A 141,624-nucleotide genomic window follows, 5' to 3' on the forward strand; every position below is an offset into this window, starting at 1 on the left:
AGGCACCTTCTCCTGAACGGACCCAGGAAGTCAGACCGGCTTCCCCAGTGACTTCCAGTAGGAGACTGGAGCTGGGCTTCCGCCCTGAAACACCTCTCACCGACCCTCGTGGACTGGGGGCCCTCTGGCATGCGGGTGCGGCTCAGGGCAGGGGGGTCAAAGCTTGTGTCGCTCAGGCCTTTGCAACCTGAAGTGCTACAAACCGTCAGGACCCTTCCCTCAGACCAGCCTTCTGCCCCCACCCCATCCCCTCACCTCAAACAGTGCCTCCTCCTGGGGTGGCGGATTTTGCGGGGGGAGGGGCTTTGGCTACCGCCTGGCCTCTGCTGATGTTCCGACAGTGGTAGTTCATTATTTGTGACTGTTCCTTTAATCCTGTGTCCCCTGGCCCCCCAGCACCGAAAACCCTAGGAGGACAGGCACCTGCCCCCTCATGGAGGTGGGATATGTGTGACCTCAAGCCTCCCTGGGGACCTGGTCTTGGTCCGCCCCAAGCTCGCCCCCATCCGCTCCAGTTCCGTGAGCTAGCATCTGGCCCTCTCGCCTGGCTTCAGGGGGGCCCTGTGTGTCTCTCCTGTCACCTTTCCTCGGAGCTGAGACCTGGAAGCCTCGTGGACATCTCGTGCGTTCATTCAATTCATTCAACAGTATTTCGCGAGCCTTCGCTGTGAGCCGAGGTGTCTGCCCTGCTGGCGGTTACCTTCTGAAGACTGAATGGAAGCGACAGGACACTCAGGGAGGGAGTCACGGGGCGGGGGGGGGGGGGATCCAGACAGGGGAGGCCTCTCAAAGCAGGGGCCTTTGAGTGGTGCCCGAGGCTGTGCAGTGAGGGGAGGAGGGCTGCAGGCAGGGCGCCCAGTGGCAGGTGTCAGCCGGCTGTCTCCAAAGCAGCCAATGCAAAAGCTCAGAGCTGAATTTCACAGAACCCATGCTCCGCCCTGCCCCCCTCCTAGTTTCCCTAGATCAGGAGCCGCCCTTCCATCCAGCCAGCTGTGCATGTCAATAGCCCAGGGGTCAACCTGGACATCCCTCCACCCCCACCTCCCATTGCCGAGTCCTGTGGGTTGTCCCGGGAATCCGGCAGTGTCCTCCATCATCCTGTTCTCACTGCATCTGCTCTCCCCTGAACCAGGCAGCTGCCGCTGCTGGCTCCCTCCTTTCATTCTTGTGCTCTTCCAACCCTGTCTCCATATTGTGCCAACTGATCTTCTAAAAACGCACATTTGGTCCTGTCACCGCCTTGCTTGAATGCAGCAATGGCATTCCCTTGTTCTTAGGATGAAATTGAAAATCCCAATGCACCCTTCATGGCGGTCCTCCTGCTCTCCTGCCTCCCTGGGCTCTTGCCACACTCTCCTCTCAAGTCCTTGAAAGCTGGCACCCGGGCCTTTCCATACGCAGACTCCCCATACAGTGATCTCCATCTGGTCCTTGAGCTTCCTCTCCGGCCTCCTGACTATTTGCGCTGGAGACACTGTACCCTGTGACCTCACAGCCTTCCGCTGCGCGTGCACAGACCGCACGCTGACCTAGGCCTGCCTCCCTGCGCTGGGCAGGGCTCCGCGGAGCAGGGCCATCACCACTGCACTCACGTTGGAGCCCCAGCACCTGACACGGCCCTGCACACGCTAGGGGCACTGTAACAATTATTACGCAAATCTGGCTGGTGACGGAGGGATGAAGACAAGAACGTACTGTGGAAATCCTGGATTTTTCCCTTCTTTCACTGTGATCCAGCAATCCCACTAGTGAATGGGGGGCACACACAACTCCAAGCCAAGTGTGCACAATCCCACGTTGGCCCTGAAGCCAAGCTGGCTGTACCCCAGCTGTCCCCAGGTCCCCCCCAGGTAGCAAAATGTCCTCTGAGCTGCTACCATAAAGAACGCTTTGCAGTGTGGAACCACTCTGGACCCCCGCAGATGCTTCCTAATGGGGGGGGGGTGTCTTGCATTTGCGCCTAACCATCTCCCAGAAGGGCCAGATCAACTAGGTCCTTCGGCTCCGGCTGCATGGAGAGGTCCCAGTGTCACATGGCTTATTGGTAAGGGGGTGGTAGGCTGGCCGTGGTCTTGAAATTTTTGAAAAGATCAGAACTTTTCCTGTGCATAGGCCGGTCATGGCCTCAGGGGGCATCACAAGGACCCTCACAGTCAGTGAACTCTGGGGTCTGGGGTCCACCTGGGAACAGCCTTGCCCTGCCATCCCAGAGGACCAACTTCTGTGCCACAGGTGACTGGCCCAGCCCAGCTCCCTGCCGAATGCCCCTTGGGAGCCCCCCACCCATCACCCATCCTCCCCTCAGGCGCTCACATGTGCCGGGCTGCCCCTTGGCAGCCGGCTGTGCTTTAATCCCCCCCACGCCTGCCACTTCCGAGTTCGACTGAGCCCACAGAAATGCAGTCCCCGTAGTCACCAGGCAGCCCAAGCAGGGCTCGTACAGGGGACACTGACAAGGGCCACTCCTTGGCTCCAGACTCAGCGTGGGTCCAGTGGGGCGCCTTCGAGTGCTTTCTCTGGATCCACCCTGCACCTGCTCTCACGGAAGCCGGTTCTCACCAGGCTGGGTAGTGTCGGGCTGCTCACCCGGAGGGGCCAGCGCCAAGCCTGGCTGCCAGGAGGGTCAGCGGGCCAGTGGGAGGGGGCTCAGGAGAAAACAGGGTCTGTCACTCCTGCAGCTCTGGGGGTGGGGTTGGGGACTGCTGGTTGGGACAGGCTTTCTGCCTGAGCCCTTGCTCACACTGTCCTCAGGGACACCCTCCTTGGTTCTGTGCTCAGCAAGTCCTGTCTGTCCCGCTCCCCCCAGGCAGTGGGTCTCCTGGTTCAAATCCCTTCGCCTTCTGGGGTCACGGGCACGCTGTACTTGCCACGGCCACCATAAGCCCCAGGACCCCACTCTCAACTCTGTAATGAAGAAATGAGTGAAATCGCTTCCAACTGCAGCCAGGACCCCTGCCCACCCAGGCCTGAGCCGCCGGAGTGAACAGAATAAAGACAAGATGGACTGAAGTATATAGTTCAAAGGTTGGCATCTTTTTTGGTTTCCTTTTTTGCTTTTGTAAAGAAAAATAAGGTTGTGTTTTTTGTTTGAAAGAAAACATACGTAAGCCCCCCTCCCCACTCTGCCTCACCCCTGCCCCTGCGGGGTGCTGGGACCTCCAGTCTGGGGCAGGAGTGGCCGAGCTGGCCAGGCCGAGAGGAAAGGGGCGGGCACTCTGTGTCAGGGCTTCCTCAGAGCCACAGAGGAAGGGTATTTGGGAATGGAGTTTGGCTTTGTTAGGCAAAAAACGAAATTAAAAAACTCGACACACATGCCCACTATACAAATGGGGCCAAGAAGCACCACCTCCAAGCTGGAATCATCTCCGGCAGTCGGACTCAGGGTCCCGGTGTGGCCCCCGGCCCCCCACCCGCCATGTGCTGGGGTGGGAGACAGGGCAGGAAACAGCTCTCAGGACAGGAGTGGGGGGAAGGGGAGAGAGGGGAAGTCAGAGCAACTCCTTCCCCGCATGGTAAAAAAAATTACTAAAAAAGCACCCAAGGCTTAAAAAAACGAACCCTCCCTGGAAGGGAGAACCGGGGGCGTCCTGCTTACCCGCAGAACGCCTTACCTGGCAAAAATGTGTAGAAAAATAAAATTAAACTTTATCCCTGAATGATAAAGACCCTTCCTCCTGCCCTCATGACCACCACCCCCCCCAGCCAGCAAGTCTCAGAAATCACCAAGACCGCCATCCCTCCCCAAGGGGCACGGGTACGTGCAAGACACACACGCGGCCCATGCCCGTGTCCGAGGCCACATCTGAGGGCCACACGCACACTCATTCCTCACAGGAAGGGGGGGGGCTCCCTGTGCCAGACCAAGGGCTCTCTTTCCTCTGCTCAGGGGCAGGACAGGACGCTGGCACAAGGCGGGGGGGGGGGGGCGGCGGCGGGAATCTCTGGTAGTGGTTGGAAGGGCAATGGCAGGGCCTGAGGGGAGTGGGATGGGACAGAAAGCCAGCTGAGGTGGCCTGGAGACAGAGGTCGCACTGAGCCCCCTGTGACAGCACAACGAAAGGGAGGCAGGAAGTAGGGTCTCGGGGGCTGAAAGGGACCAGGTTTGTGCAGGGCGGGGGCGGGGTCCGGTCTCCTCGGAGACCCGCAGGCTGCCTGTCCAGGCCTGTCCTGCAGGGCAATGCAGGCTGAGGGCCAAGCGAGGCCCCTGCAGGCAGTGCATGGAGGGACCCGGAAGCGCAGGCCTGGAAAGGGGGTGGGGTGCCCTGGGTAGTGTTCTCAGTGTCATGGGGCTGCTGCCGGGAAGGTCACTAGAGGTAATAAAATGGGGGCACGAGAGGGCAGAAGGGAGGAGAGGCGCTTACACTAGAACTCTGAGGGGCCCTGGGCTGGGGACCCCAGGCACCCACCTGCCCATCCAGGAGAGCAGAGAGCACGCAGGCCTGGAGCTGACAGGACAGGGCAAGACAGGGGCAGGAGATGCCCGTCCTCGAGAGGGCCCGCCCAAGGGGTCTGTTCTTCACAGGGCAGGACTGAGGGTGAGTGACACAGGGACTGTCCCTCCCTCCTCCCCCAGGGAACCTGAGGCAGCTGCGTGGGACAAGAATACAGTACAGAGACGTGGTCCTCGCCCGCAGCGCAGGGTCGGGAGGCAGCCGGCTCCTGCTGCAGTTACAGTAGTAGTGGCCCTCTTGCCAGGCGGGCTGGGCAGTGGGGGAGAGGACCCCAGGGTCCTGCGGCCCCTCGGGGACCCCTGGCTTCGGGATCAGGGTCAGCACCAAACACAAGTGATGTCAGGCAAGGAGACAGGCAGGGAGGAGAGTGACCTCACGGGCCGCGCTCAGCCCTGCGGTCTGTCAGGTGAGGGCGAGGGATCCCGAGGACAGGACGGGCCCAGCGAGGTCCAGGGCCCTGGAGAGGGCAGCGGAGGCAGCCCCTTGGGGACAGCTCCGAGGCCGGCAGTGGTGGAAGCAGCATGCACCTGGGCGCCCCCGAGCCCCTCTGGGCACCGGGAGGCTGCAGCCCGCAGGTCAGCGCAGGACCTGGTACAGGTAGGCCGAGGTGAAGAGCACGTTGGCGGCCAAGCTCACAGCCAGGAGGCCCCGGACCAGGGAGGGCCCGAAACGACCTTCAAGAGAGAGCGAAAGACACAGTCAGAGGGACAAAGGTCAGAAGAGGGACCTGTGGGTGGTGGGGTCACTGTGCAGCGGACCACCAGCCCAGCCCCCCAGGGCCTCCCCGTCCAGGAAGACCCCTGCACCTGGGGGTCACTTGGTCAAGTCCTGCCTCCCCAAAAGAGCCTCATTTCCTGAGCCCGTGCTACCAGGCAGGTACTGGGCTATGGCGTCCCGCACTTGTACCCCGGTGAGCGGGTCAGGAGGGCGACCCCCGGTGTACAGACAGGAAACGGGGGCTTTAGGGGAGTGAGCAGTACCCTGCCCAGGCTCCAGTTTCCCGCCCCAAGTCTGTGCTTGGGGTCTCGCGGCTGCTGGGTCACACTGCAGACCAGCCGGATTTGGGGCCAGCACCTGTTTCCGGTCAGCTCAGAATGATCTGTACAGAAAGACTCCCCGTACACGTGTCCACCCATCGTCTCCACACACGTGTCCCCGGGTTCTCCTGGGCTGACTCGTGTGCCCAGTGTGTCACAGAACCAGGACCTGCTCTCGTGCCCCTCCCCGCGGCCCGCACGCAGAGGGGCCGGATGTGAACCCCCCAGCTCTGGGCCTGCATCCTCCCTGGGGACTCTGTGAGAGGGCGGAAGCGCTCTGCGTCTGTGGGGCGAACAGGAGCCCACACGTGGCACTGGAACATGTGGCACTGGAACACGTGGCACTGGAGGACTCGAGGAGCGGCCGGCACAGCTGAGGAACTACGTTCTCACCGGTACTAGATGTTACTGCTGTTAAATCTAACCAACTCCCTGCGGCCAGGGGCGGCCTACTAGTGCAGATCCAGACCCCGAGCCGAGGGTGGGCATCTGTCTGTCCGCCCAGTGGTGGCCAGACCCGGAAGGTGCTGGGTGGGCTACCTCACTGTCCTCTGCCATTTGAGGGCCCTGGAGGGCTTTCTCTCCCAGGGTCCCAGACAGAGTAGGAGGGGATGCGGGCTGCAGTCCCGTGGCCCCCACGCCGCCCTGCCCCGCTCCCCCAGGTCGGAGCACAGACCTTTCCAGGCGGCGGCCTCCTCTGTGCACCCTTGGGTGGTGGTGTCTACCACGCAGGTGGATGACTGAGATGAGTCGTCCTCTTTCTTGATGGACCGGCTGCTGCAGGCACTGCCTCTTTCTGGCACTGACCTCATGTCTGCGGAGAGAAGGGGTGTCTCAGCGACAGACGTGGGGCAGCTCGACCTCCAATCCCATGACCATCCTTGGATGCGGCCAGCCAGCCCTGCCCCCCCAGCCCACCTGCCCGACGCTGGGCAACGGGAGGCCAGGGTCCTGTTCCCATCCTAGCTGCGCAGCTGCCACGAAGGGAGCGGGTTTTAAACCAGGAGCAGCAAACTCCATGGCCAAGAGGCGCAGATGAGGCCACGAGGGAGGCTTCGGGAGGTGGGGCGGGGCGAGGGGGTGGCCAAGGCTGGGACGTGGGGGTCTCAACCCGTCCTTCCACCTGTCCGGCCAGTATTCAGACCTACCGCGGCCACGTCTTCTGACATTGTAAGAGGCACTGTAAATCCACACATTCGTGTGAAAGTTCTTAATTTTAAAGGTTGAGGCCTAATTTAAAAAATTTTAAAAATGCTTGGCAGACCACCACCGTTTGAGCAAAACAAAAATATCTGCGACCAGACAGACACAGGCTAGCAGGGCACGATGCATTTCTGATCCATCCCAAGGAACAAAACCCTTAAGGTCAATTGCAAAAGAAGAAAATAAAGTCAGCCAACAGAGGGCAATGTCTCCACGGTTCAAGGTCACCAGAAGCCAGGCCGGGAGTGCCTGGAGCTCGGGGAGAGCGGCAGCACGTGCCCGGGTGAGCACAAGGACAGGCCCTGCGCGGCCTCTTGTGGGTCGTCCCACACCTGCACATGCCCAGAGGCACTGTCACAGCTCAGCTGGGCTCTCCCATCTCCCGGGAGGACAGTCAGAGGGTCGTACCCACAGTGAGCTTCGTGTCCTGTGCCGGCGATCTCTGGGGCACCGGGGGCGGCTCGATGGGGAAGAGGCTGCCGTTGTGGGGCGAGTGCTCGTCTGAGCTGCTGGGTGTGTTGGGGGCCTCCCCGGGGGGTGATGGGAACAGCAGCAGCTTCTGCCCCTTCAGGTTGAGCCGGGCCGGGCTGATGAGGGGCCTGCGGTGGCGCAGAGAGCCAGAGCTGGAGGCCACGGAGCCGGCCACGGAAGGCGCCGGGGAAGGGAGTGGGGAGGAGGGGCAGCACCCCGACAGCAGAGAGAAGTAATCTGGAGGGCAGGAGGAGGACAGAGACTTCTGGTAAGAATGGGGGGTGTGCGTGCTCCCCACCGTCGCAGCTACCCTTGCTACGGCGGCCTTGTTCCTGGGGCTTTTCCTCTAGCAGCCCGGGAAGAAAGGCAAGGCTGCACCAAGACGGGGACAGAGGGAAGCCTGCCGGGGGCTGAGGGAGGGCAGAGGATCACAGACCCTTCGCCACATGCCCTCTGCCCGCTGAGGGCACTCCTGACTTAATTAAGGTCAGCGAACCCCAGCCCTGCTCGTGGCGGGATCCTGGGTGCGTGTCTCCGTCAGTCATCACTGACGACGGTGACAGCATGATATCGAATCCTGGAAGCCACCGCGCCCATTTCACAGAAGAGGAAAGCGAGGCACAGGGCTGAGTCACTTGCCCAGGACTACACAGCTGGGAGGCACAGGGCTGAGACTTGAACGCAGGCCCCTAAAGCTCACATTTAGCCACGATGCTGTCCCACCCACAGGACGCTCTGGAAACCCAGGCCCACACGGTCCCCGTTGAAAACAGCTCCCCGTCCTCCTTACCTGAAACGGGAGCCTCTCCAGATCGAGACACCTGAGATGGGGGGCGGCTCCCGCTGAATAGATACCCCGAGTCTGGAGAGGAAAGAAAAGGGTGACACATGTCAGGCCCGTGGTGACGACAGCCGCCCACCCCCTCCATTCTCCAGTCCCCACTCTGCTGACATTTAACCTTTGTCACTCACGTCAGGCTTTCACGAAAACACGGGCTCTGAACTGACTCCCTGAACCACCGTCCGAGATCCACGTGGCCCGCTCTCAGTTCGTGCAGAAAGAAACCCACAACGGCCCCCTCCCCCCAGAGCCTCTCCTTCAGCCTTCTGGGGTCCCGCCTCCACTAACCTGCACCTGCCGGCCGTGCTGGACCTCAGGGGGCACCGAACATGCTGCTTTTCCTCAGTCAAGTGCACCCCAAGGGCAGAGACACCACCCCACGTAACCTGTGTTCCCCCAGCACTCGGCTGAGAGCAGAGTGTGGAAAGACCCAGCGGCCACTGCGTGCCGTCCTGAGCCGCTGCTGCTCCATCCCCCTAGGGGCGCTGGGGGCCCTCGGTCACAGCGCACCGCCTGCCCCGTCCCCCACAAGACCCAGGGATACAGACCCACGCCAACCCGTGTCTGGGTAAGGGTGGCCATGCGGCCTTTCCGGAACCTGTTCTATGGATGCTAGGAGAGCAGTCTCTTTGCTGGGCATGAGCTGTAGGGACGCAGGGATGAGGCTGGAAGCAGGGAGGAACAGAGGCGAGTAGGGCGAGAAGGAAACACAGGAAACAGGAACCCGGCCTGGCACCTGAGCCCCAGACCACCAGCGCCTCCTGGCTACCTGAGCCAAGGAGCTGCAAAAACTCCTTCTCAGCGCCCCCGGCAGGGAGACCCTGGGATCCCACCCGGCACTGGACATTCCGAGACCAGCCTGTGTCCCACAGAACTGCCCTGCCGCCCTTGCCTCCAGCCCCACAGGGCAGCAGGGAGGCTGCGGGTCCTCCACGATGGGTGGGAGACGCAGCCTCAACAGCCGGCACTGGCTCTGGGATGCCACCCACCGCTCCCAAGGCGCTGGAAATGGAAGCCCCCAGCTCGGCCCCCCGGGGTTGGCGTGTGCGGAGAGTCACGCACGGAGAGTCATCCCAGGAGTGTGCGGCCCAGGGCAGGGCTGCTCCTGGCGCCCTCAGCAGTCTGCCCACTCCCTCCTCAAATTCTCTTCCAGGGCCACCAGGAACAGGCAGGGACATCTCTGCTCCAGGGGAAAAGGAAAACCATCATAGTATCAACTCAGGATACAAGCAAAATGGCCTTTACGTTGGAGGAGCTAAGCCTCTGGTCACTGCTGTTATCGGTATTCCCATCCCATAGTAATAACAGCAGCCATGTTTGCTGAGGGCCCTGTTCTAGAAGCTTCCCTGATGTCATGCCCACCTTGGCCCTGAGGCACAGCCTCTGGTTCTAGACCCTCCCAGGGTCATGGGCTGGGGGCCTGCTTGGCTGCTCCCAGCTGACGATTCCTGGCACTTCACTTGCCCGCATCAGGTGCTCACAACAGCCCCACAGCGTGTGTATTATCAGCAGCCTGCTAGAGATGGGGGCGTCTGAACACCCCCATTTTGCCTCTATCAGACCGGCAGCTAGTGGACTTTTCTCCAGAGGGAGGAGCGGTGGCAGGGAGCTTGGGGCTCAGTTTTTCAACCCTGTGTCTGCCCTACAGGGAACAGGAGGGGCAGGAAGGTGCCCCTCGGAGGTCAGGTCCCTGCCTTTCACCTTGTGGGACATTAACCAGAGTCATTTCTGTTTTGGGGGCTTGAACTCACGATCCTGAGACCAAGAGTCATATGCTCTACTGATTGAGCCAGCCAGGGGCCCGAGTCATTTCATGTTTTAAAGAGCAAAACAAGAGGCAGCCTTCCCCCGCAGTCTGCACCTCTCCCCCCAAGATGGCCACCGGAAGGCTTCGGCAGGACCCCAACTAAGCTGGTCCTACAGAGGCCTGGGAGCTTGGGCCCCTGTCCCCACCTTGGCCCCAGCTAGCCCCACCCTCACCCCACCCAGAAGGCCTGACGGCCAGCTCCAGAGAACCCTCTAGGGGAAGGGCCCAGCTGCTGGGCCTCCCACATTCAGAGAATTCCAGGGTCCCCCCCACTCCCAGGGCCACAGGCAGGGGATCAAGAGCTCTGCTGAATGACCATTCCCAGAGGAGGGCGGCTTGCCCAGCAAGCCAGCTCACTTCTGCTTACACAAAACTATCTTGAGTCCAGGTATCTGTACTCAGGACAATCACACCTTCGGCCCTACCCCAAAGGCCTTGAACCCTAGGGACCATGTGACCCAACCCTCTTGCAATGTGACCCACCCTCTACCCAAGAGGACACCTGAGCTCAGGAGCCAGATGACTGGGCACAAAGCCCGGCTCCAAGCTGCAGTGGGACCCTGGGCAAATCATGGGGGGAGACTGAAGCTCAGAGAGGAATCTGACTGGAGCTGGAGCCCCCAACCCGGTGGAGCAGCCAAGGGGCTCAAATGAGACACGGACTGCAGGTCACCAAGCCTGGATTAACTAAGATGGCACCCATATTCTTGGAGGCTGGGATCCTGCCTCGTGGCTTCCCACTGCCAAACCTGCTACCAGGGAGCCAGCCCCCCCAGGACACAGCCCGAGGAGGAGACAAGCCCAGTCCGCCCGGGGTAGCTTCCCAAAGCACTGAGGGCCATCAGAGAGCACTCGCTGGGCTCCGAGGAGGAAACACCAGATTTAATTTATAACTGACTTCCCAGAAAGATTCTGCCGGAAAAGGTGAAGAATAAGACAAAGTCCGTCGCGCCAAGGACCAGATCTCGGTCGTGCCAGGGCCCGCGTGCAGCAAGCACTCCATAAATGTGGGCAAATTTTCCAGCCCCCAAGGTCTCAAAACCATGGCAGTAATAACAACAGTAAGACTGGTGGTAAAAGACAACGCCCAACGTAGCTGCAAGGTGCCAGCTACGCTTCTAGAAGGTGCTTTGAATGTGTCACCTTGTTTGACACAAACACCCACAGGCAGGTTCTCCTACTAACCTCGTTTTCTTGGAGGGAAACTGAGGCTCAGAGTAGTAAGGCAGCTGCCGAGTGGACTCACCAGGATTTGACCCCTGTTCCGCCCTCCTGCCCCGCGTCCCACCCCGCGCTCGGCTGGCGTCCCCGCGCCCAGCCCCGCTCTGCCCGCCCAGGCGCCAGCGCCTCTTACCTGCCCGCGTCAGGGACGGTATGGTGCCCAGCGAGAGGGCCCGGCTGAGGCGGCCTGGCAGCGAGGAGGGCGAGGCCCGTCGAGGAGACCGGAACAGCTGCTGGTTGGCGAGCGGCAGGAAGCCGGGTGGGGTGGGGATGAACAGAGACGGCGAAGGGCCTGCACTCGGGCAGGGCACAGCCAGGCTGGGGCTCGTGGGGAAGAGGCCGGCCACATCGCGTGGGAAATACCTGCAAGAGCCCGTCGGGCACGGGAGAGAACAGGAGAGTCAGCCCCGGGAGGCTCTGGAGGTGGCCTCCGCACAGGTCCCGTCCCCTCTCCCCTGGTGCCAGGTGGGGCCGGAGTCGGGGTCCCAGGGAGGCGTGCGTTAGTTGAAGCAGAAAAGCAGTCCGACCACATTCACGCCATTAGGAGCGGGTGGCTGGGAGGTGCCAGCGTGACCCACCCCTCCCTGCATGCCCCCTCCGATCCCCCTCAGCTTCACAGCAAACTAGTTCTGCTACTAGTCTCGGTATTAAAGTGACACTGTCGCCCTTGCCAACCTCACGCCAACCCTTCGCCTTGAAGCAAAAATGCCCAACCCCGTGCCAGGCACTCAATGAAGTCAGAGGACTTGGGCTCCCCTGGCCTCTTTGTGCTCCATGCCCAGAGCCTCCTGCCAGGGCAGCTGAGCTCAGGGAGCCCCCTGCTCCCCAGGGCCCGACTCCGGGAATCCCACTGCTGCTCTCTGGTCTTGGACACTCATCTAAAGCCCCTTGCAGAGCGGAGGGGGAGGCGGCCAGCCTCAGGGATCCCTGGGAAGAGGCTCTTGGGAGACACAAGCCTAACTCAAGCTTAGAAAAGACCGGTAAACGATCGCAAGGCTGCCCAAAACACGGAAGGTGACAGTGTCTCTTTAACTCGAGAATGGGGCAAATCACACAGGACCTGGTGGCCCCAAGCCAGATTGTCAACCATGCTTCTGATTAAGGCAACCGATTACAGAGGGAGGGGAGGGACAGAGGCAGTTAATACATTAGTCCGCCGTCTGGACGGAGCTGGGGGAGGTCCGGCCTTACCTCAGTCCCAAAGGACAATTGGGGCCATGGACAAGGTGCTGATGGATGGGCAGGCTGGTCAGGCCCTGCAGCAGAGCCGGGGGCCTGCTAAGGGACCCACCCTGCACCCGTGTGACCAACACTCAGGGCACTGCTAGCCAAACTACACTCGGCTGATTTCTCTATTTTTTACTCCTAGCCCTCGCTTTAAACAAGTTCTATGAGGCAAGTGTGGGGTCCACCACTGCCCTCCTAGAGAATCATGGGAGCTTTTTAATGCTTTCCAAAGTGCCAGGAGGCTACCTGGATGTCAGAACCAAAGGCAGGGCCCCTGGGTTTGGGGGACATGGGGAAATTGTGGCTGGAACTCAAGCCAGTCGCCAGAAGGCTCTGGCCAACTCCAGGCTGGCTGTGCCCGCACTCCACATGCTGATTGTTCTGCCCAAGCCTGTCAGACACCCACCTCCTTGCCCCCAGACACCCGAGGAAAGTTCTATCTCTACACAGATCGATTTTGTGTTGTCACTGTAGTACTGGGGTCCATTTGGCAGGATGGCGCCACTCCTGTGGGGGAACAGCTGGAGGTGGGGGGGCCACCTCACTCACTGTAGGGGCAGGGAAGGTGCACTGGGACCTTTGGCCAGCTTGCTCTGATCGCGGGTGAAGTTCTGTCCCCTGCCGGGGCCTGCACCTCCTCGAAGACCCAGTCCCCAGGCAGGGGATGCCAGGCCTGTCCAGCAGATGGCAGCAGGACTCTGCGCTGGGCCTCCTGTGCCCATCCCTACCGCAGAGCCCACCGCACCCCCTCACCCCTCCAACTGGCAAGTGAGGGGAGAGGCTCCACATCGGGCTGGGGGTTTTGGAGGTGGTCAGCTGTGCCCAGGAGAAGCTTCCAGGGTCTTTCCAGCTCTTCCCTGCTTTTCCCAGATCCTGCTCACACCTGGGGCCACCCCAGGTCTTAAAACGCAAGTCTCTCAGCATCTGGCACAGGAGCTGTTCCCAATCTCTGATTCCACTAAGACTGTTGGCACCGAGGAGCCGGTTCTTTGGTCTGTCCCCTCTTGCTGTGACACGCAGTGACATCAATCAACTAGCAGATCCTCGTAAAGTGCCAAGGGAGCTCCCATCACGGCTCTGCAGCAGACGGTCCCTGGGAACCTCTGCCAGGCCCCAGAGAGCTCAAAAGTATCGACGCTTCCTTTGGCAAGCACCCCCCCCAGACCACCCTGCACCCTCAACCCCCATCTCAGAGAGGCACTCAGCCCCGAATCCAAGTCTGTACGCCCACTGGGATAAACAGGTTCTGGGACGGGGCAGGCGGCTGTACCACGTCCCATCTGACACTAAGGGAGGCTGGCTGGTCTTTTTCAACCCAATCCCAGTCCGAGACAGGAACGGAAGTAGAGAAAGGACTACATTTTAAGCAGCAGTTTATTGAGACGGGGGAAAAGAGGACCCAGCAGGACACATTGGACAGCCAGGCCCGGAGCCGTTTGGGGCCCGCGTCACCAACACCCAAACCTGACTCCTGTGGGCACGCCTATGCCCCGAAGTCCCCTGCCCCGGCCCAGAAGCCTCCGAAGGAACGTGAAAGAACAAACAAAAAAGACATGGTACCCGATGCCTGCCGGTGAGAGCAGAGCCCCGGAGGCATTTATTGAAAATACAGCATGAAAAACACGACATCTACGGCCAGGAGTTACGGTTACAGCAAAGAGAGAGTCACCGGCCAGTCCTCCGCAGGTGCACTACACAACCAGAGAGGGCGAGACACGTGTCAATAGTCGCGGACTGAGGGACACGGGCTCCTCCCCGGGCGGCTGCGTCGAGGCCGTTGCTCAGCCCGTTGGCGGGGACCCCAGACTCGGAGAGAGAAGACAGCCACGTGGGCCTCCCTCACGTCTTGGAGATAGTCACCCCGACCCCAGGTGGTCTGATAGTCATCCCCAGTGGAGGGGACAGAGGTCCCGGGAAAGGAAACACATTTCCAGTTAATAAGCCACGATCCCAGGGCTGCCTGCACTTCCTCAGCTGTTGCCAGCAAACATCAGAAGGTGCTGGAATACGCTCCAGGTAATGAACTTTAAAGGACAGACAGGTAATTTTAAAAAGTCACACAAAACTCTTAAAAAGCCCAGGAAGCCGTGCTCTGCCGAGGCTCCTCTCGTGAGGGCGTCTTTCCCTCCCCGCTAGAGCCTCGGCAGGGACTCCTGGCCAGCAAGAGAGCTGGTTATGGTTATTATAAATAATTTAACTTAAATACACACATACACACAGATGTCCTGCTTCTAGTCAATGCCAAGAAAAGCAGTAATTAGCATCACACTGTCAGTTTCCTTGAGAACGGGAGACTCCGTACAGGAGGGCATGCATGGCCAACAGACCACTGGATCTTGGCCTGGTACCTGCCGCCTCCTCCCCTCTCTGGCAGGCTGACTGGGGGTGAAGGGACAGGTGGGTGGGCCGTCCCCCTTCTCCCCCCATGACAGCAAGGCCAGGCCAGCAGGGTTTGCTCCTGGTTCAGCCAGGCTCCCACTCCTCCTTCCTGGTCAGTCATCTTGCACCTCACCCCCCAGAGAACAAGCCGAGCCCAGCCAGGCGGGGCCTTGACGGGGCCACACAGCTAAGGGGGCAGCTCCGGACCCAGCCAGGTGCCAGGGCAGGGGACCGGCTGCCACACACGCATGGGAGTGGGGTGGGCTGGCTTCTCAGGACCCGGTGAACATATAAGGGCCATGACGGTGGGGCCCAGGCCCCACGAAGGGCCTGACCAGGGTGCTCTCCGACCTCCCTCTCAGGTTCGGCTAGTCGGTGGCCCCTTGCTGAGCATGACCCTCATATGCCTGTCATCTGCTTTGCCTTCCCCCAGCTCCGATGTGTAAAGGGGAGTGGTTGGCACCCTTGGGGTCCCATCTGGAGGGGCACGGCTGCTCAGAGTGACGAGTGGCAGGGCACACCGGCCCTGGAGGGAGTCATCAGAGTGCAGAATGCAGGAAGGAGACAGCCATGGGCCGCACGCCTGCTGGGATGGCACTTGGACACGATACCCTAGGCTAACTACTTCCTCTGCATGTGGGTGGCACTTCTGTGTCCACACCAAGGTCAACACTCAGGCACCCTGGAGAAAGGTCCACTCTCATTTCACAGACGGTAAACTGAGGCTGGGAAGAGCCGGGGCCTGGCTAGAACCAGCTAATGAGCAGCAGGCGTGCTTCCCCGAGAGCAGAGGCTCTGTCCCTACCCTCCCACCGGCCCCACAGAAGGGGAAGCTGCCCCACAGGGAACTGGAAAGCAGGAGGCTCGACAGCCTCCATGAACGGTGCCAGGAGCCAGGAGGGTAGTGACAGGCCAGAGAGGAACAAGGTGACAAATGACCCAGTGTCATATGTGTTGTTCTTGGCCCCTGCCCCGTGCTATCCTGAAGGAGTGAGAACTTTCCCCAGGCATCATATGGGAGCTGAGTGGAGGAAATGGAACATCCCAGGCACACGGTAGGGGAGCAGGCCGAGAGCACTCAGGCCTCCACCGCCAGCCAGGCGGGGCAGCCTTTGCTCGGCAGCCCTGCATCCCAGCCCCTGCAGGGGTGGGTGGAGGGCTCAGCCACCAGGATTGGGCCCTGGCTTTAAAGGCAGAGCCAGGTGCGTCTCAGAAGAGGGAGCAGTGCGTGCTTGCCCTGGTTAAGTCTAGCCCTCAGCAGTGCCCGAAAAAGAGATGAATAAAGGAAAGACTGCTCGGATCCCCACCTGGGCAAACTCCCACAGCAGCTTGGCTGCTAAGACGACACTTGCTGACCATTGGAGCAGCAGGGTTCTTGCCTGTCCCCCTCAAGAGCCTCCCCCATACACTCACGGTCAGGCCCAGTCGGGACCCAAGAACTGCGTTCTCCATTCCTGGGGAAAGAGGCTGAGGGACCACGGATCTCAGGAAGGTCTTGGAGCTGGGACTGAACTGTAAACCCAGAGCGGGGGGTGGGGGGCAGCCCTGTGTCTTCTGGGTTCCCCGGCTCCGTGAGGGTTGGCCAGACCGCAGTCAGGACCAAAAGGATAGACCAGGGAAGTGAGGTGGGGACAAAGTGGGGGGCTCTGCTCGGGCCTCTGCTCAGCAGCACCTGCCCATGCCAAGCAGCCCAAGGAGGCCATGCGGCAAGGGCCCAGCCCGCAGCCACAGTCACCAGCCTGAGCCAGGGGCTCAGGGATGGAGCGAAGTGAGAGGAGCAGCAGACAGCAGGGACCTGCCCCTCACCCACAGTGTGAGAACCCGGAAAAGGGCACGGCCAGGGTGGGGGCTCCTGGAGCTGCCAGCTGGAGGCCCAGGGTCAGAGGCAGGCTGTGTGGGCGCCACCCGTGATCCAGTCTCTGGGCAGTGACGGGGTCTTTGGCCAGAAAGACGGCGGCAGTGGTGGACAGCTAGAGGGCACTTGGGAGGGTGGCCTGGTGGTGCCAGAAAGGACAGGGGGCTCTAGGCTGGGCAAGGGCAGGAGTGAGGCAGGTAAGACGCAAGTCAGAGGGTCCCCGCTCCGGGCCTGTCCGTCCGTCTGTCCTCCCCCCGCAGTCACTGCTGCTTCTCTGACCTTCGGGGCCGGAACCTCCGCGGACCCGTCGCCTTCCTTGTGGCCACGGCTGCTGTGAAGCCCACCAGGCAGCACAGGGACGTGGTGCTGAACTTGAGTGTGTCCAGCCAGCTGGGTGAGGCGGCCTGCAGGTACTGCTCGGTCAGGTGCAGCCCCAGCAGCAGGGCCCACAGGCAGGTGGAGAAGGCGTCGATCCTCCGGAGCCTGCGGACAGAGGAGGGGCGACGGTGAGGGCCTGGGGCGGGCAGGGTAAGAACCTACCCCCTCCCGCCACTTCCAGCCTCCCATGTCCATCTCTGGCCCTGCTCAGAGGACAGAGTCCAGGGCCAAGAGGAGAGCAGGGGCCTCTGACCCCCCACGTCCAACACCCATGCGCTGAACGACTCTGAATGGGCTAAGGCCCCTTCCTCAGAGCCCCGGAGATGATGCGGACACCACTGAGTACGTTCTCCAAGTGCACAGGGGAGAAGGGCCCCACCTGGTCCCCCAACAACCAGACAGCTGGGTGGGCATCATCTCCCCAACTCGGCAGATGAGGGGCCTGAGGGGACAAGAAGCATGCCATGTGGCCGAAGCTCACAGCGGTGAGGGGCAGCCCAGCTCTAAGTGCCACCACGCCCTGGGCAGGCCGTTGTTTTCCTCGCGCCCCACACCCCCCTGACTCCCAGCTGCCGGAGAAGAGGGACCATGTCTTGTTCCAGCCACACCACGGAGCTTCACCCAGGCTGCGTGCCCAGCAGAGCCTCCTGGCTTCAACTCCGGGCACTTTTCCTCCCACCCAGTCCCGCCCCGCCTGGCTCCACACGCACCTGATGCGGCCAGCCAGCAGCATGGCCAGCAGGCAGGTGAGCAGGCCCAGGGCCACGACGCCCATCTGGTGGCTCTTCCCGAAGGCCCAGGCCTCGCGCAGCTTCTCGGCCGCGTGCTCGGGCAGCAGGCCCAAAAGCTGTTGCCAGCCCTCCGCCCCCGGGGCGGTGCTGTTGTCGGGTGCGGCTGAGCCATTGCCACCGGGCGGCAGGGCTGGGGGCAGGGTGGCCTCTGGGGCAAAGGGGTTGCTGGTGCCACAGAGTGCGAGGGTCAGCAGGAAGGTACAGGCCAGGAAGGCGAGGGCGCGGAGCACGATGACCTGGACCGGGGCCTTCACTGCGGATGAGAAGCTCTGAGGGAGAGAGACTGGTTAGCGAGATGGCCAGCGCCCCCGACAGCCATCCCCAGTGCCTGCTCTGTGCGGGGGTCGGGCCAGGGCCCCAGAGCACTTGCTGAAGAATCCACCTGGTTTCAGGGATGACTGGGTGGCTCAGTCAGTTAAGCGTCCGACTCCTGATCTCAGCTCAGGTCTTGATCTTAAGAGTCCTAAGCTTCAGCCCCGCTTGGAAAAAAAAAAAAAAAAAAAAAAAAAGCCACCTGGTTCCTGATGGTCACAGACAGTGTCTTTACTAGGTCTTAAATCCTCACCTACTCCCAGCTTTGTTTCTAGGTTTCCTGCTGTGCTCCACTGACCTGTCTCCTTTCTCGGCCTTCCCCCACCCTGGAAGTCACTACGCTGGATAAGCTACTGCTCTACCACGTTCTTTAGAAAAACCCTTTTGATATTATGGTGACCGTTTTTTTCTAGGAAGTTTTTCATTTTGTCAAGTTCTCATCAAAAGCTCCTATCGTGATCTTAACTGGAATTATAATACACATAGAACTCAGGCCAAAATGAAGGTAAAAAAACACAGCAATAAGTTGTTTGGTCTAATACGGTGGTGAGGAGGAAAGCCAAAGGTCAGTGCGTCTGGCTTCCTGCTGTGCAGAAGTGGGCGTGCAGGCCGGGGCTGTGGCCTTGTGGTCAGGGGCCTGGGTGCAGCCTGAAACCGCACACCAGCTGGACGCAGAACCCATCTGGGCACCCGAGGGGGTAGGGAGGAATATCTCTGGGGTGGATGGGTTGTTTTTTGTTTCTTTGGGTTTTTTAAAAGATTTTACTTATTTATTTGTCAGAGAGAGAGAACACAAGCAGGGGGAGCAGCAGGCAGGAGGAGAAGCAGGCTGCCCGCTGAGCAAGGAGCCCGATGCGGGGGCTCAATCCCAGGACCCTGAGATCATGACCTGAGCAGAAGGCAGACGCTTCACAGACTGAGCCACTCAGGCACCCCTGGGGTGGATGGTTTTTACTTCTAATCCACCTATTACATCAGAGTTTTTAAACCAGAACATTCCATCAACCTAGTACAGTGATAATACCTAAAAATAGTTTTAGCAAGACAGTCCCAGGTTCAAATCCTGGTGTGTGGCCCTCTGCAAGTTATTTAACTCCCCAAGTCTGGTTTCCAGCTGTAACTGGGGGGTCCGGGGCCAAAGGGTGGACCCCCCCCGAAGGGTACCATGGGGGACGCATGCCAGTGTTGGGGAAAACATCCAGGTACAGCAGGGCCCTGACAAACCCCCGCTCTCAAGAGCACAGACATAAACGCAACGCGATCCTGAGCCACACTTCCTGGGACCCCTGCTTGAGCTAAGGACACGAAGGGGCCTGGGAACAGGTGGGAATGGGGCCCCCTGGGAAGGCTCCTGCCTTCAGGAAAAGGATCTCAGCTCTGAAGACCTGCCCTCCACTCACGGGGGCTCAGCCCTCTATCTGGGGGTTTCTTGCTCCATCTCAAGGGTGTGACTCCCCGAACGCTCTTGGGGGGGGGCGCTCGCTCCAACCTGTGTGTGGCCCTGGTCCGCCTCCCGGCGCTTGAACTGGTGGCTGAGCAGCAGGGCGCGCAGCTGGCGGTTCTGGTGCTTGATGTAGTACTCGACGGCCGCCTGGCACGGCCGGCACAGCTTGTACATCTGCTCCAGGTGGTGGCGGTACACCTCGATCTCTTCGTCATACCTGCCCTGGGGGGGCGGGGGGCACGATAAAGGCTCAGCGTCCTCAGGGGGCCGGGGGGGGGGGGCGACCACGAGCAAATCGTCCCTGCTTGGAACCTGCTTGCGGTGCTGCCCGAGCGGACACACGGCCTACTGCGTGCAGTGATGCCGACTCCCGAGCGGCAGGCCCGGCCCAGAACCTGGCATATGGCAGGACCCACGGGCGACAGGCACCTCTCTAGTCCGATTCTGTGGCTGCACGGGACGCACCCGGAGGCCAGGAGCTCAGGCCGTGGCCCCTGCTTCAGGCTCGAGGAAGGCAGGTGAGTCGTAGGAGAAATAGCTCCCAGCTACTACTTCGATGCAGACGGAACCCACCCAGAGGCAGGGTCTGCCCCTCCTCTTAAGACCAAGGGTCCAGAAAACACTAGAGAGCCAAGGGCTTTCGTGAGAGCTGAAGGGTCCTCTGGGCTTCAGGAAGAGCCCAGAAGATTTAAGTCTTACCCCTTCTCCCTCCAGAGATGAGGCAATACACCTCTCCTTCCCCAGGGGAGTCAAACGTTTCAGTCTGCGGTGGCCAGGAAGGTTATCAGTTTGGTCTCTCACTGGGACTGAATATGCCAGAACAGCTGCTCTGGTTGCCAAACTGCACGTGCCTTCCCTTCCTTAGGCACGTTGCCCGTCACCCCCGGCCCGGCCCTAGCTCCTGCCGGCAGAACTGTGGGAAAGCCAGAGTCTCTGAGCCCCAGGCGGGCTCTTCTCTGGTGGTCAGGAACCCCCCGACTGGGAGAGGCTTGGCAGGGGGCAGGCAGCCAGGATATGCGAGCTGACCAGGGCCTAGCGCTGGGCCGCTCGGCTGTACCTACTTTCCCGTCCTAGAAGCTGGGAGCGTCCTGCGCCAACTCCGGAGCAGATCACCTGCCCAGCCAGCGGACAAGACTGACTCGGGGACACAGATGGGACGGGTCCGACAGGGCCTGTGCGGGAGCCCAAGCACCCCACCTCCCTGCACGGCACAAACCCCTCCAGCAGGCGCGGGCCGGAAGCCCTGACGGCCGTAAGCACGAGCAGGACGGGGAGCAAGAAGCGTGCTCCAACGGAGGTGGAAGAAATCATGCGCCCAGGATGCGGGGCTGGCGCGGGGCAGGATGAGGAGGGGCCCCCCCCACGGCCCCCGCGCCCTCACCTCGTCCCGCGGTGCGAAGGCGGCCAGCTGCTTGATCTTGGTGGTCTGATGGTGGCTGCATCTCCGGCACAGCAGCACCTGGCTGCTCACCCACTGTGGCTGCGCCGGGGCGCGGGGGGGTGCGCTGCTCACCACGTGGTTCAGGTGCTCCAGGTACTGGGCGGGGATGGGCTTGTTGTAGTCGCCATTCTGGGGGACGAGGGGGGAAGGGGACCAGAGTCAGCGGGGGAGCCCCACCCCTGCGGACAGGAGAGCCGGCTGAGGCCTGGCGTCAGGACGGAGGCCCCATCTAGCGACACTCCAGGGAAAAGGTGGCGGATCTTAAACCTCTCCTTTCTTTACATGAGCGACAGAAGCTTCTCTTCTGAAGAAACTTCCCATGGAGCCCTGAGCGTGCAGCCTGCCCCCCACCCCGTACCCCCTGGCACCCTGCCACACCGGGGAGCTCAAGTGCAACCCGCGGGCTGGCTGCCTGGGTCTGCGCGAGTTTCTCCGCACCAGAGCCCACGCGCGCTTGTGTCCGTGTTGTCTGCGGCGGTGGGATGACAAAGCCGGGCGGTCGCAGCAGAGCATGGCCCACAGGGCCGCTACCCGGCCTCTGCAGAGAGCCTGCCGACTCCTGGTCTGACACAAGGCAGGGAACGGGCTTCGGAGCCAGAAAGATCTGGGTGTGAACCCCGATCCGCCACTTGTAGTGGTGTGACACTGCCACCCCAGCGCCTTGGGCCCGCGTCCTCCTGCCGGGAGGAGGGGAGCCCATACCTCCTGGAAGCCGTTGTACTGCTCGCAGTGGGGACAGTCCCAGCAGTTGCGGTTCCCGTACGGCACGACCGTGTCCTGGTTGCAGAACCAGCAGTTGACGATGGTGTGCGTCGGCTTCATCCTGTGGACGAGGACAGGGTCGCGTCAGCCAGAAGAGTTCTGCCACCCGTGCTATGGGGACTGGAGAAAGAGCATGGGAAGCAGGCCGGGGGACCCAGAGCCGGAGACGCAGCAGGCCGGAGGAAATGGTCCGTGAGGGGCTCGGCTGCATGCTCAGGGCTCACCAGGAGGACCAGCAACGAGGCCGAGGTTGGGTCGAGCTTTTCCTCAGGCCTCCAGGCAAAGCCTGCCCGCCTGTGCTCCCCATCCCCGATCCACCGCCCTCGCCCCCCGCCCTGGGGAACAGCTGAAGATGGGAACCCACATGGGAACCCAGGGCCTCCAGCCCCCGGGGGCTCAGGCAGAGGGGCAACAGGGGCTGGGCTCTAGGACCACCCTCCTGAGGCCTGCACACCCTGGGCCTGTCCCTGGGCTGTGGAAACAGGGCTCCTCTGGGAGTTTCCAGATGGCAGGAGCCTCCTGTGCTCCACAGATGAAAATCCCAAGAGAGCGAGGCCAAGGAGACGGAGGGCCAGGGACTACAGACAGCTGCTCAGACTGGAGCCAAGAGTCCCTGCTGGAGGGGACAGGGCAGGCAATCCACAGGGGCCCTGGTCGGCCACACATGCAGTGACAGGTGGGGTCTGCAGGATAATCCTGGCCCAGACACTGGCGGATCTGTGCTCTGGGCCCCTCCTCCCACCTCACTGGCCATGGGGTGGAGGAGGGGGGAGTACAGCAACTGCCCAACAAACCCCTCCAGTCCCAGGGATCTAGAAACCATGTAGGCAATGGGTGGCAGCTGCTTGAGCCCTGGGGTCCAGGCCTCACGGCCTCTGTCCCCCCTGTGTTCCCCCCGAGGCCACCTCCAGCTCTGGGGTCCTGCCTGGGCCCCTGCTGCAGTGGGCAGCCACACCACCCAAGTGCTGACCACAGGGTGGCCACGACCTCGCGCCTCCTCAGGCCAGAGGCCCTGGCTCTGCCAACTTCTAGACATGAGCCCCAGGAAGCTCCTCCTCTCCCAGCCTGGCCTGAACCTGCTGAGTGCGAGCGATCACAGAATCCGTGCATCCGTGTGTTACAACGATCCAATGACACAAGACACATAAAGGCGCTCTGCAATGTAAAGGGCCAGCTCTGTCACCCTCCTGTCCCTGCGCCTGCCAGGGGCCTTGGAGGAAGCTCCTAGTACCGCAGCTGCCTCCTGGCCTTGCCCCTCCCTTGCCCTCCACTGACCATGAGCAGGCTATGAGGGGTGTCCAGGCCTCAGTCTTACCACCTGCCACCTGGAGACAAGAGCATGTCAAGGGTGGGAAGTACAGAAGAACAATGATGGCCTAAGTGCCTACTAAATGGTCTTTAGGCTAGGAAGGAGGTGGGGGAGAACAGAATACACAAGGAAGGGCCCCAGGGTACACAGAGGGCACCCTGGGTCACCCCGGCAACCACAGCAGTACACTCCCTGCCCCTGTTCAGGCCAAAGCCCTTGTGACGGACAAGGGACCACCACATCTTGTCAACGGCAAGAGGCCAGAGCAAGGCCTAGAAACGGCAGTGCCACAACGCACTGCGGTCACGGCTGTGTGATATGGCCTCTGGGGAAAGTCACCTAGCTCCTGGAACCTCCACTGCTTTGGGGATAACGGGGATAATGATAATCCTTGCCTCAAACGGAGGCCGCTGAGAGGATCGAACCAGGGCATTTAGGAAAGTGCTGAGCCTGGCAGGTGGCTGGCGCGAGGCGCTTGGACAGCGTCCCTGGGCTCCACGCACAGAGCGGGAGAAGGTGGTGCCAGGCAAGGCGAGAGGTGTGGAAACCTGCTCCGCCCAGATGCTGGCACTTGGCTTGCCTTTTCTTAACGTGTACCTGCTTTACAGGCGTCTCTGTGATGGCGCAGGGAGGCACGTCCCAGTGAGTGATGACGCAGGCCGAGAGACCTCTCTCACCTGCCCCCGGGACCCCCATCCTCACCATGGGCCTCCTCCGCCCCCCACCAGGCCACACCTGGCCTCTGGAGAGAAGCCAAGCAGAGGAGCCGGCAGCCTCAGCATAAAGGGCGAGCCAGGCAGGAGATAAAGGCGCCGGCCCTGGGGACCCACGTGGGTGAGCAGGACGTGCGGCTTCGGTCGCAGGGAGCCCCTGGACCCCCTCCTGCCCCAGGAAGCCATCATTTCCACTGGGAGCCTCCAGCTCCGCTGCTCAGGAAATGAGCTTGGCCTGGAAGCGGGTAGCAGGAAGGGGGGGGCGGGGGATTAGCTCTGGTCTCCCGGGCCAGCCAGCGGCTCTGGCTCCTTTCACTGTCACCCCATGGTAATCCCTGCCAGGGGGGGTGAGGGTGGCAGTCCGCCAGCTCCTATGCGGCCAGTCCTGAAAGGGTCCAGGGCCCAGGAGCAGCGGATAGGCTAGCGAGCACTGGGGTGCTGGGCACGGGTGTCAGCTCCCCACCAGCGCAGCTCCTCCCAGGGCTGCACCCACCTCCACCTCCACCTGTACCAGGCTTGACAGAGGAGGGTTAGGGGCTCTCTATTCTGAGCCGGCTTAGCGCTGGTCCTGCTCTTGCTCAGGGAAAGGCCCCCCCGGGGCCCCTCATAAAACCTCCAAACCCCTTCTGCGCTGTGGACAACGTCTGAGGTAGTAAGATAGCACGTCCCTGTAACACAAGCAAGAGCGAGAGGGCCCTGGCCAGGCCGCCCAATGGAGGAAGGTCGGGCCCCAGCAGGTGGGCGGACGGGAGGGTCTGGAAGGGTTCACCCAGCTTCTGACCTCCTGGGCTCTGCTGGAGCCAGAGGAGACCTGCAGCAGCCAGGAGCAGGGAAGGCCCCGTGGGAGAAGCGGGGGCAGCTACGTGCTCCTGGCCCACCCCTCCACAAGCCCCAAACACACATGCTGGGGGAAAAAAAATGGACACACGCTCTCAACAACAGTATCACCCCGTCAGCTCGGATGGACATTTAGTGAAAACGAGGCTCGTGCCCTGACATTTCCTAGAGATGGGGGCGGGGGCGTCTGTTCTAGGAGTGAGCCCACCCCTCTGAGGGCTGCAGCTCTAGGTCCTCGGCACCTGCTGGGAGCCCAGCACCGTGTCACATGGAGGAGACACAAGGATGGGGCTTCGCCCTATCCAAGCAGGCTTAGCGTCTGGGGAAGACGTGTGTTCATGTTTCCACCAGGCCCAAGACGTGCCCAGCCTCCCCTGAGAGGGGCCTGGCAGACAGCTTATGACTCTGGGCCCTGTGTGCTGGCTGCATGAAGTGTGCGAGACCGTCTCTATGAGAGTCAGGCTGGTTCCCTTAGGAACCAGGAGGTTTGTCTCTGGCAGGGCCCCAAAAGACAGCGCAGGACAGCCTCACAGGTGAGGAGGGCCTTGCTGGACCCCAGGTGGCTCCTTACTTGCTCTTCCGTGCCTTGAGTGGACAGCACACGCTGCGCTCACCAACCACGAGAATCTGAGTCGGTGTCCCCGGGGCCACAGCACGGTAGCACCAAAAAGCAACTTGGTGCCTCCCGGCCTCCCGCCCAGCCTCAAGCCAGAAAGCCCCCAAATCCACCTGTCTGGGGGCAGACCTGGCCTGGGGACGGCGGACTGCCCTCCTTCACCTCAGCACAACCTGTGTTTACTGAGCACACGCCAGGCTTGTAGGGAGACAGAAACGAGCAGGCTCTCCGCTTCTGACCTGGACGCGAGATGAGAACAGTTCACAGGGCAGCTGGTGACAGATGTCACAGGAGAGGCCAACAAGCAGAGCACATGTGCCGTTACCCTAAAGAATGGGTTTGCTGGTCAGCAGGGCACAATGAGCAGATGGCATTCAAGCAGGCGGGACTGCTGGGCCGAGGGGGGGAGGGAACACCCAGCGTGCATCCAGGGGGTGGTGGCCCCTTGGCCAGTGTGCAGCAGCAGGAGAGTGCGGCCAGAGGTGGGCGGGAGACTGGGACTCTGGATGCCAGGCCGAGGCTCTGCTACGACCCAGGAGGCTGCCCTTCTCTGTCTCCAAACCCCAGAAAGTAGATACTCCAATAAACACCCACGGGTGCCACGGGAGGCCCCGAGCAGAGATGTGCCAGCAGGAGAGAAGATCCTGGACACAATGCTGAGCAGGAGAGTCCGGAGATGGGTGTCTGGGGCCGGGCAGGAACAGGCAGCCATCACAACCGCCTAGGGGCAGGCCAAAGCTAGCCCAGGGAAGTGTAATTCCGGCTCCCGGCCCGTGGGGACAGTGGCAGCCTCCCGCGTGTCCTCAGCGAGGACACAGAGTGTGGGGCTTGGTCAGAAGCTGAAGGGCTAGAGTGGATCTGCGGTTCCACAGAGGCAAGAGGAGGGTACGAGCCCAAGCCCTCCAAGCCCCGTTTCCGCATCCGGAGAGTGGGTTTCTGGAGGTGGCGCTGTGCAGGTACTTCGACGGGTGTGTCGTCAGCACGAGCTCCTAACAATCCAGGCAGGACTGAGGCTCGGGGAGGGCTGCAGCCCTTCAGAGAAGTGGCCTCTTCCCCAGGCTACTGGGCCAGTCTGCTTTCTAGGTCTCTGCCACCTCTATGCTGAGCCCAGCAGCACGCCATCTGACCAAGTCACTTTCCAGAAACTCTCCTTACACACCCTCCCGAGGGTTACTCAAAACCCATGGTACAGCCAAAGCCAACGTTCCTCACTGTCACAGTGTCTTCCCTGCTGGAGGGAGACAGGCTCAGTCTCTACAGGGCTGGTCTTGCTTCTGGCTCAGCACAGTGGCCAATTTATGATGCCCAGACAAAAGCCAGTGCTTTCCAAAAATCTCAGAGCATCCTGTAAGAGGTCTGGTCCTTCTCAGCCCAACCAAGAGGTCCCCATGCCACACCGTGACTCTGGCGTCGTGCCACTGGAGTGAAAAGGCCTTCCAGGTACCCTCCTGGCTCCCCTCCAGCCAGCTTGCCTAACACTGCCCCAAGTCCCCAGATTCCTATCTCCGGGAGAGGGAAAGTTGCGGCCAGCAGCCCAGGAGGGGAGAACAGGACCCCCTGAGAATAGCCACAGCTGAAGACACAGGAGCCTGAGGCACAGCGAGCAAACCCAGTCCAAACTGGGCCACACTAAATACAACTGTAGCCTGACCCAGGCTCTGACCCTTGGTGTGCCCTTCCCCACCCCAGGGCAACCGGGAGGCAGCAGTGTCCAGGAGACAAGCCGGGCCCTGGACTCCCGTCCGCTATCCAAATGCTCTGGGAATCAGAGCAAACTGCCACGTGCCCTTGCATTTCAGTGCCCTCATGTATAAAACGACCACTTTGAACCAGCTGGTCCTGGAAGCCCCTCCAGCTTCCAGAAATTGGGCAGGAACTGGAACGCTGGAAGACATGCGGTGTAAGGGACCCCTTGAATTGGGAGCTCCTTCAATCCCCAGCCATCCTCCCCTGGGAGGCCACCCCTTCCTCAGTCCGCCTGGCTGGCTCACCCTGCAGACACAGCTGACGTCCCTCCTACCCTTCCTCCTCCAAAAAGCCTGTGACTCAAGTCGCCCTCACTTCTCTCTCTCTTGGGTGAGAAGCAGCATATGGTGGCAGTTAAGGAAGAACCACCAGACTGCCCAGGTTCAAATCCCAGCTCTGCCACTTGCTGCTGAGGGACTGCAGGCACGTTTCTTCTCTTCTCCTACCTCATATCTGAGCTTTGCGGGTCCGTTGCTGAAATGACAAACCCACCCACTCTGTTCCTAGGATGTGTTCACAACCCTATCTTTTTTCTCTGTCCTTTGAGAGGCTGGATCAGATGCAGAAACTGCTGGGCTGCCCCTGAGGCCCTGATGAAACAAGAGGCCCCTCAGCTTTTATCCCTGACCACGGAGGCTCCTCAGAGAGGCCAGCTCTGAATACGAGGGTCACCACGATCTTTGAGCCCTGTCAGGGCTGGGGCAGCCACTGAACCAGCTCAGCAGCAGCGGCGGCAGCAGCAGGGGCCCAGCCCATTAAAGAATATCAGGCTTTCCTGCTCTTGGGAGATAGTGTAGCCCAGGGGTTAGCAATGCAGGCTCCAGTTCACACGGTGGCTCTTGTAATTAATGACAATTTACTCAGCTCTTTTGTCCCTCTGCTTCCTTCTCCAGGGACTGCTAGGGTCGTGACTCCGATTGGGTCCCTATGAAATGAGAACAACGCCTGAGCCGACCAGAAAGTGCCAGCTAGTATCAGTCCATCCCAACGTGTGCCCGCGGAGCAGGGCTGAAGGCGGACAAGAGCGCAGTCCCACCTCGGCGGCACTCTCCCGCAGGGTGTCGGGGGCCGGGGTGGGCGTGGGGCGGCCCCGCAGATCCCGCGGCTCAGCAGGCACGCGTCTCCGTGGGGGAGGAAGTTTGTAACCCACGCGCTGGCCGTCTTCGCCCGCCCCGCATTCCTGGAATCCCCGAACCCACTCCGCGGCCGCTCCCCCACCACGAACATTCCCAACCCAGCCCCCAGGGGGACGCGGGCATGCAGAGCGGGTCCCCGCGCGTGGGCGCACAGGCCGGGCCCCCATTTCCACGCCGCGGCCTCGCGGGCAGGGAGGCGCCGTGCGGCCCCGGAGCGGGCCAGAGCGGGGGGAGGGCGGCGGGCCGAGGCCGCGTGGGCCGCGCGCACTCACCTCCGCGCGATCCGGTAGAGCAGCACGCCGGCCGCGGCGCACGCTGTGACCCCCAGGCCGCCGGCCAGGCCGGCCGTGGGGCAGCGGGCCAGCAGCGCGCTCACTCCTTCCATGGTTCCCCGCGCGGGCGCCGGGCAGCGGACGACTGGCGGTGGGCCGCGGGGCTGGGGGCCCAGGGCCACAGGCGGGACGTGGGGCGGCGGCGCGCGCCTCCTCGCGCCGTGACCTTCGCCGCTTTGTAGCCGGCGCGGGCCCGCCCCCTGACTCGGCGCGCTCCCGCCGCGCAGCCAATCGGGGCTCGGGGCGAGCCCGGGGGGCGGGGCGCCGGCGGAAGCCGCGGCTCAGGGCCGCGCGCGCCCCCCCGCGGCGGGAGGTGGGAGGTGGCGCAGCGCCGAGTACCCCGCCCTCCTCCGCGCCAGCCGCCTCCACCAAAGTCGGCCAACCTTAGCACCATGGGGCACAGGCCGTAAGTGGTCTTTCCTCCCGCTAGTCCCGCCTGCCCAACGCTGGCTAAGCCCAGCCTGTGCTTGAACACCTGTTTTGCTGCAAGTTGCAGCTCTTTTAAGTCACTCCACTGGACAAAAATTTAGTTAATGGAAACATGAACGTCCATCCATAGGGGCGAGGTTGAACAGGTCACAGGACAGACCTACCTCGGAACTTCGGAAAGTAAGGTGGGAGCTATTGGCCTGGAGGGAGGATACTGTTCAAAAATAAACGGAACATGCCCATTGATTTGGGTAATAACTAAGTTAATAAAGACACTCCTAGAATATGTGTAAGCTCGTAGTAAGTCAGTAAGGACTGTTAGCACTGAGCTGCAAAGTTACCCCAGGGGCGTGGATTTAGAGAAGTTCCACTTTATGCCAGTTTCAGTATTATGGGCTTGAGCTAAATTACTTTCATACTAAAAAAACAAAACAAACAGCGGGTTGTAAATATTCCTATTCAGTTACACGATACCTGTCTCAGTGTCCACACTTTTCCAGTGTTTCTGAGGTCAACACGAGTTCTTCTTGTGGTGGGGCAGTGTCAGTGTGGGGTTATTTCGCAGCAAATTTTCCCGCTGTTTCTTATTGCCAGTTACTCTGTCCTGCACCCTAGGCACCAGCATTCCTAGGAGCTGCGGAGAGGACAGGGAGCAGGGCACAGGACCCAGGGGCTGGTGAGAGAGGCCGCTCCTGTTTCTGCCGCTTGGGTCAGGGCCAGAGCCTTGCCTTGGTTGTGTGGCTGCTCTCACCAAGAATGAACAAACATCAGTGAAACCTCCTTCAAAATGTGTGGCACTGTATTTCAGTACTGTTTTCTTTCCAAGGAAGATTCAGAGACCGCAGAACGCACCCAACAACTGCGTCCTTCCTGGGTGTTACCAGCAGAATCTCACCTTTGGGGTAGTGCCTGCGGGCTCCTGATCCCTGAGAGAACGGGGTGGTTTGCTGGACCCTGGCCTCGGTCAGACCATTCCTCAGGCTCAGATGTCCCCTCTACCTTATAGTCATCTACCCTACAAGCACTACAAACCCACTGCTGGCCATTTTACAACTTACCATCTCTCAGACCTCAAGCAAGTCATTAAACCTGAGCCTCTCTTATTTATAAAATGTGGATCACGGTTAACACCTGCCTCATGAGGTTGCGAGAAACCATTTCCATGAGAAAATACAGAACGTCTTACACACTGGCACCCAGTGGGTAAGCAATGAGGGTTTTCCAAGTCATATATATGGCTACTTAAAAACAATGAAATGCCGAAGACTGAGCTTGTGCCCAAGAGAGAAATCAACCATGGGACCCCTCCATGGACAGCTCAAACAGTGACAATGCCCATTTCAGATCGGACAAGCCCCTTTATAGAGCTTCCTGCTTTTCTTCCTACTTCTGGTGCTCAACCTTTCTCATCTCAATGTCCTGGTGCAGGAGAAGCAAGCAGAGGACTAAACGATCCTAGGTCAGCATCAAATTTATTAATTCAAGAATGTAAAAATGAAAATTATTTTCAAATAATTCTCATATCCAACTAGCGAGTATTAAGCAACCTAATTTTTAAACCTTCAAATCTTGAGGAAAAATTCAGGTTTTAATATGAATACTAAAATAGGAAGATGTTACTAAACACCACTATTAAACAGTTAAACTGAGCTCCTGGAACAGAAATCTCTTGACTGCCATGCGGTTTACAAGCACTGATGCTTTGACTAAGATGATTTATTTGGACTTCTACACAGCTGTTGAAATGGAAGCGAATTCTGCCAGTGAGCTCGGGCATGCCAGCTCGCCTCCTTCATGCCGAAAGGTGAGCAAAATTAAACTCCATTTAAATACAATTTGAAAATATCCTATTCTCATCCCCACCAGCGCATCTGAATCTGAAATGACAATGCATCAATTATTAGAATCCAGTATCTTTCTAGATATTCAGATTGAAAACCTCAGCGGACAATAAGCAAATTCCAGCGGAAGAGCTAATTGAAGACCGTCCGTCCTACCTGCCTTCTGCGTTACCTTTGTCCCTTTTTAAATTTCCTTCAAAAGTAGGGATTGATGGGGTGTGGTTAAAATTCTGGTCATCTGTCATTTCTAGGTTTTTTTTTTTGTTTTTTGTTTAAAACACAGTGAACTAGGGTATTTAAACACACCTCCTGTGAGAATATAAGTGAACTCTCTGAGAGGTGGGCAATGAACCCCATGTCATGTCCCTCTCCTCCGGTGCTAGGGACCCAAGAACAGGGTTAAAGACCTGACAGGAAAGGTCTATTATTCACCCTACTCCACATTCACAGCCGACACTTACAAGGTACCTGGGCTTGACCAGGCTTAACTTCTGGAAATTGGTCCAGGACTAAGACGATCGGTAAACAGTTCATTAAACTCCTGTCTTTGGTTCAAACTGGGGATAAAGGATAACTTTAGAAACATGTTTACAGTTTAAAATATTTAGTATCAGAAAGTTGTAATTATTTTTTAACTCAACAGCTTGAAGGCTTCAATTTTCAATCTGCACAAGACTTGGAAATGTACAGGTAAGAAAAATGGCTGGCAAGTGTGTCCCGGTCCACCCAGTGCCACCAAAACGTGACACATCTTACCTATTCAGCGGTGGAGTGTCAGATGAGAAAACAAGTTGTAGTTTGATTTTGCAGGTTTTCTCTGCATTTCTAGGGTCATGATTCACTAAGTACTTACTTATGGCACAGTGAACATAAAAGAGGACACAAACCAAATTTATACTTAAATTAAGTAGCGTGATTTAATTTAGCTGCTGCTTAATCCTGAATCCTCTTAAGTTAAAAAAACAAAAGTTATAATTAACTATTAACGTTAATGAATTTAAACCTTCCAGAAAACATGAATCCAAAAGGAAATGTCCAATGGGTGATATGGGCCACATATTTTATGGCCTTTCCTGTTTCAGTCTCAAACATTCTAAACATCAATGGAAAAAAAATTTCTCTAGACTTTTTCAATTTTATTCCTCTAGAGCACAATTTTCTGGCCCGTTACTGGGTACGGTCTTCTAACAGGTACACAATTAACTCATAGGTAGACAACACAATGGCAGTATTTGGAATCTGCCGGATGAGCTGGGCAAAGAGTCCTCTATAAAAGGCAAGGTAACCTTCTTCCCGGAAGACCAGCCGAGCAGTCTGGATGAAAGACTTGTACTTGGTGCCTTCCTCCCGGAGCCGTGTCCTTATGACTTCTGCAGAGAGAAACACATACTTTATGCTACAAACGAACTGCATCACCAAGCGATACAATGAGCGATTTCAAAGCACACAGCTCTGTAACCGCCAATGCACATCTCTGGCTATTTGCCATCGCAGCTCTACTTGGACAGCAGAGTCCTTTACGACAATGAAAAGTTGCGACCTTTTTAGAACATTTTCTAACTCTGGGAAATGGTAATTAGGGACATTACATATACAAACAAAAGTACAAAATAACTTTTAAGGGATTGTAAAAGCTTACTTTGAATGGGACTTCATTTTAAGATAGTTTGTGGTTTTCTACTCCCAATTAAGCGAACGCCATAATTTCACTGAAGGTGTAATTTGTATTAAGCATGGCAAATCATCAAGATTTTCTTTTCATGTACTTGCCAACCTCCTCTCCTACTAAAACCCTTCTCCACCGCTCTCTCCAGCTCAAAAGCTGCCTCCTGCATTTTCAGACCTTTGCACACCTGGCCCTCCCCGACGCAGGCACCCCGAGCATGACACCTGTCACTGCTTGACATGCTCCCGTCTCCCCACCCCACCATGGGAGGCAGCCCAACCTCTTTTCCCTGAGCCCTGGGGGGCCGCTTAGTGCCCCAGCACGTGACGGGGGCTCAATTACCTGCTTTGGAGTTGACCATGTACATTCGTCAGAGCTGACAGTACAGCAGGCTTTTGAAAACAAAACCTGTTTTTCGTGGTACAATAAACTAAGCTATTCTTTTTTTAAGTAGGTCAGTGGAACATTAGGTCTCTAATTCCTTAAAAAAAGACTTAGCAAAGGAGCCTCACTCAACACTCCATTCAAAGTGGAAACTGAGGGGTTTTTTTTTTGGTTGGCACCCACACCGTTTTTTTAAATCGAGGAATTTTAAATAAAATCCAGATTTTTGGCTTCTCTGAAAACATCCGAAGTTCTACAACACAGGGCCTACATTCTGCACAGTACGTTCTGGCCATGAGATGCTGGAGCTGAACGGGCTTGAGTGCCTGCCGCTGACATAACCGACAGCAGAATGCAGCCTCACTTGTACTCTGTCACCTTAGCACGTGCAGGGACTTGCGTTCACTGTGAGCTGCAGAAGCCCAGGTATACGGACGATGACACAAACCTCACAGCTGTTCTACTGTTTGGAAGAAAAAGCAAAACATACCGTGTGGATAAGCGATGCAGGAAGCACATCCCTTAGAAATCGCAGCAGCTGCCATAAGTCCAAAAAAACTTGTGGAATTTTTCTCAGTCCCATTTGTAGAAGAGGCTAACGGAGCTTCTTTCAGATACTTCTTCAAACTTTCATAAATAGCAAAACAGATGATAGTTTCTGAAATTCCAGCATAGGAGGCCGTTAATCCCCGGTAGAAGCCTCGAATGCCTTCTGTCTGGTAAACATAGCGAGCACACTGGACCGTGTTCATCTGCTTGGAGCCTCTCACTCTGTGTAAAGATCAATGAAAAGCCGTTAAAATGCACACTCAGGAGGAGCTTGGCTCGTCTATCAGGCTGCAAAAAATGAGCACTGAGTATAAAGAGAAATTATACGGCAGGTGAAATGTGTCTTCCCTGTCCTGTGCTCACCGAGCCCGGGGGCTGGGACACCTGCTAAGCCACAGAGCAGTGTGTGCATCTGTACGGAGAGTCATGAAAACACGTCCATAGCCTTTGACCTAATTTTGGAAAGAGCCGGACGAAGACATTCATCACAGAGGAAAATATAACTGCGATATAATCAAAACAATCCAAATTATCTAAAAATAGGACTAGCATAGATAAGTAAACGATGCTACCCGTACTAGATTAACACAGTTGTGAAGGCAGTCAGCTGTGTGAAGTGCCTGCGTGGAGAGCAGGACACAATTGTGTGTAGAGCAGAATTACAATCATGGCACAAACCTGCTTTCAGAAAATGCCAAGGAAAAGCCTCACCAACATTCCGACTGGGCAGTGAGCGCGAGGTGCTTACACCAGTAAGCCTTCCTAACGCTAGTCTCCAGATGGCGTGTTTTGATTCCATTATTTCTAAATTTATGAAATGATAAAACATCGAATAAACCACACTATAACTAATAGAAGGCCTCAGGTTCGCTGCTCCTGGCTCGTGATGGGAAGTACTCTGAACAGCCTGATGCAGAGGGAACCCCAGAGCCCTCCCTCGGGGCTGAAGACAAGCGTGTCCCCTGCTCCAACCAGCCACAACAGGCTCTCCCTTCTTCACTGTGTCTTTCCAAGGCTGCTTCTCTACACCCTGGCTGGAGTGACCAGCCACACCACTGCCCTGCTTAAAAGCCTCTAATGTGGAGTTTCTCAGTCTGGGCACTACTGACACTTTCCACCAGATGATTCTGTGCCGCAGAAGCTGTGCTTGCAGAGCTGGGAGTTTAGTAATAACCCAGCCTTTACACATGAGATGCCAAAGCATCCCACCTAAGTTGTGACAACTGGACGTGTCTCCAGACACTGTCAAATGTCCCCTGGGGGGGATGGAGTGTTCCCCACTCCCACCCCAAACCACGGCTCTAATGGCTCTCCATGGCCCTCAAATTAGAGCCCAAAGCCAAACTCCAAGACCCTCCCAAGCTTTGAAGGATGTGGCCCCACCCCCATGCATTTCTGCAGCCTTGGCTTTCTATAATGCCCCCCCCCCCCCCGCCGTACACACACACACACACACACACACACACACACACACAGCACACTCCAACCATGCTTCCCTTCCTTTGGGTCCCGAAGGAACGAATGCTTCTTGTCTCTCGATTTTCCTCATACCCCATTCTCAGCCTGAAGCATGTGCCATGGCCTCTTCCCCTGTTATTTTTGGGATGGTAGGGGTGGACATCACTGCCGCAGGAGGCCCTCCTATGCCCGCCCCTGCCTGGAGGGGTCCTTAGCATTTCTGGCCCCCATTTCACCAGCCTGCAATTCTCTTTATTTTCTGCAAAGCTGTGAGTTTCTGGAAGGCAGGGCCTATGGCTTATTCCCTGCTGTTTCCCCAGTGACTACTGCACAGCAAGCATGCAATAAATATGCACCATTGCAGGACCGGTTAACGGAGCCCACCCAAACAAAGCTTTAAAATGTCCTGAGGGGCGCCTGGGTGGCTCAGCTGTTAAGTGTCTGCCTTCGGCTCAGGGCATGATCCTGGCGTTCTGGGATCGAGCCCCACATCAGGCTCCTCCGCTAGGAGCCTGCTTCTTCCTCTCCCACTCCCCCTCCTGTGTTCTCTCTCTTGCTGGCTGTCCCTCTCTGTGTCAAATAAATAAAATCTTTAAAAAATAACAATAAAAAATAAAATGTCCTGAGCATGGCACTGTCCAGGTGGCTCGGTCGGTTAAGCATCCAACTCTTGATTTCGGCTCAGGTCATGATCTCAGGGTCCTGGGACCCAGCCCTGAGGTGGGCTCTGTGCTTAGCGGAGAGTCTGCCTGAGGATTCTCTCTCCCTTTGCCCCTCCACCCCCTCACGCACTCTTTCTCTCTCTAAAATAAATAAGTAAATCTTAAGAAGATAAACAAATACAATGTCCTGAGCATGGACGCTTACGAGGTAGATTGGAAAGAGCGCACGTCCAGGCTCTTAGCCGGCTTGTGCGTGCACCTGCTGCTGAGCAGGGACGACACCAGGACTGTGTGGGGCACAGCGGGAATGGGGAGTGGTGGCCAAAGGTTTCCAGGAGAGGACGCTGGTCAGCAGCCTGAAGGACAAGCAGGTGTTCTTGAGCGACAAGAGGGGGAGAGGGATTCCCGGGGAGGGACAGCACACTCAAGGAGATGGAAGTCTAAAAGCACATGACAGTTTCAGAAAATTGCAAAGGACCTTGAATGTTAAGCCCAGGAGTTAGGATTTGACCGTGAGAGTATGCAAGATTCATCGAAGGATTATGAGCTAGCCATCTGTCCAAAATGATGAGATCTGATGCATTCTCTAAGGTTCTTTCACACAGAATGGATGGGGGAAACGTGGAATCCGAGACCAATTCAGAGATTTCCATGGTCATTTAGAGAGAAAAAGCAAATTAAGGCAGATCCCTGGCTATACATCCAGGGGGGCATTCTTGCTGCTTCTCTCTTTTCAGGCTGCCTACAGTTTGGCTCAACTAGCCGAAAGCTTCCAGTGCCTGCACATATTTCCAGGCCACACAGTTACACAAGGGTTCTAGAATTCAATGACGCTTATCACCATCACGTCTTTGAAATTAGGCTGATTATTGGGCCACTGCTTGATCTTGTTATTTACTGTATTAAAGAAGTATATTACTATACTGCATCATTTTAAAAAACAATGATAATTGTACTTCAACAATTGGTTTCCACTTTCAAAAATATTATTCTGAGAGGCAACTGCAGAGGCCTCCCCAGACTGCCAAAGGGATCCACAGCATGAGAATGGTAGGAACCACGGCCAGGGCCAGAGGTTCAGGGCAGAAATCTAGTACATCCAAGGGACCCTTTGGAGGCCTGAAGGCATTTGCCACTTTACCCTTACTGGCATCTTCCCACTTGTAAAAGAGAGGCCATCTGGAGGAGCCCCAGCGCTTCAACTGAGGGTGAGGTCAGCCAAGAGCAGAGACGCACCAACTATCTGAGAGAAGTCAGGAGCAGATCAGGGGTCAGGTGGGCAAACTTCCAACCTCCCCCTGGGTGTTACTTCTGTTGGTCCTCATCTCCCCACAATGGCTGGCAGCACACATCTCAAAACAAGAGGCGTTTCTATATATAGCTTATATTCAGAAAAAAACAAGGATGGGGATGCCTAAGGGCTCTGTACACCTCTTTTCACAACTGCAGTTGGGAGGAAGAAGAAAATCTCCATGGACATTAAGGAAAGACAATTAATAACTTACTTCCGTTCTAGCTGCATCCGGGTTTTAACCATCCATATAGGATTCATTAAGGTATTTGTGACAAAAGCTGGAAGGAAAAAAAAAACCAACAGAAAATGTCATCACTCAACACAGTCCATGCTTATTAAAGCTATTTCGTATGATAAACTTAGATCAAGATTTAAATAGCTTAATAGTAAAAATGGATAGTATGAAGCAGTTACATTTCCAGACTGCAGATGGAAGTTACAGTCCCCTAAAATGTAACATCTATTGATACGTTGGACCTAAAACAAATCTCTCAATTTTCTAGAGCCCTGTCTAGTCTTTCCAACCTGTAGGTGGTGCTGTTGATATTTCTGTAAATGCAATTCCTATAATAAATATGGAAACTATTCTAAAATTCAATTTATAAGCTTCAGGTCCAGAAATAATTTGGTTTTAAGTTAGTGATCTAATCCAAAAGGTTAGCTTATATCAAACTTAAAATAGAAGCTGCTAAATCTCCATTTACCTGAATTTGAACATACACAGTTTAGTATCTCACTAATCATCTCAGGGAATTGGAAGTTTTAAAGACTGATCTGCTTACAGGAACCATTTTTCAAGTCTTCCTCATCTTAACATTGCTCATTGTTCCAGACCAACCAGAAAGAGTAGTACCATGGCATCAGCCTGACACATAGTGAGTTCTGAACACCTCGTCCCCTCCACAGTCCTAAGCAGATTAATTAGGAACCCAGAGAGTGGTTTATTTGCCAACAGTTCCTCTAAGTTAATTTTGCAAAGTCACAAATCTGATGACCAGCTTAGAGCTTATAGCTCACTCACAACCACCCTCGTAAGTGAGGGCTGATCCGTTCATTCTGCCACTCCGCATTTCTTCCTCGGAGCTCCGTATTGGGTAGAAACTCCTTTCTTGTGTGAAGCAGCTTTGCACACGCTATCTTCTACTTGGGATCTAGTAATTATGACTTATAACTACTGAGATAGGTTACCAGAACCTATTTGGAGCGACAGAGGCAAACAAAACCTTACAGTCTGGCAGGAGGCAAAAATACTTCACAGAATGCCTGTTTAAGTTCTCTAGGATCCTCTTCTATTACACAAGACACAAAATGATACCTAAAAAGACAGAGACTTCGCTCAGCAATCTACAAGTCCGTGCTTCTTTGCCAAGTATTTCCTGGGGAACAAACCCCATTATGAATTTTCTACAGTAAGTGGAATAACTCCCATTCTACCTGATCTGGACCAGCCCTCCTAAAAGATCTCCTCCACAACCCCGAGCCCTCATCCCAGAATCCGGCTGTGGACAGAAATGCCAGCTGTCCACAGGGTACACTGGACACCATGGGGAGCCACACAAAAGAGCTCCATCTTTAAAATATTAATGAAACAGGAAGACATGAAAACGCAAGAATATTCCTTTAAAAGAAACATAACACTCACCAGTAGTATGCACGAGCACAAGTAAATTCTGAGGCAGAGTAAAAGTTTTAGTTGTCAAAGAAAATGGAACCAAGTTACAAACTATTCTCAAACATTCATGTTTTATTAGTTCTAACGTAAGTGTTAGAAAAATGCTTTTAGATGCAAAAGAAGCAAAGAGCTAATTTCTAATTCCCGGAAAAAGCTCTTTGGGACAACACATGCTTTAGGAAAGTGAGAAACTTATCTCCACTCACTAGGGTAACATACCTGCAGAGCCAGCTGAGAAAATATGCACAATATTACTGTTAGGCACAAAAATGCCATTGAACTGCTCTTTGGCTTTGGAGTAACACGCAAAGTACACAGCCCTGTTTGAAGAAAGAGAGAACGCTACAGACATTGGCATGGCACTAGATATGCCCCTCCACAACCTCTGAAAAATTTAGGAAAACAGGAGAAAGTAGGTTAACATGTAACCAAAACCTCGATCTCATCTGTAAAACCAAAAGCTGCCGCAGGCCCCTAGAGAAAGGTCCTGCGTATCCCTCCGGAAAGTATTCAGTGATGGCAGAAGTCTCCAGAATAATGGCAGAGGAGGACATTTTGGTATTATACAAAATTCACTGATATACTTCATTCTGGATGTCAATTCTCTAAGCACCAAAATCTATACTAAAACTTTCAAAATTTGTAATACTTCTAAAACATACCACACTTGTCCTGCCTTACACCACAATGGGTATGTCAAATATAATTTGACTTTTTTTTTTTTGGGTGACTCAGGGTCACGTAGGAACAACCATCACAGGTTTGTCTTCATACAGAGTTTCCGCCACTGAATACGCCCCTGCCTCCCTTAATCCCCGTAGTTTCTGTAGCCCCGTCCTAAGCACCCCCCCCCCCATCGCCACCCCTGGCTCTGGTCTGGTCTTTGCCTGCTTTCCCTCTTTTGACTTCTTTCTTACTGGGGCTGGGGAGTAGGGGCTGGTTGGTGTTTTCCCTGCTCCTTCACCAGCAACGCGAGGGAAAATGGTTCCTTATTTTGGTTGGCCAATGCATCAATCATAGAATGTATTTTTTAACTTAGGTTCTGGACTACTTATCATCACTGCGTTATGTAACAGTATTGTTTTCCTAGGTGCCAACTGTTCTAAATGGGTGTGGCAGCCAGGAAGCTACATCGGATTAACAGGGTTACCAAATTAGCACTGTCCTCAAGGAGATACAGCTCAATTTTATTTACTACACATATGCAGTATGTCTGCCATCTATTAACAATGCGTACCCCATTTAATCTCACAGACCAGTGCTTTTATTTTAAAATAGACGATACACATATGCTACAAAATTCTAAAGGAACAAATGGATTTACTAAGAATCTGAATTTTCACAACATCCTCAGGTGTATGTGTATAAATTGGAGCACAAATCTGCAAGAATTCTAGGAAGCTTTAAGTCTTCACCTTATAGACAACATTTTCATTTTTGTAATTCTCTTTAAAGTCCATCCGAGTATTCCATACAGTAATGTAAGTATCCTACCCCTGCCACCAGCTCCCCTTCCAGGAGGCAGTTTCTAGGAGCAGTTTCTTACCTACTTTTCAGAGGCATGCTACACACACACTGACCTGTTCACTTTTACCAAACAGGCTTTCAAGAGATTTAAGCCTTGTAACAGAAATAAGGATGTTTTAAATAACGCCTAGAAGCCTTTAAAATTGCTTCAGATCAGTGCAACCAAGTACATATGAGTCACCTGTGGACCTTGCAGAATGCAGATTCTGACGCAGGTCTGGGGTATGTCTCAGAGTGTGCAGTGCTAACCAGCCCCGGGGGAGGCCAATACTGCTGGCCACGCACCATATTTGAAGTAGCAGATACTTGTTTAGAGAAGATTCCATGTGATGAGAATAGACGGATTTTCACTGAAGAATAAAATAACTAGAATCTCTGACACACGCATACACACACACACACATCAAAAGACACACTGGTTGTCACTATTCTGTTTGTCAGAGCATCTAGACAAATCCCATACAGAAGAAACTGGCCAACCTAGCAGTACTGCCCTTCAGGACGAAAGGAGTACCGTGTACCACGTGAGCCAGCGGAACATTCAATGCTTACCTTGATGGCGCAACTCCAACCAAATTTGGACCCAAGCCTCTAAAAAGTGACTTTGGTCCCTCCTTCTCCAAGATTGACCTGAATAATAAGAGAAGATCTTTAAAATCCTTAGACAGGGCCTATACAAACAGTGAGGTGTCGGCCTCCACACTAGCTCCGTGAAAGCAGAACGGAATGTTTACCAGACCCCAGACTCTTATCTGATTATATTACGATACAGCTTCGGAAGGCTGAAGGTATAATACCGCTTTCGTTACTACAGTGAAAAAGCATGCTCCAAAAGCATCAGTTTGACCTGTTTTCAGGAAGCCTTTTCCCTGGTTCACGAAGGACCGAGATGTTCAGGGTCTGTACTACGCGCTGTGAGGCAGGAGGAGCGCCTGGCAAGGCAGCTGATCCAGGGAATCGTGTCTTCATTATAACAAGATCCACTGAGAAACAGGTTCTGAGATGTCTTTGGATCGTATTTTTTTGGATTTACTCCTTATTTCTAATAACCCTATCTTTCAGATCTTTACTTATTATAGAAGGGCCCCGATCAGGGATCTACAGAATAGAAAAACCAAAAGATTTTCAAGGGCTGGGTGAATGTTTTTTAAAGCCAAAGCACAGGGGGCGCCTGGGTGGCTCAGTCGTTAAGCGTCTGCCTTTGGCTCAGGGTGTGATTCTGGGATCCAGCCCTGCGCATGGGAGCCCGCTTCTTCCTCTCCCACTCCCCTTGCCTGTGTTCCCTCTCGCTGGCTGGCTCTCTCCCTGTCAAATAAATAAATAAAATCTTTAAAAAATAAAAATATAAATAAAAATAAAGAAAGAAAGAAAGCCAAAGCACAGGGACACCTGGGTGGATCAGTCAATTTGGCATCTGCCTTTGGCTCAGGTCATAATCCCGGAGTCCTGGGATGGAGTCCCTCACTGGGCTCCTTGCTAGGCGGGGAGACTGCTTCTCTCTCTGCCTGCTGTTCCCCCTGCTTGTGCTCTCTCTGATGAATAAATACAATCCTTAAAAAAAAAAAAAAAAAAAAAAAAAGCCAAAGCACAGTATCTCAAGCTGAAAGAGAATACTGCTTTTTCTTTTTAATTTTTAAGAATCATGGCAACATATACACATAAAAATGTACCACTTTAAAGTGTACAGTTCAGTGGCATTAAGTATTTCCACAATGTTGTGCAACCATCACCATCCATCTCCAAAACCTATTCACCTCCTTGAATGGCGATCCATACCTGATAAATACTAACTCCCCATTACCCTCCCCCCACCCAGCCCTTGGCAAACACCACTCTGCTTTCTTTCTCTATGAATTAGACTACTTTAGGGACCTCATAGGAGTGGAACTGTTCTGTATTTGTCCTTTTGCAGCTGGCTTATTTCACTCAGCACGGTGCCATTAGCATTCGTCTATGCTGTAGAATGTGCCAGGATTTCCTTTCTTTAAGGCTGAGTAATGCTCCACCGTAGATGGGCCACATGTTGTTTACCCATTTAGCTGGTGACAGGTCCTCGAGCTGCTTCCACTTTTGGCTACTGTGATTAATGCTGCTGTGAACATGAGTGCCCAAATATCTGTTCAGGTCCCCAGTTTAAATTCTTGGGGGCACATGCCCAGAAGTGGAATTGCTGGATCATATTGTAATTTCTATGTTTAATTTTTTGAGAATCTGCTGTGTTATCTACCACAGCAGCTGTACCACTTTACATTCCTACCAATAATGCCCAAGGGTTCCAATTTTTCCACACCCCTGCCAACGTGCTTAAAAAATAAAGTGTTGGGGCGCCTGGGTGGCACAGCGGTTAAGCGTCTGCCTTCGGCTCAGGGCGTGATCCCGGCGTTATGGGATCGAGCCCCACATCAGGCTCCTCCGCTATGAGCCTGCTTCTTCCTCTCCCACTCCCCCTGCTTATGTTCCCTCTCTCGCTGGCTGTCTCTATCTCCGTCAAATAAATAAATAAAATCTTAAAAAAAAAAAGTGTTAATATGTTTTCTCATTGAAAGTGACTAAGAGGGGGATGCCTGGGTGGCTCAGTCGGTTAAGCTCTGCCTTAAGCTCAGGTTATGATCGTAGAGTCCTGGGATCGAGACCCGCATCGGGCTCGCTGCTCAGGGGAGAGCCTGCTTCTCCCTTTGTCTCTGCCTGCTCCCTCCCGCTCCCCCTGCTTGTGTGACAAATAAATAAATAAAATCTTAAAAAAAAAAATGACTAAGGACTGTGTAGAGCATTTTTTTTTTTAAGACTTTATTTGACAGAGAGAGAGAGACAGCCAGCGACTGAGGGAACACAAGCAGGGGGAGTGGGAGAGGAAGAAGCAGGCTCCTAGCGGAGGAGCCTGATGTGGGGCTCGATCCCATAACGCCAGGATCACGCCCTGAGCTAAAGGCAGACGCTTAACGACTGAGCCACCCAGGCGCCCCTGTGTAGAACATTCTTTAGAGGCATTTTTCTGCTCCAATATAAAGCTTCTTCAAGTTTGCTTCTTCAAGTTGTTTACATTTATTCTTTTCAATGGCTCAATTTTCATGGTATCCAAGAGAATTTACATTATGACACTGAGGTCCCCTCTAATTTCATTTCCTTCTCTCACTGCAGATTTTTCTACACTTGGTAATTAGTACCTCCATCCAACAGCATTCTAAGTTTATCTGGCTCACTAATAATCATACTGTTGTCAAAAGAGTTTCTACAATGCTTTACCTTCATTACGACACCGAAGGTAAAATAAAATGGTGTCTTCCCTGGTGAAGTGAATCCTGCCAATTTTATTTCTACCACCTTCCATTTTTCCCATAAAGTTTCTAGAAACAAAGCTGAAAGTTTTGGTGAAGAGGTTAAGTTGATGTTTTGGTCCCTGGCATGCTGGATAATGTTCAACTTTTATCCATTCACAGTTTTCTTTCCTGTTCTTTCCTTTTTTTCCAGGTCAATGTAATTTTTCATGGTCTAGAGTTCCTGAATGTACAAACTAAAAAATGTGAATCTTAGCTTCTCTTCTTCAAATTTCTGGATGTTCGTAAAATATTTCAATTGCTTGAAAATCAAAGAATATATGTAACTGTAAGAGCTATCCTCAAAAATGTCAGGCTAGCAACTAGATAAGAAGTAAAACGTATCAAGAATGGAAAGGAAAAAGCAAAAGTTTTTTTTTTTTTTTTTTTTTAAGTAGATCCCATGCCCAGCATGGAGCTCAACATGGGGCTTTTGAACTCAAGACCCTGAGATCAAGACCTGAGCTCAGATCAAGAGTCAGAGGCTTAACTGACTGAGCCACCCAGGTGCGCACCTAAACTACCTTTATTCACATAGACAACACAATCTTATACATGGAAATACTAAGCAATATACACTAAACGATTACTGTAACTAATAAACAAGTTCAGCAAGACTGCAGGATACGAGATTGATATACAAAAATCAACTGTATTTCTACATAGTAGCAATGAACAATCTGCATACAGAAATAAAAACTGATTCCGTTTATAACAGCATCAAGGAGAAGAACATTCCCATCCACAGAGATGGGAGTAGATCAGTGGTTGCCGGGGCGGGGGGGGGGGGGACTGGGAATGACTACTGATGGGTACATGTTTCCTGTGGGGTGATCAAAATGTTCTAGAATTAGATAGAGGCTGTGGTTACATAACTCTGTGACCATACTAAAGCCCACTGAATTGCGTACTTTAAAAGGATAAATTTTATGGTATGTGAATAACAACTCAATAAAGCTATTCTGTTAAAAAGTAATGAACTAGACCCTAGTTCCATCTAAATAATTATTTCAGAATATCAGGGAGACAATAGTCTTCTTCTCTCTCTCTTTTTTAAACAATAGTCTTATTTTCTAATCATAGAATGTTTTCCTTACTGGCAGTTATCAACCCAGGCCCTTTCAAGTGATCCCATGACACACTCTTGTTTGGGTGGCCCAGCCTAAACCCTCTGGCCACCCCCGAGTATCACATGAAGGGCCCCTGTCTGAGATACTACACAATTAGAGAGCACATCTACTATAAGTAGAGTGTACCTTTCTTTTTTTTTTTTCCCCATGGCATCTGGGGAATGTAAAAACAAGGCATTTAAAATGACACCTAGCCATACAATGTAACATTACTTGGCAACAAAAGGGAAGGAAATACTGATAAACACAACAACAAGGATGACCTTCAAGAAACATTAGATTAAGTGAAAGAAGCCAGACACAGAAGGCCGTATGTTGTTTCAACTTATGTGTATGAAACGTCCCGAGGAGACAAATCTAGGGACAGAAAGCAGATTAGCGGTTGGTTGCCTAGGCGGGGGGTGAGTGATGGAGAGTGACTACAAAAGAGAAGTTTCTCTTAGTAGGGATAAAAATGTTCTAAAAATCAAATTAGCAGTGTTGGCCACACAAAACTGTGCGCATAATAAAAAGAGCTGAATGGTATTCTTTAAATGGGTAAATTGTATGGTATGTAAATTATATCTTAATGTTAAACAGACCAAAAACAACCCGGCAAGGAGAAAAGAAAGGCTCCTTGAAAAAAGTCTAATACCAGAGTGGGGGCGCGCCTGGGTGGTTCAGCTGGTTCAGCGTCTGCCTTCGGCTCCGGTTATGATCCCAGGGTCCTGGGATGGAGCCCTGCGTCCGGCTCCCCGCTCAGGTAGTCAGCTTCTCCCTCTGCCCCTCCCACTGTTCATGCGCACGCTCGCGCTCTCTCTCTCTCAAATAAATAAAAGGAATGAATATGGACTGCAGATTAGTTAGAAAGCAGTATATGAATATTGAATTTCTTGAGTTTGAAAACCGTACCATGGCTTTAAGAGAATACCCTTGTTCTTAGGAAATAAATGTTGAAGAACTCAGGGTAAAGGGGTATAATATGTGTAACCTATTTTCCCATGGTTCAGAACGAATTTGTATGTATACAGAGCAAAAAAACCAAACCAAAACAAAACAACAAACGTGGCAAATGTTACAAACTGGTGATTTGCGGTAAAGAATATAACCAAGTAATCTGTACCATTTCTGTAACTCTTCTGTTTGAAATTATTTCAAAGCAAAAAGTTTTTTTTTTTTTTAAAAGGTACAGGTCATGGGTTATAAAAATATTAAACTCATGACGACAGCCCACAAAGTCACAGAAGCAAGGGGTGGAGTAAAGACAATTCTTGGTTTCTATAAGCCTAACACGCCAAATGAAGCTCTTGCACTTTGAGTGAACTTTCATACTGGCTCAAATAAGCCACTTGGCTCTTACTAGAAGCATGAGAATTTAGTGTTTTCAACTGTAAATACTTTACTTTTACTTTCTCAAAACAGGACTGTGCTTTCAAAAAGCCAAGCTCTCTGAACAAAAACTTCTTTCAAGTAACACCTTGAAGAGTATGTAAAAGACTTCGAAAGGTCAGTATATTCAAACTTTTTTAAAGTTCAGATTCTGTCTGTGGTCCATTAACGTAGGGGGTGCAGAGCCAGGCCGGGGAGGCAGTCAAACACAATTAAGGGACTCTGGCTCCAGGAAGCCTGAAGCCTCTCATCTATAATGCAGTAGGGAACTTGTGTCCTCAAGTGACTCAGGCCTTTTAAGAACGGCGGAAAGACGGTCTCCATAGCTACGCATATTAACGGTGGGCAAAAAGTCAAATCTGTTACATAATTCAAACTTCTAACCTATCTGGATGTTTACAAAACTCTTCTGGAACAATCAAGTTCCTACTATAAATGGCACGCTTCGGCTTCGTAAGAAAGCATGTTAGGATCCAGACTAATTTTCCCACAGTCATTTCAACTTTGATTTAGAAAAGAAATGCAAAAGGAAATTAGGGTCTTGTTTGGAGCATTTGATTCTCTTCGCTAGTTTTAATCACATTCCGCAAACTGCAGACTAATTCAAGACGAAGTTCTGATCTGAACGTAAAAGCTTTTACAAGATGAGACTAGCTCGCTAATACATTACTTTTCAGATTAAAAAAGTACTTGATAAAACAAAAATAAGGCACCTGAGTAGTTTACGGAATAGGAGCTCTGAGAGGAAAAAAAAAAAGAAAAAGATGAACTCCTAAGATTTTTTTAAAGCAGACCCCAGAGATAAACTGACGTATTAATAATCCCTATGGCAAATCTAACACCAACAGCCTAAATATGGAGCAGCTTGCCTTTTTTCTTGTTAAGTAACTACATTCAAAATGTGAAGGTTACTGGTGCTCCAGCCGAGGATTTTTTTCCCTAACAGGTTACCCCCTAACATTTGCATTTTGAAAAATAAACTTCCTGTAAAGCAATTCTGTCGCCTGCTATGTCGTTTAAAGTAGTACTGCCTAAAAGAGGAAGACTAGAAATCAGCTGCTTAGTTTTAAGTGAATAACCGTTTTTCTTCACTTGGGTTTTTGGTAACCCAGCGTCCTCTGAAACTGTGCACAGACAACCTGATGGGCAGCTTTGTGGTATAGAGAAGAGGCCTGACTCTCGTCCTCCTTTTGTTATTTACCAGATAAAAAGCCCTTTCTGTAGACACCCATCACTGCCCTTGGCTCAGCCATGTTAATGGGAGGAGGAGAGGGCTGCTAACAATCTCGGTCCAAGAGGAGGGCTGCGGCACCCAGGGTGTGGGGGAGAGAAAGAAAAGCAGTCATGGTCTATTACAGCACCCTGAAAGCGAGCCTCCCATGCCCGCACACTCTTCTTGTAAGTGCTGAGTAACACGCTGCTTCTAGAACGTTTAACAGAGAAAGACATATTTCCCCTGCAGAGCAAGTATGCTTTCTTCAGATGAGAATTATGTTTAATAGAATATTCCCCTTTTCTGTTTTGGCCACCAAGAAACTCAGTTATAAATCTTATGTTTAAAAAGCGCAGAAAGTACAGATTATGACAGCAGCTAATATTTATTATTTACATGGTGCGGTGTGCGTGCTGAACCCTTTATATTCGGTATCTTACGACATGCCCAAATTCATCCATTCGTTCTACTGGTACTGAATGCTTACTACTATGTGGTAGGCAGCATTCTACGTATGTGGGGACACCTCAAGGACCAAGACAAATCACAGTCCCTGTGTTCAAGGAACTTCCATTCTGGTGGGGGCAGAGAGAAAATAAACAATATAAATACGTCAACTACACTGTATGTTGGATGGAGGGTAAGTGCCAGAGATAAAAACAGCACAGGAAGAAGGGATGGGGCGTGAGGGGAGGGCTCAGTTTTAAATAGCATGGTCACTGCAAGGCCTTTCCGCAAAGGTGACAACTGGGCATCAGCCAGGCAGACGGCGTCCTGGTACTGGTACAAAGGCCCTTCCTCAGCAGATGTTCCACTGCTCCCAGGATAAAAGGCTGAGAAGGAAAGGCCAGGGTAGCTGGGTGCGGGAGAAGTCGGCGAAGTCAGGGGAGGGGAGGGGTGGCAGCCGTGGAGGGCCTAGTGAGGGGCAAGCGCAACTTGGCAGGAGAGGGCAGCCCCTGGAGGGAACTGAGCAGAAGATCTCTGAGCAGAACACGCTGAGGACGCGAGAGACAGTTAGGCTGCCAGTCCAGTAACACAGGTGACATATGGTGGCTGCCGTCACGACAGCAGCAGAGAAAGCAGTGCAGAGGGGTCAGGTTCTGTACATGTTCTGGAGGCAGAGCTGGGAGATCTTCCTGCGGTGCCGTGAGACCTAAGATCTCAGGATGACTCTGGGGCCTCAGATCCAGAGGGGGAAGGACAGAGCTGCCTTTAACAGACACGGAGACGACTTTGGGAGCGGCAGGTTTGGCGAAGTTCCATTCTGCACAAGTTGCACTTCGGATGCCCAGTAAACACCCCAGCTGAGATGTCCAACAGGCCGCTGGACTAACGTGTGAGGCTCAGAAGACAAACGCTGGAAGCTTAAAGCCACAAGACTAAAGGTGATTCTGGAAGGGGCAGCGGGAGCGAGGGCAGAGGGTCACCCTGGGAGCCCTGGGGCCCTCAAACACCAAAAGGCTGTCCCGGAGACTCAGCAAAGGAGCAAAAGCAGCAGCTGGCGCGGTGGGACTTTGAGCTGGAACCACTGCTGCTTCCGCGCGGAAGAAGGAGAAGCAGAGCTTCGGGCTGGGGCGGGGCGGGGGGGGGGGTGGCATCTACTCTTACCTGCTTCAAATCTGTCTTGGAAACCTATTTTAAGGTGAATATACATTGAAATGACATTGAGCAAGTCACTTAACCTCTAATTTGCATTTCTTCATCTATAAAATGAGAGTCTATAAAATAATTTCACACCTGAGCGCTGAGCTCAGGGTTCTTGTGAAAAATCAATGAAATAATACTACAGAAACGTGGTCATTTTTTAACTCGGAAACTAATAAAAATCACTTGAGAATCTTAAAAATGTATATATACATCAAGCTGAGGAAATAAAGCCTCATGAAACAGATCTTGGGTGAAAAATGCCACTTTACAAACACTCTTCTGACAAAATATGATGACAGAAATTTTACTTTATCCTTCCATTATTCATATTTTGTTTTGTTTTGTTTTTAAAGATTTTTTATTTATTTGACAGAGAGAGACAGCCAGTGAGAGAGGGAACAAGCAGGGGGAGTGGGAGAGGAAGAAGCAGGCTCTCAGCGGAGGAGCCTGATGTGGGGCTCGATCCCAGGACCCTGGGATCACACCCTGAGCCGAAGGCAGATGCTTAACAACTGAGTCACTCAGGCACCCTACCATTATTCACACTTTGATGTGAATATAGAATAGGGGGTTTTAGAAAGTATTCATGCATCGGTCACGTCTCATGATTGTGTAGCTGTGGCTGCGTGAACCAGTGACTGCTGTGGGTCCACAGGGAAAAGGAGTTGTCCTGTGTGTGGTGTGGGCACTGTTCCTGTATTTTCCAAGATGGAGAGGCTTTGTCTTCTTTGACTTACATTTTAATAAACAATTGTCCTCGCTGGGGGAAAATATGTACATATATAGAGAGAGACAGAGAGATTTACAGGAGACAGAGACACAGAGATACTAGGAATGTAAGAACATGCACCCTAAAAACTTCAACTAGAGAAACATCCCCATTTACCTTTATTTACCTTACAAGCTTGGCCCTGTTGACACTGACAATTTCTGGGTAACAGTTTCCAGTTACAGTAAATAGCTAAATCCACTAGTCATGAGTTATTTGGCAAGCACATAAGAGGAAGTTCTTTTTGGATGTCAGTAAAGTTGGCAAATTACCTGTCTGTTTCATTATGTTCAAAGCACTTTGTGTTCCTCAGAAGAAAGGTGTCATTTGAGATGCTGCCACTGCCTTAACATGTAAAAAGGCAAACCAGGATAGGGACGTTTCCATAGTCATGGCTTTTTAACGACGTGGGCTTGTCTCTCTTGCTACTCAGATCAAAGTGTGCTTCCGCATCTCTGTTTCTCTTTCCCGGGCCTATCTCCGGGTAGGCTTTCTGCCTTTTGTGTCTCCAAGCCCCTTGTCGGGATTTCACTGAACTGGCTGATCATCCCGGAGTCTTGGGTACCAGCCTCCTTTTCCCTAGCTGGGTTTCTGATTCTCTCACTTGGGACTTTGCCCTGAGCGGCTGGTTTGCTGTTCAGTTTTGCTCAATAAACTCAGAGGCACTCGTACACACATCTGGCATGGAGGCCTGGGTGACTCATTGGTAGACTTTACAAACAAAACGTGCCTAAAAATAAATTAAGCACTCTACAATTCATTCCACCTTATCTAAAATGTGACTGAATTGTGTCCAAAGTGTTAAGTGATATGGTTATTAAGACAGAACATTTCCATTTTATTGCATCTTTTTCTAACGTTTCCCAACTAAACATCCACGTTGCCGAACCAGCAGTGTCCTTCTTGAGCACACCCTTTTCTGGTGGTAAGTTTCAGAGATGCGAGTGTCATGTTTAGCTAAATCCAACTACTATTTATTGAGCACCGCTTCTGTATTTATTTTTTTTTAAATTTTTTATTATTTATTTAAAGATTTGTTTCTTTTGTCAGAGAGAGCGAGCACGAGCGGGTTTGTGGGGTGGGGGGGGGAGGGGGAGGCAGGAGGAGAAGCAGGCTCCGGGCTGAGCAGGGAGCCCAATGCAGGACTCGATCCCAGGAACCTGGGGTCGTGACCTGAGCTGAAGGCAGATGCTTCACCAACTGAGCCACCCAGGCGTCCCAAGATTTTTTATTTTTAAGTCATCTCTACATCTGACATGGGGCTTTAACTCACAACCCTGAGATCAAGAGTCAGGCGCTCCAACTGAGCCAGCCAGACGCCCCTGTTGAACACCTCTATTAAAGTACACGGCCCCAAGCTGAAACTCAGGGACACCTCCCAGCGCCCTTCTGCATTTCTGATTCTGCCTTAGGCAGAGACTGATAAGCCAAATTCAGCCTGTGACTATTCAGCCACTTCATAAGCAAATGGGACATTTTTAAAGCAGTTAAAATAACACACTAAGCAGGGAGCCTCAGTATGAAACAAATATTTAAAAAAAGATTTCACTAAATATATGTTGCAACTTTTCTATGAATGTAAAATCATTTCCAAACAGCAAGTAAAAAACATCAGAGTATTTTGTCTCTATATAATGCGCAGTCTTTAACTTTTTAATGTCACTTCACCAACCCACAAAAGATTTTGGGCAAGAGCAACACTTTGATGCAACAATTTAAACGGATTTTTGATTTGCTTTGTGAGGTTTACTCTGACTGTCCCTGGATGACGATCACACGCAGCCCTGCTGCCAAGGGAGGTCACAGCTCAAAGGTTATCAGTATGGAAACCGAATTCTCAAGTTTGGACAGAGACTGCAAACAGAACACCCCATCTGATGGGGCTTCAAAGACCTTCTGTACTCATAGTGGGGGTCAGGGTCCAGCATGGGGACTGAACTTACTTCAGAACCTGGAAGAGTCCGGGTGTCACGGGTGTTGGTCTCACCATCCCAGCTCCACTAATGGTCCCCAGATGAACCTGAGGATAATAGACTGTCCGAAGAGCTAATCTTGAAGACTGCAACCGTGTCTTAATGACTTCTAGCGGACAAGTGAAAATAGCACCAACCGTGCCCCCACACCTGTAAGAGAAGAAATCATAACAGGATCAGGAAAGCTAGAGTATTCCCTAGACTGATTAGTGTGAAATTGCAGTTTCCTCTATTTAGAAAAAAAGCACCTGTTTATTTCATAATTGGAACATACTAGGAGGTAAAAAGAATTTGTCAAAGTCTCAGCAGCTAAACAGAGAATCACTGTTAACATTATGGTGCACCCTTTAGGGTTTTTATCACTGGCTTTTTAACCTCCTCCCCCCGCTTACGTGGATGCTGTGGACGTCTCTCTGTGGCCGCAGCTACACCTACAGTACCCTCTGGGATGGCCACACACCGGTACTCTGTGCCGAAGGTCTACCGTTTTAACCCATCAGTACGGTTAGCCATTTCCAACTCTGCTGCCACGCTGCAGTGAATATTGTTTTTTTAAAAGATTTTTATTTATTTGTCGGGGGTGGTGGTGCAGAGGGAGATGCAGGCTCCCCACTGAGCAAGGAGCCCGATGTGGGACTCATCCCAGAACCCTGGGATCATGACCTGTGCGGAAGACAGCCACTTCACTGACTGAGCCGCCCAGGCGCCCCTGCAGTGAATATTCTAGACAATACATCTTTGCACAGTCAAAAGTTACTCAGGTAATGCTATTTTGAGAAATCAATGTTCAGTACAACACAGACTTCTATCAAAATATGATTAATTTGGACTCCACTGAAAATTAAGCTAAAGCTCCTTTTAAGGATGAAGTCCTCAAGCGTCCCTCAGTCTCCCTGGATCAGGGTTTCCCCTAACCACACTTTACAATTTGTTCATGTCAAAATATCACCTGAATTAAAAATTTAAATATTTTTACTCAAGACAACCCACTTATTTATCCTAAAATACCCACTTTCATCTTTTTTTCTCTTTTTTCTGAGTAGGCTCCAAGCCCAGCATGGAGCCCAGTGTGGGTCTTGAACTCAGGACCCCTGAGATCAAGACCTAGCTGACTGGCACAGTTCATCGTCTGACTCTTGGTTTCAGCTCCGGCTGTGAGACTGAGCCCCGCGTCCAGCTCCACGCTCAGTGTGGAGTCTGTTTGAGATTCCCTCTCCCGTCCCCCCACAACCCCACCCCCGGGCTCTCAAATGTTTGTGCATGCTCTCTCTCTCAAATAAATAAATACATCTTAAAAACAAAACAAGACCTAAGCTGAGATCAAGAGTCGGACAGTCCACTGACTAAGCCACCCAGGCACCCCTCATCTTTTCTTAAACAATAATATCCATGAAATTGCATGTTTGATGGACTAGTTGTAATTAACAATGTCGGGTACCATCTAAAACCATCCCACCACCACCACTAAATGTTTTACTCTTTGGAAAACACTGATGATAAGGACCTGTGTCTTACTCTTTATATCCCTGACATCAGCACTTGCAAGTGCACAAACAGCATTTGCTAATCGAAGGAATTATTAAATTGGGATTTGAAGGACAATGTCTTTCAGGGATCTAATGAAAATAGCATACTCTCTTGGGTCGCCTGGGTGGCTCAGTCAGTAAAGCATCTGCCCTTGGCTCAGGTCATGATCCCAGGGTCCCGGGATCAAGTCCCACATCTGGCTCCCTGCTTCTCCCTTTGCTGCTCCCCCACCTTGTGCTCTGTCAAATAAAATACAATCCTTGAAAAGAAAGGAAAGGAAAGGAAAGGAAAGGAAAGGAAAGGAAAGGAAAGGAAAGGAAAGGAAAGGAAAAGAAAAGAAAAGAAAAGAAAAGAAAAGAAAAGAAAAGAAAAGAAAAGAAAAGAGAAGAGCACATACACTCTGCCTTCTGTCATAGGCTCCCCTACCCGGGAGTTCCATGGAGGGAGGGGCTGTGTAGTCGCATACTCTTGCACTTAGAGAGAACAGCACCTGGCAAACAGGTGGCTCAATAAAAATGATAAGCACCAGCACCTGTGATTGGGAAACGGTTAACAACAGGAAAGGACAGGCGCTGGCAGACACAGAGAACATGCTGGAAATCTGGAAGTGAATCTAGCACCCAGCACACACCCTGAAGTAAGGGATGAAGTAAAACTCCACGGAGTATTTTCGAATCAGGAGCCCGAAGTTCCATAGAGCAAGTAAAATAATGATAACTAAGAGCTGGAAGCTGTCAGTTTAAATAACAGCATTGCTGCCAATGATTATTTTATGACAGGCATTCGATCCTCCGACAATCCTATGGGGTAGGAGCTATTATGCACCCCCAATATACCATGAGGAGTATGAATGTCAGAGAGAGAGAATGAAATGTACACCCTGGGGGAGGGTGGAGAGAAAAAAATTTTTGACTACTTAGGCGAACGTGCCTTAAAATCATGATAATACACCGTAAATTGAACTGTTTACATAGCACAGTGTTTTCTGAACTGTGGGCCAAAGCCCATCAACCACAAAAGCAACTGTGGGGATCACAAACAGAATGGGACGGGAGAATGGCAGGAAGGACCTGATGTGTATCGGACAACTACCGTTCAACCCTCAAGGATTTTGCCAGTAGATCTGTCTTTACTTTTTAGATGGGGAACCCTGGTCTCAATGAGGTCATACACTTTCTCAAAGTCACAAAGTGACTAAGTGGCTAAATCGAGACCCAAATCCAATGTTCTTCCCACTATACTCTTTGGGAGGATGATGGACAGATAGTTTTGTTAGCTAATTCAGACTACTTACATTCACACTCTACTTGACAAATTGCTGGTTTGACAACAGGCCTCTAAAACGGTGTTTGGGGTGCCTGGGTGGCTCAGTCAGTTAAGCATCTGCCTTCAGCTCAGGTCATGATCCCAAGGTCCTGGAATCAAGCTGAGTGGGGCTCCCTGCTCAGTGGGGAGTCTGCTTCTTCCTCTCCCCAGCTCATGTGCACTCTTGCTCTCTCAAATAAATAAAATCTTAATAAATAAACAAACAAATCTCTGTGTTCTTCTGCACCAAGGAAAATTTGTGAGCCTAACTGATGACTAGTCTGTATAATTTGCTAAGCACTAGAATATGTTTAAAGAAAATGGGACGTAGTGGAGAGTGTTTAAAAAAAAAAGGTAAAAATTAACTAACTCATGTCCATTCACGTGAAATAAATTACCCTTACCTATTAGAAAAATAACCATGTGCTTAAAAGGTTTAATATTTAAAAACACTGGAAAACTCACACACTCCAGAGTAAGATTAAAAAAAGTATCTGAAATTTATTTATGTTCAATAACATGATTCCACACTGCTGATGAAGAACAGAACTTCTGGGTAGTCTTTCATAAGAAAGTCAACAAGTTCAAACATGACATAGGTCAACCACCTTTGCTTTGTCCCCATGTCAGTTACATTCCTCACTCTGGCCAACCATCAACCAAATCCATGCCACTGATCAAAGGATGACCCACTGGACGGTATGCTTGCCCCACAAAGCAAGTGCCCTACTGACAGCAAGTCAGTGAGCTCTTTGAGGCTGGCAGACCACACTTACTACCACGCACCTGCGTGTATGTTATACCCTGGGCCCATGGCAGGAGCGGTGGTGGTGAAAAGTCTCGGCTGGCCTTCTAGACCACTCACCAGGGGACAAACTAAGGCACTCTCAGGCACCTCTTATACAAGACACAGTGCTGCTGCGTCAGTGTTACAAGAAATGACAAAACGGGGAAAACACGGCCAACCGTAACCAGTGTAAGAAGTAACTCGTCAGCAGGCGAGCCCCTCCCTACCTACTAGAAAACCTAGATGAGAAACAAGCAACGATTTTCAGTCATTTTAAATCATTTTTCAATTCGTTAAAAAATACTTTAAGTTATTAAGCTATGTTGGATACATTGTCACTAAAATACCCGATTAGAAGGAAAGAAGTTCTGATAACTGAACTAAAACTTCTAGACAAAATTCTTCCTGAAATTTAAAACATTTCATAGCAGAATTTTTATTTATTTATTTACTTTTAAAGACTTTATTTTTGTCAGAGAGAGAGAGCACACACACAGAAGGAGCACCAGGCAGAGGGAGAAGTAGGCTCCCCGCTGAGCAGGGAGCCTGATGCAGGACTTGATCCCAGGACCCCGGGATCATGGCCTAAGGCAGACACTTAACCAGCTGAGCCACCCAGGCGTCCCACAGCAGAATTTTTAAAGTATCTTTCAGCTCAACTGTTTTTTCTTTCTCCATAAACCAGCATGTATAAGACGTTCATCAGTCTGGGAGTATGAACAGAAATATGGACTTCTCTGAATTGGCTTTCCAAGTTTTTCTAAAAATACTTAATCACGCTGGGTCCAAACCACTTGTGATCCTAACAAATTAGATTGTTTGTAGAAAAACGTTACCGTCAATTCTCAGTTCTTTGATACAAAAACCACCCTCGTCATTAGCTTGGCTCCTTACCGTGGTCACTCAGCTCAGATAAAGCCCTGTCCACCGTGACTCTGGGCAGTAGTTATTAACTAAGCTTTTTGTGAGTCTCAATTCCGAAAAAGACATTAGCTCTGTCTGCCAGTCCTCCCCCATCTCTGCTATTCGGTTGTCCTCTACTGAATTCCCCCTTTCTTAGCAATGACACTAAAGACAGATTTCTGGTAACTTCCAGGTCTTCAAATTCAGGCCGCTCTAAAACTTCAATCTCAAATCTCATTCAAAACTTCCCTCCAGCACTGCCAGCTAGAAGTATGGCTTGAGGGGTCTTGGTCTGCTCTTTTTCTTCCCTTCTTTTAAGGGTTCTCCAGGCATGAGGACACAGAGGAGTGAAGTGGTCTTATGTAATTGGCTTCTGTCTTGCTGTGGGTCCACCTGGCTCTGTGTTCTATGAACAGCCTTGGCAAATGTTATGATTTCAGTGTAGGTGGTGTGCAAGCCTTGTTGGAGTGGTGTTCAAGCTCACTGGGAACCCCCATACTGGTCCCATCAGCAGTCCATCCTGCAATTTCCTTTCAGCCTCACTTGCCTGGGAACCCTGCGGACAGCACTAGGTGTCCTTCCTTCCTCTGGTCCCCATACTCCTTGACACCAAACCAATGGGCCCACTAGAGTATTCTATGTCCGTCAGGAGGCAGCAAAATTGGCACTTGGTGGCAAGTCACCCCCATGTCTGTCCTAAGCACACCACCCAGCTCCTTCTCATCCACCTGGCGTGGGCTAATGCAGCAGCCTCCCAGGTACCAGTCTTTCATCCTTGCAAGGTCCTTTAATCTACAGCCCAGACCGGTAGACTGGGAACAGGGTACGGGATAGTGACAGCAAACCCTTCTCTCAATACTCCACGTGCCACAGTGCTGACAACTATAACCCGTCTGCTCTGTATATACAGGCTGGGGTGAAGCAGTCAATGGCAGTCAGACAGATTCTGCCACCTATATCTTAGGGTAGAGTCTTCTTGGTTCAGCTAAGGGCCACAGCAGCCAGTGCACGGCCAACAGGAAAAGTCCCAACCAACATCCAATTCATGGTGACAGTGTTGGCATCACGTTGCTGGGAAAGCAAGTCTGACTGGATACCAGTATTTCAGACCACGTGTCTCCAAAGTGGGGAATATATTCTTAAGTGTGTGCAATGGAATACTGGATAGAGGGGGGAAAATTACAGAAAAAAATAAAATTTCAACTCATTTATAAGCTCTACCATTTAATTTCTATTTTTTTAAATTTTTTATTATGTTATGTTAGTTACCATACAGTACATCCTTAGTTTTTGATGTCGTGTTCCATGATTCATTGTTCGTGTATAACACCCAGTGCTCCATGCAATACGTGCCCTCCTTAATACCCATCACCGGCCTATCCCAATCCCCCAGCCCCCTCCCCTCTGAAGCCCTCAGTTTTTTTCCCAGAGTCCATAGTCTTTCGTGGTTTATTCCCCCTTCTGTTTACCCCCCCTTCATTCTAACTTCTATTTTGTGTATATGCTTTACTATAAATAAAATGAATTAGGTAATATAAACATACATATAAGCCGATATGCATAAACACTTTAATCATAGGACTGTGTGATCAAAGTCTGCACAGCACTACTCTAGACCAGTAGTTCTCAACTGTGGCAGTTAGGCCTCAACCCCGATGACATTTGGTAATGTCTGGAGACATTTTTGGTTATTGCTATTGGGAGAGAAAGTACTAGCATCTAGTGGGTAGAGACCAGGGTTGCTGCTGAACATGGTACACGGGATGCACAGGAAACCACACAGTAATACCCTGCCCCTCCCCCAAACACTTATCTGGCCAAGGTTGAGAACCTCTGTTCTAGAGCAATAGAACAGACAATCTATTTGAAGGCAGTACAACCAATGTGGAGGGCACTGCGAGTTGCCTCCCCAGCATCCATTCCCCTCCTCCTCTGTCTTAACAAGACCCAAATTTCTTAAGTCATATAGTTTGGATAATTTTGAACCCATTTCTAGTTTTAGCCCTGACTCATTTAATCAGCATAATACCATCGATGTTGCCATGTCATCTGTTCAGAGATGGGCACGTGATTCAGCCCAAAATAAATAGCATAATCTCCCGGGAGCAGTGACCGGTTTAGAGATGGGCGCATGTCCAAGTCGGTCCAATCAGATTAAGCGTAAGACTTTTCAATGGTGGAGAAACACTAGGAGCTGCTGGAAGCCATTCTATATCTATGCAGGGACTAATCTTGGAATCATGCAGATATTTCTGGAACATGGGAATCAATAAGGGGTCCCACAGTAACACTGCTGAGCCATTTAAATAAGTCCTCACCAGAGCCTGTTCTCTCTCTAGAAGTTAGGTATATGTGCCAATAAGCCAGTTGGAAGTTGAGTCTGTATTACTTACAAACGAAAGCCTCCTAAATAAGCTTAGTCAATAAAAAAAATTTACACCCTCACTCTCCAAGAAAGCACTTACAGAATTTTACTATTATCAATAATCTTCCAAAAGTAGCTAGGACTCATGATACTAGTAAGCTTTGTTTCCAACAGCTCTGAGAAAGCTCCCTGGATGTTAATGTAATTTTGCTCCTAAGGCAATGCTGCTCTAACCACGGATGCCGGAAGTTCAGAGAGAACTCTCTGTGGGGTAGTCCACTCAGTGAAACCATGGAAAGGGTTTGAACAGAGTAGCAGAAAGACCATGAACAGCAAGCCATTAAATTACATGTCTGGGAGCGGTCTAAGAGTCGCTCTCTGAAATCTATTTGCCCAATTTTCTAAAAAAATCTATTACCTGGATTTTTCTGTGCCTTTTCCCACTCTTAATACTTATTCCTGAATGCCCCCCCCTCTCTCATTCCTTCTGCCCAGAATTGAAGTCATGTGTTTAGTACATAAACATGGATTTAACCTTTTCTTTTTACCCACCTAAGCCTTACTTGATATGCCCCCTACCCCAATGGATTAGGCTCCTCTCCTCCAGTTTACAGGAGAACAAAGCTAGACTACCACTACTACAACATACAGACTTGGATTTCTTATCTTTATGTGACCAGAGACACAAAAACTTTTCATTGTGCACACAGATTTTTGCCTTTTAACTCAGTGTCAAGTAACAAGGACACCTTTCAAAAACTGGATGTTGTCAACAAGAATCTGTTTTCTATATATACACTCACTCATCTTCGGCACTAAGGCCAAGACCGATGTGCTCTTTATTGTAATTGATCCCCAGTTGGTGGTAAACTGTTTTCCAGATGCACAACTTCCACGTAACTACAACATGGATTCCACCAACAAATGATACTGTGAGTCAACCTGTGATCCCAATCCATGGAGTTTTCAGTAATTCCCCCTTTCATCTTCTAACTCTACAGTCACTACTTGAAAACACTAGTGCCTCTTTATAATTTTCTGAAATGCCTTATTTGAATACCTGGCATAGGGCTTAGAAGATTTTGATTATGCAAATTCTGTATTTACACAGCCAAAGCAAAATGCCTAGTTTCTATGCAGCTAATTACCTTTTAGATTCTATTTCCTATATTCTACCTCATTTAGAAAGAAAATTTAAATACCAACCTACAAATGAATAAAGAAACCCTATAGTACTTTCCAAACCTGAAGAGAATCATTATTTTTCACAAACACACAAATCCAAAATAATGTTACCTTATGCCAATAGTTTCAGCAAATCTTCATGTAGACCCATGTTCACAATTCATAAATAATCAAAGTACCGCTTCTCTTTATTTGGGACAATTTAACAGGCCACATAAATCTAAAGGCCCAGATAAGACACACACTACCTTTTATTCACTTAGTTAATCATTAAACAAGTATTGTTTAAGCATCTGTAACAAGTGTAACACTGTACTTAAGATGTACCAGTGATGAAAACAGACATGGCCGCTATTATAGGAAGCTTACTGCTGGCGGGACTCTTTCATACAAACATCACACAGCATTTAAAAATGGTTGTCACATATAAAAAATACACCGATGAAATAAAAGTCAACTTAGATTCTTGATATACATAAGCCCTATATAAAATATTATGTGCATACTATACTTGTCTTACCAAAATTTCTTAAAGCATTTCAGTTAAGCCTTGCATCTTCTCTGCCTTGCTCCCCTGGCCAATACATGGACATAGGACTAACACTCCCAAAGTAACCATTAGCTGACACAGATTACATCTGCAGAGACAAGCACCGTACAGAAGTGTACCAGGTGATAGGTGTCCATAATGGGGGGAGGGCACGAAACACTGAATCTTGAAAATATCTTGGATTATGTATTTTAAACCTTAAAGACATACCATGTTCCCAATAAAATACATTTTAAAAGCTATGTGAGTATATTTGATGACAAAAGAAAAAAATCATGCCACAGAAATAGCACAAAAGCATATAATCCATGTGTCCACCTTCAACTCCAGTCCAGCTTAGCCCAGCTCCTTCAGGTGCTGAGCAAGTCTACTAAATTGTCACCCGGCTGTCACTACTGTGCAGCAGGTGAAGGGCGTCACTAACACTACATGGACTACCAGAACCCCGAGACATTTGAGAAGGAAAGTTTAAAGAATTTTTCTTAACAGACATAAGGTCTAGTCCCAGAAGGGCCACTTCAGAGGATTTCAGTGCCTCTCTGAAAGAGCCTAAACAGTAGAAAAGGAACTCAAAAAAGTTTGAGTATGTTTTTTATTTTGACAACAATATTGCCCAGATTTGGGGACAGGAGGGCAGAAAGAAGAAAACAGCAGAATCCCTGAAGATACTAAAAATCAACATCAAGTGAACGGTGTTTGCTCGTGAAGAAGTAACACACCCTAAGAACTGGTTACGAAAGTGCTGGGAGGTATCAGAAGCCTTCAAAATGTGTTTTGAGGGGCGCCTGGTTGGCACAGTCGTTAAGCGTCTGCCTTTGGCTCAGGGCGTGATCCCAGCATTCTGGGATCGAGCCCCACATCAGGCTTCTCCGCTAGGAGCCTGCTTCTTCCTCTCCCACTCCCCCTGGTTGTGTTCCCTCTCTCGCTGGCTGTCTCTCTATGTCAAATTAATAAATAAAGTCTTTAAAAAAAAAATGTGTTTTGACTCAGTGACTACACCATTAACGGTTTATCCTAAGGAAGTAATCAGAGAAATACATCGGTACGTATGTATGTTGGCAAGATATCAGAAACGAGATTAAATACAAATTATGTCATCAGAATAAATCAGGCAGCCCTGTCATAAAACTAGTATAATGTCCTCACTCCACATTCCAGTCCCTGGGCTTGGAAACTGTTTGCCTTCTTCACTGCAACCACTGAACAGCAAGGATTGATTAAAGGTATACTTAGAAAATTCACTAGCATGAGGCCATAATGTCTTCTAAGAAGAAAGCAATTTAAAGACTAGGAGCCTATTTTAAAAGTAGCTATGGAATTACATTTGGTACACACACACATGCATAGAACCTTTTCTAAAGTGTTTTTAGGTGTTGGTTTGTGGGTGGTTTTTCCTCCAGTTCACTTCATGGGTAACAGTGTTGAAAAGATGACTATTAGAGATTAAAGGAGTATTTTTGCCTTTGCAAAGAGCCCAAGAAACAGTCTTTAAAAAAAAAAAATTAAAGAATTTTGAAAAGACTAGGAGTTGTTTGGGTGTAGTTTTTATTTCCCAGACTCTAAAATTAATTTTCAACGACTCCTAAGTCTCTTACACCTGCTAAAAATCATTATTCAGTATTAATTAGTGATAGCATTAAAAACTTGCTTGATGTTAGTTTCCAATGGCTATTCAACAAACAAGAGAAATGTGACAAATTTACAAACAAAGGGCTCTGACTTCTTTTCAAAGATCGTGAATTTCAGTTTCCTGGAAAGATGCCAGCATAACGACAGTGGGAACTAGTTACTTAGAGCAAAGCAGTGCGTCTGGCATCGGACCAGGTGGGACCGCTGGGTTTACTGATTTTAACTATATGATATACTAAGCACTCAATACTTAGCTCCTTTTAATGCTCTTCCCTAAAAGAAATGGAAGTAATATATTCTAGGCTACTGGGAATGAATCAAGATCCAATTTCAGAGTACGGAAAGCATCCTGTTCAAAGACTTATTTTCCTTCCTGAGTATCTGCAAGTAATCCTGAGCTGCTGCTGAAGAAGGAACCTATTAAATACAAATGGCTTCAGGCACCACCTAATAAACCCTCTACATTCTAATCAGTCCTCGCGACTGGTGCCGGCTACTGCAGTTTTCCTCCATCACAAGTGAAGAGGCTGCTGCTCAGTAGAGAATTAGCAGCCAGAGGGCACTGTGAAGGGCGGGTAGGGCGATTTCATCAAGACAGGGCAATGGATTATGCAGCAAGCTGCACGGAGGCTGCTCCCGAGCAAGTAACTCTTCCTAATCTGGAATACAAAGAATTTTTTAAAAGCCCACCTCACTTACAACATGGAATCATAATCATGGAGTATAAAATCATTTTTAAGTTACCCTTCTTGGCTTGAGAAATGACTTTAACGTGGCCAACTTGTTTACAACTCCCCAGAATGACCAATTAATATACTGTATTAATTTAGGAATGCTCCCCCCTCCCCTGTGACTTTCAGGAAACACTGGGAGATGAAGTGAAAGGCTGAAGAGGGAATGACAGGGAAGAGATGAATGAGAAATTCTCCCTATGTATGAAGCACCAAAATTTTTGATTGGAGAAACAGAGTGGGTGATCACCTACAATTGGAAGTACAAACACTTTCATCATAGTTATTTTGCAGGTAAGTTCTCAACCATTACTCATTTGTAATAAAGAACATACCTCAGTCAAAGCTGCATCTAAAATACTCAAGTCAAGATGATAATCCAGAATAAATTCTATTTTATGCAGAATGTCCTACACTTAAAAAAATTGCTGTGCCAGGCTTGTGAGGTCCTCAAATAATACAAAATACCTGGAACACTCCAGAAGGAACCAAAGCCACTGGCTGTATTAAAAGAAAATTACTAATACTCATTTTCACTACTATTTTCTCAAGAAACAAAAAGTCACCTCCCTTCCTAAACCCCCTACCGCCCAACTTCCCTAAAAATGCGTTGCCGCCACTGAAAAATACCAGGTGCAAGATGATCAAAAAAATGCAGCTCTCAAACACAGGGCACATCTTAAGGTGGATGCGTCCACTAGCAGGTGAGAGGCATTTCTTTTCTTTAAGATTTACTTATCTGACAGAGAAAGACAGAGGGAGGGAGCGAGCGTGCAGAAGCAGGCAGGCAGCAGCAGAAGCAGACTCCCCGCTGAACAGACAGCCCGATGCGGGGCTCCATCCTAGGACTCTGGGATCACCACCTGAGCCGAAGGCAGACGCTCAACCAACTGAGCCACCCAGGCGCACTGAGAAGCATTTCGACACACCTTCCTGACCTCATCCCCTACCCCCCACGTCCCCCAGTTGCCCTCCCACAGGTTGCTTGCTGGCCAGCATCACGGTTCGCCAGAGCTTTCCAGGCCCCTGCCGAAGTCCAACACCCGCAGCCCTCCAGACTGTCTGAACTCGCCGCTGCGCTACCCCGAGAAAGTCCCCCTCCCCCTCAGCATTCACGAGACTGCCCAGGGCCTTCGGAAAGAGGCCCTGACGCACAATCCAGGCAGAAGGACAGCCGAGTGCAGTACGACCAGGGCGGCCAGCTGGGAGGATGTGGGGCGGACCGAGACACAGTGACCAGGCAGGACCGCCCCCGAGTGACACTCGTCACATCGGCCTCTAATTGTTTAAATGGAGAAAAAGCAGGAGACGCCGCGGGAGAGAATGGGCGTGGGGGCGCGGCGGGCGCCGGGTAAAACCAGCCTCGGGGGATGCGGCCCGGGGCAGGGGAAGGCCCGTGTCCCCGGGGCCTCCTCACACCGGAGGGACCTCCTCCTCCGGGAGCCAGCACTCCCGCCCAGGGGAGGGCGGGTAAGCCGCCGGGGCGCCCGAGGGCGCTGGGTGGGAGAGCGGGGTCGGGGTAGGGGGCGCGGGGTCCGCCCGGGACGCTCACCCGCCGGCGAAGAGGTGAAGCAGCGTGTTCTCCTTCTGCTGAGTGCCCGTCGCCATGGCCGCGCCGGCTCCGCCGCCCCCGGGTGCCGCGGGCACGAGGTCGCTCGAGGGATGCGCGACAAGGCCCGCTCTGTTCGCCCCGCTGCCCTCAGGCGGCTGCCGGCGCCGCCTCCATACGCGCGCGCCCCGACACCCTGCGCCCTCGCACTGCGCCCTCCGCGGCGTGGCCGCCGGCGCCTCACCGGCCTCTGCGGCGCGAGCCCAACACCAGCCAGAACCCGGCGCGCGGCTGTCACGTGGCGGGGGCCGGGCCGTGTCGTCACGCGGCTGCGCGAGTCCGGGGCGGCACGCGGCGGGGGTGTGGGCCCGGATCTCGTGCGCCCATTGGCCGGCGTCGGACGTGGGCGGGGCGACTGCGCAGTTTGGGCGGGCGTCCGCTCCGAGCGCACGGCTGGGCGGGGCCGACCTGGGCCAATGCGCCGGGAGTGAGAACCGGCCGAGGCTGCCTGGTCCCCGCTCTGATGCGGAGAAACCCGGCTTGCCAAAACCTAGGGAGACCCAGGGCCTGGACTTGCCTCTCATTTCCTAGTCTATTTTTAGTTCCGTTTACTTTTTGTGATACCATGTGCAAAAGGGTGTAGAAATTACAAATTACATCTCACAGCTCTGTACTCAACATCCAGCTTAGGGAAAACACATAATCAAAACAGCCTCGACCCCCCCCCTCCGCCCCGTGGACCCCTAGTATAATGTGTATTTTTTATTTTTCTATGATTCTGCAAAAACGCGTTTGGTCTATCCTTTCTGATCATCTGCGACCCAGACTTCTGAGCTCCAAGCTTGTACGGTCAAGCTGCTTCTCTACTTGCATGTCCTTGGGTCGCTGTCAAACTCAGCCTGGCATCTTACCTCCAGGTCTGACAGGCAGGCCTTCTCTGGCCACCCTGCAGCACACTATCACATGATTCCATTTAATATCCTCACATAGGCTCCTGCAGTCACTTTGTTGATTTATTCCCTTAAGCTGACCTTTTACCCCCGAAGTGCAAGCTTCAGGAGAGCGGGGATCTTCTTTTATTTCTGTTTGTTCCCGGCAAGGCACCTGGCAAGGCACCTGCCGCTAGTAATGCCCGAGAACATAATGAATAAATGTCCCGAACTAAACTCATCTTTCCATTCTCCCCCCCCCCACACACACACACCTGCCCCGCCTGTGTATTTCCTATCCTGGTGGTGACACCACCATCTGCATAGCCACTAACACCAGAAACTTTCCTGTGACGGTGGACTCTGTCCTCACCCCCTTTTCTCAGCAGCCCATCACTCACCTGGCACTTCCATCTCCTGAAATTCTCCCGAAGCCATCTCCTTCTCTGTGTTTCTGCCCTTACTGCTGCTGGAAGGTTTCATGCGGCTACTTTGTAGCAAACAAATCTGCCTGCTCTCACAGGCCACCCCTTTTACCCCCTAGTCTGTCATCCCCCACTCCCATCCCCCTCCAGAGGCACAAGATACAGAATATACCAGCCCCGTGTTTTCAATCTCCAGAGCTGCTAAAAGCAGTACCTTGATCAGACCAAACTGCTAGATGTCCAGTGTGTAAACACAAAGAGAGCTTAAGCAGAAGGGAAATTGTGCGCAAACACAAGAGCCACGTATTTGATTGCTGGGACTCTTTAAAAACAGCTCTTAGGAGCAGTCATCCAAAACACAAGCGCAGTGAAAACTCCATATTAAAACCATTACTCCCAGGCTTAGGACGGGGAAAAGGCACACTAGTGCTCCATGATATGGGAAAAAAGAGAAAAGGAGGGAAAGAAGGCAAACAGGAAAGAAAAAAAAGTGAGTTTCTGTTTCCCAGATCTCCCAAATCCCTTGCTTTAGCTGCTGGTGAAGTCGGCGTTGGTCTTAGCTGAAGATGATTTATGAGGCCATGAATACAAGGAAGGAGAGAGTAACAGGACCCTGTTAACCAGGGCATCTGGGCAGGGTCCTAACCCAAGGAGATGCCATCCTTGGAGCAGAGCCCTACCTATTGGCTGCTCTCAGGGAGGTGACTGAGTTTGGGACGTAGGCTTCTATCACCAAGGCAGCACCCACGCTCTTGCCTGCTTTTGCTAAGCTAGTCTGGGCTATGCAGGATGCATGAACAAGCCTACCCACCTCCTTGTGAATAGTAACGCTGCCTTCGTGTTAGAGCTTTTCCAAGGTCTTTCACATGTATTATCTCGTTGGATACTCACAATGTTTGGCAGCCCTGTTGTTTTCGTTCCCGTTTTATGGATAAGCAGGACAAATTTGCCCAAGGTTACACAGCTAGCTAGTGGCTGATGCAATGATCTTCATGCCTCTGTGCTTTGGAACATGTTGTTGCCTAGGATGCCCCCTTCCTCTGCTGGACCTCCTCACCAGCTCAACAATCAGCTTTTCTGTAAAGCCAGAGAGCAGCACCAGCATTCATTCCCCGACTCACGTGTTGGTGGGAGTGAAGACTGGACAACATTTTCCGAAGGAAGTCTGGACATTTTGCCAAAATGTTGAAATGGGCACATCCTTTGACCCCCCACACTGAGGAAGATGTTTAATTCATTTATTCAACACATATTTATTGAATATTTGTTCTGTTTAAGGTTGTTTTCTAGGCTCTGGGTGTACACCAGGGACTAAAATGGATAAAAATCCTTACTGGAATAGTAGCACTAAAGTCCAGCAATACAGGGGCGCCTGGGTGGCACAGCGGTTAAGCGTCTGCCTTCGGCTCAGGGCGTGATCCCGGCGTTCCGGGATCGAGCCCCACATCAGGCTCCTCTGCTATGAGCCTGCTTCTTCCTCTCCCACTCCCCCTGCTTGTGTTCCCTCTCTCGCTGGCTATCTCTGTCTCTGTCGAATAAATAAATAAAATCTTTAAAAAAAAAAAAAAAAGTCCAGCAATACATAAAAAGGATTATACGTCATGACCAGATGAGGTATGTCCCCGGAATGAGAGATTGGTTTAACATTTGAAAGTCAATCAATGTAATTCAGCATACGAACAGAATAAAAAAGAACCAGAAGATCATGTCAACAGATGCAGAAAAACATTTGACAAAACCGAATACCCATTCCTGAAAAAAGCTCTCAGCAAACCAGGATTAAGAAGGAATTTCTCTACCTGATAAAAGGCGTCTACAATAAATCTATAGCTAACATCATACTTGGTGGTAAAAGATAGCTTGACTACCTCCTTGAGATCAGCAACAAGAAAAGATGTCTACTCTTACCACTTATTCACTATGGTACTAGAGGTCCCAGTCACTGCAATAAGGCAAGAAAAATAAATACAAGATATAAAGATCAGAAAGGAAGAAGGAAAACTGTCTTTAGTCGCAGATGATGTCATAGTTTACTAGGAAATCCTAAGGAATCTATGTAACAAATGCTAGAACTAGTTAGTGAATTTAGGAAGATCCTAAGAGAGAAGGTCAATATACCAGAAAGAAATAACTTTGGCTAGCAGCAAACAGCTTCAATATGAATTTTTTATTTATTTTATTTTTTTATTATTTTTTCAATACAAAATTTTTTTAAAATTCTATTTATGACAGGATCTGAACAACGGCAACAATAACAAAGAAGCCAGACATAAAGGAATACATAATTCCATTTATATGAAAATCTAGAAAAGGCAAAACTGTACAGAGAGTGTGAGAGAGAGCAGATCAGTCGATGTCTGTGGCTGAGGCATAGGAATGGGAAGGGGACTGACTGCAAAGAGGCCAAAAGAACTTCTTAGGGTGATGAAAATGTCCTCTATCCTGACCAGGGTATAGGTATTTGGCAAAATTCAGTAAAAGAGGTGCATTTTATTATATGTAAATTATATCTCAAGAAAGTTGATTGGAAAGGAAAAAAGCAAAGCAGAATCCATGTATAAATATACGTAGAACATATCAAGTTTAGGAATGAGGAAGGGTGCAGACAGGTGGTTATGCAGGCAGCCCCACTTAGATGCTACCCCATTTAAGCCACCACTCCCAGGCTTGGTAGATGAGGGAGGAGAGGCTTGTTTGGGTTTTTTGCAACTGTTTGAATTTTTGAAGGGCCTGAGGCTTCCTGCTGACCTGTTGCTGGTTTCTTCTTGCTTTCTGCCTCTGATTATTGGCTGTCAAACCTCTAATTGCTTCTTTAATCCTTGTTTTTCTGCAAAGCTGTCAGCTGCCTGCCAGCTACTGGGAAAACACCTCTTCCACCGCACCCCCAAGGGCTGCGATTTCAGATCTTTGCAGGGAATTGTAAGGAGCATTTCAGTTTCTCATTGAGCCTAAGGCCAGAACAGGGCTGGTTTCTCTCCTTAGAGGCCTCACCCAGAGTGAGCTGATGTTCAAGGCCTCTGTCTGTCCAGGGTACGGTGGGGGGCAAAGGACAAATGCCCAGCAGGCTGCTGCTCTCCCTCTTTTTGTTTCTCCTTAAGAGATCCAGCCTGAGCCAAGTTTCTGCCACGGTCCAAATGAGGCTCTGTAACCCAGCCCTCTCCCTAATGAAAGGCCTGTGTTGTCCCTGCTCCCGCAAGGATAAGCCATTGCGGGCGAGTTGCCCTCTTTAGGCCCGCCAGGCTGGAACCTGTTTGTCCAAGCTCATTGTGAGCCCATTGTCCCTGCCCCCATGGTTCCCTGTTCATTTCTTAGAAGGAAGGCACTGTGGGGGAGGAAAAATAAATTTACTTCTACCCTTCTAGGTTCTTGGCTGAGACACCCCCTATAATCAAAGAGAGATTAACAGGAGAAAAACAATTTAATTGAATTTCACATGTATGGGGGCCCTGCAATATTAAACCCAGAGAAGTGACCCAAGCAGGTAGGTTTCATACCTTTTGAACAAAGAAACAATAAAATTTGTGAAAAACCGGTAAGACAAAGGGGTTTGGGCTTGGGGTAGAAATTGGAGAGGAAGTACCAAGGTTTGTTTATATGGCATTCTCAGCCCAAAATGTCTTTCTTTCTCCTGGTACAGGGAGGGTAACTTTCACATGAGAGATTATTTCCTGCTTTCAGGGGGACAGAGAAGGGTCAGAGTGTCCTTCATGCACCAGCTGCTTCTTAAGTAACTTTCATTCTAAATAATCAACATGCCAAAGTGGCATATTTTCGGGCGACCTGCCCTGAGCCCCATCAGCATCTTCGGTCTAACGTCGACTCCAATATATTTTCAGTAACGCCTGGAACTTGACAGAGACTGGATATTAACCTGCGGCACTTGTAACCGGACTGCCTGACCGGCCAGGCAGGCCCTGCCCTTCTTCCTTCCTTGTCTTTCCCTTCCACGCTTCCCTGTGTCCCAGCTTCTGAGCCCAGGAGAGCACAGTGTGAGCTCTGGTGCCAAACTACCAAGTGACTTCATCTCTCCATGCCACTTACGGTACATGCTGGGAATGGAGCTGAATAATAATAGTTCTGCTCACACTGAAGGTGTGCCGGGCACCGTTCTCTGTCCTGCGAGGCCTCTCTGAGTTGGAGCTGTGACCGTATCCGCATTCACTCTATCACAGAGATGTCAACAGGAGGCCTGGCTAGCAAGTGGCAGAGCTGGCATTTGAACAGCTCTGGTGGGAGGGCATGGGCGTAACCACCCAGCGACACGGAAGGGCTCAGAGCCCCGTCTGCGGTCAGTACCGAGCACACGGACATTATTCCCCGGATTCGTACTCAGACCCATCCGCAGCCATTGAAATGCACAGGAAGCCTTGTTTCCAATATGGAAGAGCGGAGTGGGCTGGCAAGAAATGAGGTTACAGAGCTGTCTAATCCTAGAAGAAGGGAGAACTGTCATTTATTGAACACCTGCTGTATGCTACCCTCGAGAGGAGGATGTATAAACACAACCCCTTTTCCCGAACCCCTGGGGCTGTGTTTCACAAGTCAGAGCTGTTCTGATGACTTCAGAGCCTATAGGCTAGAGACTACCCGCAGGGCATCAGTCCCTCTTCCAGCACAGAACAATTTTGAATAGTTACACTTCGAGGGACTTAAAAGCAGTCTGTGAACAGCCTCATGGTCAGGCAAGGTCAGGGTTGGCTACCAAACAAGGCGGAGTCGGGTCAGGTTTGGATGCTGTGGACGGTAGGTAGCCTCTTGTCTTCAGGGCTTTTTGGATTTTGGAGTTGTGGGTGAGGGACGGGGGTGCTGGTTCATTTCCTCCTCCAGCAAGCGGGGCAGGCGGGGCATCCGCCAGGCCAGGGCCAGGTCCTCCTAGGAGCCGTGGGCCCTCGTTACGCCCCTTTCACCGATGAGCAGCCCGAGCTTGGGAGAGCCTAAGTCGGCTACCCCAGCCTGCAGAATGCGAGGGCTCCCCCGCCAAGCTGAGGCCCGGGTGAGAAGGCCCACCCTGGCGTCAGGCCGCGGGGGTTCAAATCCCAGAGCCTTGGACAAGTCAGCCTCCCCGAGCACCTGTCTCCCCCACTGTGAAAGGATATGAAGGTACAGCACCCACCAGGCGGGGCTGTGGTGAGGATGACGTGAGGTGACTGTGTCTGGGCCCAGAAAGTGCAGTAAACAGGAGCTGTGTGACTGTCATGCTTTGGGCTCCGCGCCCCCTCAGTATGAAGTGAAGCCGCATTACTGGGGGGAGGTGGCTGGCGGTCGGGAAAGGCTATAGTGCCGGAGTCTTTGAGGACCCTCAGCAGAGGAAGTGAGGTCTGGGTTCTTGTCCACAGCGTGTGGCCCTGACCTGAGGAAATGCCCATTGCTCTCCTCAGCCCGACGACACTGAACCCGGAGGGATGCCGGGCCGGGAGCATCGACGTGGATGTGGTCCACTCACCGGGAGAGGCAACAGTGACTGGACCCACAGTGGCTTCCAGCCATGGAGGAAGGGAGGGCAGAGCGGAGAGAGAAATGGGGTTGACACCACCCATTCATTGATTCACGTGACCAATACTGACACCCCCCCCCCTCCCCGTTGCAGACCTGAGTATGGCAGGGGGCGTCCGTGGTGGGTGGGCCTCACAGAGTCCTGCCTGCCTGGGGCTGCCGTCTTGTAGAGAAGAAAACGCCGAGTGGGGGAGAGCTCTTTTTCTTGGGGAGGCTTCACCCCAGGTGCACCTGACAGTATTTTGAGAAATAACAGCTCTCTCTGGCTTCCTGGAAGACAACGCCGAAGTTGGTAGACAAAGGACGCAGAACAGGCCTGGGAGTCCCAGCAGCTCAGGGTAGACATGCAGATGGACATAGGTCCCCACTTCGGGTCCCCGAACTGTCGCTGAAGCAGAGAAGCGTCAGGCTTGGATGGGTCACTTTTCAGTAGTCCCTTTTTTGGGCCTGCTTGCCCACGGAGGCAGAACCAGGACACCCTTCAGATGGTTGAAGAGGTAACGTGCCAACAAGCCCCAGGGGTTTGAAGAATTCATTAGCTCCTGGAAACTATCCCATGGTCACTGTCGTCCCTGGGGAGCTGGCTCCGGTTGCAGGCCTGACATCGCCACGGTCTAAGTAGGGCAGAACCGGGATGCAGCTGCCCGGGGCCCAGGTGAAGCGAGGGAGGCAGGTCGGCACAAGGGATCCAGAATCCTAGTTAACATTTAGAGAGCACCTGTGCTCGTATTAACTCACCCAAGCCTTTCAACAGCCCCGTCAGGCAGAGACTACTATTATTGTCCCCATTTTACAGAGGAGGACACTGAGGCACAGAGGATTTGAACCAATGTGGTTTGGCTCCGGGGTCTGTGCTCCAGCCTCCTCTCGGGACTGGATTAGAGGCTCTAAGCAGCATGCAAACCCAGACTGTCTTACCTCCGATGTTCAAGTTAAGCTGACCTGTGACCCACCTTCCCCATGGATCACTCCCCTTTTATGCTGAGGCGTAAACCTGTTACCAGTGAGGGAGGAGGGAGGCAGGGACAGGAGAGGAGGACAGGCGGGGTTCTCAGTACTGCCGGCTTTGCCTGCCCCGGCCCTGGCGGTCAACATCAAAGCTAATGATAACGGAGCACGAGGCGGCTGTGTGCTCAGCCACTTTCAGACTGCGTGACTTTGAGCGAGTTCCCTGCCTTCTCTGAACCTTTCTTTTTTATGAAAAGGTGCTTAAAATGCCTCCTTGAGGGGCGCCTGGCTGGCTCGGTTGGAAGAGCCCAGGACTCCCAATGTTGGGGTCCTGAGTTTGAGCCCCACGTAGGGTGTGGAGCTTACTTAAAGTAAATAAAATAAATAAACGAATAAAACGCTTACATCATCAGATGGTTCAAAATCTTCCCAACTCACACCCTCTCTGAGTTTGAAGTGGCCCGTCCTGATTCCTTGGAACTCGGCCCATTGTTTCAGGCCTCTCCCATGAAAGGGTGAGGCCCAGGACAGGGCGTATTGTTCCCCAAACCCGTGCTCAAGGGCACTGGGGGAACGTGGTTTTATTGTTGATAAATAAGGTATGTCCTCTAGCCCAAGGCAATTTTACAAACGGGGAAACTGGGAGAGGTCACCTATTGCGCTAGTAGGGGCAGAGATAAGAGGAAACCTGAGTCTTAACATTCCGGACTCCATGCTCCTAATGCCCACCACCAAAAGGGATGTTCTGGGTGGTTGACCCCGTGGTATAAATGTGGTTCCTACAGCTCAGAAAATGCCAAGCTGCCTCACCTGTGCTTGGGGGCCATACCCTCTCCCTAGGTGACCTCCCCCAGCCCCAAGACCTTTAAAAACCATCTATATGGCAAAGGTATGACTCCCCATTTCCATATGTAGCTCCGCACTGTCCCCGAGATGTGTTCTGGAACATTCATCCACCTACCTGCTTGACACTTGCGGACGGGTGCTGAGCAGGCTGGCGGGATTGCACATTGACAAAGCCCCTCAATGGATCCCTCATTCCATCCTCCCCTGTATCTTCCGTCCCCGAAGCCTTCCTTATCTTCCCCACTGGACGGTTTCCATTAGAAGGACATTGCTGCCCACAGGTTGATTTCCAGGCTTGGAAGCAGCTCAGGGCTTACTGGTGTCCTCGAATCATGAAAAGTCTGAGACACATACATAAGTTTTTTGGGGAAGGGAGGTACACATAACTTCTGCCTGAATTCCTCCTGGTCTGGGCAGTAGGGACTCAGGTAAGAACAAGGAGGGGTTCTCACCCTCTTGGAGCTCAAATTCCAGTTGGGGAGACTGTCACCAAAGAAAGAAAGAAATGATACATTAAATCATTACCTCGTGTCCAACGCCGTGAGGTAATAAGTGGGGTGCGGTGAAGGCTCAAGTGTGTGACCCATCAAACCTTCCCTTTGGAAAGGGTGGCCAGGGAGCCTCTCTGCAGGAGTGCTGAGGGACGTCAGGGCCCTCCCCTCTGGTCCCAGAACCTCTGCTTCTGGAAAGTGGCAGGTGTGGGATCCCAAAAGAATGAAACATAACAAATAACATTTACTTATTTAGGTATTTGTTTATTTATTAAATATTTTTAAGTAAGCTCCATGCCCAGCATGCCCAGCACGGGGGGGCCTGAATTCGATCCTCAGATCAAGACCTGAGTCCGTATCGGGGACGCTCAACCATCTGAGCCACCCAGGCGCCCCCACAAATAACTTTTATTTTTATTTTTTTAAAGATTTTATTTATTTATTTGACAGAGAGAGAGACAGCCAACGAGGGAACACAAGCAGGGGGAGTGGGAGAGGAAGAAGCAGGCTCCCGGAGCAGGGAGCCCGATGCGGGGCTCGATCCCAGGACCCTGGGATCAGGCCCTGAGCTGAAGGCAGAGGCTTAACGACTGAGCCACCCAGGCGCCCCCACAAATAACTTTTAAAACACAAAGCTGAGTGATTCTCTGATTCATTTATTTATTTTTAATTCTAATGATAGAGACATAACAAAACTTACCATTTTAACCATTTTTAAGAATACGGTTCAGGGGCACTAAATACATTCACATTGTTATACGACCCCCACCACCATCCCTCTCCAGAACTTTCTCATCTACCCAAACAGAAACTCTGTCCCCAGTAAACACTAACTCTCAGTGCCCCCTCCTCGAGTCCCTGGTAACCACCCTTCCACTTTTTGTCTCTATGAATTTGACAACTCTAACTAATCCATGGACGCAGAATAATGCACCATTTGTCTCTTGTGGACTGGCGCATTTCCCTTAGTATCATGTCCTCAAAGTTCATCCACGTTATAGCAGGTGGCAGAATGTCTTTCCTTTTTAAAGCCGAATAATACTTCATTGTACGTATAAACCACATTTTGTGTGTCCATTCATGCACCGATGGCCACTTGGGCTGCCCCCGCCTTTGCTATTGTGAGTAAGACTATTACGAACATGGGTGTGCAAATATCTGTTCACAATACTGCTTTCAGTTCTTTTGGGTGTGTGCACGGAAGAGAAATTGCTGGATCATGTGGTCATTCTATGCTTAATTCTTTGGGGGAAGTGCTGTGCGGTTTTCAGTAAATCCCTGAGAAATCTCCAGGGGTCTACAGACAGAGAGTTGCGGCTACCCTCTAGCTATTTGAGGAACTTTATAACCCAGGTGTTTGGGGTCAGATGGCTGAGGGAATAGGGGTGCAGGTGGGGCCCTCCAGGGGCCACAGCCTCTACGAAGGGTGGACTTTAACACATCCGCCAGCCAGAGAGGGGAGGAGGCTTGTCTGTCATGAGGATGCAAGGAGGAGGGGGAAAAAGCGCCTCTGAAAATACGTGCTCACCGGCCTGCCTCCCTGTGAGTTTGGGATTTGAACTGATACCACCTTGTGATCCAGAAAGAACCAGATGGGAAATTTATACTTGCTTTTGCTTTTCCCCAAAGCAGGGACTGTGACAGGGCTTGGGTGTAACTAGTTTGTCTGGGAGGTGCTCTCAGGCATTGCAGTGAGGTGAGGGAAGGGAGGAGAGAGGGCCAGGGTGTGCTAATGAGCTGATACCATTGTAGGGATATGGGGCCAAATCCTCCTGGGACCCCAGGATGGCTGCATGGGACACAGTTCAGACTGCCTCCCTGAGGGGCATGGAAGTGGGGTGTCTGTCCACCAGCTCCTATTCCTTCTTTGGGGGCTAACTCCTGGATCCCTCAGACTGCCATGGTCCCATAGCCGGGGACCGTCCTCATGGAGGATTCTGGAAGCCACAGGGCCCCGCCAAGGAGGTATCTGCCATGACTTCTGGGGCTGGCTGAGGGGATACAGGTGGGTCCCCGACAATGTTTAATCTATTAACTTAATAGCCCCAGGTGGCAGTGCTGGGGGTCTGACAGAAGTCCCACACCCTCCACATGGTTTTTCAGGACTCCCATCCTCCAGTGCCCAGCTGAATGTGAGCTCAAAGCCACCACCTCAAAGCACAATCTGCCCCTGGCACTATTTCCAGATTCTTCTGTCACGGGACACTCCTCACGCCTCGTGCCTTTGTCCATGCTGTGCCCTGTGCCTGGACGCCCCCCTTTCCCTGCGGGTAGATCTGCCTCAAATGCCACCCCCCTGGGGAGCCCGCTGCTCTTCTGGCCCGGCCCCAGCTAAGCAATCCTCCCTGGGCGCCTCTGGGCACCTCCGCCCGATGTTCCCAAAGAGAAGCGTTCGTTTACATTTGTCGTCTCTGCCCGTTTTCACTGCGTGCCCTATGCCCCAGGGGATACGTGGAAAATGAAGAGACATCAGAGTTGCCCGGTCCCTTCCTCGGGAGAGCCCTGCTACGGCAAAGCCGGTCCACTGTTTCGATAACCCTGTGTCCTCGAAAACAAGGACGTTTAGTTCTTTAAAGCAGTCTGTGAATTTTAGATCAGGACTTCCTTCAAAGTGTGCATGTTGGTGTTTTTGGTTTTGTTTTAAACGCTGCTGATCTCTACCTCCTTCCCCTACAGAGGGGTTTCCAACGCACCTCTGCGCGCGGGGCTCCGGGGACCCATCCCTGACCCACTGGCTCGTCCAGGCAGCCGGCAGCGGGCGGGAACTCGCTGTTCTGCGACAGTGCAGAGATGCTTCCTTCCTCAGTCCCCACCCCCCAAAAAGGGCTTTCCCCTGGGGGAGCACAGGGAGCTGAGCGGATGGACCTGGGGTGGCCGGCACCTCCTGGGCAACCTCAGGGCCAAAGCCAGTCTTTCCACCGAGAAGCAAAGCTAGCACTTCAACCCTGGTTAAGGACACGGTGCAGGGACTTGGCCCCCATCTGTGCCTCACCGACAGCCCTCGCAGTCACAGATCCCATTTCCAACCCAAGGCCTTTAGAAGTTCCTAAATGGCAGATTCGGTCCCAAGTCCCAAGTCTTTAGTGAGGAGTGAACTGGGAAAGTGACTTTAAGTGGATGTTTTTATTCCAGGATTAACTCCCCAGGTGGCAGACGGAGGTGGGGGGGCTGGAGGTGGGGGCTCCTCTCCCAGGCAGACAGCCCGGCTTAACTGTATGTTTTATAGCTCAGACTTGGCATCAGGAATCATATCCATCAGCAAGAATTGAAACAAAGGGGAAAAAATGATGAATCAGTTAGACTCAGGGTCATTTTATTATTAATCTGATGGATTTTTTTTTTATTCGAATAAAGGTCATCAAACTACAACCCAAAGACCCATTTTTGTATGGCCTGGGCTCTAAGAATGGTCTTTACATTTTTATTCTATTTAGTTATTTATTTTTAAAGGTTTTATTTATTTATTTGAGAGAGAGAGAGGATGAGAATGAGGGGGGGCAAAGGGACAGAGGGAGAGGGAGAAGCAGACTCTGAGCAGGGAGCCAGATGTGAGGCTCAATCCCAGGTCCCTGAGATCATGACCTGAGCCAAAGGCAGACGCTTAACCGACTGAGTCACCCAGGCGCCCCTGGTTTTTACATTTTTTAAAAAATATTTACTTATTTATTTGAGAGAGAGAGAAAGCGTGCATGAGCCGGGGGAAGGGTAGAGAGAGAGGGAGAAAATCTCAAGCAGACTCCACGCTGAGTGCAGAGCCGGACTCCGGGCTTGATCCCACCACCCGGAGATCATGACCTGAGTCGAAATCAAGAGTCGGACACTCGACCCACTCAGCCACCAAAGTGCCCCGGTTTTTACATTTTTAAAGGGTTGGGAGAAAAATACAAGAAGAATAGTGTTTCATGACGTTAGAAGAATAGAAAATCAAGGTTCCCCATTCCTAAATAGTTTTATTAGGACCAGCCACGCCCACTCATGTCCATATCGTCTGTGACTGCTTTCCCTACCACGGCAGAGCTGTGTAGTTGAGACAGAGACTGCATGGCTGCAAAGCTAAAAATAGTGATTAGTTGGAACTTTAGAGACAGTTTGCTGAGTCTTGGGTTCGAATACTGATGATAAAGCAGTTAATAAAGCCACCCATCGGTAGCACCTGGTAAAATTCTGGGCAACACCAAGCATTTGTACTTATGTGATGAATGCATGAATGCATGAATGAATGAATGCATGCATGAATGAATGAAGTGAGTGGACAAGGTAACTTGGTCTCCTGCAGAGGTTTACCTGCGGCTGTTCCCAGATCCGGGCTGTACCAATGCCAAGGCTTCCCAGAGGAGTGGCGGTCATGGACAGCACGGGCTGTACCCATGCGCTGGGACTCAGGGCGTCAGCACACTGCCCTCCGGACCGCCACCAAGCCAGCGGTCCTCAGGAGCACACCTGTCCCCCTGGAAACACCACTCCCTTATTCTCAGAGCTAGCCGTGTCAGGCTACCTAATGTCTCAGTCTACTCAGGCTGCCCTAACAAAGTGCCCCAGACTGGGGGGGGGCTTACACCACGGAAACGTATTTTCTCCCAGTTCTGGAGGCTGGAGTCCCAGATCAAGGTGCCAGCCGGTCTGGCTTCATGGGAGGCTCTGCTCTGGCTGTGGGTGGCCTCCTTCTCCCTGTCTCCTAACATGGTCTTTCCTCCATGAGTGGGCATCCTGGTGTGTCTCTCTTTTTACGAGGACACCAGTCCTACTGTCCTACTGGACGCGGGCCCCCACCCAAATGACCTCGCTGAGTCTTGATCACCTCTTTACAAGGCCTCTCTGCCTGTACAGTCACATTCTGAGGTATTAGGGATTAGGAGTTCAGCATATGAATGGCGGGGAGGGAGGGATACAGTTTTCCTTATTTTTTAAAAGATTTTATTTATTTATTTATTTGAGAGAGAGAGAGAGAGCGCCCAAGCAGGGGGAGGAGCAGAGGGAGAGAATCTCCAGCAGACTCCCCTCTGAGCAAGGAGCCAACTCAGGGCTTGATCCCAGGACCCTGAGATCATGACCTGAGCGGAAACCAAGAGTTGGATGCTCAACCGACCGGGCCGCCCAGGTGCCCCCACACCTAAATTATTTTTTTTAAAGATTTTATTTATTTATTCGACAGAGATAGAGACAGCCAGCAAGAGAGAAAACACAAGCAAGGAGAGTGGGAGAGGAAGAAGCAGGCTCATAGCAGAAGAGCCTGATGTGGGGCTCGATCCCATAACGCCGGGATCACGCCCTGAGCCGAAGGCAGACGCTCAACCGCTGTGCCACCCAGGCGCCCCCCCCACACCTAATTTTTTTAAAATCAAAATGTATCTTCCCTGGGCCCTGTCACGTGGCAGAGAAGGGAAATTCGTTATCAGGCACTGCAGCCCCCGCCTTCCCACCTGCGGAGATCCTAAGGTGCCCTGAGGCCCAGACACAGGGACAGGACCCAAGGAACGTGGGCCTGGCTCGTTGCTGCTGATCGGCCCCGCCTCCGAGCCACCCTCTTCTGGCTGAAGCCGGAGTGCACCTCTTCCAGGCAGCTGTTCCTCCAGGGCCCTGTTCGGCCCTTCCTTGCTTCCCTGAGCCCCCAGCCTCAGACAGTTCAACTTTTTTTGGAAACTGAAAAGGCCGAACTTTGTCCCAGAGCAGAGAGTCCCTGAGTTTTAGCCTCAAAGCCCAGACAGTATGTGTCAAGGAGAGAAAGAAAGGGAAAAAGTTGTGTGCTTTCTCCCAAGAGTAGGAAAACAAAATGCTCATTATTCCACAGCTCAGTGGGTGATGCCGTGTTCTCCACTGGGGGCTCTCCTCCACCCAGCAGTGGCCTCCGCCAACCTCATTTTGCTCCGGCCCCACCAACCCTTTCCGCCCCCAAAGGATTCTGGCTTGGCTTCAAAGAGAACACAGATGTTGGGGCTGTGTGCCTCGAACTCCCGGGGCTTCCTGCTGGGGAACCGTGCCACACCGCCTGCTCCCTCCCTTCCGTGCACTGGGAGGGGGTCCTCCCTGCCTCTGGCCGAGTGCCCCCCACCCCCCTTCAGCTTCCCTGATGACCTCCTCTTCTGCATTTTAGTTTTGTTTTTTAATAAAACTTTTTAGAATCATTTTAGATTCATGGAAAAGTTGCAAAGATAGTGCGGAGAGTTCCCTTAACAACACTCCCCTCCCAACCCAGTTTCCCCTCCATTAATATCTTACAGTGAGTATGGTGTGTTTGTTATGACTAATGGACCAATATTGACACATTATTATTATTATTATTATTATTATTATTATTATTATTATTATTTAAAGATTTTATTTATTTATTTGACAGAGATAGAGACAGCCAGCAAGGGAGGGAACACAAGCAGGGGGAGTGGGAGAGGAAGAAGCAGGCTCATAGCGGAGGAGCCTGATGTGGGGCTCGATCCCATAATGCCGGGATCACGCCCTGAGCCGAAGGCAGACGCCCACCCGCTGTGCCACCCAGGCGCCCCTTGACACATTATTATTAACTTCGGTCCATACTTTATTCAAATGTCTTTAGTTTTTACTTAATACACTCTTTCTGTTCCAGGAGCCCATCCAGGACACCACATTATCTGGTTGTGTTCTCCTTTGGTTCCTCTCTGCTGTGACAGTTCTCAGACTTTCCCTTTTTTTGATGACTTTGACAGTTTGTGTTTTTTAAAGATTTTTATTTATTTATTTGAGAGCGAGAGAGAGCATACGTGTGAGCAGGGGGAGGGGCAGAGGGAGAGAGACAATCTCAAGCAGACCCTAAGTTAAGCGCACAGCCCGGCAGGGGGCTCGATGTCACGACTCTGAGATCCTGACTTGAGCTGAAATCGAGAGTCAGATGTTTAACCGACTGGGCCACCCAGGCGCCCCATGACCTCGACAGTTCTGAGTACTGGGCAGGTGTTTTGTTGAACGTCCTCGGTGGGGAATCATCCAATGTTTTGCTCAGGGCTAGACTGGGCTTGTTTGTTTTTTGGGAGAAGACCACAGGGGGGCGGTGCCTTTCTCATCACACCCTATCAAGGGTACCTGCGGCCGACATGACTCACCACTGCTGGTGTCAACCTTGGTTACCTGGCGGAGCTGGTGTTTGCCAGGTGTCTCCACTGGAGAGTTCCTCTTTGTCCCCCCTTCTTTGGTGTCATTGTTGGAAGGAAGTCACTAGGCACAGCCCGCACTGAAAGGGTGGGAGTTGTGCTTCACCGTCTCGAGGGGTCACATCTACGTTGTCATTTAGAATTCCTCTGTACGTGGGGTTTGTCTCTCCGATTTACGTACTTATTCTATCATTTGTTTGCATCGGTATGGACTCACGGACATTTATTATACAATTTGAGTTATTATCAATACTACAGTATTTAGGGGCGCCTGGGTGGTGCAGTCGTTAAGCGTCTGCCTTCAGCTCAGGGCGTGATCCCAGCGTTCTGGGATTGAGCCCCACATCAGGCTCCTCCGCTATGAGCCTGCTTCTTCCTCTCCCACTCCCCCTGCTTGTGTTCCCTCTCTCGCTGGCTGTCTCTCTCTCTCTGTCAAATAAATAAATAAATAAATAAATAAATAAATAAATAAATAAATAAATAAAATCTTAAAAAAAATACTACAGTATTTATTTTGTTGCTCAAATTGTTCTCGAGTTAGCCACCAGGGGCTTTCAGGTGGCACCTGTCCCTTTGACACAGCCCCACTGTTTAGCTTTTCGAGCGTTTCCTGACTCCCTGGGTCGAAAAGTTGCTGCTCTTATCTCTTCCCTCCCCCATCCCGGCATTAGCCATTCCGCCAAGGAGCCCTGGTCCCTGCTGTTGAGAATGGGATCGGAGACCCAGATCTGGGTCATGTGTGTCCCGTGCCCCTGGGTGCCATGCTTCTAGCCCTGTCGGGGGACAAAACTGGAAATGCACACACAAATACAGTAAGCTGTGCGTCTCTGCATGTCGATGGTTTCTGTGTCCATCGTCTGTACTTACGTTAGGCTGAACATGAGTTCATACTGATGTCTCCAACTCTAGACCCACATCACATGGCTCCTTCTAGGCTTCCCCGTGCTTGTCTGTCACTCCCGCTCCAACATCGAGAATGTGGCTTCCGCCGTGACCATCCACCGGCTTGTTTATTTAACCCCGGCACACACGCGTGGGGCTGCGGAACTGTCCGCCCGCACGCAGGGATCACGATGGCACGAGCCAGAGAGCGAGGGCTCCTGTGCATGTCCCCCTGTCTTCATCTCCCCCTGTCTCCACTCAGCCCCTGTGTGTTAGGTGACGTCGGGTGGACACCTCGTTCAGCGAGGCCGTGTCACCCGTTTGTAACACAGTTAGGCTTCTTCGTCACGGTCTACCTCCCAACCTCTTCACTGACTTTTTAAAAGTTTGCCTCCATTACAGGTCACCGCTTGTGCCAGGGACTTTGAAACGCCCAGTGTCACACAGAACAGGTTTGCTGCCCCCCAAATCCCTGTGTGTCACCTACTCAACCCTGGCAACCACCGATCTCCCTCTTCTGCATTTTAGCTGACCTTGACTTTCCCTGTGGGTTCCGGCCCTCTGGCGCTTAGCATCTTTGAAAAACCTTCTCCCCAAGCGCCTTGGGTTCCTCCCACCATGGCAGCCCGTGGGTCCCCCCTTCTGTAGCCACTCTGTATCTGTCTTCAGCCTGACGTCTCTCCCAGCCACTGAAACTGCTCCCGCCACGGTCACCAATGGCTTCCTTGTTGCTAAACCCAGAAGGCCCTCCGTCCGCCCTGTGGCCACCCCTGGTGAGGAAGCCAGCCCGCCCTCGTCGCTCGGCACGGTCTGTCCTGGTGACTCATTTCCTCTCGGGCGTTAATAAGCACCGGCGAGCTGGGGCTCCCACGTGGACACCTCCGCCCAGACTTGTTTTCAATGAGCTCCTCCTGCTCTCGCCTGGACCTCCCGCAAGCCCTCCTCGCAGGTGCCTCCAACACCACGGGACACACACCAGCCTCCTTCTCTTGCCACCCACCGCGATGCTAGGAGTCACCCCAAAGTGGGGGGACAGAAAAACGTTTTGTTTAAATCCAGAAATTAAAAAAAAATCATTTAAAAGCGAGTCAGCTGGCCGGCAAGCTGCTGGCATTCTTTCCCCTGCATCTGGCCGCATGCCCTCTGACCCCGCACCTCTGTTGCCATGTGAGGTGAGCTGCGGTGAGTGGTGGAAGGATTTCTGGAAGCCTTGGCGGCAGACACTTAACAAAACGGACTTGGCTATGGTCCATATAAATGCGCTCCACGAAACCCAGCTCCCTCCTCCCCTCCCCAGTCCCCAATCATGGCCCATAGCCATTGTCACACAGGACCCTGTGTGGAGGGAGAGGCACTGGGGGGGGGCACTAGAGGGGGAGTCTAAATGGAAAGAAGCAATATTTAACTGAGCTGTCGAATAGCTCACTTTTGCAAATTTTGCGAAAACATCTGACCACGAGAGGACCGTTTTGCTAGGGTCCCGGATGCTGAAGAGGCAACCCCCTCTCTGTGTACAAAGGTCCCTTCTCTCTCTGGAAAGAATTCATGACCCAAGCTCTCCTGGTGAGCAGGCCAGACGGTGCCCGTGCTTCTCCTAAGGACATTTGAACATTTTCTGCTTGTGGTCCCCAAAGAAACGCAATACTTTACAAAATTGCTGACACGAACACTCATAGCAACATTATTCATAATAGCCGAACAGCATAAAAACCCGAATGTCCCTCAACTGATGAACAGATAAAAAATGTGGTCTATCCAGACGATGGGATATTACTCAGCATAGAAAGGAAGGAAGCTCTTGCCACCTGCTACGATGTGGATGAACCTTGAAAACAGCAGGCCACGTGAAAGAAACTAGACACAAAAAAAGCCACATAGTATATTATTCCGTTTATATGAAATGTCCAGAATAGGTAACTCCGTAGAGATGGAAAGAAAGTAGATGAGTGGTTATTGGGAACTGAGGGGAGGCTGAATGAGCGGGTGATGCCGAAGGTTCCTTCTCGGGGTGAAAATGCTCTAGAATTGATTGTGGTGATGGTTGCACCTACCTGTGAATATCCTAAAAGCAGCTGTACACTTTCAGTGGGTGACTGTACGGTGTGTGCATTGCAGCTCGATAAAGCTGTCGCTAAAAACTGAAATAAAGTACAAACAGCCTGGGTGGAGCCGCGTTAGACCAACTCAAGGCCGGCCGAGGAGGCCCCATTCAAAGTGCATGAAACCGAGTGACACGCAGGGTTGGTGGTGCACATCTGTGAGGTCCTGGAAACCGAGGGGGAATGAAAAGGGAACAGGTTGTGGGGCGCCCGGGGGGCTCAGTCGATTCAGCATCCAACTCTTGGTTTCAGCTCGGGTCGTGATCTCAGGGTGGTGAGATCGAGCCCTGTGTTGGGCTCTGCGCTCAGAAGGAAGTCTGCTGCAGGTTCTCTCTCTCTGTCCGCCCCTCCTACTTGTGCGCGCGCGCTCTCTCTCTCTCTCTCTCAAATAAATAAATAGGGGCGCCTAGGTGGCTCAGTAGGTGAAGTGTCTGCCTTTGGCTCGGGTCAGGATCCTGGAGTCCCAGGACGGAGCCCGAGATCAGGCTCCCTGTTCAGCGGAGAGTCTGCTTCTCCCTCTCACTCTGCTCCTCCTCCATGCTTCCTCTCTCTTGTTCACTCTCTCTCTCAAATAAATAAATGAAATCTTTAAAAATATACATATATTTAAGATTTCATTTATTTATTTGACAGAGAGAGAGCACAAGCAGGGGGAGCAGCAGGTAGAGGGAGAAGCAGACACCCCCCGCTGAGCAAGGAGCCTGATGTGGGACTCGATCCCACGATGCTGGGATCACGACCTGAGCCAAAGGCAGATGCTTCACTGACTGAGCCACCCAGGCACCGCAGAAATAAATAAATCTTTTTTTAAAAGATTTTAATTATTTATTTGAGAGAGAGAGTGACAGAGAGCACAGGTGGGGAGGAGAGGGAGAAGCAGGCTCCCTGCTGAGCAGGGAGCCTGGTGTGGGACTCGATCCCAGGACCCAGAGATCATGACCTGAGCTGAAGGCAAACTCTTTACCGACTGAAATAAATAAATCTTACAAAAAAAAATTGGAACAGGTTGTGCACAAACCAAAAACAGTCACATGATTCAGCTCCTAATTATCATCTCTCTCCACTCTAAGACACCAACTCGGGATTGCAACCTGGGACAGTTTTGCAAGCGACAGAATTTTCTCCCTGTCCACAGGGCTGTTGCGTGGATGCCAGGTCAAACGCAGACACGATTACAGCTGCCGAGTTAGGAAACAGCCGCCGAGTTAGGAAACAGCCACAAAGAAGCCAAAGAACTTGATGCCAGAAGCTAATCTGAGGGCAAGCGTCCCAGTGTCAGACGCATCCGTTCTCACTGAGAGTGATGGGGTCACGCGGCGGGGGAGGGGACTGAGGAGGGAGGCAGACGGGTTTGCAGAGTGATTACGCAGAGTTCCCTCTCCCCTGAGTCCAGCTCTACCTGCGGACTTCCCGGCCTCACTTGGGACCTCTCGGCAGATTCGTGGTGAATCCGGACACTGTGTGGATCTCCTGCTCCCCGGGTGTCCCTGTCCACCACCAGCGGACCTCGAAGGAGCTAGTTTTCGCTTCCTTTTACCACTAACTCACCTGGGCATTAGGCCTTGTGCCAGGTTGAATGGTGGCCCCCCCAAAATATGTGCTCTTAGAACCTGTGAACGGGACCTTATCTGGGAAAAGGATCTTTGTGGCTGTAATTAGGATTTCTAGGTGAGATCACCCTGGATCCTCGGGGTGGGCCCTACGTCGAATGACTGGTGCCCTTATAAAAGACGGGGAGACACACCCAGTTCAGAAGGCCACGTGGAGAGGAGACGGGGGTTGGGGTGGCCTGGCAGAAGACAAGGATTGCCTGGAGCCGCCAGCAGCTGGAGGGAGCTGGGTCCTGTGGACACTGGATTTCTGACTTCCGGCCTCTGTAACTGTGGGAGAATCCATTTCTGTTGTTTTAAGCCTCCCACTGAGTGGTGATTTGTTACTGCGGTCACAGGAAATCAATACGGTCCTTCTGAGTCTCTGTACCTCATCTATAATGTATTTATTTTAAAATAAAGCAGCATTTGCCACATGCCAGGAGCTATGTAGGTTAAGCATTAACCTACTTACGCCGTCTAATCCTTGGACTAATCCGCACGGCGGATTCTAGTATATTCCCACTTGGCCATCGTGAGAGGGAGGTGAAGCTGGGTTGAGCGGCCTGGCGGGGGCTGGATCAGGACATGCAGGGTAATCAGCTCCCCCAGGGCTCCTGCCCTTGGCTACGTAGTACCCAGGGAATCCAACGCATGCAACCTCTGTCTGGCCCGTCCCTGAGACCCGAGGTTCCTCGCACCAGCTAATACTGCAGGGACCTGAGAGGCCTGGGGGAGGGATGTTAAAGGGTTAAATACAAGCCTTAAGTGCCAGGCCTGGAAATGACCCTGGAAGTCTCCTGCCGCCCTGCCTAGAAGGACCTCTCCTTCAGCAGCTCCTCCCGCCCCTGCCAACCTCTGAGGTGCCCTGGGCGCGAGGGAAATGCTCAGTCCGGTGGGGAAGGAGAGGTCAGAGCTGGAAGTGACCCGGGACACCATCCTCTCCTCCCACAGGTGAGACACTGAGTCTGGCCTGGAAGACGAGACACTCGTTGGCCCATTGCTTTGCTCTGTCGCGTGTAAGCAGGAGTGATGGCAAGATGCTGAAGGCTTGGCAGGGCACAGACAGGGCCCAGTCACGAGGGACGGTGGTCACACACGGTGTGCACAGGGAGGGAGTGAGCTCCTGAGACGTCCCCCAACTCCCCTGTGGATAGAGACCCCTGTCCCTGTACAGAGCCCCCGCGTCTAAGGCCAGATGGCTCTTAGAAGGCTGTCCGGGTGCTCCCTTCATTTCTCACCCTTGCACCTGGAAGAAAGCAGTCTGGGTTATTAAAAAACATTTAAGAATAAAGTAAACAAGTGCAGGTCCTGGGTGGCAGGGCTCCGAGGGACACCCATTCAAGGCAAGTAACTTGAGCTCCGTGACCTTTCCCACACCAGCCAGGATTTTGCCTGACTGTCAGGCCAGCCTGAGTGCGCCCACGAACGTCATCAGAGCTCTCCCTCTGCTCCCTCCTCCCCTGGCAGCTCACAGCTGCTGGCTGACACCAAAGGGGAGAGCTGGGCCAGGTGGGAGGGACTGTGTGCCCGGCTTCTCTGGGGCCAGGTGCGGAGCCACTGTTCACAAGCCCTGGCCGCTGCCCGCGCTCCTGGATCAGACTGGCTGGTTTCAATCTCCAGTGCCAAGTTTTTTCTTTTTCCAATGAGAATATGAATCAGAACAGAGTCAGGTGAACCCAGAATCAAATCTCCGATCAATCCTGGCTCACCACTCATGGTTAAGGCCTCAAAGGTTCAACTGTGAGCTTTTGTCTTCCACGGTCCCCTGGGCACAAATCCCTTCATGGTGGGGAGGAAGCAGTGGGGCTGTCGGGGGAGGGCCGTGGGCTCCCAAGAGCCTCTGCTTAGAATTTGTCCTGGATCGTGTCCTTCTCAGAGAGGGACATATAAGAGCTTCATTGTTATTTACCAAGTGGACTGAGGTTCCCAGAGAAAGAGCCTCCAGGACATGCAGGGCAGGGTCAGGGATGTGCTGTGACTTCCATGGGCCCTGGGTGCTTTTGCTTTCTTGGGTCTTTTTTTCCATAAAGAAATTCTTAAAAGTTATTTCTTACAGCTGTGTCAGTATAAAGACAAACATAATTCAGGCTGGATTTGTTATTATATATTTATTAATAATATATTCACTTTTCCCCTGATTTAAAAAAGTAATTAATACATTTTTGTGAGCTCCTGAAAGTATCAAGGCCTCGTGTCTCCTGGGCGTGAGGGGAGGGTCCGCGCCTGGTGCTGCCCGGGCCCCCTCCCACCACCGTGTTAGTCTTTCATGGTCACTGGTAATCGAGGCTCCCTGTGCTAAGCGATTTACATGCCAACTCATATTTCTTTGCCGCCACAGGCCATGGGGTGGGTGCCCTCGCTACCCTACATCCCACAGATGTGGAAACTGAGAAATTAGGTAACTTGTCCGAGGTCACATACAGCTGGGACTGAACCCACGGCTGGCCACACTCCATGAACCTCGTTCTTGACTTCTATGCTCGATGCCTCTTTACCCACATTTGACTTTGAAAAGTTACATGCCCACAGCTCATTGCAAAAGCCGCACCAGCTGCCTAGAGGCCTCTATTACTCAGTAGCCATTTGCACCTGTCCCGGTGGGCGCCACCAGGAGCAGAAAGTACAGAGCAAAGGGAACCGCGGAGCTGGGTCTGCCCCAGCAGCACGCTCTGCCCTCCCACCCCCTTCTATCGTCTTTGCTGGCCCAGTGTCCTCATTGTGGCTCCATGAGTAAGGCAGCTGGCTCCCTCCAGCCTCGGCTACCTCAGGCCCAGGGCCATTACCCTGCAAGAAATAGCAAGCGGCATCCCTTCCTCAAGACCCTTGATTGTCAGGAAATGGGTGCAATAAACATACAAATCAAGGATGTCCAGCGTGTTCATGATGTGAACAGCAGTCTCTTTGATGTGTGCTGCGCACGTCCTGCCCATCCATACAGGGCGACCCTGGTCAGGCCTCCAAAATGCCCCAGTACCATTGCCTGCTTTCCAGGAGTCTTTAATCTCAGTGATGATAGACTGGTCCTGGGAGAAGGCTGGTGACTGAGTATTTGCTGAGAAAGAAGGGGCACAGCGCGGAAGTGATGTGGTGGCCACATAGGGACCCTGGGGACCAGCACCACACTATCCCAGGGAGTTGTGCTCGGGATCAAGACCATCTAGCATAGTGTGCACTGGAGGTGGGGCTTGACGCAACACCCAGTGCTTCAAATGCAGAGATGAAGGGGCAATGAGTTCTGCTGGGGCAGAAGGGACAGCCAAGAAAGGTTTCATGGAAGAGGGAACATTTGAGCTGGGCTTTGCAGGTTGAATACAAGCTTGCAGTGGTAAGAATCCAGGAAGAACATTTTGAAAGGAGTGTGGAAGAGAAGGAGTGGAGAAGCTGGAGACTGCAGAGCTATCAAAGGCCCCGTGCCCCTCCCTGCTCTGGCACCCATCCCCCAGTGTTCCAGTGGTTTGTTACTCACATCTCTGTCCCCTCGCACTGTCTGCTCTTGCGGGCAGGGACTGGGTCTAGTGGCCTTGTATCTCAGAACTGGGCTCAGGATCTGACACAAAGGGGCTCTCAGTACATATATGCAGGGTGAACACACCATCTGTCGATTTGTTGTAGGCAAAGTTTTAGGGGCTGGGAGTTGGAGTGAGGAGGTAAGAGGAAGTGAGGCTGAAAGGCAGCTGGAGACATTGTGTGGGCCTGGGGCTCTGCCACTGAGCCTGGGTCTCACCATGTCGGGGACGTAGAGTCAACAGAAGGGTGATCCAGACTTGCCCTTCCTCTGTTGCCTAAGGTTTGGGGTGACCCCCAGGTTAAGTGGGCAGAGCCTGAGGGTGGAGCCCTGAGATTGCAGAGGAGAAAGGAGGAAAGTGTTGGGACTGTGGGCTTCTGACCACATCTACCTGCTCTGAAATGATGGAAACAGTCCCACTGAGGGAAGGTGGGACTTCTCCAAAGTAGAAGTCTGAGTCAGGAAAAGTATCATCATCTCCTGGGTCAATTTTGATGGAGTGGGTGGGAGTGGCATAGGGCATATGGGACCCATAAACTGTCACAGGGCTAGCACATGAAATTATTCACGCAGCACCATGATCAAGTGGGATTTATCCCAAGTACAAGGCTGGTTCAACATTCAAAAAATCAATTAATGTAACCCATCACATTGACAGGCTAAAGAAGAAAAATCACATGATCACGTCACTAAATGCAGGAAAAGCATTTGACAAAATCCAACACTCATTCATGATTAAAAACTCTCAGCAAACTAAGAATAGAGGGGAACTTCCTCAACTTGATAAAAAATGTCCACAGAAAACCTACAGCAGATATTGTGTTTAATAGTGAGACATTTGAAGCTTTCCTGCTAAGATCAGGAGCAAGGCAAAGATGTCTTCTACACTATTACTTTTCAACATTGTACCGGAAGTCCTGGGTAATGCAATAAGACAAGAAAAGGCAATAAAGGGTATACAGGTGACATGATTGTCTGTGTAGAAAATCTGAAAGGATAGACAACCCTTCCCGGAATGAATAAACAATTTTAGCAAGGTTGCAGGATACAAAGTTAATATACATAAGTCAATTGCTTTCCAATATTCTTGCAACAAACAAGTGGAATTAAAAAAAAATGTTTATTTGTCAGAGAGAGAGGGAGAGGGACAGCACAAGCAGGGGGAGCGGCAGGTGAGGGAGAAGCAGGCTTCCTGCTGAGCAAGGAGCCCGATGCAGGGCTTGTTCCCAGGACCCTGGATCATGACCTGAGCCAAAGGCAGATGTTTAATGGACTGAGCCACCCAGGCATCCCAAACAAGTGGAATTTGAAATTAAAAACACATTATTATTTACATTAGTACCACCACAAAAAGAAATACTTAGCTCTCAGTCAAACCCAGACTCGTATGAGGAAAAGTACAAAACTCTGATGAAAGAAATCAAACAAGAGCTGAATAAATGGAGAGATTTCCATGTTTATGGATAGGCAAATTCAATAATGTCAAAAGGTCAATTCTTGTCAACTTGACCTATAGATTCAATGCAATCCCGACCCAAATCCCAACAAGTTATTTTGTGGATATTGATAAGCTGATTGTAAAGTTTATATGGAGAGAGGCAAAAGACCCAATAGCCTTAAGTATTGAAGAAGAACAAAGTCAGAGGACTCACCCTATCTGACCTGAAGACTTAACAATAAAACTACAGTAATCAAGACAGTTCAGCAATGGCAAGAAAACAGACGAAAAGATCAATGGAAGAGAACAGATCCACATAAATATAGTCAACTCATCTTTGAGAAAGGAGCAAAGGCAAAACAATGGAGAAAAGATCATCTCTTCAACAGATGATGTTGAACAACCGGAAATCCCATGCAAAAAAAAAAAAAAAAATCAGACACAGCTCTTATTCTCTTCCAAAAATTAACTCAGAATGGAGGATAGACCTAAACGTAAAATGTAAAACTATCAAACAGGAGAAAGTCTAGATGCTCTTGAGTCTGGTGATGAGTATTTAGATATAACACCGATGACACTGTCCATAAAAGAAAGCACTGATACGCTGGACTTGATTAAAATGAAAATCTTGTGCTCTGTGAAAAATAACATTGGAAAAATGAAAAGACCAACCACAAACCGGGAGAAAATACTTGCAAAACACATGTTTGATAAAGGATTGTTAGCCAAAATACACAAAGAACTTTTACAACTCAACAATTAGAAAATTAACAACTCCATTAAAAAATGGGCAAAAGAGGGGCACCTGGCTGGCTCTGTTGGTTAAAAATCTGCCTTCCGCTCAGGTCATGATCTCAGGGTCCTGGAATCTAGCCCCGCGTCGGGTTCCCTGCTCGGCGGGGAGTCTGCTTCTCCCTCTGCCTGCCATTCCCTGGCTTGTGCTCTCTCTCTGTCAAATGAATACATAAAACCTTTTTTAAAAACGGGCAAAGGATTTGAACAGACGTCTCACCGAGACGATAGATGGCAAATAAGCTTGTGAAAAGATAGTCAACGTCACATGTCATCAGGAAATTGCAAATGAAAACAACAATGAGATATTACATTATATCTATTAGAAAGGTCAAAATCCAGAATACTGACCACACCAAATGCTGGGATGCTGTGGAGCATAAGGACTCTCATTTCTCTCCAGTGGGAATGCAAAGTGGTGCGGCCACTTTGGAAGACAGGTTGGCAGTTTCTTGCAAAACTAAACATACTCTTACCATGTGACCCAGCAATTGTGCTCTTTGCCTACACAATGTCCACACAGAAACCTACACACAGATGTTCACGGCACCTCTATGCATAATTGCCAAAACTTGGAAGCTACCAAGATGTCCATCCGTAGGTGAATGGAAAAGTGAACTGTGGAACTTTCCAACAATGGAATATTACTCAGGGTTAAAAAGAAATGAGCGATTAAGCCCTGAAAAGACATAGAGGAAACTTAAATGCGTATTACTAAGTCAAAAGAGCCAATCTAAAAAGCCTATGTGCTATATGATTCCAACTATGTGACATTCTGGAAAAAGCAAAACTCTGGAGGCAGTAAAAGGACCCGTGGTTGCCACGTGTCAGGGGGAGGGAGGGAGAATTAAGGGGAGGGGATTTTTCGGCAGTGAAACTACTCTGTAAGATATGACAATGGTAGACGCACGTCCTTATATATTGGCCAAAACCCCCAGGATGTACAACACTGAGAGTGAACCCCAAAGTGAACTGTGAACTTTGGGTGATGACGTGTCAGTGTGGGTTCATTGATTGTAACAAAGGCACTCTGGTGGGGGATGCTGCCAGTGGGGGAGGCTGTGCATGTGTGGGGGCAGGAGTCTACGGGAAATCTCTGCACTTCTGCTCAGTTCTGCTGTGAACCCCAAACTGCTCTAAAAATAAAGTCTATTAAAATAAGTTACTCATTCGGCCAAAAACCCTTCACTGAGCACCCCCTTACCTCCCTCATCAGCCCACTGAGCTGGGAGTAGAAGGGAGGATGGGGCTCGCAGGAGAAGAGCCTCTGGGAGAGGCTGCCTAAGGAGGCAGAGGACGGCAGCCGTGCTTATCCAGGCCTGCCCAGGTCATCCTTATGTCTACAGGCCTGATGGGGACAATCGGGGGGCTGACGGTGATTATAAACCTGGGAAACTGGGCAAGTCGGTGCCCATCTGCAAAATGGGGGTAGCTATTACACTCTGGCCGGCACCGGTGAAGGTCGCCGTGGTGACACAGGGGGATGGCTCAGTGTGGACAGCTAGTTAGTTGTCCCAGGAGGACTTGCCGGTTCCCTGCGGGTCCTGTAGGCGCCGCTACGCTCCCTGGTGGCCGCAGCGGGGAGCGGCCCCTCTGGCCCCCTGTTTGGGGAAGGACCACACTAGTCCCTGCAGCTTCCCGAGCAGAGGCTTTGCCAGGGGTGGGGGCTACCATACGCACATCAAGCGTTCCCAAAGGTGGCCACACTGAGTTTTCTTCCAGATTGCTCTCTCTCAGGTCTGGGGCCACCATCCTCAGGACAGGATTAGTGGGTGCTTGGGTGTCAGCGTGCAGGACTGTGCTCCAAACTCCTTCATCCACCCATAACCAACCTTTCCTGGGATGGAGCTCACTTCTCTTTGCCTCCGTGCGCCCCGCCCCTCCCCCACCACCCCATGACCCATCCCCAGAGGTCCAGGGAGCCAACCTTTCTCCCCTCTGGAGAGCCTGCACCAGCCCAGGGGAACCCACCCCACAAAACCAGTTGCAAGGGCAGGATATACAAAGAGGTCCTCTCTTGGGACCCTCCCTCAAGGGGCAGGAAGTCCAGGGTAGGGCGCTGCCATGTGGTCTTTGAGTGAGGCCAAGTGCCAAGCCTTGGGGTGGGTGATGGTAAGGAGAGAGAGTGGTGGGGCTTTACCCACCACCATCTCCAGCAACCCCAAATAAATATTAAAAAAAAAAAAATGGGAAGAAGGATGTGTTTCAAATTCCCAAGTTGATGGTACTACTTTTTAATTCACAAAAGAAAGACATTAAGAGAAAGTGATAATACTGGGGAAATAATTGATTGGCCATTAGGGGGAAATTCTAGAGTCCATTAAAAAAATCCTATTAGGTAGCCAATTTGTGAGGATAAAGTATTTATGGATAACATCTTTAAGGATTATTTTCTGATGCTGTCCTCAGATGGCCGACTACATTTTTCATGCAAATGTGCCCTAGTTCTAGCCCAGCAAAATAGCTCCCCTAGAGCCCTCTGTTGAGGGACCCCCCCCCCCCCCCGTCCCTACCCCAACCTGGGTTTTTGATCTTGGTGAAGGTATTAATCTCAGGACAGCCTGAGTGTGACTGGATTCTGGAGTAAACTGGAGAACTGACTGGAAGCAAATGGAGCCAACACCCCCAGCTGGGAGAGCAGCGTGGAGACCATTGGGCATGGAAAACTGGAAGATACGGTGCGTCTGTGTTTGGGTTTCAGTCTAGACCTGAGCGGGTTGTGAAATCAGGGCATTTGAGCCATGTTTATCTGAACTTCCAAGGGCACAGTTGGCCCAAAGTGACACCTAAGTCACTTTACAACATTAACGTCATTGGTGTTGTCTTGGAAGTCACGGTGCAGCCAGCACAAGGCTATGTGATAGGGCCCTCAGGGGTCGAGAATGGCAGGTTGTTCTGGAAGGAGAGCGAGGCATCTGGGCTCAGGGAAGAGGGGCAGCGAAGAGAGAAGGGTCACGGTGTCCCAGTGTAGACGGTGGCCAAGCTAGGGAGCTGAGTGGAGGCCTCATCGGCTCAAACCTAGACTCAGGCTGGCCTGGTTCTTTGCATTTCACACTGCAATTGTTCTCCGCAGGCTCAGAAATCTCAGGACTTCGAGAAATTTCAGGTGCAGGTCATTTGAAAGAGGTCAGTTGGGCAGTATTTTAATTTTTTTCTCTGACAGTGTCTCTCAGGTGTATTTCTGTTTTTAAAAAATTGTTTTTCTATGATAGAAGAATTAAAACCATAGTGAGCTGGGGGAAAGTGGGAGAGAAAGGGCCAAGAAAACCTCTGTAGCGGGGCGCCTGGGTGGCTCAGCTAGTTAAGCATCTGGCTTCAGCTCAGGTCATGATCTCAGCGGCCTGGGATCGAGCCCCGTCCCGCCCTGTGTGGGGCTCTGTGCTCAGGGGGGAGTCTGCTTCTCTCTCTCCCTCTGCCTTCGTCCCCCTTCTCGTGCTCTCCCCCCCAGATAAATAAATAAATAAAATATTAAAAAAAAAAAACAACCTCTGTGGCTCCAACCATAAAACATGGCGGGGAGAAGGCTTGGTTCCCTCTGCTCATGAACATGGCTGCAATCCCAGGCCGCTTGCAAATCTAAAGTTTGTGTTAAAATAGGAAAAGGCTAAGAGAATAGCTCTTCAGTGTTCCCAACACACATGGGCAGCTATGTGACGTGATGGGCAAGATAACCACCTGCCTGTGGTGCTCATTTCAAGTGTGTGCTTATGTCAAATCTTCACATCGCACACCTTAAATACAGGCAATTTTTGCCGGTCGTACTTCAACAAAGCTGGAAAACCTAGGAAAGCCAGTTTCCTCAACTAATTGCAAGACGAACAGAGAGACTATAAAGAGAAATTTTATTTTTATTTATTAATTTTTTTTGAGAGAGAGCTCAAGCAGGGGGCAGGCAGAAGGAGAGGGAGAAAGAGAACCACAAGCAGACTCCATGCCCAGTGTGGAGCCCATGACCCTGAGGTCGTGACCTCAGCCGAAGACAAGAGCCAGACACCTAACCCACTGAGCCACCCAGGGGCCCCTATGCAGAGAAATTTAAGTGGCGGATCAACCAAGCTCAGTGGATCCTGATTCAAACAGATGGTTTAAAAAAATAAAAAGAGGGGCGCCTGGGTGGTGCAGTTGTTAAGCTTCTGCCTTCGGCTCGGGGCGTGATCCAGGCGTTCTGGGATCGAGCCCCACATCAGGCTCCTCCCCCCACTCCCCCTGCTTGTGTTCCCTCTCTGCTGGCTGTCCCTGTCAAATAAATAAATAAAATCTTTAAAAAAAAATAAAATAAAAAGAGAGAAACGTTTTTGGTATTGATGAAACATGTATTGACAACATGACACTGAGAATTGAATAATGTTGAAAAAAATTTTTAAGTGTGATAATAGTATTGTGGCGATGTTAAAAAGTCCTTATCTTTTATGCAAATATTTATGCATAAATATTTACAGATAGATAACATACTATCTGGGATTTGCTTTAAAATAATACAGTTGGAGAGAATGGATGGGGTCAAGATGAAATGAGAATGAGATTGGCCATATGCTGGTAATCGTTGAAGGGAGGGGTTTATGGGGGCGGTGTTCGTTAGACTATTTCTCTATTTTTAAAAATATGTTTACAATTCTCCATATAAATGACCCATAATAAAAAAGTTTTTAAAAATAAAAAAGAGGAGTCACACAGGGGCTTCTTTGGGTGCAAAGGGACTCAGTCACCCAGAGGAATCTTTGCTGCTGGGAGAGGGTGCCTGGCCGCTGGTCCCTCCCGACGCCCCCTTCTGTGGCTCAGTCCCCAGTGCCCACCAGGGGGCGGCCAAGACCGCGGTAACCCACCTAGGCGCCGCCCCATCCTTCCTGCACCCTCCTTTCTCCAACCCCTCTGAGATCTGCGGAGATTTCAACCTCCTTCTGGGAGTGGGGGGGACGACGTTGAGGCACAAACCTAAAAGATGTGCATGCAGTCAAGGGCAAGGTCAAGACTGCAGGAACATGCTGTAGACTTGTACAACCAAGTGGGGCTTTCCTACTGTTGTCTTTTCCCAGTGTCACTTTGGAGAACTTGATTTCTTTGGTTTCTGTCCCTGAAATTTTCCAGTCTCCGGTGCGTGTGTGTGTGTGTGTGTGTGTGTGTGTGTGTGTATTTTAACAATTATTTGGGGGATATAATTCACATGTCGTACAATTCACCCATTTAAAGTGTACAATTCAATTGTTTTTAGTATATGCAGATACACGAGACTATCCCCTGTTAATGTGAGAATTTTCTATCACTTCCAAAGGACATTGTGTACCCTTCAGCTATTACCCTGCCTATCCACCCATGCCCTGCCCCCAGCCCTAAGTAACCACCACTCTACTTCATGTCTCTAGATTTCTCTGTTCTGGATGTTCCCTTGTGTCTTGATGAGCAAGCAGGCTTCTTTCTTTCCCATCCTGCAAGTAAGAGTGTAACGGGGGCTCCTGGGACCTCCTGCCCCTTCCCTCAGGGAGCTCAGCCCAGAACATGGAAGTCACCGGCCACCATGATAATCTCTGGCCTGCTGGACGAAACGGACTTCTCCAAAGTTAGAGTCTAAAGAGTTAGGGTCCACTTTGGTGGATCACACCCCCCAATCCACACGTGAGTGCACCCCCAAGGAATTAGATCAGGGTGGTGAGCAGTCACCGTTCAGAAGGGCCCGACCACGCTCACACACGGCTGGGGGATGGTCAAAGGGTGCAGCCGCTGCGGAAAACAGCCTGCCCTGTCCTCACAAAGTTAAACATCGAGTCTCCCTATGACCCGGCAGCTCCACTTCTACGTATAGACTCAAGAGAATGGAAACCACACGTCTGTGCAAGAACTTGCACACAAATATTGGTATTTGTGCATTGTTCACGGTAGCCAACAAGTGGGGGAACCGCAAATGCCCATCAGCAAGGGGCTAGATGGCAGCGTGGCACGGCCGTGGCACGGGATACCATTCCGCCATAGGAAGGAATGAAGTTCGGATACGTGAGCGAACGTTGAAAACACTGTGTCGTGTGAAAACGTTGGACACAAGAGGCCACGCGTGGTGGGACTCTGTGGATCTGAACCGTCCTGGCCAGGTGAATCCAGGGGGCGGAAAGTAGATCAGGGGTGGCCTGGGGGGCCGGGGAGAAGAGGAATGGGGAGTGACGCCCGTGGGGGTGGGGTGTTTCGGGCGAGGGGATGGAGAGGCCGTGGAGGTAGGTGGCCGTGATGACCGACAGCGTCACACGTCTGCTACAGACCAGTGAGCCACACACTTCAGAATCGTTACATGGCGAGAGAGGAAGATAGAAACCGAGGGTCCATCTTTCAGCCAGGAAAGTGGGAGCATCTGAGGACTCGTTCTAGAACTGTGGTGCGGATCAGGATTGGAAACCTGCTCGCCCTCCCCATTCGCCCTGAAGCAGTTTCCTCTCGGGCCTTGATGAAGAGCGTCTGGGGAGGGCAGAATTCGCCTCCGAATTCACTCTTGACCAGGTCAGGGCCGACCTCCCCCAGGCCTTGTCTCGCCAACTGGGACTGGCTCTTCTGTGCGCTGACTCCAGACTCCCGCCTCCACCCGCCTCGCAACCTTGCTGGGATGCCCGGTGGGGAGCTCGGCCCTAACTTCTGCAAAACCACCGTCACCCTCCCCTCCGAACCCGCGCCTGCTGCGGATTCCTCACCCCTGTAAACAGCAACTCTGTCCTTTCAGTTGGAGGCAGGAGTGGGTGGGATGTAATTCCCTTGCTCCCAGAAAGACCAGTGCCGTCGGGTCCTGTGATGGTCAGACGTGAGCATGGAGGGACTGCAGCTTCCATGGGAAAGGTAAGGTCTTGGGTTCAAATCCCAGCCTCCCCTTCCTGCCCACACAGCCATGTTTGGTTACCTAACCCTGCCCAAACCGAGCTTTTCCTTCCTGTGATGGCGGTAGAATCCTCCCGGGATAGTTGTTTCAAATGAAATATTATTCCCTGGCCCGTGGGCGATGCTGTGCAGACACTTGCAGGGGCCCCGGGCGGCTGGATGACCAGTGGGGTTGGTGCGGACGGGCCCAGGGCTCCGGGATCAGCCCCTGAGGCCCCCACTGCGGCCCGGCTGCGTGTGCTTTAGGCAGAAACAGAGAGATCATACCCCGAAGCAGTTTCCTCTCGTGCCTTGATGAAGAGCGTCTGGGGAGGGCAGAGAGGGGGGCCGGGAGAGGGGAGCGACCCGCGCTCGGAGAGGGAGCAGAAACCCTCAGCCGATCACGAATAGGTTCCATCTGGCCAAAATTGTCTCTGCAGTCAGGCCCATGAGCAGACCTTGCCCCAAAAAGAGCACCCTTGGAAGTAAGAGGTTGTTTCTTATCTGGGGAATTTTTGTCTGGGTCTTCACACACCGAGTTGGGGGGCGGCTTTGGAGGGAATCTTGCGGAGCAGGGGAGAGGGCAGCGTGGTGGCGGGCACACCGGTTTCAGGGAGCCGAGGCCCGGCTGGCAGGTGTTAGGGGCCCAGAAGAGAGGAGAGGCTCGGGCGAGTCTGGGAGGAGTGCTGCTGTGATGTCACGAAGAGGAAGTGACAAGCTGAGGACGAAGACCGTTTCTGGGCAAAAAGCCCGAGTGGGAGAATAATAGCATCCCAGGGGCCCGGGACATGTTCCGGGGCTTGACAGCTAACATTCTGCAAGATCAAAGTCTTAGGAAGTGCTCTGCAGGGAGCCGCCTCACCTCTCCACGCCTCGCCTGAGCTCCAGCTCCCAGCTTCTCTCCGGGGCTCCGTCTGGGAACGCAGGGCGGGTGTGCAGCCCGGCTCCTGGGGCTGCGGAAGGGCTCAGAGGAGAGCTTAGCAAAGAGGGGCAGGTGTGTGGGGTTGACCGATCGAGCCCAGGATGGGCTACTGGCCGATGGAGGAGGTGCTCCCCGAAGACTGGGTAACGACCAGTGGGCTTCTGTCCTCTGGTCCCAGCTGAGCAGACATCTGCCGGTTCTTTCCGGGCCGGCGTCCTTGACTTTCTCTGGTCCCTCGCCCTTTGGGTCATGAAGCCTCATGGTTCCTGGCTGAGAGGCAGGGCCCCGCCTGTTGATGCCTTGGTCTATTCACTGCTACTAGTTGAAGCAGACACATTGGGATCATCTTCTCTGGTCCCCTTTTTTGCTGGTGAGGAAAGTGAGGCCCTTAGGGGGCAGCCCCAGCACACTGGGAGGGTGTGTGTGGGACGTGGGGACCCGGTGCATGACCCTGCGCCTGGGACACGCTCCAGCACAGCCCCGCGGGGCCCGAATGTGCCAGGAACTGCCGGGGGAATGGATAAGGTGCAGACTTTTATGGGGCAGGGCCTGAGATGTCGTGTTTCCCACCGGCTTCTAGGGGATCCGACGTGGCTGGTCCTCAGGCCACACCGAGTGGCGAGGGTGTGGGCTCTGTGCCTTCCCTTCCTGGGAAGACTGTGTCGACACAGTTTCAAAGCCAGATCCCGCCAAGCCGGCTCTGTCCCCTCTCATGGCTGCTACCTGGCGCTGCCAGGCACGTGAGACTGGACGATGGAACAGAGGACACTCCTCTCATCTCCTGGACCGGGAGCCCCCGCTGCCTCCCCCTTTTGTGTGGGAGGCAGAGATTTTCAAACCCAAGGATGCTTAGACTGCACTCCCTAGAAATTCTGCTTCACATTGGTCTGGGGTGGGGTCCAGGCCCTCGTGTTTCCAGAAGCTCCCGGGGGTTTCTCACGTGCAGCCCGGGCGAGAACCACTGCTCCTGGCGGTAAGTTTGATACTTACCATTCATGCGTTTGCTCATCTGCTCCTTCCTGCCTTCGTTTCTATTGGTTGCTAACATTCTGCAAGATCAAAGTCCTAGGATGTGCTCTGTTGGGAGTGACCGCCTCCTCCAGTATTTCCTGAGCCCCCAGTATGTACCAAGCCCCGCTCTAGGCCCTGCAGACACACTGTGACCCACGTGACCCCCTGAGCAGGATGGGAGAGGACCCCGGAGAAGGGAAGGCCGGACGGGGACTCGGGCGTGGGGGCGGTCCTTTGCTGTGTGCGCAGGGCCACTGCTCTGCCAAGGTGACCTCTGAGCCGACAAGGAAAGCGAGTGGGGGGAGCTATGTGGACCTCCAGCAGCAGCGCGCTCTAGGCAGGGGAACAGTTTGCAAAGGTCCTGAGGATGAGTGTGCTTGGTGTGTGAGAAGCAAGGAGGGAGAGACGCGCAGGTACACTTAGCCGGCTGAGTGGCGAACAGGGCCTTCTAACCCTGCCGTAGACCGTGTTTCTTTGTCTGTGTTGAAATGAACTCTAGGGGCGCCTGGGTGGCTCAGCCGGTTAAGCGTCTGCCTTCGGCTCAGGTCATGATCCCAGGGTCCTGGATGGAGCCCCGCATTGGGCTCCCTGCTCAGCGGGGAGCCTGCTTCTCTCTCTTCCTCTGCCCCTCCCCCTGCTCGTGCTCTCTCTCTCTCTCAAATTAATAAATAAAATATTAAAAAAAAATAAAATGAACTCTAGAAATTTACCTCTGGGAGAAGCGAGTGGTTGGGGACAGGGTTGGAGAGAGACTTACCGTATTTCCCTTGTGTACATTGTAAATTCTGGGCCACATGCCTCCATTATTTACTCAAAACTAAATAAAATTTAAAAGAAAGGAAGAAACATGGAGGGCCTCGGTGCCTGGGGCTAAGGGAGGAGCAGATACCGGGGAGCGTGATCAGGAAAGCCATCATAAGGCATTGAGCTTTATCCCTACTGTGTGACCTTGGGCTGGCTACCTAACCTCTCTGTGCCTTTGTTTCTCAGGTCCTACCTCAGAACTGTGGTGCGGGGTAACGGGCCAAGGGTCAGTGGCGCCTGGCGCAGACTTGGAGCTGTCCCCTGCATGAGATGGGAGCCCCCGGAGGGTTTGCGCTGAGCTGTGACTTCCTCTGGAGTTTCTGTGGCAAGAGGGTCCCTCTGGGGGACCCATGGTGTGAAGAGAAATGGCGGGGGGCGGTAAGCAGGACCCGGAGGTAGGGGGCCGGGTGGGAGGCCGGTGGCAGGGACGGGCGCCACGTGGATTTGAGGCAGAGCCAGCTGGAGTTTCTGATGGGTCAGACCAGGGCCACGAGGGGACGAGGGAACTCTGGGGTTTTCGGACAAGGCCCTGCAAGGGGGCAGGTGTGCAGCATGGAGGGTCGGGATGCCGGCCCCACGTCCACGCAGAGATATGAGTGGGAAGCGCGATGTCTGGGTCTAGGGTCCGAGGGCAAAGTCAAGAGTGGAGATATACATTTGGGAGTTGTCACCACATAGGGGGCCTGAAAGCCCTCTGTGGGGTGAGCTCACAGAGGATGAGAGGATGGGGGGGAAAAGACCCCTCTAGTCCTGAGCCCTCAGGTCTGCCAACCTTAGAGGCAGTGGGGGGCGGGAGGAGGAGGAGGTCGAAGGGAGGGGGATATATTAGTCCGACAAGCATTTATTGAGCACATACTCTGTTCCAGGCACTGCAGAGTGCCGGGATAGAGGATGGAAGGCCCAGGCCCTGTGCTGGGGAGCTTTCCAGGCCGATGACAGAGACCCAGGAGCAAACACATTAAGGGCCTAGTTTGGGGAAGCGAGCAGTAAAGAGAAGAGGATCCAAACCCGACTTGGTATCAACACAGGTTTCCCAGAAACGGAATCCTCGAACTGAGTCTTAAAAAACAATCAAGTGTTGGGGCGACTGGGTGTCGCAGTTGGTCAAGTGTCCGACTCTTGGTTTCAGCTCAGGTAGTGATCTCAGGGCCATGAGATCGAGCCCTGCGTCAGGCTCTGTGCTCAGGGCTCAGAGTGGAGCCTGCTTGAGGTTCTCCCTCTCTCTCTCTCTCTGCCCCTTCCGCTCATGCATGTGCATGGTCTCTGTCTAAAATAAATAAATAAATCTTAAAAAAAAAAATCAAGTGTTGGAAAGGGAGGAAGAACATTCCAGAACCTGCAAGAACAGTGCGGACGGAGAAGCGCAGATGTTAGATGGGGTCCGTGTGGGGCCAGGGGACCCTGATCAGTGGTGTCCGGAGCCTCGTGCTGTGTTTGGTTCCAGGGGCTGTGGTCACTACGATGCCCAGCAGCATGGGGGGGGGGCAAATCCCGCCCGCTGTCTGATTTGTATAACCTGCAATTTAGGAATGTTTTCACCTTTTTAAATGGTTGGGGAAGAAAAACAAATCAAAGGCAGAATAATAGTTCATGACATCCGAAAATGATATGACGTTCAAATCCCAGTATCCACAAATAAAGTGTCGTTCGGATGCAGGCACGCCCCCTTCCTCCCAGTGAGTGAGGCTGCCAGGGCTCTGTGGGGCAGAGAGGAGGCCGGCAGCCGGGGTCGCGGGTCTGCACACGTCCACTTTACAGGAAAGTTGTGGGGCTCTGTGATCCGGTGTCTCAGACAGACACAGCGGTGAACAAGACAGAACTTGGGGTGGTGGGGCTGTCCTGCCCCAGAAGTTGCCTCTGAGGGCTGAGACCATTTGGAAAGTGATCCGCTCCTGCTTCTAGAATTTCTCCGGCTCCTTTTCCCCCCGGAGCGGAGTCAGCTGTCACGAGGGAGCAAGAAACCTCCGAGAGTGAGCCTGGGCCCTGCCCTGAGACGCTCCCTCACAAATCCTCAGGGGGAGGTGATGCAGGCCACGTGGGCCGCTGAGAACATTCCCTCTGGTGTGGCATTTATGACGTCCTCTGTGCTCCGGGCGGGGAAGGAACCATGCCATCAGCGTGCCCTTCTCGGGAGCACGTTCTCTCCTCTCTCCGGTAGAATGAGATCTCCCTTTACCTAGAATCAGGTTTCATTGTTTTGTTTTTCCCTTCAGGAACAAACTGTTCATTCAAGGGCAGACGTAAAACCTTGTTTTCTGCAGCAGGAGGCCTACCTCCCGTGGCTCCGCGGCAGGGACCCACCCACACGGCTCCTGGAGTTCACCCCGAGGGCGTGAGGACAGAGACAGCACCGGCTCCCCTGACCCCTGACCTCGGAGTGGGCTGGAAGAGCGGGCGCCCATGCAAAGATGTGCTTGTGCCTGGCAGCTGAGTGGGAAGGGCACTTGCTCCCTGAGGACCCCGCAGCTGCTGTGAACTTGTCCAGAGAGACGCCCCCCGTCGGCAGAAGCAGCCTTCCTGGGAGCCAAGAGCAGGGACCTGAGCCAGACCGCTGTTCGCATGTACCACTTAGCAGCTGTGTGACCTTTGGCAACTTACTCAACCTCTCTGTGCCCCTACTTTCCCAGCTTCTCTAAAATGTGGTAATCCTAGTCCCACAAAAAGCTGTTAAGATAATTAAATGGCTTAGCATTTGTTCTTAGAACAATCCCTGGCACAGAATGTTCTCTCAGCCCGCGTTACATAAACTAAACAGAGGAGGGGACTCCCAGAGGGACTCTGGCTCTCTTGTTCTCTCTCAGGTGCCAGAGCACTTTATCAATGTGCTCTCCTAGTGCCTGGCTGTTTTTAATGTATCGTGATCGGCTCCAGGGTGGGCATGACCCAGCACAGAGCCTGGCTCATTCTAGGCTCTGGATGACCATTGATGGAAAACCAAATGAATGAAACACCACCCTTCTCCCCAGATTAATAGACTATTCCTGAAAAAAGGAGTCCCTGAGAAGCAACCTTCCATGGTAATCTCCCCAAAACTTTCAGAGCTGGGTGTGGCTGAGTGCTGTCCTGCCGGGGGCGGCTGGGTCCGGCTGGGGACGTGCTGGGGTGCTGAGCGGCACCAGGGCTGCCCATGGCAGGATGGGAGGTGCAGGTGCCCCAGGAACGGAGGCAGCTGGAGGGTGAACAGCTTCCCCGAGGACGCGGCTTCCGGCCGGCCCGGCGCTGTCCTGCTGGCCCCGGAGAGAAGCCGGGCCCCGTTGACGTTCAGCCGGTGGTGGGTTCCCCCAGTACAGCCTGGGATCCGTTCTTCTTGATGAAGTCCTCGCACGGACTGGGTTATTATCGTTCCAGGGGCCAGTCTGCAGCCAATCCTGGGAAGTTCAAAGTGCAAACTGGCTCCGAAGCCCAGCAGCTCCTGGAGGCAGGAAGTGTGCAGAGACGACTGCGGCTCCCTGAAAAGTAAGGAGGGACTGCCAGGGGAAGGAGGTCGTCCCGGGAGCCGTGACTCATCTCGCCTACAGCTCGGGTCAAGGCATCTATGAATCTTCACCCTCTGGCTCGGGTGCTCTCTGGACTGCCGGTTCCCAAAGCGGCCCTGAGTCATGCAGCTCGGCCCCACCCCAGCTGTTCACACCTTCATTGGCATCCAGAGGGGATGGTCCCTTCTGGGAGCCTCAGGAATAGAGAGTGTGCTGGGGAGGCTCCTGGTCCCACCTTCTGAGCTCCTCTCCGCTCATGGAGGCCCAGACACTGAATCAAAGCTCGCGGAGCCAGCTGGCAAGAGGCGGGCGGGGGCCTGACGTCACTGCCTTGGCCGGTCTGCAAACCAGAACCACCCGGTGAGGAAGGGGGGCAGACGATGGGTGACTTCCCCTGACAGGCTTTGGGGTCTCGTATTCAAAAACACGGATGGGGCCGCTATCAGAAGCATTAGACAGGCTTTGGGTGGTGCCTACAGGCCCGATCGGGATCATCTGGGTTGGGGGGGGGGACGTCTGTATGCCCCACCGGCAACAGTGGGTGCCAGAGGCCTCCCTGTGAGCCACCGCTGGCGAGCACGCCCATCTCGCCTCATCCCTGCGTGGGAGGGTTCCGCGAGGGCATAGCCCCAGAGTCCAGTCGCAGCCAAGGCAAAAAGACCATTGCTGAAATATTAGAAATTGCACTCGAGAGCAGGACAGAGTGGAGCTGACGCATGCCTGGGTGAGGGCTGCCGGCGTAAACGTAAACGATCTTTGGGAGAAACTTGGAAAATCAACTCTCTCTCCAAGCATTCCTGTACAGAGGCCTTGCTATGGCCCGAGGCTTGAGCTGGGCAGCTGTGAGCCAGGCACAGATGCAGCTTTGAAGGACTCCCCTTTGGCCGTGTTGGGGGGCATGAGGAAGCAGGGACAGGTCATTAAAAACAACTCACAGTGCGGGGCTGTGGCTGAGCCACACACGGGCCTGTGGGGAGCTCGGGATGCAGGAGGACAGGTGGGGCGCTTAGTCAGGGGAGGCTTTCTGGAGGAGGTCATGCCTGAACCGAGTGATAAAGGATGAGTAAGCACTCAAGGGTCGGGCTGGGGGTGATGAGAGCATTCTGGGCAGAGGAGACAGGAAGAGCAGGGACGCAAAGGCAGGAAAAAGCACTCTGTGTGTGTGTGTGTGTGTGTGTGTGTGTGTGTGTGTGTGTGTGGTGTGCTGGCATATTAAGTGAGAGCTGGACTGTGCAAGGATGAAGGGGGAGGGAGGGAAGGGTCCGATCAGGACGGCCGCATGCTCCCTACTAAGGAGCTGTGTCTTATTCCACAAGGGATGGGGAGACGCAAAGACAGGACAGTAAAATGGACTCGCCTCTGTCACGTGTATCATTGAGGTTTCTCTCAGTTGGGTGTCATGGAAGCCCAGTTTCAATTGTACCTTGAGCACAGACAGTGGTTCTCAGCTTTCAGAAGGGCCGTGTCCCAGGACAGCTCTGCCTTCAGGAAGAGCTGGATCCAGGGGCTCAGACTATGCTGGCAGGAACTCTGCCTTTGTCTCCGCTTTCCTGTGTGGGCTCCATTCTCAGGTGGGCATTGCCTGCATAGTGGCAAAGGTGGACACCAGCAATTCCAATCTCCCATCCTGCCCACTGAGCAAGCCACACAGCAGGACACCTGCCCCAGCGGGCGTCCCTCGGCTGCTCTCATCGGCTGGGATTGAGTCATGAGACCACTCCTGAACCAATCACGGTGTCCGATTTGCAAAGCTTGGGTCGCTTGCCACCTGCAAGCAGTGGGTGGGGCAGGCAGTCCCATAGATTGAGGGGTGTGGGGTGGGATGACTTCCCTAAAGTAAAACGCAGGTGCTCTGATCAGGAGAGGGGAATTGGGGTGCCGGGCAGGTGAAAACGACAGGTGTGCAGTCCCTACGGTATGGTTCCATTTATAGGAAGTGTTCAGAAGAGGTGAGTCCGCAGAGACAGGATGAAGATTGGTGGATGCCAGGGGCAGGGAAGAAGGCAGGAAGAAGCAGGGGGTTTCCTTTGAGGGGGATCCAATGTTTGGGAGGTAGATAGACGTAGTGGTCACTCACTGTGAATAAGCCATCTGCTAAACACCACTGAACCGCTCGCTTTACATTGGTTAATTCTATGCTAAGTGAATCTCACCTTAAAAAAAAAAAAAAAAACCCAAACACAGCAGGTGTCCGCCCCCAGGCATCCTGGGATGCTCCCTCATTCTGCAGGGCCTGCTGGCTGGGAGACTCCGTTTCTTCCTGCTTTCTCCCTTCTTCAACCTCAGAAGGTTTGGGGACTGCCGTTGATTGTAAGCCAGAGGCAATTCTAGGCGTGGTCGCCCGCAGGGCCACTGCCCACCGCAGGGGCCGTGGGAACCGGGTGGCTGGTCCAGAAGCTGAGCTCATACACTTTCATGAGACCTGGTCAAGCAAGCTCCAGTGAGGTGCCAAGGACGTCTTGTTCACCAGCTGTACCTGTTTTCTTCGTGGTTCTGGGCAGCGGGAGGGAGCTGTGCGGTGCAGGGGGCGAGGCTGGGGCCCCCACTGGCAGGAAGATGGAGCGCTGGGTCTCCATCATCGCTTGGCACTGAGGGTGCGCGTGTGACGCCAGTATGAAAGAGGGCTAGTCCCGGGGAAGAGCTATTTGCGCTGGATTGTAAAGGGGAAAGAGGGTTTTGGCTCACTCTGTGGGCCTTTCCAAATCCTCCATGCTGGGGTTTGGGCAAAGCCCAGAGCTGCCTCGGGGCTCTCCCAGAATGAGCCTGCATTGGCTCCTTCAGCAATGGGTTTGAATCCAAACCTCCCCCTGGGTTGCTCAGCAGAAGAGGACTTCTGGTCCTCGCAGGCCTGGCCCTGGGCTCGTCTGGCACAGACAAGGGGACCGGTCCCTTTGGCTGAGCTGTACTCTCTGCTCTTACCTTGAGCTGGAGATGGGCTGATCTCCAGTCCGGGGTCTGGTCTCAATGGATGTTTCAGGGATTCTCAGGACATGGTCTTGGACCTGTCTCCATCTGCCTGCGCCGAGTCACATGGGGTCCAGGGCCTTGCTTCCGGTGCTGATTGTGGCTCACCCCTCCCCACCAGCCAACTGGGTCAGCACTGGTGAGTGATTTTACAAACTCCTTTTGGGGATTCGTCCACAGCTGAAGCTGGAGAATGATTGGATATGGGGCTGTGCTTTCCTCGCAAAAGCTGACATTTCCCACCGGGTCCCCCTCCTGCTCTGATGTGTGGGGTGGGCATTCTGGCAGATGTCGGGTTCTGGCACAGATAGGACAGGGGGTCGTGGGACCATGTGGAATGGGTTTGCATCCTGACTCTGCCATTGACCAGCGGAAGGACTCAAGAAAAACCCCTTCACTCTGTTGGTACCTTTCGCTCATCTGTAAAAAGGGGATCCTCAAATTCACGTCCACCTGGACCCTCAGAACGTGACTTTATTTGGAAATAGGGTCTTCGTAATTAAAGATCTCGTGACAATCACCCTGGATTTAGGGTAGACTCTAAATCAGATGACTGTGTCCTTATAAGAAGGGGAGGGGACACACAGAGAGTCATGCACAGAGGGGAGAAGGCCATTTGAAGACCAAGCAGAGGGTGGATGGTGTGGCCAAAGGCCAAGGAATCCCTGGGGCGACCGGGAGTTGGAGGAGGCTGGGAAGGATTCTCCCCTGGAGCCTTTGGAGGGAACGTGGGCCCGCTGACACTTGGGTTTCTGACTTGTGGCCTTCTGAACAGAGGGCACTAATTTGTGTTGTTTTAAGCACCCAGTTTGCGGTCATTTGTCACGGGCAGCCCTGCAAATCAAACCACCCGCTCAAAGGCCGGTCGCCCCTGAGAGCGTTTGCACACAGGGCACAGTAGGTGTTCAGTGAACGTCCACGATCATCACTGTGCGGTTTGTAGCCCTGCAGAGGGCCAGCATGTTGGAAGGAGCATCACCAGCATCCCCGGGGGGGTGGGGTGGGGAGACGCCCTGCCGGCTGCCTGAGGCTGGAGCCCTAGGAGGGCAGAGCCAGAGGGAGAGAAAACAAGGAGGCTGCTCGGAAGGGCAGTTGCAGGCTGAGGGCTGAGGTCCACGGGAGGAATGCTCACCGCCATGAATCATGGCTTGCAGGCCAATCGCGGCCTGCTGACACATTGCACCCCAGGGGGAGGACAGCGGTGACCTCATGCTGGTCGTCCCACACTCGGGGCCCCTCCCAGCACCGCCCAACGCTCTACGTTGCCCAGAGGGAGCTGTCCCCACCCCACCCCTGCCCAAGTGTGTATGCTCTCTCCTCCCTTGCACACACAGCAGGACAAGCAGACCTTCTGAGCCAAGACTTCGGTGGAGGGTTATTATTTGGTTGCGTTTGGAATGGGCAAGGCGAACAGTTTCCACTTCCCCGAGGGCAGCCGGATTGTAAACCCTGGATTACGTGCTGCACGTCTGTCCCAGCTGCCTTGGGAGAGCCTCCGGGAGGAGCATCGACGGGACACGCTCCTGGGGCTGGCGTCCGTTCTCTCCTGCCTCCATCTACAAAAACGGGGAAACTGAGGCCCAGAGGAGCCAAGGACTTGCTAGCCACCTCCCAATCAGAGACCTCCGTGATGAGAGCAAGGATTGGCATTGAGGATTTATCTTGGGCAAAGCTCTGTTCTACTTCCTGGACCGGCGTCCTCATCTTCTTGGCCGCTCTTGTGAATCTTGACTACCCTGCTCCCGGTGCCTGGATGTGCCCTATAGAAACAACTCGGTTTTCTTTGCCCTCGCCTTCTGAAAGCAAGCACGGCTACTAACAGCGGTGATGTTAGCTCTACGAACTCCCTCTGTGCGCACCCCACCTTCCAAGATGGAGAAAGTCTTGCCCGGGCCTTGGATTTGGGCTCTTGGCCACTGTATTGCCAGACAACCGTGAGCAGGAATTTTAGGAGAGTCTATTGGGACAGGACATCTAGCAAGGAGGCTGGGTCCCTAGCATCTGGAGCACACGCAGCCCCTAACCTATGTTCCGTCCTCGCTGGAGAGAGCTATGGACTTGAGCAAGCTGAACCAGTTTGGTGCATGGGCTTTGACCAGGGATCTGGAACAACGGGCTGGGCCACTCTGAGCTCCCCAAGGCTCCTGCTTATTTATTTTACCAACATAACTTGAAGCCAATATTTAAGCATTACCAAAGCAACAGCTCCAGCCCTCCAGCCCTTGGTCCCCATCCAGCCCACATGGTGGGGATGGAGCGGGAGGAGGAGCAAGGAAAATGAGTCAACCATGCCCCCCACCTCCCAACCACCTGGGAAAACAGTGACCCAAAAAACAGATCCCAGCCTCTCTTCCAGGGTAATTGTTCTTTCCCGTGGTCCTACGGCTCTGTGCCTTTCACGCAAGCGGAACAAAGTCGAGGAAGACCTCTGTCTCCGTATTTTATTTTACTTTTGTTGTTACGGTTGGAGCCAACAGGCTTTTCAAACCTCTTATTGACATTTAATATACATGAAGAAAGTGTACAAACCATGAGTGGACAATTTTTGGGTCACAGACTGAAGCGGCCTTTCACTGGCACCCAGACTAAGCAATGGCATGTGAGCAGCCCCCCCCCCCAAGGCCCCCTGGTCCCCGCTCCTCATTACTACATCCCCAGGGTAATCATTACGCTAACTGCTCACAGCATAGCTTAGTTTTGCCTGTTTTCGTACTTTATATAAATGGACTCATACGCTATGTTCTCTCCTGGATTGAAACCAGAAGCATTTTTAGTTCCTGAGAGATGTGAGTGGCCCCCTTCTCACCACCAGCTCGGGGGAGGAGAGAATGAAGAGAAGGCACCTTTCCTGACCCACAGGCCAGTGGGTGTCAAGACAGGAAGTGGAAAGCATATATAGAAGGGGGGATGGGGGGCAGTCTTGATTTTAAAAAAGAAAGGCACAGCATCCTTCTTCCTTGTGCCCCATGTAACTCGGGTTTCCACCTGATGTTCAGGGAAGGAGAAAGGAGGGGAACAGCAGAGTCATATCAAGCCCGACCAGTGGGGTCTCCGGAACCGGGTCCCCACTCAAAGTTCTCACTTCTTCTGGCGGGAGCCTGGGGCACCCGCATCATTGCAGGGGCTGAAGCTCTCCCCTGCAGGGCAGGCTCAGATGCCCCTGTGTGTGTGCCTGGGCGGTGCAGGGTAAGGGGCTCTAGCAGCTGCCGCACCCGTGTGTCCCTGTGGCGTTGGGGGGAGGGGCTGGGCTCCTGGCTGCCTGGTCAGCGGCCCCATGCCCGTCCCCCCCTCTCCACCGCTGGTGGGGGGCTGCCTTGGGCCCGGGGGGGGGGGGGACAGTTCTTGCTGCTTCATATCCCTCGGGCCAGGGCGTCTCCAACTACCTGCACAGAAGGACCAGCAGCTTTCAACGTTTCCAGCTGATCGCGGACCGCAGCCTTTGTGAACTGTACCAACCTCAGCATACTCCGGAAGATGAACGGGAGAACCAAGAGCCACGCGAGACGCAAACCCTTGTTTCTTTTTTATTATCGGAGTCAACAAAACTGCATTTCACAAACTGTAACAGGACAAACCTAACAAGGGGAAAAAGGCATATAGAAGTTTCTCGGTGTTTGCTCTCGATTGCTCTCCCTCTTTTGTTATACTCTTGATGACCAGCCGTCCGCTGACCCCCACAGGCCAGCAGCCCCCCGGGGAGCAGCACCTCCTTGAGATCCCTCTGCCTGCCCTCAGCTGACCTTGTCCCATCTCTGCGATCTGCCCCTGCCCGGGGCCCTTCCTCCTCTCCTCGGCGGCCCCATCTTCGTCCTGTTTCTGTGTATGTTGCTTTAGCTGGAGAGCAAGATGTGTAAACCTCTGCCCACCCGTCTGGGGACCCTTGTGTGCGACCCAAGCACTTGGGCCACGCTCTCCTGGGTTGCTGGTGGACGCTGAGGAGTGACGTTTCACTTCCCTCTGCCCTTCCTGGCTTTCCCCTCTCGGATGAGGGACGAGGTCCCTCCGCAGCTGGGTTGGCGTGTGACCCAGCTGACAAGCAGGCGGGGCTGCACCCTGATCCTCTCTTCTCCCTTGGCCCCCACCCTCATGCTACAGTGAATCCTGGCACTGCCGTGTCACAAGGGTGTCCCTAGAGCCTGGACGAGGCACCATTTACCTCCCCGGTGCTTGGGCCCCCACCCCGCAGTCCAGTCCTGAGCTCTGCTTGTCCTGCAGTCCATGTCCTGGCTTGTCCTCTCGGGAAGGCTCTCAGGACTTGGGTGGGCTGGCAGCTTGATTCTAGCCAGGGTGATCACAGGCACATAACCAAGCCCCCCGTCCCCAGTGCCCTCTCTGTCCCCGCAAGAGATCTGTGGTCTTGAGCCTCTTACTGCCGGCAGGGGTCTGAGGTTGCTCAGCCTCTCCCCCTTACAGCCTGGTCACCTCTCCCATGGCCATCTACTGTGTGACCAGCTTCCCCGGAGGGTTGCCCACCTATGCGCCCTCCGGCCCCAAGTGGCATGGACTCATCTGATCCCAAGGTCACGAGTATGTGCGGGACAACACACGGGAAGGGGGATGCCGAGGAGGGCAGAGCGCGTTTTCTACGTGAGGTTGGTCTAACTGGGGCTTCTTCCGGGCTTGGTGAGGACAGGGTAACCCCAACCAGAGACGTGGGCAGAACGGGCGGTGTTGGGATTTACGAGCTGTCAGTGTCCCTGCGTGTACAAGCCTGCTTGCTTTCCCTTTCCTCCCTCATTCCTCAGCTTTCTTTCTGTTTAATAACCCTGGCTGCATACTTCTCTAAACCAAACCATCTGTTTACTAGCTTTTTATAAGCAGTAATAAAGACAGTGAAGACCCAAGGGCCCTTGGGTCTCTAGGCGGCCGAGGAAGAAGTTGAATGCCCCGGGGCCGGGAGGGGCCGCGCCGGGCAGGGCCCTTGCCTCTTGGCCTCAGCTGCCTGTTCGAAGCCCTGTCTCCTTGCAGTGGAGCTGCAAGCCGTTCCACGGCTCCCCTTTCTGTGGCCACATCACAGGACGTGGGGGTCACCTGCCCCGCGGCAGGCCGCCTGCTGGATCAGGAGCTGATGCGGAGGCGCTGGGAAATGATCCGGCCTCGCGGGGTGCCAAGAGGTCACTCTGAGGGAATGTTCTGAGCCGTGCATGAGCCCAGGAAAACAATTCGACAACAATGCCGAGTGCCTAGGTGACAGAGAAAAAAAAGAGGAGTCTGTTTGGGAACAGATTTTGGCCTCCGCTTCCAAGGCATTAGTAATTCAAGCAGCAGTGAGTGTAATATTTACTTGGGAAACTATGAAAAATCTGTAACAATGTTCTTTTCCCAGCTTTCATCATGGGCTTGCTGTTCCGAGTGCAGTCAGCCCCCTAATCGCAAACAGGGGCGCGCGGTGCTCTCTGGCAGCGGGTGTCAGCTCGCTGCGTCCGCCTTGTGCCAGGCTCCTCCGCGCGGGCCCCAGGAGGCCGGGGACAGCGGTCCCGCCCAGCCACTGCCGCAGCGACCCCGTGCATCGCTTGGAGAGGGAGCAGGGACAGTGGTCCTGATGATGACAGTGTCTGGCCCAGCACTTTAGAAAATTTTCAGCTTTTTTTATTTCATTTTTTTGGTGGGGGAAAGAGGGTGGGGAGTGAGAGGGAGGGTGGCCCCAATGATCCCTGAGAGGGCTTCTGGGCTACAGAACGTTGTGTTCTAAAACTAGAGAATTCCCAAGCAAACCAGAACGAGCCGGTCACCCTGGTGGGAGGGGACACCTACTGGGCAGGCAAAAGCACAGAATTCAATGTCAGTGTTTATGGTTTGCCCCTAACTCTTGGTTTGTCCCCCGGGGAAAGTCAGGTCACCTCCCAGGGCTCACCTGCAAAAGGGAGATGTGGACCGGTGTGGGGAGCTGCAAATTCACCTGTCTACAGGCAGGGCAGGTAAGCTGACGGCGAAGGGGTCAGGTGTGACGTCACGGATGCCCTATGGGGGTGGTGGGGTCCTAGGAGACCCGAGAGGAGGCTCCGCCCCTCCCCAGCCACCTCCCACCCCGGCAGAATGTGGGCCCTGGTCTACCAGACGTCTAAGTTTTTAAAGAATTTTTTTGTGAAAGCGCCCAGATTCTGAAGTGTTGGCTCACGTATTAATGACATCCTGCCCAGGCCGCACAAACACGGCGGGTTGCCAGCTTGGCTTCTGGGCAACTGGTTTGCAACCTCTTGACTACACATTTTCTGTTTCCTGTCAGTTCTAAAGTTCAGTACTTTATGAAGTCCAGCCAGCCATCCCTTCAGTTAACTGGAAATAAATCACATGGTTTACTTTGAGAAAGAAGAAGCAAACATGTATGTTTCGAAAGCTGATTTCAGGGATTTATTCTAAAAAGCGGTTTCTGCAGGGTCCCGGTATGGCGAACCGCTCCATTGGCGTAGGTGCTGCGGGCCCATTATTGCTAAGCTGTGTAGCGACCTGGATGAGCCTTGACCATATTATGCAAAATGAAAGAAGCCGGACGCAGAGGGCCACGTGTTGTAGGATTCCATTCACACGGAGGGTCCAGACCAGGCAAATTCACTGAGACAGAAAGTAGATGAGTGGTTACCAGGGCCTAGGAGAATGGGAGGTGGGGAATAACGGTTAATGGGGATGGGGTTTCTTTTTGGGTTGATGAAGACATTCTGGGATGTGATCATGGTGATGGTTACACAACCTTGTGAAAGTACGAGACTCCACTGAATAGCTCACTTTAAAATCGTGAAGGTTATGGTAGGGGATTTTCTCTCCATTAAAAAAATACATTGTTCAGGGCGCCTGGGTGGCTCGGTCGGTTGGGCATCTGACTCTTGATTGAGGCTCAGGTCCTGATCTCACAGTCGTGAGATCCATGCTGGGCGTGGGACCTGCTTGAAATTCTCTCTCTCCTTCTCCCTCTGCGCCTCTCCCCCACTCATGCACGTGAGTGTGCTCTCTCTCTCTAAAAATAAACAAACAAACCAATAAGTAAATCTTTAAAAAATATATACTGTTCAGGTGTTGATTCTCCTCATGCTGATCTGTAGATTTTGTGCAATCCCAGGGAAACTTTCAGCAGGCTTTTTGGGTAGAAACTGACAAACCGATCCTAAAATTCAAATGGAAATGTGATGCACATAGAATGGCCAAAACAACTTTGAAAAAGAAGATCAAAGGAGGAGGTCTCATACCACCTGATTCCAAGGCTCATAAAGATACAGTAATCCGGAGAAGGCAGAACTGGCGGAAAGACAAACAAATAGATCAATGGAGGAGAATAGAGAGCCCATGAATAGACCCACACAAATATGGACAATAGATTTTCAACAAAAGTTCAAAGACCGTTGTATGGAAGAGGGATACTCATTTCAACAAATGTTCTGCAAAAAAAGAAGAAAAAGTACATTGAGCCATACCTCGTGTCTTATAAAAGTACTAATCTAAAACCGACTTAAATATAAAACTTAAAACTGTAAAACTTCTAGAAGAAAACACAGAAGAAAATCTTGTCGCGTTGGGTTAGGTAGGGATTTCTTAGATACTGCCCCAAAGCACAATCCGTAAAAGAACAAATGGATAAACTGGACTTAATCCAAATGAAAAGAACTTCTGTTATTTTGAAAGATACTCTTACGAGCCTGAAGACAAACCACAGACTGGTAGAAAATGCTTACAAATCATATATCTGGGGGCGCCTGGGTGGCTCGGTTGGCTAAGCATCTGCCTTCGGCTCAGGTCATGATCCCAGGGTCCTGAGACCGAAACCTGCATAGAGCTCGCTGGTCAGTAGGCAGTTTGCTTCTCCCTCTCCCTCTGCCCCTCACCTTGCTCATGCTCTCTTGCTCGCTCTCTCTCTCTCTCTCGTGAATAAATAAAATCTTAAAAAAAAATCATATATCTGACAAAGGACTTGTATTTAAATACATAAAGAACTCTCAAAAGTTAATAAAACAACAACCCACTTAACAGTGGATAAAATATCTGCACCAAAAAAATGCTTGTTTTGTTTAATAAGCTTATGTTTTCCTTGTTGGATGGCCATTAAGCATATATAACAATGCTAAAATCATTAGTCATTAGGGGAATGCAAATTAAAAACCACAATGAGGTATTACTGTACATCTGTTAGAATGGCTAAAATTAAAAAGACTGGGGTGCCTGAGTGGCTCAGTTGGTCAATCATCCAACTCTTAATCTCAGCTCAGGTCTTGATCTCAGGGTCATGAGTTCAAGCCCTGTTTTGGGCTCCACGCTAGGTGTGGAGCTTACTGAAAAAAAAAAAAAAAAGAGGGGCGCCTGGGTGGCACAGCGGTTAAGCGTCTGCCTTTAGCTCAGGGCGTGATCCCGGCGATCTGGGATCGAGCCCCACATCAGGCTCTTCTGCTATGAGCCTGCTCTTCTCTCCCACTCCCCCTGCTTGTGTTCCCTCTCTCGCTGGCTGTCTCTATCTCTGTCGAATAAATAAATAAAATCTTTAAAAAAAAAAAAAAGAAAGAAAGAAAAAAGAAGTTATTAAAAAAAAAACAAAACTGACCACACCAGGTGCTGATAAAGACATGGAGCCACTGGAACTCATATACTGCTGATGGGAATGCAAAGTAGCTCAACCCCTCTGGGAAACACAGTTTGGTACTTTTTTTTTCTTTTTTTTTTTTTTTTCACAGTTTGGTACTTTTAGAAAGAGTTCCACATAAACTGCCACATGACCCAGCTGTTCTACTTCTAAGTATTAACCCAACAGAAACGGAAACGTACGTCCTACGAACACTTGTAAACCGATGTCCGCAGCACATTATTTATAAAAAGCAAAAAACTGAAAACACCTTGACTGCTCATAGCAGGTGAATGGATAATACGTGGTGGTGTATCCACTGGATGGGGTTTCATGGAACAAAACAGGTGAAAACGTAGTCGCATTTCAAAATAATGATGCTGAATGGAAGAAGTCATACCAAAAAAAAAAAAAAAGCCCGTACTTGTACCCGCCAGCTGGGGCTGCATAACAAGGGAGCACAGGCTGGGGGCTTAAACCACGGAAATTTACGTTCTCACGGTTCTCACAGTTCTGAAGGCTGGGAGTCTGGGATGGAGACATTGGCAGGTCTTGTCTCTTCTGAGGTTTCCATCCTTGGCTTGTAGGTGGGTTTTCTTCTGGTGTCTTCACATGGTCTCTTCCCTCTGTGTTTGTCCTAATCTCCCCCTCTTCTTCTTCTTTTTTTTTTTAATTTCTTTTATTTTATTAAGTAGGCTCCGTGCCCAACCTGGAGCTTGAACTCACGACCCGGAGATCAAGAGTCGCGTGCTCTACTGACTGAGCCAGCCAGGTGCCCCCTAACCTCCTCTTCTTATTAAGAGAGCCGTCAGATTGGATGAGGGCCAAACCTAACGACTTCATTTTAACTTAGTCACCTCTTTAAAGGCCCCCATCTCCAAACACAGTCACATTCTGAGGTGCTGGGGATTAGGGCTTCAAAATATGAATTTTGGGGGGACACAATCCATCTCATAGCAGTACTGTTTGATTGCATTTATATAAAAGTCTAGGGAATGCAGACGAATCCCTAGTGATGGGAAGCAGAGCAATGGCTGTGGGGGGACGGGGTTGCAGCAGGGGCTGGGGGAGGAAATGACAAAAGGGCGTGAGGAAACTTTCAGGAGTGGTGGATCTGTTCATTATCTTGGCTGTGGACATGTTTTCGTGGGTGTATACAGATGTCAAAAGTCATCAAACTGTATACTTTATGTGCCGTTTATTAAACATCAGTTATACATAGTATCTTAATCAAGGTGTTTTTTTTTAATTTTTAAACAACTTCAGGGGTTTAATTCTAAAAGGCAGTCTCCTCCAAGTGTCCTGGGCCATATACTTCCAGCTCCATCCTGTTCGCCTCTGTCTTCGAGGACCTGATGGTTGAGAGGGTGCTCCCCACTCACTTCCTCTCCTCGGGCTGTGCTCCATATCACCTGCTTTCCTGCAGCCCAGCTGGCCTTGTGGTGCCTCCCACAGACCAGGGTTCTTCCTCCCTGCAGGGAGGGTGCTGCCTCCTCTGTCCCGGAGACTCCAGGCCCCACTGGCCACCTCCTCGCCTCCTCCTCCTGCTCTGGGTCTCAGCGTCTGCTTTGTGCTTGGCTGAAGTCTAGAATGCCCTTCCCCCCATCCCATGTCCTCAACCCCAGAATCTGGGACTATGATAAGGCATCACTCCTGGGGTCGTGACATATTGTAGGACACAGTTCACCTTAAGATGGGAAGACGTGCGTCCTCAAAGGCAGCGTGCTTCTCGGGCTGGGGCGGAAGAAATCTGGAGAAGTAAAGCGTGGGAGGACTGGACGGACTATGGCTGCTCTGAAGATGGAGGGGCTGCGTGAGCGGAACGCGGGTATCTCCCAGGTGCTGAGGGCAGCCCCCTGCTGCCAGCCAGCAAGTAGACAGGGACCTCAGTTCTTGCAGGAGACTCAGTGTTCACCTGTTGAAACCTGACCCACCGTGGGGGTGTTGGGAGGTGGGGCCTTTGGGAGGTGATTAGGTCACCAGGTTGGAGCCTCGTGAGTGGGGTTAGTGCCTTAATAATAGACCCCAGAGAGCAATCCTGTCCCCTCCTGCCATGTGAGGACACAGCGGGAAGACAGCTGGCTGTGAACCAGGAAGTGGGTTCTCACCAGACACCGAGTCTGCGGGCGCCGTGATCTCGGACTTCCCAGCCTCCAGAGCGGAGGGAAGTAAATGTTCGTTGTTGAAGCTCGCAGTCTATGGGGGTTTGTTACAGCAGCCCGATCAGACCAAGGCAGGCAAGCCGTACTCTGGACAAACGAATCGAGCCTGCATGTGGATTCTTTCCAAGAGCTTCCCGATGAGACCCAGCTCTGCCAACACCTTGATTTTGGCCATGGGAGACCCTGAGCCTAGAACCCAGTGGAGTCCAGCCAGACACCTGACCTACAGAACGATGTAATAAGGATGTTGTTTTAAATGGCTGAGTTTGTGGCACCTTGTTACACTGCTGAACTCAGAGACGGACTCCCTGGCCATCCTGTTTGTGAAGCAGCCCTGCTCCTAACATGTTGGTTATTTTCCCTCCGTCTGTCTGTTACCTGCTCAGCATTCTGTCAGTTCTGTGCGACTCTCTCCCGTGCTAACACTTAGCCCGTAAAGGCAGAGCCAGCGTCTACCTCGTTCATCTGTGGATCCCATGTACCCAGCCCCAGACCCGACCTGAGACAGGCCCCTCATGAGTGTCAGCAAATGGATGGATGATCCCCGAAGATCACCCTGATCGAGTGATCCTCCCTGCTCTCTTCTTTCTAAGGGACACAGCTGTAAGTGCTCATTCCAATTAGAAGGCTTCTCATCAAGGATTAAAACAAAACTACTCTTGTAAAAGGGCGTGTTTTTTAAAACTATTCTTAATTTCATCTAACCAAGGCAGTTCGTTGGCCAACTTCCCCAGCTAAAATTGAGATTTAGCCCCAGGACTTTTTTTTTTTTAATAGAGTCTTTCTGGAAAGATCCAGTGACATTGTTGTTTTGTAAAATATGACTGACCAATTCTTAGGACTCCTGAAAAGTGAATAGGGGTGGAAAGCGGTCTGGCGGTTCCTGGAAAGGTTAGACGTGGAGTTTCCACATGATCCAGCAATTCCACTTCTTGGTGTCCACCCAAGTGAAATGAAAACATGTGTAAACAAGATCGTGTTCATGAGTGTTCATGGCAGCATTATGCATGGTAGCCAAAAAGTCAAAATGACCCAAAGGGCCAGAAATTGGTGAATGGATAAATAAAATGTGGTATATCCATGCAATGAAAAATTATTCGGACACGAAAAGAAATATAGTACAGATACATACATGGATGAGCCTTGAAGACATTGTGCCAAGTGACGGAAGCCAGACACAAAAGAACATAGCGTGTGATTCCATTCATATGAGATGTCCGGAAGGGCAAATTCCTGGAGAAAGTAGATAAGTGATTACGTAGGGCTGGAGGGAATGGGGACGATGACTACAGAGTGTGGGTTTCTTTGGGGGGGGGATGAAAATGTTGTAAAAGGGGCAGTGGGGGTGGATGTACAGCTCTGTGAATATGCTAAAAACTACTGCATTGTATACCTTAAAGGGGTGAACTGTATCCCAGCAGACAACTCACGTACAGCGGTATGTGAATTAGATCTCAATAAAAAAAAATTCTATGCCACAACGGTAAGAAAAAGAAAAAAAGTGGATGGGGTGAGAGTTGTAGGCATTATAAAGATGGAGAAGTGGGAACAGAACCCCCAGCCCCGTGCCCTGTGGGGGGCAGACTGCCTCCCAACACGACCACCAAGACTCTGGGTCTGAGGAGGCTTTCCCGCTCTGCGCAAGGGCGAGGGTGTTTTCAAGTTTGATCATTGGTGGGCTCATGCTTCCAGAAAAAAAAATCGATCTAAAATTTGGCATGGGAAAGCCCTGGAGTGTATACAATCTTCAGATCTTTTCTAATGGGATGGCTGATGGCATGAAGGGATCTTCTGGGCTGCTTCCTCAGCAGGGGACCCTTCCCTTCTAGGACCCTTCCTTCTGGGTCCGTGCTCGGCCTTCCAAGAGCCCAGGCTCCCACCCTCTGCCGGAGTTGGGTGTCAGGGTGCAGAGAAGTCCTTCATACCTAATCCCAACGGTGGCTGTGGCTGATCCTTCCAGGGAATTTCAGAATGCTTGGAAGGAACCCACCACCCGAGTAACACTTAATGGCAGAGAGAGGAATTCCTTTGGGATCCCCGGTGACTCTGGGTTCAGGTCCAGAGAGCGCCTTATCAGTGCGACGCAGAGACAGATGTTGTTTACAGGAATCAAGTCACGGGCCCCAGGTGGAATCTCAGTTTGGGACCTGGAACCAACAGGCACGTAAATCGGAGCCTGGAGAGATTGTTGTGGCACCGGGGCCCGTCCAGATCTCACTCCCCGTAATTCCCTCTAGGCTTCAAGTCCAGGCCTGGAAAGAACAGAACTCATCTTTGGCCTTTCGTGGACTTTTCCATTTGATCCAGGAGGTGAGTCCCGGGGTTGGGTTGTTCCGAGACCACGCCCTTTTACAAGCACGTGGCATTTGTTTTACTCTTCCCTGGGACTGTCTAGAATCAGATCTGACAAGTGTGTTTATCCCAGATGGACCGAGATGCTTGGTTCCACGTGAAGGCTTCCTGATGTCTGCCCAGTCCTTACGTCGGAGGAAAACCCTGGGCCGCAGCAGGGGCAGTTGACTAGGACAGAGTCATGGGACCTGTGGGTAGCATCTGGGACCACAAGGCCTGAGCCCCCCCCCCCCCCCCCGCCAGCTGTCTGGGTATCTGTGATCTCAGCCCTTTACTGGTCTGTGAGTCTCCCATTGGGATACACACGTCCTTCCACTTGGCCACAATCTAAGTTAGGTCTTCCAAGATTGAGCCACATGAGCTCCATGTTGCCCAAAGGTGCAGACTCCGACGGGCTTTGTGTAAAGCTCTTGATCTTGGGGTTTGCGCAAAGGTGGGGGATGTGAGGCAACTGGAGATGAGTCCTCTGTAGGTGGGAGCCCGCTCTGGGTGCTCCGATCTGCCCTCGCCAGGGGGCGCCACACTCCTCCTTTAACGCCATCCTGGTCTGGCTTCCAGATTTGGAAGGCTCAGGAAAGGGGATGGCACACCTTCCAGATTCTCACCATCACACCACTTTGTAAAGCGCTTCCAGGCTTTAAGTTTCCTATGGAACAGCCTGATGATTTTCTGAGAGCAAACACAGCGGACCTACCTGACAAGGGCTCTTTGATAAAATAGCAACAGTGGACTGCAAATGGAGTTTCCTTCTTGGTTTCCATTCTGCTTTTCGTTCCATTTTATGACTCAAAAGTACTTTCCCCCTTTTCCAAGTATAGCATCAGTCCCTTCTGGGATCTTTAGTGGTAAAGAGATCCTGAGAAAGTGGACCTGGCAAAATGGAGCCTTTCTCTAAAAGAGTCTAAACAGACCCTAATTAGTCCTGGGTGCAGCTCCTACACCAAGAAACTGCACCAAGCCACCACCCTTGGTGGCTGCTGGTTGTTCTAAGGAGACCTCGGGGGAAGGTCTCGGCCACGCGGGGGCTGGGCCACGCTTCTCTACCCCCGGTACCGGGAAGGTTTGTCCGGGGACATAGTCTCTGTTGACACAGCTCTCGCCGTCCACGGGACTGCAGGAGGGGAAGGCACTCAGGATATTTGGGGGAGACCAGCCAGGGGTCCTGAGATGGAGAGAGGTCAACCCACCCCGTTGGAGAGGGATCTCAACTCTCCTACCAGGTGAGCAAGGCGTGGGGCCCAAAGTGGTGTAGGAGAGCATGTGTGTGTAACAGTCACAAGCATGTACATCGGGGGGCCCCTCCCCCCGACTCTGCCACTAGATGCGGGAGTTCCTGCCTGTGCCCGCAGCCATGCCTGAAAGCAGTCGATGGTCGTGGTCCGTGGGTCTGTGTTGTTGCCAAGTTTCCCGAGGCGGCCAGTCTTGCGTCTCCTCTTCCACTGTGGACGTTCCCACCAGTGACAGGCTCCTGGCCTCACCAGACTCCATACTGCAGATGGTACGGGGAGCCTGGGACGTCGGGCAGAGTGCCCGGGAGGCCTCTCAGACCAGATACTTCCATTGCAGAGTCCCGAGGCCGCTCCTAGGGTGGGTGGGGGCCCCGGATCTCTAAAGCAGCTCCAGTTTCGCTGGGGGCCTCTAAGGGTCAGCATGGCCCTCGGTTCCCTGGGGATCTGTGTTCCGGCCACCACTGCCCTGCATGAGACTGGCCTCGGTGCACGCCGTGCCCCTCAGCCTGGTTCGAGCAATTTCTTGCCCTCCGGCGTTTTCACAATGGAGATGTCATATGCGGGGTGGGACAGGACACAAAGACAGAAAATGATGCTCTGGCTCATTTTCAGAAAGACGTCAGAAAAACTCCTTGTTCCTCATCTCGAGCCTTCCTTCCGGAGCCTTCCCTGCAGACTGCTCGCTCAGCAGGTGTCTTTGGCAACCGGGTGATGGAGGGGTGCACACTCAAGCTCCAGGTGACCCTCGAATTCATGGTTTCCTAGAGTCAGCCATTTTTTTCCTTTTTAATTGGAAGGACTTAACGTTTCCAGCTTCTCATTTTGCCAAATCAGAACTTTAAGGACAACAGCTGTATACTATTCTGATCACTTTTATTTTTATATTTTATAATTATTTTATTTTTATATTTTATTTTTTAATAATTTTTAAAAAAAGTAGGCGCCATACCCAATGTGGGGCTTAAAGTCATGACCCCGAGATCAAGAGTCACATCTTCCATCGAATTAGCCAGGCTGGCGCCCTTACGCTAATCATTTTTAAAAGTGAAAGCTCTTTCTACAGAATTACTTAATCTCAGACTAAATGACCAAAGGATGGTCTTTATTGTTTTTATTTTTTTAAGATTTATTTATTTATTTTAGAGAGAGCTTGTGAAGGGAGGGGCAGAGGGAGAGGGAGAGAAGCAGACTCCCCACTGAGCCCAGAGCTGGAGCCGGGGAACCCAAGATCACGACCTGAGCGGAAATCAAGAGCCAGAGGCTTAACCGAGGGAGCTGCCCAGGCACCCCAGAAGATGGTCTATAATGAATATATTTAGCTTTATGAAACACTCGCCCCTTTACCCTTGTTTTTCTCTCATTTCACTGCTTGTCTGTGATCGGTCCTCAGGTCCCAGCAGGCCCCGTGGACCTGGGGCTTCTCTCGCCCACCGGCCCTCCTCCTCCTTGGGACATGGGTGCCTCTGGTGGGCCTGATGTTGCTTTTTTATAGACACTTGAGTGGTGGCCTTTTGCATGTCTCTGCACGCGGGTCCTCGTGCATCTCCCTCGGTGCCACCAACTGGCCTCGTCACCCTTGGAGTGGTGGTGGGTGGGAGGCTGCTCTGAGTGGCTGAGCCCAGGGGTGTTCCCCTCTCTCATTTCCTAGCTTCTTCCACTAACTCCTGGCCACGCCAACCAGATGTGGGACAGAAATACACAGTGAGGGGGGGAAGTCTGGATTACATGGAAAGTCTTTGATGTATGCCAAGAAGAAGCCAAGAATTTGTATCAAACACCTGAGGGTCAGGACAGGACTTTTCGGCAAGTTCCCAATCTCTGTAGAAAGACAAGCTCCCCGGAAAGTTCGACACCCGCTCAAGGCAGTGGACTGACGTGGCTGCGGGTGGAAACTCTCTGCCGAGTGTGGCCCGTGCCCGCCAGCCCACAGCAGCCTCCACAGCCCCGGCCTTGGCGCTGTCAGGCTCTTCATGTTCCCAGCTCAGAAAACCATCTCAGCCTGGATTGGGGTGCCTCTCGGCTTCTGTCTCCTCCCACTCAGAACATTTAAAGCTCACATTTTCTCCTTTTCCCTCTCTCTCCACCTTCCTCATTTTGCCCTTCCCACCCCCATCATCCTCATCCCAGGGCTTACCCAACGAGCTTCTCCTTGCCCAGCTCCGGCACGTTCACCTTCCACCCAGGAGAGTTAACTTGTCCCATATAAGGTGATCTGGAAGAGCTTTGTTCCTGTCCTGTCTGCTCCCAGCCCACACAGACATATTTCATCTCTGTCTGTCTGCGTATATATGGCGGGGCCAGCCACTGAGCAAGAGACTAAACACCAAGTTGCGTTGCTGTGGGTGAAGGCTTTTCTCCTATTAAAGAACACGGTATTCAGACACTTGTTGAAGACGGGAAGGCAGACTTTATTCAGGGTGGGGGGGACATGGCGATAGGCGTAGGGACCATGGCAGTGGGGTCTTGCGGTGGGGGAGAGAACACAGCAGGGGCAAGTAGGAAATTACAGTCAAGGTACAGGATGGGGGTCCGGGGTGGGAAATCACTGAGTGGATATGTCAGGGGTAAAGGGGGTTCTGGCTCCATCCACCTAAAGGGTTCTTGCTGAAAGCAGGCCAGAGTGGTCAGACATCACCTGGGGGGCAGTGGGGGTGAGGAGCCCCATCAGACATCGAGGGTGGGAGTTCTTGCTGAACTGACTCAGCAGGGTTCTCTTACAAGGAAGGGCACAGACTGGGGTTGGAGGAGTTTCGAGAGCCTGGAAAAGTTTGGTCAAGCAAAGAGTCTTTGTCCTCCAACATTTTGCCCCAAGCGGTGCGGGACATACACGGTACCACACAGGGCTCCGTAACACTGCGGTGTGGGAAGATGACTTTCTACCTCATGGAACCAGCATTCTCATTAGGGAACAACAACAACAACAATCTTTGTTTAGGAAAAGACCCAGCTAAGGGGTGAAAAGTGAGGCCCTTAGAGTTAAGAGAAAAGGGGACCAAGAAACAAAAGCCCCCGAACACCATGAGCACTCTGCATCATACGAGAACGGGCATTTGGGGAGAGGGAGGAGGAGGGGCGAGGAGGCCAGAGGCAGGGGAAGAGGACCAGAAGTGGGGTGAAGGGCAGAACCAGGTTGGCAGAAATGGCTCAAGCGTGTTTCAGAAGAAGGAAAAGGCTAATAATCTGTTTTGTTTCCATCAGTACACTTGTTCCGTCTCCCCAGACTCCCGCGAGAAGACACAGAAACGTCTTTTGCTAACATTGTTATTACTTGGTTTTCAAATCAAAGGAATGAGGCTGCAGCCATTGTGAGCCGGTGCTCAGGTGGGGGTAATGCAACAGGGAGAGTCAGAGCGGGGGACAGGGCCCGGACTGGACCGTGGGCTAAGCAGAGGCCAGGAGAAGCACGATGGGGAGGAAGCCCGGGGATGGGACCTCTGCTTTCTGTCACCTGCTTGTAGCCAGTCTGCCTGGGCGCACGTGAGGGATGGTCTGCACGCTACCTGGAGACAGGGATGTAACTCCGAGCATCTGCTCTTTCAAGGAGCATTTACGGAGCACCGACTGTATGCCAGGCACGCTGCTGCAGGACCAGGATGCTGGAGATGCTGGAGGACTTGAGCATAGATCCACGGTTTCTACCACTCCCCAGGGTAACGACGGCTTCCTTCCTTAAAAGCATTGCCTGCCTGAAGGTGAAGTCCGAACAACTATCCATTCCAGAGGAGGGATGATGACCCTCGAAAGCCCAGACCCAGCTTGCCTGTTCGGCCCCTCCTCTGAAGCTCCTCAGGAAGCCCCTCTACCCTCAGATCACGTCTAATTCCTGGATGTTTGTGGAGTGCATCAGGCAGGCTGCAAACCCTCCACACCCCGAATTCCAATCCCCCTGCCTCCACATCTTCTCCCCTGGACCTTTCCTGCCGTCCTTCCAAGCCAGGTTAGTGGGCCCTGGCCTCGTAGCTCTCCCTGACCACTCCTTCTACTCTCCCCACTCAACCCCCACCGTCCCCCCAACCCAGCAGCCGCCATCACGCTGGCGTCCGGCCTCCAGTGGTGCTCCCAGCTGGCAGGGACGGACCGGATCATTGTGAGTTGCTTCTGTGATGTGTCTCCTCCTTAATGTACCAGCGGGAAGAGCCTTGTCTTATTCATCTCGGTGCCCACCCAGCGCCTGGCACTCGGTGAGCTGTCTAGGCAGCGAGGATGAGAAATATTTTCACCTAAGGATCTGCGGACCTTTCCCCAGTGTTGGGAGGACAGGGACCTCAACTATGGCTGCAGCCTCCCCTCTGACTAATTTTCATTCAACTCCCAGTATAAATAGCTCCCTTTCCCCCTATCAGAAAACATCTGCTCCCACTAGCTGCCCAGGCCTGTACCAGTGCTATAAATATCCCGGCTGCATCTCGGCTGCTCTGGAACCGGGAGCAAGAGAACTTGGAAAGAGAGAACACCAAGCAAGACGAGGGCAGCGGGAGCGAAGAGGCAGAAATTGCCCAATCCCCTCTCTTACACCTCCAGGCGCAGGCTGACAGTGCTTCCCACTGGGGCTTGGAAACCCCCGCAGTATTCCTGGGAATTCGGCAGAGACCGAGAAATGTCAGCTACTCCTGGTCTCATGGTTTTCAACACACTGTCTGCTGCAAAGACCCAGCTCCTCTCTGACCCACTGAGAGGCAACCTGACACTCAGCGTGAGCCAGCCCTCCCCGTTCCAGCAGCGCTCTGGAGATGCAGGATCGGAGATGGGATGGCTTCGAAAGTGGTGTTTTCATGCATCTTTATAAGGAATCATGTCATTCTCTGCTCCCTGAAGCCACTTTTTCTATTTCATACACCAAAGGGCTAAATTCCGCATGGTATTGTGCTCTAGAAACCGCACAGATTTCCAAGGAGGATAAAAGGGGGTTAGTGTTTGGGAGAAGGGATGTGGGAAACAGTCAGGTTCCATCTACAAACACCCGTGGCAGACATCACGTGCTGTGTGAAGACGGGGTGCGGTACAGACAGGATTTGTGGGTGCACAGGAGTGAAAGCCCCTTCACTCCCCAGCCTGTTCGACACTCCCTGGGGGGCTGGTTTCTCTTCAACCCCCCTGGCAAAATGTCTGGCAGTCCAGGGACCTTTAGTGGTTGCTGGATAACAAAATGTTTGCTGGTCGCTTCAAGTCCACAGGGTCTCGGTGCCACAGAGATTCACTGAAGTTAAATTTCTTCCCACCCAGCTCAGCTGCTCCCAGCCAGAAAAAGCTGTGGTGGGATAGGGGGGAGAGGCCCTTCTCGAAATATCCTCCGTGTAGGAGTCTGGGTTCTCCAGAGAAACAGGACCAATACATATATTTACTGTCATAAATTGGCCTCCAAGGATTATGGAGGCTGAGCAGTCCAAGATTTGCAGTGGGCAAGCAGGAGACCCAGCAGGGCCAAGGGTGTCAGTTCTGCTCTGAGTCAAGTCCAAAGGCAGAGACCAATGTCCCAGCCGGAGGACAGTCAGACAGAGAGAGAATTCTTTCTCACTCGGGCTTTCATTCTATTCAGGCTTTCAGTGGATTGGCTGAGGCCCACTCACACCGGGGCGGGCTTTCTGCTCCTCTCTCCACGGACTCAAATGCTAATCTCGTGCAGAAACACTCTCACAGACCCACCCAGAAATAATGTTGGACCAAATATTTGGACACCCCGTGGCACAGTCAAGTGGACAGATACAATTAACCCTCACACTTGATTTCCCCACATTTTCTGTCCACCTTCTTCCCTTCCTTTCACTGGGCCACCTCAGCCCCTCCAGGGTGAAGTGGGGTGGGGGCACCCCTGTCATCGGCCACTGCTTCCTTTGGTCGTGGCAAACATTTGAAGCTGACTTTTTCTCCTGTGCGGGGCTTTGGGGTTCCTTGGTCACTCCCCGTAGGCTGGGGGATTGCTCCCCCATGGTCCTCTGAGGGGACCAGGACATCCTAGCTAGTGTCCTAGCATCTTTGCTCAGTCCTTTCTCCCGGCAGCCCTCGGGGCCAGCTCTTTCTCATGGCATCTAGTCTGTGGGAAAACCAGGGGCGAGGGGCCCTGCACAATCCCATAGCCACCCATCCTTGTTCTGACTTTAATGTTGTCGTCATTAAGATTTCCCAGGCATGTAGCAGACACGAGTCATCAGGTCCCCTAAACTGCCGGGCATGCATGTCAGCTCTGAGTTGCCCCCTGAGGACCTTCTCACCATGCTCCCTGCCGGCAGTTAGCTGTAATGGGTACAGCCCGTCTTCTTTGGCTTGATGATGTTCCAAGACTTTCCAGTGTCCTCGGCTCGCCATCGTTACTCTTGGGCGAGAGGAGGTTGGCGGCTGGAGAGACTTGGCGCACTGGGGTGCTAGCGGCTTTGGAAAAGTGGTTGTTCGCCTCCTGGAATCAGGCCCACAGTCAAGGAAGGAAGGAGGGCAAGGGGCATTGCCGGTCTTACCTGTCTTTTACAGAAGAAAAGCAAAGCCTTTCCAGAGGGCCTCCAGAAGCCATCCCAAATGTGTCCTTCGGTACGACTGTGCCTGGCACCGTTGCTCTCCCGGCCTCAGTGGAGCCGGGCAAGGGAGGAGGGGGCTGGGAACGTCAACGTGGTTGTCATGGTGACAGTCAGCATCTGTCTCTTGAGCAGCTCACCTCAACTGAGACAGTGACTTTGCTCAGCAGAACCCCCCCCTTCCTCCTCATTATCGAATATTAACGGGCTCTCGTCAATGACACCATGCAGATTAGACACTGGATGTGGGCAAATGAGATTCTGTCCTCCAGGGGCTCATCCTGGTGCTCGTATGGTCCCCGTGGAACCAGCTACACAGACCTTACACTTTCTGCTATCACCGTCAGCAGTGGGAAGTTGTGGTGTTTCAACCTCCACTCGAGAAAATTCCAATGTTGCAAAGTGACCTGGATGTCATGGGATGGACTTCAAGGCGTGAACACGTGTATCAAACCGTTGAGAACAGTTAGGTTCTTTGGAACACCTGACAAAAAATTGGATAGAGCCTTAATATTTGTTTTTCTCTCACGGAAATTTTTTTAAAAGATTTTATTTGTTTGTCAGAGAGAGAGAGAGAGAGAGAAAGAGCGTACAAGTCGGGGCAGCGGCAGGCTGAGCAGGCTCCCCGCTGAGCAGGGAGCCCGACTCGGGACTCGATCCCAGGACCCTGGGATCGTGACCTGAGCCGAAAGCAGACACTTAATCGACTGAGCCACCCAGACGCCTCTCTCATGGAAAATTTAGTTTGAAATTGGTTCTGTGGAGACCTTTCTAGATAGGATTGTTGTATAGGCCACAGGTGGTTGGATTTGTGGTCTAAAATTATTTTGTAGTTAGAGTTCTCTGGGGGATCACATGATTCCCTGGAAGCAGGCTGGCTACACTCTCAGGCTGGTCCAGTGCTTTTCACATTAAGTTACTACTTCAGCTCACGAAATCTTGTCTTTGAGGCCGAAAATAGCTTCAAAGTTACCAGACTCAATGATGGCAGAGACACTTTGGCACCAGAAAGAATCTGGCTGATAATGCGATGAGAGCCTTTTAAAATGTATCCGTGATGACATTATTAGGTTCGGGAGGGGATGTCCTCCCCACTTGAATCGGGATAACTGATCAGGTGCAGGGGCCAGAGAACACGGAGGTGGGGATGTCGGTTATTAGGTCCGTGGGCAGGTGGGCTTGCCAACGTTGCACTCCCAAAGCAGACGTGCCGGTTCGTCCTGTCTGGTTGAGAGCTGCCCAGCTAACCAGCGTGTTCTCTACAGCTGGGGGATCCCAGAGGAGGAGAGGGGGGATACTGAGCTTGTACGGTTCCTCCCCGTCCGCCCAATTGGGAAAGTGGCTCCGCTTCCTCTGGGAGAGGAATGGGTGGGAGGAGGGAGTGGTGGGGGGGGAGAAGAGAAGGGGTGTCCCCCTAGGAATTCCTTCTGCATGACAACATGAAGAGCTGAGAGTATGACTCTGCCCCCTCCTCACATATATGAACTTAAAACATTATAAGCTGGTACAGTATGCTCTGATCTGGCTGGGATTCTAGATGCTTCTGTCTTTTTATGGATCTCCCCCCACTGACCCACCTGCCAGTTTACTTATTACAACCAGAAGGGTAATAAGAACCTTCATATTAATAAGGCTCATATAGAGGTTGTTCTATTCAAGCTAAATCTTGCTGTCTTATCACAGATTTTATTATAATGCTAGTTATTAATAAATCATATCACCCCCATTAAAAACATGGCATTAAATACACACAAAAATTGCTACATCCAGAGAGTGCTTAGCACTCAAAACAAACGAGCTATCAAGCCCCATCATGACATGGAGGAAACCTCAATGCACGTTACTAACTGAAGGAAGCCAATCTTAAAAGGCCACACTCTATGTGATTTCAATTATACGACTTTCTGTAAAAGGCAAAATGATAGCGGTACTCAAGCGATCGGTGGCTGCCAGAGGGTAGGGGCATATATATGAAAATGGTTAGTAAAGAGGCCTGGGTGTATTTATTCTTTGAAGTCCAGCCCATTTCATTCCCAAGGTTGGCCACCAAATTCTTCCTCCATATTTGAAATGGATGTTGCGTTGGGTGGAGGGAGACGAGCCCCACTATTTGCCCAGGAAAGACATTCTTCCAGGCGACTTCACCTTCCTCTGCTCCCCGTCCTGGCCGCCGAGGGGCTCCCTGTGCTCACCCCGCACACAGAGAACATTGCCAGGTCAGCAGTATACACCGTCCCTTAGACACAAGGAGTATTATTTAGTCTAGAAACTCTCAAAGGAAATATCCGCTTGCACGTGAAAAATCTCTGGAATTTCTCTGTTCCTTGCTGTCCAACATCCCTGTATCTGCGAACCCCCCTCTGTACACAGAGCTGCCTTGTTCACCGCTGGGGCAGGCCTGCGGCAGCCCACCTCTACCCCTGCCACTGTCCCCTCCGAGCTGCTCCTACCCACCCCCCAACACTGGTGGTGCCCAGGAGAAGAAGAGAGGAAGAGGAGGAAGGAGGGAGGAGGAGGGGGAGGACCCTCTGAAGATCAGAAGTGAGACGTTTTACACAACTGGGGAAATAAACAGAGGAACAAAATCCATAGTTTTAAACCCTCAGTCCTGAAGTTTCTGGGCCTCACTGCTTCTTACTCCATAATTAAGACGAGGAGGACTTTGGATCGAGACAATAAGAAAAGCCATGGGCTCCTTTGTTCCCCACCCCTGTGCCCCCGAAGCCAATGGTGACAGATCTGGAGTTCATTTAGAACAGGCACCCAGGGACCCAGGTGGGCGGCATCCAAGGGCTTTTACTAGAGGCGTCTGCGAAGGTATAAGGAGCTGAGCAACTGCCTTGCCTTCTCTTTAGCGTAAAGACAGGGACACACTCTTTCCTCCCCATCCCCCGGGCCCCTCGCCACCCCTCCCTCCCCAGCACTGCTGGAGGGCTGTCTAGTCTCCACCGGAGTCCGGTTTCGGCTGCGAAGGTGCAAGACCACAACTTCCCAGCTCCTTTTATACACAGGTGTTATAAATATCTTTCTCCTCGTGCCGGCAGGTTGGGTGTTTAAACCAGACTAACATGGGAGAGGGAAGGTGGAAAAGAATCCGAGGTAAAGAGGGGACCCTTTGGAAAACAAGAACTATTCAAGTACCAGGTGTGAAAGTTTTAAATAGAAACCTGCTTATTGCACTTGGAATAACAACAGCTGGCACTTGGAGATCCCGGGGTTCTTTTCAGAAGACTAACATTTAAGTTCCAGACAGTTCTGGGACCGTCTTAACATTGCACCAAGTCATCGTAGCAGAAGCTACAGCGTCGTGGCCCATTGTGTCTGTGCCTCTCCAATTCTGAGTTGAGGAGTTTGTTTTCTGAGTTACATGCTAAGCCTCTTACATTCCAACACACACACACACACACACACACACACAATGACTCTGTTTTTTAAAATGCAGTCATACATGGGAATTTTATGACATCAAACCCTTAAAAATGTGGAAATTTTGGTTTCAAAATACTGGGAGAAAATAATACACCTCTTGATTCACATTTTTTTTTCTCTCTCTCCCTCTGCTTCTGGTTCATTCTGGAACTGTGGCTGGCACCCGCTTCGGAGATGGGGTTAGGAGGCCTAATCCGGTATTCGTGTCCGCGGACCGCGCCCCCGACCTGGAAATACTCTCCCCTCAGACAGGAATAGAGAGGCTACTTTTGGGTCCCTCCCAACCTCACAAAAAGACTTTGCACACAAGATGAGAGACAAAGAGTTCTGATCTGTTGGGAGAAAGCAGTGAGCTCTGCGATGGCCAAGGCGCGGGGAGCCTCCGGGAAGGCGCCTCTGGGGGGGTGGCCGAGGGAGGAAGAAGGTCACAGGCGGGCGGAGGCAGTGACAGAGGCCCCCGCTTCCTCCAGGTGTCCTTTACGCGGACTTTCCAGTCAGGCTCTTGGCTGCAGGCGGTCATCCTTTTTCCTGTGGCTTGGGCATCTGCTTTCCAGCTCTCTCTGGAAAGCCTGTGTAAGGGCCGCCTGCCTGCCCGGGCGGCCTCGCCCACAGCTCCGTCCGGGACACAGCCCTGTTCACAACTGGGGAGCATGGTCGCAGTTCAGATGCACTTCCTCCCAGGAGCTCCGACGGATGCAGGACCCGCTGGCCTCTGGCACCACAAACACCTGTGTTCCTAAATCATGGAAGGCTCCGTCTTCCTCCAGAAGGACCCCACTTTCCCGTGTCTGTTGGGAAAGCAGAATATACAGAATCAGAGAGGTGATGAGGAGGAGGGAGGGAGGCAAGCCGTGGCCCGGCTCCTCCAGTGTTGTCCAGGACTCGGGAGACACGCAGTTTCCTTCAGCGTGGGCACTTAGCATTCCCCCATCACTGGTGTGCGGCGGACACTCCGTAAATCTTGTGGCATGGATACGCTGACCACGATTGTAGGCACTGGGCTGCGACAGAGGCCAACAAGAGTCAGAAATCCCTCCCCGCTGAAGCTGGTTTTGCGGCGCGTGAGGCAGAGAAGGAAGGAGACACGCAGTGGGCGCCGAGATGGGGATACCAGCTTGCGGGGAAATTACGCATGGAGGGGCCTGGAGGACAGTGGTTGGGCAGATCTCACTGATGAGTGGGCATGTGGGTAAAGACCCCAAGGAAGGGAGGGAGGGAGCCGTGTTGATGACCCAGAAGGAATGCTCCTGGTGGAGGGAACAGCATGTGCCAAGGTCCTGAAGTGGATATGTGCCTGGTGCGTCCAGCCGGTGTGGTAGAGCGCGAAGACAACGAGCCAGAGGGAGCGAAGGAGCGACCTTTGTTAAGGGTCCCATCTTCAAAATCTGCCAGAAGCACATTTGAGGGAAAAGTCATTCAGATGCTAAGAGGGCCACTTAGGTGACAAGGATGGATAAGACAGGCTACAGAGTGGACGGCAAGCACGGGTTTGGGGATTGGGGTTCGTAACGGGAGTGTCCTGGGTCTGGAAGCAAGCCTAGGAGAGCAGTGACCTGAACCGCATGGCATCAGACTCTTTGAGCCCTACAGGGCTGCCGACCCTCAGGTGGGGAAGAGATGTTTTGAAATCTGTGGCAGCAAGACTGACCCTTGAGATAAGAGAGCATTGAGTCTTCATCCTAAAGCGACCTCTGCTGAGGTCAGAGGAAGAGATGGCGCACCCCTCTATGTCTGGGACAGCACCGCCTCCATGGTGTCCAACTGTCCGTATCACCAGCCGCTGGCCCGTTGGGAGGTGAGAATGTGCGGCGTCCCACCCCGTCTGCTTTGTCAACGTGGAGAAGGAGGAAGGGTCTTCATCAGATCCGCCTGCGTCTCCAGTTCCTAAACCATCTCCCGCTCCAGGTGCCCCCACCCCTGCCCCAACTTTGTCAGGCAAAACTGTTCCAGTGCGTGGTGCCCACAGATATTTTGGGATCCAAACCAAATCACTATCTCTGAGCCTCCTAGGACCTCATCCTCTGAGATAAAGACATCGCTGCCAGGCTGAGAAAGAGCCGCTTTAGACTCCGACCGACCACACGCCCTGTCGCCGCCCCACGCAACAGCGCAGGACTCGCGCCGACGAAGCCTGGGTGGCTCCCAAAGTCCTCTGGAACCGAGCCCTGTCACTGCTGGGCAGCGCCCCCTCTCCTTTCTGCCCTCAGCAGTGTTCCCAGGAACTTCTGTGAACTTACGGGACATCACTCCATCAACGCGTGTTCCTAAAATGAGTGTTTTGAGCCCTTGTGAGCTTTTGTTTTTGTTTTTACCAGTGTGGGGAGTTGGCCCAGAGGCCATGTGGGCCTGTGGGCCAGAGTACCTTTGGAGGTGGCTTGCAAGGCATTCTGAGTCACTCTCACACCCCACAAATGGAGCCATCCTGGAATAAATACTTAAAAAAAAAAAAAAAAAAAAAAAACAACCAAAAACCCTACCCTGTTTCCTGGCAGTTCTGAAACTCACAAGGGGTGAGATGTCGCAATAGGAAGGGGGCAGGTTAGAGCGAATGGCTGGGCTGTGGGAAACCTGACGTGATCGCCCCATGCCCAGGCTGTCGCCAGGGCTCCGACTGCTACCTCGGGAGCTGTTCGCAGAGCAGGGAGAAGAGCCAGGCCCCAGACCCTAGCCGGAGAGAGGGGCTAACTTGGGTGAGCCGTGAGGTTGCCCCACGAGCCCCCACAGCTCTGGGCAGATGCTAGTGGGAATGCTGTCTGCTGACCAGCAGCTCTGATTCCTTTGCTAAAACCCCAGCTGTGCTGGGGACTGACCTCATTCATGAAGTAAACATTGAATCAGATACCAGCAGGCCTAACCCTGGTTGAGTGGAAATAACATGGATGTTTCCATAATTATGAAGCTGCCAATTGGATTTGGCAAGAGGGTCTCTAAATATGTCAATCGAAATGAGTTCATTACCTTTTCTTGCCAATTTCATCAGGGGCCAGTTGCCTTGTTGCGGTTGAAATTATTTGTATTAAAATGCTTTACTTACATTTTAGGTTTTTGTATCCCAAATAATGTACTGGAAAGCAGCGTAGTCTAGCAACTGGAAGACAATACTGGGAGCCGGTCGATTGGCGGGGCCTGTGGCACGGCGGTTTGCCAGCGGTTACCACAACGGATCTCGAAATCCCGATCCTGGAAGAACAGCCCCAGGGCCGCAGAGCCAGGGCCTGCCTCCCGAAACGGGCGTGGTCACAGTCTCGGTTCTGGGGTCCAGTGTCACACCACTGGGGTCTCGGGGTCACCCACTCGCTGTCGGCTCATGTGGCATCCCTCGGGGCTGTGCACCCAGGCTATAGGTTATTCGTGCCCTCGACTTCCCTTTCCTCCCTGCCCCTCCTGCCTTTCCACGCGGCCCATTCAGGAGACGAAAGCGCGGGTTCGCGACCCCATCGTAGCGGAGCCCACCGTTCGTAAAGCAGTTTCACCATCTGGGGGAGAAATGATACCGACAGCTGCTCCTTTCTTCTCCTCATTTACTTGTGGAGGCAGCTGGAGCCTAGCGCGGGAAGCCCGGCCGCCTGAGTTCTAGGTCCAGCTCTGCCCCGCACAAGATGGGTGACCTTGGGCAGGTCCCTTCCGCTCTCTCCTGCGCCTCCGTCTCACCAGTCTGTGGAAAACGGAGTGAAAACAGCACCTTCCCTCCAAGGGTTAGTTGGTGCACAGCGCTCAGAACAGTGCCTGGTTCCTGGAAGAGGGTCGGTACCATCGTCACTACTACCGCTGGTCTGAACGGGCCCGCACACGCAACCCGCCACGGCTGTGGTTGTGCGCAGTGTAGCGGCACATTTCCGAGGTGTAGGTCAACAACTGCATTCCAGGCCTGCGGGTCAAGAAGCCCGGTGGCCGGAGGTCTGGCTGATTTGCTTCGTCACTTAAACAGTTTCCACGGGCTTAATGTGTAGCGTTTCTTCCTTAGAACAGTCGTCTGGTTTTTGATAGTGAAGCAGCTCAAAGAAAGTGGCCGTCATTTCATTTGAAGACGATTCCGCTGGTGCTCGTTTCTGCAAGAAGCCCCAAGCCGAATAACCAGAGGCCGCCCTCCCAGGCCCCCAGGGCTGTCTCTGCAGCTAGTGGAGAGAGCAGCCGGCCCACAAAGACCCCGCTGTGCCCTCAAGCTAAGCCATTCAAACTGTTTCCTTGCAATGCTCTGCCCGCTTTGGCTAAGCCTGCTCCCAACACCCTGGGCCCTCTGTCCGCGCTGGGAGCGGGGAGGCCATCCCAGGGACTTGCTCCATCTCCGTACGATAGAAAACTGGACCTGGGTGAGAGACCTGACAAGCCGTGGCGGGGGGCTTCGAGCGCTTCTGATGTCTCAGGGTACTTGGAGGAATCATGGAGAATCGAGGCAAATGTCCTAAATGTAAAAAGAAATTTAAAAAAATATGTATACATATATAAAATATATTTTAGTATATATAGTAGTAATAGTACACTGTGTGTGTGTGTGTGGGTGGGTGGGTGTGGGTGTAAACTGGATAAACTGAAGGCCAGTGAACTTAGTTTTGATCATGGGCAATATTCTGGAGCAGATAATCAAATGAATGGTTGCCCAGCATTTAGAAAGGGTGATTATGAGGGTCCATATTGACTATCGAAGGAATGTCTTTCACTAGGTTAGTGAATTGGGTGAGCACTTTGCCGTAGTGCAATGACTTGTGACAACAGTTCGACAGTTTCTCAAGAAATTCTTACGGACAAAATAGCGACGAAAAGGCCGCTAGAGCTTGAAGGGCCATCAGCTCATCACGCGGCGCATCTCCGTTGAAGGGGACCCTACTCGCTGAAGACCACACAGCTCCTTAGTGGCGAGGCTGGGATCTGGGCCTTCGCCTTGTGCCCCAGGTGAAGGCTCCATCCGCCGTCTGTGGCTCCTGGGCACAGTGAGGTGGACCCGAACGGCAGATGGGACGGTGTCCTTCCACGGCTTTCTCTAGTGGCTTGCCAAACAGTTCTGTCCTTGGCCCCTAAACTCTTTAACATTCTATCAACAACTTGGATAAAGCCAAAGATAACTGCTTATCAACTGTGCAAATAACACAAGACTGGAGAGAAGGCCAGCACGTTGGAATTAGAGAATCAGGATCCAAATTATCTCAACAGGAAAGAATGATTGGTGGAATCCAACAAGATAAAATGTAACTGGAATACATGTAAGGTCCCGCAGTTAGCTCCAAAACTTGATTGCAAAAGTATAGGATGTGGTTGGAAAACATGTCCAACCTCACCCATAATCAAAGAAATGCAAATTGAAGCAACCATGAGATAATCATTTTCCTTTATCAGATTGGCAGTGATTAAAAGAATGAAAATTCCCCGCATTTGGTGGCTAGGATGTGGGGAAATAGGCTCTCTTGTAAACCACTTGTGGGCGGGGAGACAAAAGTACCCCTGCGGAAAGTGATCTGAAATATACAGCAAAAGCTGTAGAATGTACCATTTGTCCCAAGAGCTTCATTTGTAGAAATGTATCCCAAGCCAGGTATGCAAAGACTTACGCACACGAATATTCATAAAAGCACTGCTATGCAAAGAACACTTTTGGAAGGGTGTGGAAGTCTTGGAGCCTCCGAAGGGTACCACACAGGCATTGCCAAATCCTTGGTGCTATAAAGAGGAAGGATCAGGGTCTGTGCAGCCCCTGAGGCCAGACCAGGACTTACAAGAGGAGACGTGGCTCAACCGCACGCAGCAGATTCTAACGATTCATCCGGTTCAAAATTAGGATGGGGGGACTGCCTTGTACATTCCCATCACTGGCGTATTATCACCCCCAGGTTATGACGCTTGGTCCAGAGTGTCCAAGAGGATAGTCACTGTTCTTTAGCCATTGGGACGAAATGCTCGTCCTGGTTCCTTCCAACACAAAGAGGCAATGAGTCTTGGCTGCCTTAAATCATCAAAGGGTGGAGTCCCCACTCAAGTTCAAGGTGGCTGGGAGGTCACACCAGCTGCCGCTTCCTGACACTGAAATCTAGGAATAAAACGAGAAAGCCCCTCGCCATCTAACACCACTGTTACTGACAGCCTGACCGTCCCCTTTGCCCCAAAGTTTTTAGGAGTACCTGCTGTGTATTAGTCCCCCAGGGGTACACCTAAGGGAAGTTTTTGGCTGAAGCTGAAAATAGAAAAAAGATGTAAGCTCCTTCTCACCAAATCATTTCCACTGTATTTTGGCTTCCAGCAGACAGATGTACGGGATAAGCATTCAACTGCTCCATTTACACCTTTTCTCCCTTGCACTGATTTCATCTAAAACTTTCAATTTTCGGGGCACCTGTCTGGCTCAGTCGGTAGAGCATGTGACGCTTGATCTCCGGGTTCTGAGTTCAAGCCCTGTGTTGGGTGTAGAGATTACTTAAAAATAAACATAAAAAAAATAAAACTTTCAATTTTAATCATAAACCACATCCGCCTCAACTATACTAAACTAACTTACATGCAACACCCCAAATATGGAGATTCAGTACTTCTGCATGTGTATCCTTCGTGGGCTCTTATGTTTGCTTTTCCCTCAGTTTATGAAGTCCCTTCCTGGGCTATTTTCATTCAATCTTTCCATCAACTGTATGAGGCAGACATTATTAAAAATATCCATTGTTAACTTTTTAAAAAAATTTTATTTATTTGACAGAGAGAGAGAGAGAGAGTGAGCGCAATCAGGGGGAGCGGGAGAGGGAGAAGCAGGCTCCCCACTGAGCAGGGAGCTGGATGTGGGGATGGATCCCAGGACGCTGGGATCACGACCTGAGCCGAAGGCAGACGCTCAACCAACCGATAACTCTTTACCAAGCCCTAACTCGAGCAGCTGACCAGGCACTGCATCAGGTAGTCCCACTACTCTGGAGCTTCGAGTAGCCTTCCTCCAACCCATTTGGGGTCAGAGTAATCCTTCCATAAGACAACTTATCCCGCCGTCACCAGCAATAGACCTCCGTAGTCTCCAAGGCCCTGTTCGTTCTGCTCCCTCGACTCCCCGTGTGTCTCCTACCCAGACCCCTCACTCTGAGCTCAAGCCACTCGGGCCTGTCATTTCTTCCAACCTGTCACACACTCCTTCCAGCCACAGAATTTCCACACATATTTTTCCCTCTGCCTAGAAGATTTCCCTTGTCCCGGCTCTCCTTCCTTTGCATCTTAATAATGCTATCAGATGGACTATGTGTCCCCACCCCTCAATTCACATGCTGACGCCCAACCCCCAGTACCTCAGAATGTGACTGTACTTGGGAGATAGGGCCTTTCATGAGGTAATTGTGTTTAAATGAGGCTGTCAGGGTGGACCCTAATCCAATCTGACCCGAGTCCTTGTAAGAAGATTAGGACCCCTAGAGAGACACCAGGGGAACAGGTGCAGAGAGAAAAGGCCATGTGAGGACACTGCAAGCCAAGGAGAGAGGCCCCAGAAGAAACCAAGCTTGCGACACCTTGGACTTCTACTTTCCAGGACCGTATGAAAACAAATTTCTGTTGTTCAGCCCCCTAACCCACGGTGTTTTGTTACAGCAGCCTGAGCTAATACAATTGAGAAGTCATTCCTTCAGGGGCGCTTCCCCCACCCCTCCCCTCCTTCAGCACTACGTGGCTTTTCCTCCATCACACTTGCCACGATTTGTGAATAATCATCTATTTGGATGGCTATGTGGCTACTGTCTGTACCCCTTCCTGGGGATGTAGACTCCGGGGGGGGGGTGAAGAAACAGGTGCGTTCAGACTGTCCAGTGTCCTTCAGCCGCCCGCAGGGGCTTGCTGCTCAGATAGGGGGAGGTCCCACATCGTTGGGTGAAAGGCTGATGTGTTGTTTCAACGACATTACACATGAGGAAACTGAGGTTCCGAAAGGTTAGATTTCCTAAAGGTCACCAAGTAGCTGAGAGGCAGAGCGCGACTGGAACCCAAGCCGCTACAGCTCTGGCTCTTAACCATTAAAGACACTCTGCGTTTTGTTATTGTTGCCTGTGTGTGTGTGTGAGTTTCCTCCACTGTCTTCTTTTCCTCAGTCGCTAACTGCCCCATTTGGAAACGCATCTATTCAGTCAACAGAGCCTTCCTGAGCGCCTCTCCCATGCCAGCTTCTGTCCAGGAACTGGGACTCCAGCAACGACAAAGGGGATGAAACCGTTGCCTTCGTGCGCAGCAGGACAGCAAATAAGATCAAGAAACTATATGGTGTATTAGAAGGCGATAAATGCAAAGGAGCCCAGCGGAAATGAGGGACTGCGGAGTCAGACTAGTGTTCAAAAACAGGAGGTGAGAGGGGCGCCTGGGTGGCGCAGTCAGTTAAGCGTCCGAGTCTTGATTTTGGCTCAGGTCATGATCTCAGGGTCCTGAGCTCAAGCCCTGCATTGGGCTCCATGCTGGCCGTGGAGCCTGCTTAATATTCTCTCTTTCCCCTCCCTCTGCGCACCCCCCTCCCCCCAATATCAGGAAGTTAGAGAAGGCCTTTTTCAGTAAGGAACGTTAGAGCCAAGACTTGAAGGAGGTGAGGGAGAGAGCCCTGGGGCTATCTGAGGACAAGTTCCTTGCAGAGGTAAAAGCAAGTTGTGTCCCAGAAACAGAAATAAGCCTGGCAAATGACCCGTGTGGCTGGAGTCAAGTGAGTAAGGAGTCATAATTAGGAGATGGGCTCAGCCAGCTTCCAGGAGGCTGGTAGCACAGGACATTTCTGGTCATGGTGAAACTTGGCCTTTTATTCAGTGAGAAGGGAGTCTTTGGAAGATTTTCACAGAGGAGCCACATGATATGACTTTTAACAGAATTGCTCAGGCTATTGTGTGAACACATACTGAGGAGGAGAGGGCTTAAAGGTGGACTCCGGGAGACCAGTGAGGCGGCCATTATGATAATCCATGCGAGATGATGGGGACTTGGTCCAAGATGGTGTCAGTGGAGGCAGAATTCTGAATAAGTTTTGAAGAAAAAGCCAATAGGATTTACCATAGGACAGACTAAATATGGGCGAAGGAGAACTCAAGGTTTGGAGCCTGAGAAGCTGGAAGGATGGCGGTGTCATTACAATGAACACAGGTAGAGCCCCTTTTGGTGGGGGAAGGTCAGGAACTTCGTTCTGAACACGATGAGTTTGAGCTTGCCTACCAGGCATTCAAGTTGTGATGCCAAACAGGGAGCTGTGCATTCGAGCACGGAGAGTCGAGGAGAGGTCCAGGTTTTCATCGGCAAAAACAGAGGGCCTTTAAGGCCATGGAAATAAATGACACCACTTAAGATGGTAAGTGAAAAGAGAGAGAGAAGTCCAAGGAGCTAGTCTCAGGGGCACTGCTACATTTAGAGGTCAGGGGACTGAGGAGGAACCAGCAAATGAGATGGAGAAGTAGGAGGCAGGGATACAGTAAGAAAACCAAGAATACGTGGTGCCTGGGTGGCTCAGTCAGTTGAGTATCCAACTCTTGATTTTGGCTGAGGTCCCGATCTCAGGGTCCTAGGATCGAGCCCCCCCAAGCCCCCCTCAAGGGCTCCACACTCAGCGGGGAGTATGCTTGAGGGTCTCTCTCCCTCTGCCCTCCCCCTCCTTGCTCTCTCTCTCTTAAATAAATCTTAAAAAAAAAAAAAATCAAAGAAAACCAAGAGTGTGCGGTCCCCCAAGCTAAGTGAAGAGAATGTTTCCTGGAGGACAGGGTGGTAACTGTTTCAAATGTTGCTGACAGAGCAGGTGAGGTGGCCACGGGGAGGAAACCGAGTGTGCTGGGAGAGGGTACAGTGGGAAGTGAACTAGGGACGCGAATACAGACACTTTGAAGGAGCTGTGATATTTAGAAAAAGGGAGAGAGAGAGAGATGAGCTGGGAGCTAGAGGGAGAAGTAGAGTCACGTAAAGGTTTTCTTAGGAAGAAATAATATATTTATATGCTTATGGGAAAGATCTCCTCGAGAAGAAATTGAAACTCAAAGGGGTTAGGTCGCTCTTGGCACTAAGGCTCCTGGGCCAGACTGCTTCTCCACCCCACGCTGCTTAAGTGATAAATTTTAGCCTCCCTGGGGCCTCCAGCCCTACACAGGATCCAGTCTAGGGCAGTCTGAATTTCTACTTTACTTGGGCCAGAGGCACATCCGGTACTTACTACCTTAGGTGAAAAAGCCCCTCAAATTGCATTTTGGGCTCTGACTCTACCTTTCAGGGTTCTCGGGAATCGCCTGTCCTCCAAGGCGCGAGGGCGTCCGGGTTGCCAGGGTCACCTCCTGGCGAACGCGCCATGGAGCCTCCGCGCGCATTCGAAACCTCCCCAAGGTCAGCTGACCAGCGCTCCTCCCATCCCGTCTCGGAGGCGGGGCTCGACGCACCGTCTCCACAGCAACTCCCTTGCCAGTCCGCGCTCAGGGCTTCGGCAAGGCAGGAGGCGCGCTCGGATGACGTCACGCACCCCGCGGCGCTCGCGTGACATCACACCGGCTCCGCGGACCCGCAGGTACGAAGGCGGACAGGGCGGCAGAGACGGCGCCTGTGCACTTCTTAAACACCAAGCTGTGAGCGAGCGCGGCGGAGGTCCGCTTGCAGCCGCGCAGGTCCGCTTGCAGCCGCGCCTTTCGTTTTACGCGGGAAATCGCCGGAGGTGCTGCAGTTCCGTCTGGCTCTCTCGGAGCTACGTTGAGGGCAGATAGCCGAGAGTCGACTGATTTCCATCACTTCTCCCCTGGGCCATTCCTCCTTGAATCCGTAATGCCACCCACCCGTCTGAAAATGCTAGTTGAATTCCCACATTGTTGCCCCCAAGCATCCTTAGCAGGCCACCTCCTTTCTAAACCGGCGCTTGTTATATCAGCAAGCAAAGTTTGTGGCTCAGGTTGTAAGTAAGAGTAACCAGACTCCGACTGAGTTCTGGGAACTCCGAAGTTCTGGGAGTCAGGATTTGGATTTACAAGGACTTGGGACTTCTCTTGACTGCTTGTGGTTCTTTCAGATTTTTAGCCAGGATTCAAACAGTCGACCCCGCTAAGTAAATGCCCTCCAGGTGAATGAAGTGTTGCTGTTCCCAAACTGGCCGGCATTGTGCTGACCCTTGGGATACAGTGATGATGACACCCCTGCCATCAGTGAGAGACCATTTC

At 52.0% G+C, this 141,624-nt stretch overlaps 2 protein-coding genes and 1 long non-coding RNA gene across 6 annotated transcripts; all 3 read right to left on the reverse strand.

The window, feature by feature from the left end:
* Window positions 1–4,886: 4,886 nt before the first annotated feature.
* Window positions 4,887–28,503, reverse strand: TMEM201 (transmembrane protein 201). Its single transcript, XM_045803608.2, has 11 exons — window positions 28,250–28,503; window positions 21,561–21,681; window positions 20,799–20,987; window positions 19,463–19,639; window positions 17,581–17,930; window positions 16,772–16,975; window positions 11,165–11,394; window positions 7,953–8,024; window positions 7,100–7,399; window positions 6,165–6,302; window positions 4,887–5,125 (listed from the first exon to the last, which is right to left on the reverse strand). Exons 1-11 carry the CDS (start codon window positions 28,360–28,362, stop codon window positions 5,028–5,030), a joined length of 1,992 nt encoding a protein of 663 aa, XP_045659564.2. The 5' UTR covers window positions 28,363–28,503; the 3' UTR covers window positions 4,887–5,027.
* Window positions 28,504–31,470: 2,967 nt separating this feature from the next.
* SLC25A33 (solute carrier family 25 member 33) lies at window positions 31,471–64,006 on the reverse strand. Its single transcript, XM_045803607.2, has 7 exons — window positions 63,740–64,006; window positions 51,176–51,355; window positions 40,344–40,421; window positions 38,484–38,584; window positions 36,804–36,870; window positions 33,120–33,400; window positions 31,471–31,949 (listed from the first exon to the last, which is right to left on the reverse strand). Exons 1-7 carry the CDS (start codon window positions 63,793–63,795, stop codon window positions 31,747–31,749), a joined length of 966 nt encoding a protein of 321 aa, XP_045659563.1. The 5' UTR covers window positions 63,796–64,006; the 3' UTR covers window positions 31,471–31,746.
* Window positions 64,007–130,524: 66,518 nt separating this feature from the next.
* LOC123796187 (uncharacterized) lies at window positions 130,525–140,827 on the reverse strand. Of its 4 annotated transcripts, XR_006780696.2 has the most exons (5): window positions 140,690–140,827; window positions 136,715–136,897; window positions 135,257–136,535; window positions 133,551–134,918; window positions 130,525–131,304 (listed from the first exon to the last, which is right to left on the reverse strand). It is a non-coding gene; the product is annotated as an uncharacterized LOC123796187 (long non-coding RNA). The 4 variants fall into 4 exon arrangements; XR_006780697.2 differs by having other exon boundaries at window positions 130,525–134,918; window positions 136,225–136,535; XR_006780694.2 differs by having other exon boundaries at window positions 130,525–134,918.
* Between the last annotated feature and the right edge of the window lie 797 nt (window positions 140,828–141,624).

The sequence above is a fragment of the Ursus americanus genome, chromosome 33, assembly GCF_024610735.1.
Source record: "Ursus americanus isolate L20-20 chromosome 33, mUrsAme1.1.p, whole genome shotgun sequence".
In the NCBI taxonomy this organism is placed as follows: Eukaryota; Metazoa; Chordata; class Mammalia; order Carnivora; family Ursidae; genus Ursus; species Ursus americanus.

Excerpts from the sequence above, each read along its gene's own strand:
- TMEM201 (XM_045803608.2), bottom strand. The coding sequence starts at position 28,362 with ATGGAAGGAGTGAGCGCGCTGCTGGCCCGCTGCCCCACGGCCGGCCTG. Across the intron at positions 8,025-11,164 it reads ACCGTCCCTGACGCGGGCAG|ACTCGGGGTATCTATTCAGC; the intron begins GTAAGAGGCGCT and ends TTTCCTCTCCAG. Across the intron at positions 7,400-7,952 it reads TGGAGAGGCTCCCGTTTCAG|ATTACTTCTCTCTGCTGTCG; the intron begins GTAAGGAGGACG and ends CCTGCCCTCCAG.
- SLC25A33 (XM_045803607.2), bottom strand. The coding sequence starts at position 63,795 with ATGGCGACGGGCACTCAGCAGAAGGAGAACACGCTGCTTCACCTCTTC. Across the intron at positions 40,422-51,175 it reads GGACTCTTCCAGGTTCTGAA|GTCAATCTTGGAGAAGGAGG; the intron begins GTAAGTTCAGTC and ends CTTATTATTCAG. Across the intron at positions 38,585-40,343 it reads GTTGGAGTTGCGCCATCAAG|GGCTGTGTACTTTGCGTGTT; the intron begins GTAAGCATTGAA and ends TTCTTCAAACAG.